Source organism: Coenobita brevimanus, chromosome 6 (genome assembly GCF_032717465.1).
Source record: "Coenobita brevimanus isolate Jiangsu-jjx chromosome 6, ASM3271746v2, whole genome shotgun sequence".
Taxonomy (NCBI): domain Eukaryota; kingdom Metazoa; phylum Arthropoda; class Malacostraca; order Decapoda; family Coenobitidae; genus Coenobita; species Coenobita brevimanus.
In genome coordinates this window covers 66569237-66713415 of record NC_136959.1, presented here as the reverse complement: position 1 = coordinate 66713415, position 144179 = coordinate 66569237, and the positions used below count along the sequence as shown (strand labels likewise).

Sequence of the window (144179 nt, the reverse complement as noted above, 5' to 3'; positions counted from 1 at the left end):
AAGACATCTTTTCTAATTAACTTCTGCCACCGCCAGACGAGTTTAGTTACCATGGGGGACAAACCTCCCCTCCCGTACGATGCCATCTAAACAGAGTAACATAGTATTGAAGGGGTACGTAGGAAAAACTAAAAGACTGACACGAAACAGGAAAGAACTGAATAGATAAGGAAGGATACGAGGTAGAAAGGAAGAGGAGGAGATATGGTGTGAAACAATGGCGGTATTGTTTATTATGCATGACGGTACCGGTACGTTACGTCAACACTCTCTCTCTCTCTCTCTCTCTCTCTCTCTCTCTCTCTCTCTCTCTCTCGTAGTGATAAGAGTATTAGCCACGGCATTTCACCTCGTACCACTACCAGTCACCATCATCACCACACTACCAGAACCAATACGGTATCACCTGTGCACCACATTTAAACATACTTTACATTTGAAATAATAGCTGCAGGCTGGAAGAACCATCCAGAATCAAGTATTGCTATTATAGCTGCAAACCAGAACAGCCATCAACTCTACAACAACAACAACTACTACTTCTGTTATTATAAACATCATCAGTTATAATTACAAACTAGAATCCATATATCCATCACACCAACGACTACAATCATCACTACCACAACAACTGTCATCACCATCAGCACGATAACCACTTTGATGACACTGTAATTACAGATGAACCTACAGTAGTTTGCAGCCGCCACCCGTACACGAATCTTAAACAACATTCGTATAACCTAGGCCCATGAAAAGATACGCCACCCAAACCCAACCTAAGAAATCCAACTGATCCGTGAAGTAACGTGGTAATATGACAGCCAAATTTAACACTGCTTAAACCATGATCTTCAAACTAATCCCTAGGTGGAAAAAAGTCAGTATGATGGTGATGATGATGATGATGATGATGATGATGAAACGTGAGCTATTGCTATATACGTAGACATCCTAAAATGAAAACAGCAGCCACAAACTGACGGACCTAACCCTATCAGTGCTGTGACCCAACCGAATGCACATCGTGTCCTAACGCTATTCACTGCCCGACCAACTCCGTTCATTTTCCGACAGCTTTATTGAACGATCGTCTGCTTCTTTCCGTAATTTTTTTTTACGCTGATTAATCTCTAGTAGTCCCTTTAATAGGATGGCGATTTTTCTTTTTTTATCTTGCAACCGCTGGACGATTTAATTCTGGCGAGATTATCTATAGCGATGGATTTAAGTATTTCAGTTTTGTGGATCTCTGTCTAACGTGTCAGATTAGTTCAGTGACAGTTATATCGCGTTAGTTCGGCTCCGTTTGGTCGGGTGTGGATGGCTGGTCTCTTCGTTTGATCAGGGTTACGCCACAATTTCAATAGGGTTTCATAACGGTGCCAGCGGGGTTTCTTATCGGTTTCAACTGGGTTTCATAACGGTGTCAGCAGGGTTTCCCATCGGCCTCAACAAGGGTTTCATAACGTGCCAGCGGGGTTTCTTATCGGTCTCAACAAGGGCTTCATAACGGTGCCAGTGGGGTTTCTTCTCGGTTTCAAAAGGGTTTCATAACAATGCCGGTGATGTTTCTTATCGGTTTCAATAGGGTTTTTTTATCGGTTTCCCTAGAATTCGGTAACATAGCTATAGGTTGTTGTTTTGCTAGGGTTCTGTGTGTGTGTGTGTGTGTGTGTGTGTGTGTGTGTGTGTGTGTGTTTGAGATTACCGGTACTGTAAACTACCTGGTGAGCGTGCCGGCATAAATTACAGATAACAGGAATATGTTAAGACGCCCTACGCAGCATTAGTCGCGTTTCTTAAGATGTGCCAGGCAGCAGGGAGCCTCCCTAGCTTACAAGATATCCACCCTCAGAGCTCTAGACAGGATTATTTGAACTCTGGGACGGATTATTTGTGGGATTATTGTCGTAGGCTGACTGGAATCTATTCCATACCAGTTTATTTTCTTCACAGACGCGTTCGTGCTTTCTTGTTACGCTATTCAGCATACCCGGCAGGCAATGCAGACTTCGTTACTATTAAAATTACCGGTATATTATTAGTACACAAGAGAATTCTGATGTGGAATAGCCATGCAATGTAAGCCATTTTACGGTATATCGATGTCCGAAGGATAAAAATGACACAGACAAAAATTATAAGGTGTAGTATACAAAATAAGAAACACCAAGGAAGGGTTGCCAGTGCCTCCTAAGCCCAAGAGTACTCGCATCTACTTTATGTAAACAATGTCGTTGCTAAAATGACATTAACACCTTATGCGAGATCTCCAAGTTGTAGTAAAAGAAAAATAAGCAGCTGGGAAGAGCTTGTTCACCCTCCCCAGCCAACGATATTACTGCCCGGAGAGAGAGAGAGAGAGAGAGAGAGAGAGAGAGAGAGAGAGAGAGAGAGAGAGAGAGGAGGGAGGAAGTGATAAAGGAAGAGAAATGAAAGACAATGAAGGGGGAAGGGAGGGGAATTGCAACGAAGGAGAGATAGGGGAACTAGGGTTCGAAGGGAGCGCAGAAGGGAGAAGGGTGGTGTAGGGAGGTAGGAGGAAGAGGGGGGGGGAGAGAGGAAAGGTGAGGAAGAGAGAGGAGGTAGAGGAGGAGGAGGGAAGAATGTTACTCATCATTCATAGACATGATTTTATGTTTACATGTTACAAAGCTTACATGAAGATCTGTGTTTACAGGACGCGTGTGGTAGTGCATGAGGGAGTGTGGTGTGTTGTGTGGCAGTGTATGAGGGAGTGTGGTGTGTCGTGTGGGAGTGTATGAGGGAGTGTGGTGTGTTGTGTGGGAGTGTACGAGGGAGTGTGGTGTGTTATGTGGCAGTGTATGAGGGAGTGTGGTGTGTTATGTGGCAGTGTATGAGGGAGTGTGGTGTGTTATGTGGCAGTGTATGAGGGAGTGTGGTGTGTTATGTGGCAGTGTATGAGGGAGTGTGGTGTGTTATGTGGCAGTGTATGAGGGAGTGTGGTGTGTTATGTGGCAGTGTATGAGGGAGTGTGGTGTGTTATGTGGCAGTGTATGAGGGAGTGTGGTGTATTATGTGGCTGTGTATGAGGGAGTGTGGTGTGTTATGTGGCAGTGTATGAGGGAGTGTGGTGTGTTATGTGGCAGTGTATGAAAGACTGTGGTGTGTCATGTGGCAGTGTTGTGTTGTTAGGGAGTGTATGAGGGAGTGTAGTGTGCTCTGTGGCAGTGTATGAAGGACTGTGGTGTGTTGTGGTAGTGTATGAGGGAGTGTGGCGTGGTGTGGGAGAAGAGTACGATTTAAAAGAAAGGACATTGTGTCTTGGGAGGTGGGACAGGGTGTGAGAGAGTGTGAAGGAGGAGTATATATTGTGGTGAAGGTTTGAAGCAAAGTTTTGTCCTAAGAATCACGCGCCATTCTCATATCCCTGACGTCATATCACCGGGAAAATGACGTCATCTTTGTACTCTAGTCCAATGAGCTGTGTGGTGAAGGCCACTCCCTAGTGAATCACCTGTACACCTGTAAAGCGACTGATGTTGCAACACGTGACAATTATGCCCCTCCTCACACACACACGCACACACTTCTCACTCCACCTCGGTCATTTACCTTACTGTATTCTTTTCGTTTTAGTTAGACATAAAATTTCATCATCCCATCCTCAGTGCTGATATATTACATACCGTATATTAACACAAGGGACAATAAAGAAGTGATATGAAAAGGATGTACAGTAGAGCCGTAGTATTTTTCTACTGCTAAGCCACGGGAAATAAGGTAGCAAAGACGAAAATTTCCACCAATGAAAGGTGAATGGACTATAACAATACAGACTGTTATCTTTAGTGTTACCGCGCGTGTTTGGTTGTAGATATGCTGTGATTTTGGTCGCGTTTGTCTGTCTGATAGTTTGTCCGTTGTTTACAGTATGTCTGTTTTGTCAGTCTTTCTGTTTGTCTTGCCTGTCTGCCTTTTTGGCTTTATCTCTCTTGTGTCTGTCCATCTGCCAGTCTTGTCTGGCTGTGTATCTGTGTTTATTTGAGATCTAATCTGGAAGCCTTCACCAAAAACCTTCATTTTTTGTAGGGATGTTGTAGGGTTGTAGGTGTTGACCATCGGCCATTTAGGTCATGTTCGAATAAGGTCATGGTCAAAGGTCGAGGTCACTGAAGAAAGGAGGGAAAAAATCTACCTCAAAAGGGCTCTTGCTCCCGTTTCTGGGGAGCTTGGTTAACCTGTCAAATGTTACGAACTTATCTTTGTAGGCCTACCATCATCATCATCATCATCATCATCATCATAAACAATCATCATCATCATCTACCATTCCTCCTCCTCCCCCTCTTTCTCCCCCTCCTCCTCCTCCTTTTCTTCTTCACTCTCCTACTCCTTTTGATTCCTCCTGCACAGTAAGGGGGCGTGACCTCAGTAGTAATTCAAGGGAGGAAGTGGTGGAAGAGGAAGGAAGGGCGAGGTAGGGTGAAAGGATGAGGTGGGCTGAAAGGGTGAGGCAGGATAGAGAGGTTAAGTAGTGTAGTGTTGTGTGGTGTAGTGTGGTATGATGTTGTGTAGTGTACCGTATATTTTTCAGTGTGGTGTAGTGTAGTGTGGTATATTTTGGTGTAGCCTGGTGTAATATAGCATTGTGTAGTTGGGTTTGGCACAGTGTAGTATGATGCACTAAAATATTAACAGATTAACAACGAAGAGCGGTTACAGTGTTAAAAGTGTGGTCTGCCAAAAACTGCCATCAGCCATCCAACTCATGCTTTTCATAACACAGCAGAAGTTATTATTATGCACACACAGGCAGCTGGTAAATAAACTTCCTTCCCTGCTCATTAGAGTTAACCAAAGTTCTTCACCATTGTGGCATTAAAAGCAAGTTGTAATTGCAATGGTGAACATATATAGTATTAGCTCCGAGCTGCTTATAGGTTTGTCATCATTATCATCATCATCATCATCTGTGTGTGTGTGTGTGTGTGTGTGTGTGTGAGAGAGAGAGAGAGAGAGAGAGAGAGAGAGAGAGAGAGAGAGAGAGAGAGAGAGAGAGAGAGAGAGAGAGAGAGAGAATGTAAATCACCGTTGAAACATATGACCCATCCCTATGTTCACACCCAGAATGGAAACACATCACCACAAACATTTCAGGCTTTTCGTGTACGATATTACCATCGTCAGGGAAAGATGAAGTTGGAAGACACCACCACATGACAGTACTTGGGAAGTTAGATTTTTGTTTGTTTGTTTTTTCATTTCCTCCCTGAACAGCGAAATATGGGTAGCCTATATAATAAAATGAGTAGGGCTATAGGGTAATACTCAGTGTATGTGGCTAGTGATATGATAATATCCAGTAGCTGGTGAGATATGATTCAACATCTCACTGAACTTCAGAACCCTACTTGCATCCTTGCCCCATTACGGCGTGCACGCAGCACCCGTCTTGTCAGGCAGAACACCATCACACTTACCTCTTTACCTGTCCAACTCTCTCAAACAAATATTAACTGGTGTTTTTACTCCTTTATATACACAACTGATCAGCTCTGGAAGTGTCATCACCATTTTGTCTTTCCCTCTGCCTATAACCTCTTATCTTTTAAATACAAAGTGTCCAGGCATCTCGAAACGAAAGGATCATTATTGCGGTTTGCTATCGCTTCGTTTTTTTTTTTTTTCTTGTTTTCTCGCAAGGGACATTTTTTGCAGACTGTCTACTTTTATTCTTTTTTCTTTCTTGAAATAAAAATCTGTATTAAATCATCGTAGTCCGCTTGTATATACATAAAGAAACTGGCTCATTCGAAAACTCGTGAAATTCCTTAAGTCGCAGTTGTGAGGTCAGTATGAGTCTCCTTGGTAACTAGTCAGATCAACCTTCTACAGTAATCTTACTACTCCTGATCATCAGCTGAGGTATAAGGGGCTGCGGGGATCTGTCAATCTGGGGGAGGGGAACGCGCTAGAATGACTTTCCTAATGACTTTTCCACGGCCCATAAGATTAGCAGCCAGTCAAAAGGGGCTTTATTACTTAACGTTATTGACCTGTGTTGCCCCCCTACCACTCCCGTATACCTCTACCCTACCTGGCGGACGTCCAGAGAGAGAGAGAGAGAGAGAGAGAGAGAGAGAGACTTGTTTCTTTTATCAATTAAAATTCTTCCTTCCTTCTCTGCTTCCATCTCTCTCTCTCTCTCTCTCTCTCTCTCTCTCTGTATATATAGATAGATGGATAGATCGATCGATCGATACACACACACACATTTATATCCTTCCATCCATTCTTCTCTCCTTCCTTGTTTCCCTCCCTCCTTCAGTTCTTTCCTCCTCTCATCCTTACATCCTTCCTTCCTTCCTTTCTCCTTTCCCTCTGCCACTATTTCACTTCCTCCTTTCCTTACTTTGCTTCTTGTTTCTCTACCTCCTTTCCTTCTCTTCTCTCTCCTTCTTCCTTTCCTTCTCTCTTCCCTCCTTCTTCCTTTGTCTCTTCCCTTCCTCCCTGAGTACTTCACTCCTTCCGTTTCTCCTTTTTGTCCTTCTCTGGCTCATTTCTTCTCCTTTTCCTCCTTCCTTTCTCCCTCTTTCCCTCCATCTTTTCTCCCTCCTTCCCTCCTTCCTTTCTCCCTCCATCCTTTCTCCCTCCTTCCTCTCATACTTTCTCACTCCTTCCCTCCATCCTTTCTTATTCCTCCCCTCCTTTCTTTCTCATTCCTTCCCTCCTTCCTTTCTCCCTCCGTCCCTCCATCCTTCCTCCCTCCTTCCTTCCTCCCTCCTTCCCTCCATCCTTCTTCCTTCTTCCCACCCACCTCCCTGTTTCCAATTGGTAGGCCACTTGTAATTCAGCTCTGTCGCGACCTTCGGACTCTCTCAATATCATTTTTTTTTCCTTTTTCTTTTTTTTTCCTCCTGTTGACCCCCCCATCATCATCATCATCATCATCATCATCATCATCATCATCATCATTATCACCATCGTCATCATCATCATCACTGCCTTAATATCTGAGTGAAAAGATCGACCAGACACTCCATTTTCATTCCAATTTGTCTCAGTGCAGTACAGTACTCTCTCTCTCTTTCTCTTTCTCTCTCTCTCTCTCTCTCTCTCTCTCTCTCTCTCTCTCTCTCTCTCTCTCTCTCTCTCTCTCTCGTAATCTTTCGTCCCCTCCCCAACCAATCATTTTCCTATCAAAGATGGTGAGGTGACTAGATGAGCTAGATGAGAGAGAGAGAGAGAGAGAGAGTCCGAATGATGTCTAAATATTTTCCCTGCTACTCCGGTGTTTTTATTCACCTTAACATAGATCCTTCGCAATGGACGGGTTAAACAGTGTTCTTATTTGAGCTGACAGATTAATCGCAGGAAGATTAAAATGGAATGTTTGACGATTACAATAAAATGGTATGATCCTTTTTTTTTTTTTTTTTTTTTTTTTTGCCTGGCGGATACATTAAACTCAGGAAGGATGACATACGAAAAGGGACTGAAATTCTCCATCAACTCCTTCAGTATAATTATTTTTTTTCCCCCTCAGACCTTGGAAGGATTCCCTTTGGCGAGTAAAATCGTCTGGCGTTGGCAGGAATAAAGTGGACAAGTCACTCCCTGTGCGGTAAAAGTTACATCTTCCTGCCAACAGACGATTTTATTAATCTCTGTAAGGATCTCTCGTAGTGAAGAGGTTCAATACTACTAAAGCCATAAGGTTGTTAATGGCACACTCCTCTACTTTGAGTGACTCTAGACAATATTGTATTCACCCCAAAGCAACGAGTCCTGCAATCACAGGGTTAGGAATATGCTTCAATAACACTTTCATTATGAGAGCGTCTTTCGCTTTATTTCCGTTATCGCCATTTTTTTATTTTTAAGAATTAGGAACTTGTGCCGCAGTGATGGGTACTAAAATAACCTCAGGTAGTCCCATTAGGCCGATGACGTCTCTTTGCTATCTTCAGTATGTTATACGACGAAGGATTTTAGTTAACTAAAGCAAAAAAAAAAAAAAAAAAAAACTTCTCTTACACTTTTAATTTTTGATGGTATATAACTCTCATCCCTCCTTCTTGAATGCTCAGCTGTAACAATACATAAACACTAGAAAATGGTGCAAGTCACGAAGTAGTACCATGGGGAGAGTGTAAAGCCGTAGCATCGTCCTTTTGTCACTAAGCCATATGAAATAAGTTACAAATGGACAAAAATCTGGGCAAGGTTATGGTGAAAAAATTATTAAGGTGTCAGGAAATGAGAATGGGAGAAGTAGGTCGTAATCTCGTCAGCTAACACGTTCAGTCCAGTTTTTTTTTTTTTTTTTTTTTTTTTTTAGTTCTTGATATCTGCAGACGATTTTACTCAGCTTTGGAGAGACTTTAAGAACTGGAGTGGGGATATATAGTCTTCATTTACCCTGTCAGTACAAGATGTCTCTCCAGAGCCGAATAAAATCGTCTAGAGGCACGAAGAATAAATCAGTAACACACGTCATGGGACGGACGGGGTTACGGAGACTCCCTAGAACATTTCCTCACCAGTAGATACCTGTGTCATTATTGTGTATGGTACTGATGCAAAATTTGTCGATACAGAAAAAATATAAATAACACACAGAAGAGTAAAAATGTGTAACAGGCATTATAGATAATTAGCGAAAAGTGTACGACAAATACAGTGCAAAAGGGTAGTAATGGTGCAGTATGTAAACCATTATGGACGTGTAAGACAAACAACAACAAGAACAATAACAACAACAACATTCAGAAGAATAGTAAATATGTATTAGACAATCTTAATAATTACGGAAAAGTGTAAGACAGTCTCAAACCGACGTGAATATGGGTCTATGTCACGTCTGTCCGTCACCCGCGCATCCACTGTAAACACTGTCCGTTCTTTTGATTTGTGTGCCAGGATTGATTTCAGGCATTACTGAGGCTCGTATTTTCGTCGACAAAGAGTTTCCCTAGCACCTCTTCCTTACCGGTTTATTTCCGTATACTGGCATGATGCGTAAATCCCCCCCCCCTCTCTCTCTCATGCAGTTAATGTGAAGTCAGTACTGGGGAATACGAAAACAGAAGAGAATATTAAACTGTAACTGTATAATGTAAAGTAGGCCGTCCAGGAGAAGCTGTATTAGTTTAGTTAATGCATGTTAGCCTGCCTCCAGACGATTCTATTTAGCTTTGATGTTAATGTATGAGGAAGGAAGAAGAACCGGTATGTAAACTGTATCATTCTGCCAGTTACCCACTCACCAGATAAGTATACTTTTGCTACCTTCAGACGAGTTTAGCCAGCTTAGGTGTTAATGTGTGAGGAAGCAAATATTGCATAGCCTAACCTGCGTCACGTTTGTCATTCATCCACCTACACATTGTAAACAGTCAGCCCCTACAGCAGGATTAGTACTTTTTCCTTAGCGATTTATTTTTTATCTTACATCTTACATATTCTTGTAGGATATAGATCTCTAATATCAACATAATCTGCATCAAGAACAGACGAGACGATTATTAAGGTGTGATGTGGAAAGTGAATCGCCAAAGAAGAGGCACTGCGAAATCTCCAAAAACAACTAGTGAAAGTGAGAGTGGGAACATAGCTAGCCTACGCCAGCTTCTCCCCCACGAGTCTGCCAGATTACTCAGAGATAATATGGTACACTCCCAATTTAACTCTAGTTCCCCATACCTTACCAGACTGTCATGAGGTGATGAGGAGAACTGATATCGGTACACTCTCTCTCTCTCTCTCTCTCTCTGTCTCTCTCTCTCTCCACAAAGGTAAGATTCGTATTCTTGCAGGCATGAAAGACTAGGCCGACACAGCATCTGCTTAATGTTATAGTTTCTATGTCACGTTTTAGCAGCAGATCATCTCTCATTATTATATATGTTTTAACAGGGACTCAGTTTAAGTAAATTTCAGACGAAGAATGTTTAAATTAATACCTATCGACCGTGCTAGGGTCAACCAAGCATGGATTTAGATTTTAATGATTTCTTGTCTCCCCGCAACAGTATGATACGCAACCACCCAATTTACAATCATGGTCCCCATTTCCATTTCTAGGTACGAATAAGAAAAAAAACAAAAAACAAAGGCCTCATGGCTAGTACGGGAATTAACTGACTAGAATATTACAGTAACAAAAACACTTGTAAACTGGTAACGAAAACGTGTTAGCGAGAAGCGAACCTCCTCAGCAAAAAAGAACAAGACTCCGATATAATATGGAATAATCTTCAACGTATTCTAGCACTGCACCTTCAGTTTTTGCAGGATGGGACTGAACACGTCACCACTTTGGCAGAGAGAGAGAGAGAGAGAGAGAGAGAAAGAGAGAGATTTACTAGAATGCAATCATCACAAACTGCCAGACACTCACGAAACAATAGAAATTCAAATGAATGCTGCCGTACACTAATGTCTACATCAGTTCAATATATATATATATATATATATATATATCACGGTTGGGATCTACTAGTATAAGTAACGAGAAGTAAACATATGAAACATCTACAACTCTGAAGATGTTGCCCAAAGCAGACGAGAACTCAGCATGGCAGACTTACGCTTGATATATAGTTGACAATTACATACTGTAAATATTGTGTATATGTAAACTATTTATTCCTAAGCTTTCCCGGTACCAGGTATAAGCCTAACAGTTTTTCATAAATATATGCAGGCAGCCAATATTCTGCTAAATAAAACTATGCCGTTGCCTAACAACTAACGTTACCACTTCCTGGTAGATGTTGCAAGGCGGAGTGTGACGAATGTCGTGAGATGTGTGTGTGTAGCATTGCGTGAGTCAGGACGCAGCACACGTCACACTACGGGCCACAACACCAGACCACATCCTCCTAGAACACTGAATCAACTCTAAGTACAAAAGAAACACCGACGCCGACCATACAACGTCAGCGCTGTACCACACTCAAACACTTCAGTCCGAGGATGTGCTTTTCATTATATTCTTGTTTGGACGGGTTAGAAAAATCGTTCATAAACCCCATTCAGTACAAGAGATCCTTCGCAAGCTGACTAAAATCATCTTGAGGTAGAAAGAATAAACTAATACAACACCTTAATGAAGAAGTTAACAGCTCCAACAGCTGCAAGTACCATACATTACACGTACACCCTATAATTTCAAACTTACTAACAGCGAATGTGGCTAAATACCTTGAGCATCAGCCTGACCGCCTGAGGTAAGTATATATATTTCTTATACTCCTTTCACCTTAACCTAGATTTTCGTCCATTTGCTGTTTATTTCACGTAGCTAAGTGGCAGAAAGAGACATTGTTGCGACTGTACATCCTTTCCATAGAATTCTTCGTGACTAGTATCATATTCAAGTGTTGATCTACTGTATTTTTATAAAAAAAAACAAAAAAAACATGCAGGTTGAAGGGATGGCGATTTTAGGCCAAGTCAGGGTAAAACAAGTATACAATTTCTGTTTTGGAGGTGTTGTCTATCAAAGCTGAGGATTTTACCGAGCACCGTACCACGAAGAAGCCTCTGTGTGTGTGTGTGTGTGTGTGTGTGTGTGTGTGTGTGTGTGTGTGTGTGTGTGTGTGTGTGTGTGTGTGTGTGTGTGTGTGTGTGTGTGTGTGTGTGTGTGAGAGAGAGAGAGAGAGAGAGAGAGAGACGAGGACCTTGCGGTGCGCGTGTATGTTTACGTGGCTTCCGGTTTAGTCATACATACGTAAAATCCTTGTGAGGTGAACACACACACACACACACACTAATCAAAATCTCTCTCTCTCTCTCTGTATGTGTGTGTGTGTATCCATTATATGTCTGTCTGTCTGCCTGTCTCTTTCTCTATCTCTCTCTTTCCTCTCTTGCCTTCAATCTCCTCCAGTACGCTACTTCTCAAGAGACATAATTTTAATCTGTCTCTGTATCAGTCCGTATGAGCTTCACTGCATAACAGACCTTATTCTCGACGGGAGAGTGACAGCCAGAATGTAACTTTCCTCAAGTTGCTAAGTATGAATCAAGAAGGAATATCTGTCGTGACTGCACTAAAAACGCAAAAGTTGAAGTGTCGTAATGGCTGTGTTTGTACGGTAAGTGTCCGGGTCTCTCATACGGCATACAAGGTATCCACAAAGTTCTGCTGGGTATGGAAAAAATTACTGCTTATAGGACTTAAATGGCTTAACATACCTACTGTGATGCATTTTTTTCCTCCTTATGAAAGAGTAACTCAAGAAATTTCACGAGCCACACTTCCATATGGAAAAAGCTGCATCTGAGTAAACTTTTGTAAACCCAACAGGACTTTGTGAACACCGTGTATCACCAGATATGGTTGGATTCGAACCCGGCCTGAGGGCACCGCAGACTGGAAGACGAACGTGGTAACCACAAAGCAAGATAATTAGAGTGACATTCCATTAGAATGTACTTATCTCTTTGTGAGTGAGGTTGTCCTAAAAAATTAAGTCTTTGTTGCCTTTCCATCTTGATGCTTTTCATATGACTGACCTCCACAAGAGATACCGCAAACCTGACTTTGGCCACACCTGTTATGTCTATCTCCAGTCCGCTTTGTGTGCATATATACAAAGGGAGTGAAGACTGGCGTCATAGGTGTGATTAAACCCAGTCACTACAATGAAGTATTTTCCCGTCATATTTTTATTTGCATAAGCTTGCATTTGGCTTAGTAGATCCCCCTAGTACTGAAGGAATCATTGGAGGCCATCATCTAACTCCTCAAACTTGACGTCTCCCAAAACCGATAATAAATAGTCTGGTGGTATTAAGAATGAATTGACAAGGATGTCACCGTACTGAAGGACTTACGAACAAAGGATAACGAGGTAACAACACATACCGGTACACGTACATGTGGGTCGTATCAAAGATATGAGATCATAAAGATAAAACCCCCTACCGGTATTTCCTTTAATAACTCTTCACTTAGGTATCCTATAAAAAAAAAGCTTCATAGGGGAACGTGGCCTAAAAATAAAATAAAATAGATGCACTAGGGGAACGTGGCCTAAAAATAAAGTAGGTGCACTTGGTGTGAAGGCTGGGTTAGGTTAACTGGATGACTCTATAAGGTGGGCCAGAGAGTGGGATGTGATTTCATGCGGTGACCTACCCCCACCTTATCCCCCCCTCCCCTTCCAGGTCACAAAAATTGGTCATTTGAACGATATGGCTAATCGTCATTTAATAAACGCCTTACGCCATGTCAGGGTGGGTTAAATTACACAGGCTATTGTTGGTGCAGGTGGAGGGCAGGGGTTATACCCCAAGACCCCCACCCACCCACCTATGCACCATCTCCGGTGTTCATTAATATTCAACAAGACCATCCGGATCCGCCACCTGTGCTATTCCTGCTTACCCCCGCCCCCACACACATAGCGCCAGGATGTGCACCTGACCCAGACCTTTGACTTTACCACACACGACTCAAATACTCTTGTCATCAGTTTGTTAATACTGCATAAACCAAAACCCAGCATAATCATGTATATACACTGAAGTGTGTGTGTGTGTGTGTGTGTGTGTGTGTGTGTGTGTGTGTGTGTGTGTGTGTGTGTGTGTGTGTGCAGCCAACCATCTGGGATAGTACAAACTCCTGAATGTTGGTCTTTTAAAGACAGCATTAGCTACTGGATGTTTCGCGTACATCACTGGGCACTCTGACGACAGTATTTTTCTGCTTTTGTGTATTCTTGCTCATTTTTCTGGTTCTTTCTAACACCACTTTTTAAAAGAAGCCTCCAAGCTGGGGACCAACCACCCGCCTCGGATACTGTATAATTCTCTTTCCCCAGCGACCCTGGCCTTTGATATATACAACCTTCATATCCGAATCTGACCTTGATACAGCCAAAAGCTACCAACTCCCCCCCCCCACCAAAAAAAAATAAAATAAAATAAAATCTTTCAAAACTTAGGAGCCTGGACAAATCAGTTAGCACTCTGACAAACAAACATAGACAGCCACAACCAAAAACATTACCCAACTGCTACAAGAAAGGTAATAAAAAGAATTAAGGTTATAATGGCGATGATAATGATCATAATGACATGTGATCTTTGTACAGAACCTTCTCGGTAAGACTACATGGCCCTGATCTGCTTGCACTCTCAAGGGTGAACTGAGTGAAGTAATGGTTTTGTGTGTGTGTGTGTGTGTGTGTGTGTGTGTGTGTGTGTACAAGGACCAACTACTGTATTCAGCTTCATTCTTTGTATAACCCATTTTAAAGTCCCATACACCCCTGCCTCCCCTACTTTCCCACATCCTCCCCTTCCCCTGCACACCTTCCCCTTCCCCTCACACACAGTCCCCCTCCCCTGACACTCTTCGTACCCTCCTTCCCCTCTTCGGCCCCTCTCATAACTACATTATCGATAAGCATACAATATCATGCACCTCTCCCGTCCACCCTCCCTCCCCCCAACCCGTGGCAGTCAATACTCAACATGCTTCCACCTTTCACCCTCCTTCATTACCTCTTCCATTCCCTCCCTCTCTCCCTCTCATTCACTCATTCCTCTCTCTGTCTCCGTCTGTCTGTTTGTTTCTCTCTTTGTCTCTCTCTCTCTCTCTCTCTCTCTGTCATTTTCCCCTCCTCCATTTCTCACCTCCCTCCCCCTTCCGCTCACTGCCATCATCTCTCGTCTCCCTCTCAGCATCACTCATTCCCCCTTGACTCTTCCTCTCCCTCACACACCTGTCTCAGCTCCCCTCTGCTCCCTCCCTCACTCTTATTTTTATTCCTGGGCCATTTATCGCCTTTCTGCACCGTCTCCCTGAAGTCCTTGACCCATCCATGATTCCCTCTACTCTGCCCTAACCTAAAATATTTCTTCCTCTTTATTTATGCTCTAGTAAACGTCAGACTAATATACTCACATCAGGAGACCTCCCCCCTCCTTGTAGTGAAGGAATTAATGAAGACTACAGTTAAAAATCCATTTCTAGCACTCTCTCCATGCTAAATAAAACCGTCTTAAGAAATCAAGAAAAAAAGCGATAATCTGTCTTTACCATGTAGTGCTGTCAGTCCAGTGAAACCACCAAATATATCCACCATACCAATGTCTGCTATCATCATGTTTCATCATCTGTCCTATCCTACTCCTAACCCAACTGTGCCTTTATCCATACCACTGTCTACTATCGCTATCTTCTGTTCCATGATCTGTCCTACTCTCCTCGTAACCCTCCTACTCGTATAACTTTATCCATACCACTGTGATTGTCCACTGCCAGTATCTTCTGTTTACACCATATGTCCTACCCTTCTCCTAACCCCACTGTGATTTTACCCATACCACTATGAGTGTCCACTACCACTACCTACTGTTTCATCATTTGTGTCTTGTGTTGGTCCTACCCTCATCCTAACCATCTCCCCCTATAAGTTTACCCCTTGTACCCCAAAGACGGCCTTGTCATCAGAGAAATCGACCCCTTCAGGCTATAGTGACATAGATCTTACCATCATTTGCATTATATTGCCATCAACCTGCTTTAATACCAGAAGACGCATTTTTCATTTTGTTCTTGCTGCCTCCAGGCCTTTTTATTCAAGTTAGGAATATCCTCTAGTGTTCAAGGAATAACTGAAGCCTATATCTCACCCCTCCAGTTCTTAAAATCTCTCATAATCTGAATAAAATCGCCTGCAGAGAGCAAGAACAAGATCGAAAAGACGTTCAGGTGTTAAAGGGTAACAACCAGTCTCATACTGCCTTTTGCTAGGTGTAAGAACTGAGGCCCCTGCTGGCATTATATAGATGATGCCGCCTCTTAGGGATTCAAACCGAGTCGAACAGCATCTGGTTCCTTTTTTATTTATTTTTTTTTTTATAGGCAGAGTCGTGTTTATTTGTCTATTCTTTTATCTAAACTCCCACAGCTACCAAACACATAACCCAGCTAGACTGAATACCACAGGGGAAAAAGTACGACAAAACAAAGCAATCCCCGATATAAATGAAGTGCTACAGACTTGTTTACCATAGAAACTGGCTATGTTCCTTTATGAATACGACCCTCGACCTTCACCCCAAGTGGCGCCTTAGTTGTTCTGTACATCAGGAAAGAGAACTCGTAACTGCATCAACGGTTTTATTATTATGCCCGTGAATTTAGCGACATATTATTCGTATTATACGACTTTGAATCCGATTAAGCATTGTTTAGTTTAACTGCTATTTTGTGACGGTTATTCAAGTTAGGAAGGTCCTCTCGTACTGAAAGTTACTGAATGCTACATCTAACTCCTCCAGTCCGGATTTTCTCTCTCCGGACTGGTATAAAAGCCTATGAAATCAATAAGAATAATATATCAGACACGTCAAGTGATGCAATTTAGTTAAAACTGAAAATACGAAAACTGTAAGCAAGCCATATTTTTTACAGTCATTTATGGGTCACCAGTAACTGTTAGATGTCGCCAGCCTGTACTCCACGTTACAAAGTGTAGTCAGCAACTGCATGGAAGGTTCAGACGTATTCCATCATCATCAAATGTTTCTGAGAAATTATCGCCAAAAAATGTGTGACTGTCTTCACGTAACACGTTCGAACTCTGATTTAATACTGCGGACCCAAGACCTGCAGTGCCGGTAGTGTGTCTATTTGTTTGACTCATGAGAAACCCGCCAATGGAAGAGTGACTAAACCACCCATTACCTAACGTAACCTACCTATTATGCATGCGTGTGACTTGAGACGCAAACTTTATACACCGTTCCCTAAGGCTCAGCAGTACGACTCGTATGTGTCTCACACCTTCACACGTCACCACTTCCGCACTAATACCCATCGTTATTATTGGATACCTGCAAAGGTTGTGTTATTCAGGACATATGTGATAGCATAAGCGGGGGGTGCATTCTGACATCGGTGAGTCTTGTGGAAGAGTATTAAAGTCTTACAACGAAAGTCAAATCATAAACTGTTCCCTACCCCGGCCTTGGGTCGAACGTCTGTCTTTTCGGACAGCAGACAACTTCTCCAACCATTCGACCACCGACACCCATCTAACATGTAGCAAACTGCCTGTATCTTCATGTGTATCTGTCTTTATGAGGTCCATTGCACGACCAGACTTTCTCAAGGAACCAAGGGAGAGTGATAGTCATTTAACCCTCTATGCTGGTCAGGTACAATAAGGGATGTTCACAAGAAAGGGCGGTGCATATCAAAGTGAAGATGTTGTAATGGACAGGCTAGTGTGTGTGTGTGTGTGTGTGTGTGTGTGTGTGTGTGTGTGTGTGTGTGTGTGTGTGTGTGTCAGAGTCTGCATGCTATACTGTATATCTGTAGGAACTTATTGACTCAAGGCAGAGTCTGGAGCGACTACACTACCACTGAGTCACGATGGCTACCCAACCCTGCCTAACCCTATCCTAGCCAAACTCAACCCGGGCTTCACCAGTCTCGATTTAACCTAACAAAATCTAACCTAACGTATCTTAACCAAACATTTAACGGAATCGTAACATTCTCAGAGCCTCATGACTCAAACCGAGCTGAATAAAATCTCCCGGAGTTAGTTGAAATACCGTACAAGACTAGATTTGCCCCAACCGTAAGAGGGTTATTGGTGGCCTACTATACCCTTTTTGCTATAACCTGGCCTAAAACTGCCATCTTTCCGTCCTAAATGCTGAGTTTTATCAAGAGATTAATACTAGAATATAATGCTAGTCGCGAAGAGGAGTTATGAAAAGGATGCAGAGTCGTTGCATTGTCCTCCTCTGCCACTGAGCTACGTGAAATAAGTCGCAAAAGAACGAAAATCTGGGTTAAGTTAGCGTGACAGAAGTACATCATTAGACTTCCGGCTCCTAAGGCTCACTCTCACCTGAATAATATCGCCTGGTGTTAGGTGGACTAGAATACCAGAGTTGTATGGACCATGTGAGAGTTAATAGAAATGTGTCCCCCCCCCTCAAAAAAAAAAAGAAGAATGAAAGAAAGAAGAATGAGAGAAAATAAAAAAAATCATCTGCATACTGGACCGGCTGTTATGTTTGAAAGCCGTAATTATGCTGTTACAATATACCGGCGCTTAAAAATGCTGTGACCTATATTGGCGGTTTTTGACATGCACTGTACGATAACCGGAGCGCCGAAACAATGTACAGAAATGGTGAATTGTGTGGGGACAAAGGAAGGTGGAGGTAGGGGGGAGTGAGCAATGCAGGGCCGAACTCTTACTTTACATAGCTATTACATTCACCGTCATCACTGTCTGCCTATCATCAACATTATCAGTATCTATCACCATCATCGTCATCATCACCATCATTGTCATTATCACGACCAATAAACTTCTTTGCGTACTAGTTTCTCTGTCCTCGTAGTGTGTGTGTGTGTGTGTGTGTGTGTGTGTGTGTGTGTGTGTGTGTGTAAGTTAAAGTAGATAGCGTATACTGTACGGTAGGTGACATTTGTAATACATGCAAGTAAATCTGTGTGTGTGTGTGTGAGTGTGTGTGTGTGTGTGTGTGTGTGTGTGTGTGTGTGTGTGTGTGTGTGTGTGTGTGTGTACATACTTGTGTGCGTGTGTTTGTGTGTGTATGTATAACATCTGGGATTCCCTCTTACTCTCACACAGGCACCTATCCTGTGTTACACCACATTCACTTATTCCTCACGCCATACTCACATGCACGCACCCCTCACACGTACGCATGAGAACCTCAGACAAACGCAAGGGACAGACACGCACGCATCCCTGAGACAGGCTCAGTGGGCCTTCAAACGCACGCAAGCGTCCTTAAACACACGCAAGACTTACTCAAACACAAACAAGGATCACTCTGACACAAAACGCACTCAGCACGCACATTTTTTTCAGGGTACACCGCAGCCAAAGTTTTGTTTCTTTTATTAGAATTGTATATCAGACCAGCAAAAACCGTCCATCCATCCATCCATCATCCACTCCTGTAATGCCTCATCAGGAAGGTGGGGGCCCGGGGCTTGGCTATATACGCTAAATACTTAACCACTTCAGTCCAAGGATATAGCTACTGCACTTTCTACTTCATTCTTGCTTTCTGTACACGATTTTATTCAGTTTAGGGGAATCCTCTTACAGTAAAGGTGTGAATGATGTCGGTATACGGAACTTCTCCAGTTCGAAATGTCTCTCCTGAACTTAATAAAATCGTAGGGTGGTTGGGAGAATAAACAGTCTGTCATCGTTGTGAAGGGGCTAAGACAAAGGTGACTACACCGCTGAGTGACACTGTGTGGGCAATAAACCCCAATTAACCCCGGGTCGTAAGCCTTTATGGACCACATCCTGGGCTCCTTTTGTTGCTTGTGTGGTTACCTATACCGTACCTCTCACCGGACCAAAAGGTTTCAGGGATTAGCTACAAAAAATTTGGCTAGTCAAAGGAGTTCATAGGAAGGCAACAAGGTTTACTGACCCTTTTGAACCTATTTCTTGTAGGCGAGGTTATGACAGAGGTATCTATTCTGTAACTCAAAGATAAAGATATAAAAGCAAGTACGAATAATTAGTGTAGTCATCTGCAGGTAGCACTAATGTCACTAGCTGCATCGAGTAAATGGATGGTAGATGCTTCCACGTACTGCAGGAAAATCAGTACTATAAATCGGAAACATATAAAAGGTAATACAGCACTTTTTTCTTTCAACCTTCATTGTGCGTGAGTCTGCGTAGCTAGTGTACCTGGTTGGAGGACCCATTATGGATCCTGCCTGGTTGTACACAGTTGTGATGGATCAGCTGCATCGGGTTGAGTCCCTTCACTAATCGGCGGTCCAGTCACATCAGTCGCCAGTTAGCTACATTTTACCGACGTTTGCCCAGTGTTGTTGCCAATTAGTTGTAACTATTCACATATTTCCCACATGTCATAAAAGGCTACTAAAGAAGAAAGAAATGGTAAACAGAACCTTCCTTATGCAGACAATGCGACTCCAGCACCAACTTGGCTACATTTGGTGTTAATGGCTTTGTATTCTTGTACGAGTTGGACACAAGAGGAGTAAGATGGCACTGGAAAACCGATTAGCCTAAAGACACTTGCGCCCATATTCTCGTCGGCTTAGTAGGCTTTCCAACACCCTTTTCTTTATTATATATTCTGCACATCATACATTAATATTCCCGTTTGTTTTATTAGTAACAAGAATTTTAAAAAATCGTATGCAGCAACAGACTAGCATGAAAACGGTGCTTTAAAATCATCTGGACCCCCATAAGAATACGAACCTGATTTAGATGTATTTTCTTACCTCATTATCAACAAAGGAAGTACGCGTACAGCTTAGAATAAGAAAATGAGTGTCTTTACCATCAGAGAGTTCTATATGAATAGACTTACTGCCGATACCGTACTGTTACATACAGGAGCTGTATGAATTTTTGATGGTATGATGACTTCATTATTTTATCGTTATTATTATTATTATTTTTTTTTGGGGGGAGCAACTCCTAGATCTCCTTTAATGTGTGGACTGAGCAGCCTAGCCCCGGGCCCCTACGGTCCTGATGAGGCAATAAATGGATGATGAGTGGATGAACTTGTTTTAGGTTATTGTTTATTATTTACCAGCAACAGTACCGTATTTCACTTTGTCTGAGGAAGGTGTGGTGGTGGTGGTGGTGGTGGCGAGAAGGATGAGGGGGTCAGTGGTAGTGTGTGGTAGCTATGAACTTCCGCATTGCGGGTGACTTCCTCGACCTGGCCCGACACTGCAACCCTAACACCTTCACTACCATCACGTATTTATTTTTTGACCCTACGCCTGACGAAGTCAGAGGAGGGTATTGTTATCATTGAAATAAAAAACAATAGGTGGCGCAGAGATTTCGTTTCCGGGCCAGAACTCAGAAAGTATCCACTATAGAGTCATGAAAATTCACGTAGTTATGTGTCTTGTAGTGAACTGGTGCCTTTTGATAGGCAGAATGCTGCGTCTTAAGTAGTTTTGTTTTTTTAATAATGAAAAAGAAGAAAGTAATTTTTTTCATATTTCAGTGCAACTTGCGCACGGAATCTGAAGGGCCCAATACATATTTGTTAAAACTTTGCAACGTTTACACCTAGGAGGCAGAAATTGTACATGATAAATGATTGTATGAACATCTAATTAAGTATGAAGTTTCATGACTGTACCTATTAAGTAATCACAAAAAAAAATGGCTGCCAAAATCTGTTCATAACTTTATTATTAGCGTGAATAAACTACTGAATTTTTTTAAGCTTTTATGTCTCTGTGTTATACAGGGAAGGAAGTGAGGGCCGTTATGCGTTTAGTTAGGTGTGCAGGGAGGTGGGGGGTATGTGCTTGGTCAGATGGAGGGTTGCAACAGTGAAGCGTTGCACATGTCTTTATTTTATTCTAGCAACATCCACACCATTTTAAGTTAGGGTAGACAAGTGCCTTAACCCTTTCACAAAGAGGACGTATAAATCTTATGTTTGTTTCCTCCATACGACTGATTTTAGGAAAATCCCCTGTGGCAAAGGAATTACTGGATGTTGTATCTAACAACTCTAGTTCGAAAAAATCTCTTACAGCTGAGTAAAATCGTCTGCGATTAGTGAGAATAAAATCAACGTCATCGAAGTGAGTTCAACTAGCCTACTAGCAATACCACGCTATCCCCACCTCCACAAAGCTCTCATATACATACATACATACATACATATATATATATATATATATATATATATATATATATATATATATATATATATATATATATATATATATATATATATATATTACACACACACACGTCTACCGTATTTTTTAATGTGTAAATAGCTTCACTAAAATATTATTCTCTGTTTACGAAGTGACGCCATATCCTGTCTATTATCAAGGACTGCCACCTCAAAAGCACCTTTATTCCTACTTACTTGCAATCCCTTGCTCTACCTCTGTGCCTGGTACAGTACGTCTGTCTCAATCTACCTCTCCTCCTCTTCCTCCTGCAGTTATTTGTTCCATTCCACACCGCTTAATAGTCAGACTTCTGTGACTCGCTATCCGCTGGAAAGAAAGAAATTACTTTGCTGGAATAAATGTCAAAAGTTGTTCCAAAAATGAGAGGGTGTTTATACTTTTTGCCTCGTTCTGGGTCTACTTGTGCAGGTTCTCTCTCTCTCTCTCTCTCTCTCTCTCTCTCTCTCTCTCTCTCTCACACACACACACACACACACACACACACACACACACACACACACACACACACACACACACACACACACACACACACACCAATGCATAACCATGTGCTGATAATTCTTCCATGTCATGCTTTGATGTTTTGCTACGCACTGGGATGATGTCATTCATATTTTCATCAGGCTACAACCAAATTATCTTATTCAACTTGGGAAAGACGAAAGGAACAAATTAACCTCTTCAACGCAAGGACGTCTTCATTTTGTTCAAGCAAATGGCAGACGATATTATTCAACTTGGGAAAGATTTCTTGTACTGAAGAAATTACTGAAGATTATTATCTAACCCCCCACACACACACACACGTCATCGGAGTGACGTTAAGACTAGCTCCTCAGTTTAGAAAAGGGTCCCTCACACCATTTCACTCAATTTTAGTCATGGAGTAGTTGTTAATTCAACTGACCGTAATTACTAGATTTTAAAGGGCTTTGTAAATAAGCAACATGTACGTAAATGAGTAAAAACTGTGTTAAACCCCAGGTATATTAAGGTATGCAGTTAGCTACATTGTTGCCTTAGTAGTGGCGAGTGTGTTGTGGCTGCATGTAATGGGTGGCGATGGCAACATTTCCAGCTTCAGTCACCTTAGAAGGAAGCACATAAACCGATAATTAATTCAAGCACACTGAATTACGCTTGGCTGGTGGCAGAGAACTCTGTCGGAAACGGCCGTGCCTTACGTGCAACGGTTCGAATCCAAAGTAGCAACTGGTCAGTCAGGGGATTTTCATTTTAAGGAAAATGCTACAAGGGGTGTAGGTCAGTATCCTACGACTACCATGTTCTGGACTATGGTGGCCAAGCCTCAGGCCCCCTACTCCCCGAAAGCAATACAGGACTGACTGTGACCTTTTTACAAAACCACTGTATACTCGTACAACAATTTCAGGGTGTATTAAAGTCTTATACAATAATTTCAGGGTGGTGTACGAGAGACTGGAGAATGAGATGACCATGGCCGAGCCCAGCTTCCCTCACCAGGACTCCACCACACCCACACTGGACCCGGCACAACTCAACCTCTCCCAGAATGGAGCAGCATCGCACGCGCCGAGGTGAGGCATGCACAGTGGCTACGGTATGCAGGCACGTAGGTAGCAGGTAGGACAGGTAGGAAGGCAGGTATAGTTAGGGAGGGAGGCAGACAGGAGTTAGGTAGGCAGGGAGGTATAGAAGGAGTTACGAAGGCAGGGAAGGAGGAAGGGAGTTAGGTAGGTAGGTAGGTTAGTATGGAAGGAGTTAATGAGGGAGGGAGGGTGGGAGTTAGGTAGGTAGGCAGGTAAGTATGGAAGAAGTTAGGAATAAAGGTAGGTAGGTGGGTAGGTAAGGAAGGAGTTACGTAGGCAAGGTGGTAGGTAAGTAAAGAAGGAGGTTGGTAGGTTGACAGGGAGTTAGGTATGGAGGAAGGAAGATAGAGTTATACGAGGATGTAGGGGAAAAGGTAGGCAGGGAAGCAGGGGAGTAAGAAGTAAGTTAGGGAAAATGATAGGCAGGCAGAGAGGTAGGGCAGTTACGGAGGTAGAGGAAGGGTAAGGTTTGGAGACAGGCAGGGAAGTAGTTAGGCGAGGAACTACGTGAGAATAGTGGCTTGGTCAAAATTTAGTTGGTGTGTGTGTGTGTGTGTGTGTGTGTGTGTGTGTGTGTGTGTGTGTGTGTGTGTGTGTGTGTGTGTGTGTGTGTGTGTGTGTGTGTGTGTGTGTGTGTGAGAGAGAGAGAGAGAGAGAGAGAGAGAGAGAGAGAGAGAGAGAGAGAGAGAGAGAGAGAGAATAATAATTATGCAAGAATGAGAGTTTTAGTACAGTGTGGTTCACTTTGGCTGGGAACGAAATCAGTTGATGTACAGTACAGTTGTGTGGAATAGTTATTGTTATTATTATTATAATTATTATTATTATTAGGCCTACTACTACTAGCAGCGGTACCCGGCATTGCCCAGACCCCCCCCCCAAAAAAAAAAAAAAAAAAAAAAAAAGCGAACACACTAATCCTATTTGTTCTAGTTCAATATCTCTTCCTACTCCAGAAAGACCATGTAGGCTACCTCTTATGCTTTTGAAGAGGGATTATAAAAGGTCCAGGAACTTTCTATTTCAGCTTTCGCAGAATAATGCACAGTATATGTGCGTACAGTACTTGTTTATTGTTACCGAACTGGAGGTCATGTGAGTCTCCATGCCAAAAACTGGGCTGCTAGGTCCAGTCGTTCGAGCGTGTATTACCGGTGACCTCCGACTGGTGACCTCAAATGATCTCGGAGGTCAACCAGATATAGCCTGTGTCCGAACTGGAGGTCATGTGAGTCTCCATGCCAGAAATTGGGCTGCTGGGTTCAGTCGTTCGAGCGTGTACCGGTATTACCGGTGACCTCAAATGATCTCGGAGGTCAACCTCACATAGCCTATGTCCAAACTGAAGGTCGTGTGAGTCTCCATGCCAAAAATTGGGCTGCAGGGGTACCCGGCGTTGCCCGGGCCAAAAAGGCGAACACTACCGGTGACCTCAAATGACTCAGATTTGAATTTTGACCCCCCTAAAACCATCCTTGGGTCACCCTGATTCTTATGGGTCTTGGGGTCTTTGGCCCTTGGTTTGGACGTGATTGAAGGACAAACAAACAACGCGGCTCTTTTATATAAATAGATAATGATGAAGACGACGACGACGACGATGATGATGATGATGTTCTCAGAATCATAATAATGTGTTAAGGAAATGTACAACGTGGTGAATGGTGAGGTGTGATGGAATAATGGAAATAATTACAGCAGTGTCAGGTGTTTATGCAAAGGACAGTGTTATCGTACTGTAACTTTCCGGCAACACAACAGATGGTACTGAAATGAGTTGGATAAAGGGCTGTCATTTGAGAAATTTGGTGGAAGAATACACGGGTTGTCTTAAGCTGACGGAACTGATTCATTCCCACACTCGAATACTAGATCATAGTTGCTTGAAAATTGATAAGCTGGAGTTATGGGATCGGAATAAGTCTTCTTGGTTAGTTACTGGTAAAACTGATCGTCCACTCTCACATTTGGTCATCTACTGAGCTGAAAGGGTTTGGGATCTTTGTCAAATTGGAACAAACACCTTACAGTAAATAACGAGGTGGATAGGACACCAGCTGGAAGGCGATAGAGCCCGTATTCTCGTCAGTTTAGGAGCTTTTTATCACGTCTTGCTCAGCAATATATTATGCCCAGTGGCTGCCGCTCAGTAATCCTTTGTATGTTTTGCATTGCTTTTCAGTTTGCAAGGAAGAAAAATGTTATCCTACCTTAACAGGAAATAAATCTTAAGTCTTCCATGACATCTCTTTCCATGTTATTCTTGCCGTGTTCACACGATTTCATTAAGCTGTGATGAGATTTTTCGAACTGTTAGGATTAAGTGGAACTTTCATGAACCCATTCGTTAAAAGAGATGCTTCCTAGGCAAAATAAATTCGCTTGATAGTAGCAAGGATGACACAGAAAAGACGCCATCGTATTCTGGAAGTTAAAAAAAAAAAAAAAAAAGTGCTAAGGAGCTGCCCATATCCACAAAATACGATCCGAGATGTGGTGGAGGAGGAAACAGTATGGTGGTGGAGTAATGTGATGGTATCTGAATGTCTAAAAAAATTTTGTGGTCTTTTCTGGGCTCAGACTTCATAATTCATCCCTCAACGTCCAGCAATCCACCTGCGTGTCTCGTACACAACTTCACATGTCACCACTTTAGCACTTAAAACCCACTGTTCATATTGGATCAAAGTGCTGTTATTCACAGCTAATGTAATGGTATTAGCAGGGATGTTTTTATTTCATGTCATTAAGCCTTTTGGAAAATCAGTTACTGCTCAACCTCATTCTGTCTAGCTGAGCAGGTTCATCAACCACAAGCAAGCAGTCACCTTCCTGTGGTAGCCAGCACCTCGCCAGGATTAGGAACAGGGTCCTTCCACATGGCGAGGTGCAGAGAAAATGGAGAAGGCACAGCCCCCAAGAGGATGTGCTATGTGTAGGAGATATGCACAATGGGTGAGTGCACGTTAACTCAGGTGTTCATCCGCCCTTTGTGACTGATAGGTAAAATATATGTCTAGGGTAACACCCAGGGGAGGTAACTGTGGTAACGTGGATGATGCAGTGGCCCTGTATTCCAGGGTAGTGGGTGAAAGACCCACCACAGGCTCAACGGCCTAAGTTACAGAGATGAGCACTGCAAATAAGTGCTTCATGATGTCTGCTACCTTTTACCTTTACCATGTAGTCTCAGCCTGAACTTTGACTGTGTGGTAAATATGGTTGAGTTTCCCACCTGGGAAGTATTATGCATGGCACGTAACTAGGCCATGGCTCCATGTCACTTCCATGGTAGTATATGCTGGGATGATGGTAACCATTCACCAACTAGTTTTTTGACAAGCTAACAGGAGCTACACCTTCCCCAAGAGTGACTCGGGACTATGCAGGGCAGGGACGCCCATCTTCCTTGAGCTGAGCAAATACTCCAGCTGCAAACCCCATGGAATATCAGTAGTCAGTTAACAAAATTCCAGTCATCACACTATTCCCTGACCCAGTCTTGGCTTGATCTTGCATCCTTTCAGACAGCAGATCACTTCTTTAGCCACTTGACCACCAACCTCAATAGTAACTCTGCAGTACAGTAGCTAAAACAAATTTTAAATAAATAAATACAGTGCCACCTATTACTGAAGTGGTTAAATTCCTGTGGGAATGATTACCATAACCCTATCCTTCATTCTCACAAAAAAAAAATATGGTGGGTATAAATAGTAATGGAGGTGGAGCCAAGTTTCGTTTGTGGTGATACATATTACAGTCCATGCATATTTTTTACAGCAAAGAGAATAGTTTTGATGTCATCCAAATCATGGAGATGAATGGAGCAGAAGGAGGCAACATGCCAGATAATGATGACGAGGATGAGGATGAGGATGAAGAGAAGAAGGTAAAGTTTTTATTTTCTCTGCTGATCATCAGATATCTGCAACACACTGTATGACTGTTTCACTCATACTAAGATTAGTTTGACCACCTGTCTGCCATGATGCTAGTGTACAATCATGATGACTGTGAAGTCATTTCCAGTGATAAAACTAAAGGCATTCATTACTGATTGAAGAATATTAGACATATTATTTCGTCAGTCCTGACACTTAGGCAGCCATGCCTGAAAGTCAAAGACAATGATTACCTGATCACTGTACTTTTCACTTGTACTGTACATGTATATTGTTGAAATTTTGATGCTGTGAGCAATGAATGGAAGACATTTGATCCATTTCACAGAGTATGTTGCCAGCTTCTCCTGCTATGGTGTTTTCCTTTTCCTGTTCATTATTACACCAACTCTTCTGAAATAATACAGTAATGAGAAATCATGTTATGATGACAGTGAGGGCAATGATAACAATGCCAATGCCAATGACAGGAATGATTACAATGACAATGATGGAGATGATAAAATGATGATGATGATGATGATGATATAGTACAGTAGTCTTAATGATAATGTTGATGATGCTAATGCTTGTGATGATGCAGTAATAATCTTTGATGGTGTGTGTGTGTGTGTGCGTGTGCAGGTGTGGCGGCGGACAACTAAATTCCTGGAATATGATGCTGAGCAACATGAACTGGAGGTGGAGATGGGCTTCATCGACCCCTCCAACCCACCCATACCTGGTTTCAACCTCTAGTGAGTCACTGGCAACTTGAAAATGGGGGATGAAAATTGGGTGAAAAATTAATGAGATGTTGTTACTGTTATCTAACCTTGGTCTGTCAGGCCAAAAAGACCCATTAACTGCAAGCAAGCAACTGACCTTACAGGGCCATTCCTTGCTGTGAAAGAATAAATGTGGAACACAGAGCATCAAGATGCAAACTGGGTAAAAAGATTTATAGGTATGAATGTGGAGGGTAGAGGACCGAGATACAGACCTCAGAAGGGCTTGGGATGAGGCTCTGCAATTTGACCTCAGGAAATAGGGACTGAAGAGAGGTACTACCAGAGATTGTGTAGCATGGACAGCTGCCATCGGGCTGCATGCATGTACAATGCCTTTAAAAATGAGATTAAATGAAATATCTCATTATAGTGCACAGTACTGCTACCTCTAAACAATTTATCTTTTCTTTTAGTACAGTATATTCTTCTTACCTCCAGTTGGTTTATTAAAATCTGAAAAGGACTCTCATAGTGAAGAGGCTGATGAAAGCTACATCTGACCCTTTCCGTTCAAAAAGTCTCTCATAAGCTGAATAAAACAATCCAGAGGGAGCATAATGTGTACTAAAATGGATGTCATCAACGTTAAGGAATTGATTAACACAGTGAAACAGAATCACTTCAAAATATTCCACATCACCACATGACATACAAGGTCTCTGTATTTACAATTTAATCAGACTTGTCTCCTTCCAAATACTCCCTTCACTGTTCATACATTCCCACTGTTTTTTTCCAGCTCTGGAAAGCATCACAGAATGTGTTTTCAGCGATGGTGCGCAGTTTTTGTACCAAATTTTCTTCCGTCTTTGCTGTCGTCTGAAACCAGCACCCTTTCAGAGTGGATTTCAACTCTGGGAACCAAAAAAAAGTCTACAGGGGCCAAATCCAGAGAGCAGGGTGGCTGAGGAACACTAGTTGTCTTGTGTTTCACTAAAAAGTCACAGATAAGGAGCAATTCGTGAGCTGGAGCATTGTCATGATGCACTATCCAGGTTTTGTTTGTCCATACCTCAGGCCTCTTCCTCCAAACTATCTCCCTCAGATGCTTCAGGATGTCAAAGTAAAACTCTTTATTGACTTTCTGACCATGTGGAACAAACTCTTGATGAATGACACCCTTAAAAAAAAAAGAAAAAAAAGATCAATGTCACCTTCACATTTCAGCCACTCTGATGTGCTGTTTTGGGTCACAGTGACGATGTTCCAACCTACTGCAATGACTGCCTATTTGCTTTGACATCATAGCTGTACATCCACATTTCATTGCCTGCTAAGATATTTTTCAGAAAGTTTTCATCAGCATTTGATCAATCAAACAGCTCTTGAGTGGCTGTGACAGTTCTCTTTTTGCTTATCTGTCAGCAGAAGTGGCACAGATTCTGCAGCAACATGATGCATCTTCAGTTTTGTTAAAATCATGTGATGTGAACTTTTACAGATGCCTACTCCATTGGAAACTTCACAGACAGCCAGGTGAAAGTTTTCACAGATCACAGCACACACTTTCTTAAAGTGACTGTCGTCTCTTGACGTGGAAAACCATCCAAATTTGGGGTCATCTTCGGTGGATGCTCCTCCTGATTTGAACCATTGGAACTACTTGTGATATTGCATATGGTTTAAACAATCCTCCCCATGAGCCTGTTGCAACATTTGAGAAGTCTCCATAAAAGTTTTTCCCAAGTTGAAATACAGCACGTTGCTCTTCTAGATCCTTCATTGTTCAATTTGCAACAAATCACCCAGTGCACTAAACACATGTTCACTCAAATGCGGGTACCTCGATGACTAAACGATATGGCATGATGCAGCTTGTGTTTGACTAAAGCCCATCATGAACATGTTATGTCAGCTTCTTGGCGCTCCGTTTAAAAAGTTCGGTTTCTTTTTGGACAGACCTCATAGACATTTACCAAAACTTAAGCACATGGTCACCACAGCAATCCAAATTCTTTAATCAAAGTAACTGCTTCAGCCATCTTCCCAAAATACTTCCCAGAGAGGCAAGAGTTTTTTAATCAAAGTATCTGCTTCAGCCATCTCCCAAAATACTTCCCAGAGAGGCGAGAGTTCATTTTGCAAGATGCATTGTGGCTGTTGCTTATATCTACAGCTCCCCAAACCACAACAAACTTCCCTCATGCACTTCACTCTTCAACATAACCTCAGCAAAGATCTCTACAAGGACCCAACTGAATTGGCTTGTTTCTTGCTGTCTACCAGGTTCATGTCCAGGTAATCTTGGGGTGGCAAGAGCTTTTTCAGTACCGACACAAAATACAACCCACTCATTCCCCACTCCAGTGCCATCCCTTATGCCATACCACATATACACAACTTGTACTTCTCATTATCACAACACATACCATCCTTCAATATAACCTCAACAAAAAGCACCTAGCTGAAATGGCTGGATTTCTGCAGTCCATTGGGTTCACATTTACATCAAAGTGCCACAGTGACAGCTACATTTTTAAGATTTCTTCCTATATCCTGGAGGTTAAGTGGTTCAAATGCCCCAGCCAGAGTGATGATTTAGCCATGCACATAGGCTCAATGCCCAGAAAGTGACTGGAGGTTTATTACTCATGCAATATAAAGGGATGTATGCTGGTCACATGCCTTAACAGTGCTGAACTGTGACAGTCTAGCCTCAGGCCCTTACATTTTAGAGGAGATAATGTGGGATTGGCAGTTACCACACTGAGAGGATGGGGGATGGCTAATGGGTGTAGAAGGTGAGAAGTGTGAAAGTTGAGGGTAAGGTTGCGAGAGACAGACCAAAAAAGACCTGGGTCGATGTCATAGAGTGTGACCTCAGGGATAAGTGACTGAATAGGGAGGTTGCTAAAGATCAAGAAGCATGGAGAGCTGCTATTAAGCGACCAAGGCTAGTGCATGCATACATATTAAAGCCTTTATAAATGATAGAGTTATTTCACTGATTTGTAAGCTCACTTAAGGACAAAATAAATGTATATAACAATACACATGAACAAAGTATCAACACCCTCTGCAAACTAATATCTGTCAACAATTTGTCTGAATTATTCTTTAGTTTATCTTCCTCACCCACAGCTACCTGCAATGGCGAACACGGCGGTTTGTGGAACACTTTGTGGTGCGACTACTGACAGTAATGCTCATCATAGTGGACATGATCCTGCTCATCGTGGATCTGTTCAACAGCCCCACCCCTCAGGACCCAATAGAGTTTTGCTCACTGGCCTTCTCCACATACTTCATGATTGAGGTCACACTGAGGATATTTGGCCTAGGGTCAGTTGCCAGCAATAGACTAACAAATAAATGTACTGCAATAGAATACCTGAATACTACCCTCACTATAACAGACTGCCTGGGGGGAAGCCTGATCTTATAAAGCTGATAGTCCAGTATATCCGATGGTCCCCCCCTGAGGTGGGACTTCAAGCACGTGTTTGAAAATAAATGAGTACAATAGCATATTCTAGTACTGTACTAAAAATGAAAACTATACCCATTTTACACTACTTTGGCCTATTGTTTTGCCCTTTTGCAGCTTATTTCTTATCCTAGTCACAGCGCTTCTTCGTGACTAGTACAGCTGTACAATTTTACTATAGTCTTCCATTACAGCCCAGGAATAATGATAGGGAGAGGGCAATTTCAGGCCAGCTTGGATTAAAAGGGTAGGAAACACTTGTATTGCAACCCACTGGGCCCCATTTAATGAACATTGTTTGTTATAGCCGACAGAAGTTCAGTGGCCTTCGTAGTGTCTGCTAAATCCAATATCTGGTCTATCAAGGTCCAATAAAGCAAGAGTCTACCGTAATTCATAACAACATTTCAGGAAAACAGGCTGAAGAAATAATAAAAGAAGAAGTTTTCAATAATGTTCTCTAAAGAAATGGGCATTCCCTATTCACATCTTTTGTACTATACACTGTTTTATAGTATAATTATTAAATATAGCACGTCTTTGTATTGGAAGTGTTGCACCTTGGCATTACAGGTATATTACACACACTGCACATGTACAGTTTACTATAAACATACAAACTTCACTGCAGTGCTCCACAAGTTGATCTACTGGTACTTAACAATGCAGTACTGTATATGTAATGTATAAGTACAGTGGCAGCTAAAGTGACAGTTATCCAGTTAGCTTAAAGAGAGCCAAAGAAAACCACTGTTCACTTGGGTTGGAGGAAATTCAGAGCAAGGCTTTTTGATGCTTGGGGACAGTAATCAGAGGTGCACAGTGGCTCCCAGGTACAATAGTCTCCCCTCCTGCATCACAACAACCAGGTGGTGGGGTTGCCACACCAATACATGTAGGGAAGGGTTTACTATCTCCATAGCCCACTCTTTTTAATTGCCATTTATGACATGCATGGACTACATGTGTACAGGTGGACAATTTCTGGTTTTATAGTGGTCAGTAGGCATCAGTGTGACAGCCCTGCCTTGTTCATTGGCCTGAAACTCAGAGGTTACAAGGGTTTTTGTTGTGTAACACTATCATGGATGTACAATAGATCAGGCTATGTCAGTACAGCCTTGGGCCCTTACACCTTGAAGAGGGTAACATGGGATTAGTGGATACATTTACTGTACAGGTCAAATTCTTTTACAACCAACCATAATGCGAATGTTTGCTTATATGATCAGCATTTTAGTGCCCTTTTTTCTATGTGCAGTCGCCATTTTTGCTTCTACAATTGCTATAATCACGTACAAAGCATCATTTTTCTGTACATGTATATGATCACCAATTTCACCTATACAGTTGCTACAGTCCCTACGATTGATATACGAATGATCATCATCCGATTGGTTTTCCATGAATGTAACCTTTTCATATAGTAAGGTTGACTTGTACTCTTTTCCCCCTAATCCCCATGGATAAGCACAGTAGGTAGATGTAGATAATGGCTGAATGATGTACAATAATTTTGATTTGTCAGTCTTGTTTTAATAATTTTAATAAGGTCTCAGTAATTATACTGTAAAATTAATTTTTACAGCAGCTAAACTGAGCCAATATTTTGTAGATGCTTTGCAGTCTTCCACAATTTACAATAAGCTTTGTTCTGAAAAGAATAATGAAATCCTAAATTATCATGACCACCAGGCCCAAGGTGTTCTTTCGAGCGTGGCACAACGTACTGGACTGTTTCTTGGTGGTGTTTACATTCATCCTCTCCGTTGTGACTGTTTGTGTTGAGAACATGTCATCAAGTCCTGCCAAGTGAGTACAATAACACCTTCAGCATGTGAAAGTTTTATTGGTTCACACACACAAGAAAATATGTAAGTAAAAACTCACTGAAACCTGAGGTCAAATATCATAGGCACAAAGTACAGGTAAACATTAGAAACACAAGAAGAAATAGAAATACCATTCTTGTACCAAATGCTTCAAGTAAAGTTAATCATTAGTACCACTGTCATTAAGTCTTCATAAGTACTGTATGCAGTGTATTGTAGGTGTCATTCAAGAGTAACTCAATACAGTACAGTAAATGCTTTAAATGCTCTCAGACAGCTCTAATATCTGACAGCTTGCAACTGGAGAGTCATAAGCAGGAAAACAAATGTATTCATTTTTTATTACGGTATATCTGAAACTAGCACTTTAACCCGCGCCGTCCCGGCGACGTGAATTAACGCAGCAACATTGCAAGGTCCCTAATTTGCACAATTTTTTCCCACGTGATTTTTCGCGAGTGATTTTTGGCATGTATACACAGGACACCTTCCTCTATTCCTCTACAAGATGCCAAGCAGGAACAATGCCTTACACCGCATAATCTCTCCCCCCCCCCCTGCACGCCATTGTCTTGGCAATTCGCCTGTTACCAGTGACCTGGCCAATAAAGACGTTCAGGGCCAGAGTGATTCCCCAATCGATGACAATGTGGAGGACAAAGTTTACATAGCATTAGAGGAAGAAACAGTCAGAAATGATGATCAGGTAATGTGGGAAAAAAAAGGTCATGAATGGTGATGAGTTAGTGAGTGAAACAATGCTTATAATGCCTATATTACTGTTTGAAAACCAATATACTCTTGTACTACATATAAATTCGTACCAAGTAAATAAATAAATACTGTTTATGAGTGGATAAAATAGTTACCCTCCCATAGGACTCGTTTTCTTTGGTGCCAGCCTGTTAGAAAACCCAGTCAGGTAAGGAAGTACTTGTACCTAAATCCGGTATTTTAAACCTCAGGTAAGCAATTTCTCTATGAATTTTCGATATTTCTCACCAAAAGCAGATGTTTGGGCCAAAAAAAAAAAGGTCCAAAAACGTCGGGATGGGGCGGGTTAAAATTGTATTTTGTAGATGTAAGCTGATAAATTTCTGGGATTTTCTGTTTGCAGAATAATACAGAACATTGTATGGGTTTTCCTCTCACATGTGCAGATTCCAGGTTTGCAAAGCAAAATAATTTGTTATTTCTGTCATTGTTTACCAAACCCATATTTACTCTGATTGTAGCTTTATGATATGTTTGTCCCGGCCAGTTCTTCCCTTGATGTGAACTCATGAGGCTTGAAATGACCATAAAATGTGCCCTTCATAAAGCTAACTCCTATTGTCTGTTTTCAGTCTGCTGGTTGCATTGAGGTTGATCCGTCTAATTAGGATAACACGGATCTTATGGGAACGAAAGCAACTACAATCTGGGGCAAGACAGTTTGTGTCCCAGAACAAAAGACGCTACCAGCAAAATGGGTTTGACCTTGACCTGACCTATGTGACAAACAGGGTCATCGCCATGTCCTTCCCCTCCACAGGAAGGATGTCCATGTACAGAAACGATATTAAGGTGAGAAATGTTACTGGTAGCAGGATTATATGAACTCTTTCATGGTTAAAACAACTACAAGGTTTGCATTTTGCAGCCAAAGGGTTATGAAACAAGTCCCCACTACAGTAGAGTACCATGTGATGTGGACTTCTGTTGAAAGAGGTGGGAAAGTCAATGATGCATAGGTTAACATGTCCAACTCACAACTGGAAGAATGCAAGCATGATTCTTGGGCCAGTCAAACTCTTGGACAAAGTTTGGTTCCCCCTCACTTCTGTTTACCCAGCAGTACATACTGGAGACCTAGATGTAACACTGAGTATTGTGGGTTATATGCTAGGGATGACCGAGACTTAGCATGAATAATTGTGTCTTAATGAGCCTCACACAGCTGTTGAGCATAAACTGATTGTCTACCATATCTTAATGACCCTCGTGCACTTGGTAAACATATTGTATACTGACTGTCTTCCTTAATGCCCTCGTGCAGTAAGTCTGCATTAATTCCAAGCTCTCCTCTTCTCCCTGCAGGAGGTAGCGAGGTTCATGGACACACAACACCCTGGCCACTACCGTCTCTACAACCTGTGCTCTGAGAGGGATTATGACGTATCTCTCTTCCATGGGAGAGTTGAACGCTACATGATAGATGATCACAATGTCCCTCCTCTTGTGTGAGTTATACTTGTACTGTGACTGTACAGTCAATCCTTGAGTAATGCGCAGTTGAGTAATGTGTTTTTGTTCGGACATGGTCAGCACAATGCAGCAGGTCATAATCAACAGGGGGAAAATCTCAAGCTTACACAGGAAGTGCCAGCTGGCCTGGTGACACAATTTGAGAGTCGTTCACAGTGATGTCACCCGCCAGACTCACCATGATTGGCCAACTTACATCCGGGTACATCCAACTCTGATGACAAAGTCAACTCCATTGTTTCAGCTTTGGACATCAATGGAGTCGACTTACATGTTGAAGAAGGGAGTGCAAGAACTGCAGCATCTCAACAATGACAGCAACGACATTGGGGGGTGGGGGGCGGGGGGAGATTGCCGCGGAGCTACGCCTCAACAACACACGGGTACCCAGCCTAACTTTTGTTTTTGTTAATGCTGTTTTAATACCATTCATGTTCTTAAGTACAATAGTTATATCTCTCTCAGTGTTTACCTGATGGTGGGTATAAGTTGGACATAATTTATGTGGGGTAGGGTGATAAGAAGGAGTAAAAACGAGAGTTTTGGAAAGTCGCCAAAACACACTGTACCGTTATACATGCAAACATTGTTTGAGTTGTGCTTGTTTGAGTAGCACGGTCCTTGTTCATTCCCTATTGTCCGCATTACTCGGTGATTGACTGTATTTTTGTATTGCTTTGGATGTCTGAGGCACAGAATCTTGTGGCATGGTTGACAGAGGTTTTGGATCAGAGGAGAGTATTTGCTGACTTGCCACAATCCATATCCCAGAGGTTGCTGAAGGTTTTTCTGGCATCTAAACATCACCAGCAGTGCAGGGTGGTCTCCTACAGCTTAAATTATCTGAACTATGGTAGCCTAATCTTGGGACCTCCTGCAACAAGACAAGGATTAGCTGTTGCCCTTTTTTTTGTTTTTCCTCATTACTTGTGACACCCTGCTTCCTTCTACAAATTCCCTGACAGGGATAGCCATGGCAGGACAGTCTCCAGGCATATTAGTTCTTTATATCTACCTCACACCTTTTGTGTATGTCCGGATCCTAAAGCATAGGTATGCTTATACTGAACTGCACTTAGGCAAATCAAGTCAGAGTGACAGCCCTATATAGGTTCAGCCTCCAAGGGGTGATTAGAGGTTTTCTAATAATGAAAAGCTGCAAAGGGGTGTAGACTGGTCATAGTACCCTAATTCTTGTGGCCCATTTGTTCATCTGAACTTAGCCTGGTGGACAGCTGGCTGAAGCAGCCCATTTCCTGTAGTCCTCCTTGTGGGAGACAGAGAGGGAGTTGAAGGATGTCTGTATAACCAGCCAGCACAACTGCTTAGTTGTATATGTGCCAGTGCATGACAGTGGCCACCCATCTACCCTTAAATGTGCTGGACTACAGAAGCCAAGCTTCATGCGCCTACACCTCATAGGGGTTAAATCAGACTGGCTGTTATAGTTTTATTACCACAGTACACTATTACAAATATTAAATGACTGCAACTACTTTGAAGCTGTCAATGGCCACCATCTTGTACATAGCTTGAAAATCCTGAATATGTATATCAACCCCTGATGATGCTGTTTTGTGATGGTTCGTCATGTATAATTACACAGTATAGCTTTTAACTGTGTTTTATGTATGTATTCCCAGGGATATGTTGAAATTCAGTGCCAGTGTGAGTGACTGGATGAATAAGGATGAGCGGAATGTCATCGCCGTTCACTGCAAAGGTGGCAAAGGTCGCACCGGCACCATGATCTGTGTCTTCCTTATTGACCTTGGGATATTCAGAGATGCAGAACATTGCCTTGGCTACTTTGGAGATCGTCGCACAGATAAGAATGTGGCTTCCAAGTTCCAAGGAGTAGAAACACCAAGCCAGGTATTTACTTAGTCTGTTCTCTCTCCTAGATGCCACAAAATGGATCACTTTTTATTTCATAGTACTGTATATATGAATGAAATTCCTTATCCACTATTTGTATATAGGGCTGTATTGGTATATTTTAATATGTGATTCATTAGTATAGTCTCCATTAGTCATCACTTCATGTTATCTTAAGTCTGAAGTTATCTGAACTTTTTGCTGTAATTTTTCAAAATGGAGATCAGTGCATTCTATTACTACAACACTGACATGTGCAGCATCATTCATGATCATATTACCAGTCTGTGTTGGACTTACATTGCACATTATGTATAACAGCATAAAGCTCTACCTATCAATGAAATGAAAAGTAAGAATTGGCAAAAAATGTTCTGCACTCTGATGCAAGAATTATAGTAACTTGAATACAATACTTTAAATAATCAACTGGCCAACTCTGAAACAGTCTTCCTTAGTTTGTGTTTCCCATAAGACTCCTCAGTCTTTTAAATGTAAGGTGTTCAGGTATTTCAGAATCAATGACCCTTGATTCTGAATGTCTTATCTTCAGCCTTGTTTGGAGGGAACAGCTTTTGCAGGCCATCAGCCATTGGTCCTTCCTTTATACATTAGAAAAAATTAGTCCAGATAGTGGGACTCATTTTGTAATGCAAGCATTATTACAGTAATGAGAGTAGCATTATGTTATAGTGCTTTCACCTGACCTTCATCCTGAAAATTATCCCATTGCAGCTTATTTCACATAGCTCAGTGGCAGGAAAAATAAATGGTATGGCTCTACATCCTTTCCGTAGCACTGTGCATCATATTCTAATGTTACCAGTAATTGATTATAACAGTTCAGTAATCAATATGGCAAGATAACAGTTTTAGGCCTTTTAGGCCAAGTTAAAGCGATAATTCAACAAACTTATGTCCGACGACAGAGCCGGTATGTGGGGTACTATGAGCATGTGGTGCGAGCGGGTAACCAACTGCCACCAGAGACCCCTATGATAGTGACAAGAATAACCCTGCATGGGATGCATTCAGTCGGTGCTGGTGATGGATCAGAGTTTTTCTTCACACTTCAGAGCCGCTGCCACACTATACCATTCCAGGCCAACCTGGCCACAGGAAGAAACTGTAAGGTTAGTTTAATTATTGTCTGTTATCTTCAGGAAAACAGTTAGTCACTGAGAGTCACCACTAGGGTAGTCCATATCACTGGAGGGCTGGACCTTTCCACAAGGGAGGATTAATTGATACCTCAAAGTGACAGAGTGGCAGTGATGATGCCATTTATGAAAGGAAAAGATTCAGGGTCTGCAACTCACACAGCTGACCTGGTGACAATGGGCCATATTATTGTGAACTTAGCTGTAGGAGGTTAAACACTTCTGCCAAAAAAAATTTATTTTGCAGATTATACCTTCTTAGTCTCTTGTATATAATACTCTACCCTTTAGATATGGTACTGGATTGCAGAAGTAGCATATAAGAATCATGCATCTTCATATTCTCTTGTACACCCCACAAATACTACCCAGACACCAGGGTACAATGGATGTGAAAATAATTGGAGAATAGCTTGTCATCTTAGAATGGTTGGTATACCTGATTGTGGGGTGACACACAATGATCTATTATAGTGGTGTATGGTGCAGTAATTATTACTGGTGGAGATACACAGAAGAAGAGATGTTTTTAGATTCTTTGGTCACATATTTTGAAATGCATGATGCTTCCAGAATTCAGATACTTTTTGATGAGTGTACATATAACTATTTGACACAGAATTCACTGTCATTATTATTCCACTTTTTTTTCCTACCCTAAGGTGACATCATGTAGGGTCCAAACTTAAACTGCAAAAATACCATAACAACATCCATCCATCCACCCATTACCCAATCTTGTTCTATCAGGAGAATAGGGGCCTTGGACTAAGTGATTCAGTTCAGGCAGTTAAAATGAGAGGGACAAGTTGCTAGCCCCTTAGTGGCATTACATGCGCAACAAACCCAAATCTCCTCTTGGAATCAGACCGTAATGGGCCACATCCAATTAGAAGGCTCCACTTCATCCCATGATCTGGTTATATGGTTACCACCCCTGTGTTGTAAATGGTTTCCTCGGTTACAGCAAACCATTAAACATCAGTCAGTGTAGAGTCACTTGAAGTGGAATGAAAAGTAATAAAAAGTAACAGGAAGGAATGGGAGTGATAGAAAGAGAGGAGGATAGACACAGAAATCAAGGAGGGCAGATGTAGGCAGCATTACATGAAGTGAGTGGATGATGTCATCACCACCGACTACTTCAAAATGAGGAGTACACTACCTGCATTTTAATGTGTCCAGTGAAAGCTTACCATGTGTATCTGCTGCTTTCAGGTAACAGTGGAAAAAATCCATGGTTTGGTGCACATCCAACTGTTCAACTCCCCTGTGATAAGAGGTGATACCAGAATCATGTTCTTCACTGACAGTGTAAGTTTACTATGAGCAATAGCTTGATAAATGAATGAATGTGTGAGGAATGCAAAGTGGAGGTAGACATGATATAGCAGAGTAGGTGGATATCATACAGTACAATAAGTCCCCATTATAAGTCACTAGTTGATGTTATTTTTCACTTTTAACTTCACAGCAAGTTTTTTAAACAAACATCTTTTATATTTCCATCAGTACATGCAAAGCTGACTTTTCAGTTTCCCCAGTTTCCAGTACCATTTACAAGGAAAAAGTCATGATATTTTGGAATACATCCTTGACATGTAATGAGGATTATCAGAGCTGCTGGTGAACAATAGACATTCAGTAGCTGGAAAAAATGTACATAGCGAACGCTCACAAACGCGCAGATATTGTCCTCAGAAGGTCCCGCTTTATGAGCTTTCGCAATATAGGGCCATATGTTTACATGTTACAGGGTATCATGGTACCCAAGCCAGCCCAGGTTCACCCTTTGGGGCAATTTTCAGGGATTTTTCCCAGGACATTTACCTACCTAATAATGACTTCATAACATACAAACACTGGAGGATTCCTCACCTTGAAATGAAGAGGTTGTGGGCTTGCTGGGGGGAGGGGGAGTAGGGTATCAAGGCAGGGCAGGACTCCTACTGGTTCCCAGCACGGTCCTCTTGCCACACTGACTCCATGGAGTCCTCATCTGATGAAGGTAAATCCTGTACATCCACAGTCCTGTTGCAACTCTTCTGCCTCCTGCATAAACCCCTCAAAGTCAAGGGAACCCACAGACATAACATTTTCCTCTGGCTTTTGCTGCTCTGGCATTTGTCAGAGATGAAAGTACTGGGTGAGTAGAATCTGGTGGCGCTGTTGTATTTTCTCTTGCCTTAGCTCTTCATACAGTTATTTTGCATGCAACACAGTGTCCAGCATATCAGCCTTCCAAACCTCATCCACTTCATAAACCATGACGGCTTCCTTGAGCACTCTGCACCACCCAAGATGTTATTTATGCGACCCATGGTCATAACTGGTACCGTGGTTCGTGTCTCAGGCTGATCCCCCTGCTCTGCCTCACAATGTTCCCTGTCGAGCTCTTCAGTGCACTGCGTGGCGTCCTCTGGCATCATGTTGTCCTCAACCACCTTGACCAAATTCTCCTCTTGCATCACCTCACAGTCAGTCATGGCTCTACACGCTCGTACCGCTTCCTGCCGCACAGCCTGTAGTGACTGCACCGCACCACCTCCAATGGCACACAACTCAGGTGCCAACTTGCACCAGGTGTGATTTATTGTTGCCACAGACACCCAATCCCACGATTTAAGAATGTTTGTGACGACATTCCTCAGATTGTACTTTTTCCAATAAGCTGTCACAGTTAAAAGGCAACACTGTGAAGGGTCAGGCTAAGGCACATGGGAAGGACCGTGCACCGGTTCAGCTGGGTCAGGCTGAGGCGAATGGGAGGGAGCTGGCTGGGGATCTGCTGGGTCACCCAAAACCTCCTCATCCGATGCCTCCAAGTCCTTGTCACCATCAAGCACATCCTTCTCACAATTTTCTGTGGCCTTCCTCAGATACTCAAACAAGCTCGTCTCATAATGGTACTTCAAAGAAGCTATCACTTCCTGGTCTAGGGGTTGCAGGTGGGAAGTCGTGCTAGCTGGCAAAAACACTACCTTAATATTTTCATGTAAACCCTCCAAGCAGGCTGGGTGCCCCGGTGCATTATGAAGCACCAAAAGGATTTTAAATGGTAGGCCCAACTCCTCACACTTTCTCTTTGCATCAAGAATAAAATATTTCTTTTACCACCTATTCAAGATATCCCTTGTCATCCACCCTGTCTCCGATTTCTCCCAATAAACCCTGGACTCATTCGTGTGTTTCAACTGTTTAAAGCATCTTGGTTTTTTTAATTTACAAACAAGCAATGACCTCATCTTATGGCCTGCAACGCTGCAAGACAAAAGTAGAGTGATGCTTACCTTATCAACTTTCCTACCCCTGCCTTGCCTGCATTCTCTCAAGATATAGGTAGTCCTTGGCATCCTCTTGTATCGCATACCCATCTCATGTATGTTATAAATTTGCCTAGCAGTATAACTCCCATCCCTGACGATTCCCTTTAGGACATCCACGAACGTCTCTGCTGCTACGGCATTTGCTGATGCTCATTCTCCTGTCACCTGTACTCTTTTCAAATCCTTCCTTTTCCTAAACTTGCCAAACCAACCACTCAGTGCCTTAAATCTGCCTGGGAGTTGGGACAGCTTACAGCAAACTACAGCATGCAGGTGGTGGACCGTCCTCTTTATGTTAATAGAATCTATTGGAATTCCTTCCCTCTCCTTTCGGTTCAAGTACATGGTCAGGAACCTCTCCATCATAATAAGAGCTGGGTCATACACTAAATCCTCTGGTCCATGGGAGATCCACCGTAGGCCCACACGGTCTTCATAATGGCGTTCCTCTTCCCCAGGATCGTATGAATAGTTGATTCATTGACCTGATAGACCTTGATGACGGCACAGTTATTTTCTCCTCTCTCCTTCAACTTGATGGCATCAAGCTTCTGCTCCTGGGTCAGACTCTTTCGACATCTCACTGGGTCACGGTGCGGCGGCATGGTCAGGCTGGATCAGGTGGCCAAAATAAAGAGCAAAGATAACACACAGCACGTGTGGAGCCAGAGTGTGGGAAGAGAGTAGGCTCAAGTGGGGCAGGAATGCTCAGTGGACTGTGACGACACCACGTGCAGACATATGACAGCCATACATCACAGGCAGATGCAACCCGCGCTATGACTATCGCTCCTCGCGTTAGCTATGTCTGTTCCTACCATGTTATGACCAGTTTTGTCTTGTAATGACTGTTAAAACCATAATTTGTGCCCTCAGGCTGCATAAACCCTATCATCGCAGCGTAGTATGGTTTTCGAAAAACTGCAGTTTTATTTTCAACTGCATTGTATCTGTCATTTTTGCATTTTTACCATTTCCTGGCCTAAAAAATTGCCTTTTGTTTTAAGTGAGGTTCGCGCACTCTGATCACGCATTAAGTGCTGCCTGTAGACACCTCAGGTATACCTTGATATACAGATGTGATACCGTTAGATGTGATACCCCAGCTTAATGACGGGGGTTGAAACACCACCATACCCCGCCTAACAATGGCCAAACCCTGGTTTAATGATGGTTTTGATTTCTTTTACCGATTTTGATGATATTTTAGACTAAAACTGTGTGTTTAGGTTGATTTATGAACTGTTTTTAGACTTGGATTTATGTTTTTTAGCCATAGGTGGGGTGAACATTGTTATTTTGGGGTACCGTTTACTAAGCTTGACTTTTTCCAGACATATTTAACGATTTTCACATTTTATCTGTTGGTTTTAGTGAGTTATTTACAGGTGTTAGGCATACATTAGCTTTTTTACAGCTAATAGGCCATTTAGATTTGCTTTAAACTTGTTCTTGGGCTCATTCAGGTGGGTTTTGGACTTGGTTGGGGGGGGGAAACCCAAGGCTGAAAAATGCACCCCCATTACTTTACGTTAAATCTACCCTGATAGACAATTCTCCGCCTAACAGTGGGTTATTACCTAACCAACTGCATCATTAAACTGGGGTATACATGTAGTAATACAAATGGAAACTTACCAGTGTTTTTGCTATGTTTTACCTAATGATTGTCTAACTTCACAGAAAGCAGTCTACCACTAGTTACCTAGCAGAAAACTGTCACCGTAGACACCTTGGTTCATCCATCTTGTGGAGGTTAGATAGCCCAGATATAGGTAGCCTGAGTGCTGCCAGTATATCTGCCATTACAGCTCATTATCATTTTGTTGCTGTCACAAACAACTTGCACATTGTGAATGGAACCCTTTGCAACTGACAAATACATGTTCTTTCTGATCTGGGGCCATAATTGATAGGGTTTAATTCACTGATCAAAGCACTTTAGGAAGGAAGAAATAATGAATTATTATCAAGCCATAATACGATTGCAAGGCCATGCAGGAACATAGGGAAAATAAAGGTCAGAAGAAACATGCAAATATCAAGAAAAAGGGTTGGACAAAAGATAGAAGAGGACAGTAAGGAGAGAAAGACTGGAGACAAAAAGGCCCCTTTCATTTACTTCTTACAAACAGGGATACTGGGGAAGTACTCTTTCCTTCCCTCCCCAAGGGGACAAAAGCACTTCAGGAAAATTGTTTATTCTGTAGAAACCCTCTAGTCTGTCCTCAGCAGACCACTGGGCATCTTAATTTTTCTGAGTCCTTTTCAGCATAAAGCATCTGTCATGCATGATACCACTCTGGATACACATGACTGATGAATACCACAGGTATCTCCAACAACACACTGAATATTCCCACTAGCATAGAATTTCAGGGTTGCCAAAAATTGTTGTGTGGGCACAAATGGCATGGAAGTGTCATGTGACACTCCCAATATGAGGCTCAACTTCTCTTAAACGAAGGAATTTGCTCATGGGGAGGCAATATTGTCTCAATGCATGTTCATTATTAATGCTGAGAGGATTCAGTGGATACCTGAAACCTTCATTCCCTTTGATGGTTGCCTGTGAACTAGATAGTTCACAGGCAACCATCAACTCCATACTGAGATAAACAGTAACAAGTCTTATCCAGTTTGTGTAGAGAATATAAAATCGGAGTTATTTTACTTAACAGTCTCAATACGGTATGGCTGTTCTGACCCAGCCTCAGCAACTGAGGCGGCCTTACTGAAGTTTTCCTTCTTGTAGGTGCTACATGTATGGGCCTTAGCGACCTACGGCCTCAAACCACCTGACACAAGGCCACGTGTAGCCTTAAACCCATTTGTGCAATCAGGCCCAGGTACTGTTGCTATGTACATTCAGATGATTATATCTGCATATTTATCTTCTTGGAACATCATGAACTGTATTAATAATTTAGGATATTGTTTGACCCGTCCTGCATCTTTTCTTTTTTTATTTTCTTTGACTAACATACCTGTACATCCAGAGGTGGCTTGGACATACAGGACTAATGCAGAAAGAAGGGTTAACAAAGAAACTGTCTTGGGATGAAGGCCATGGGAGGATGAGGAAAGGATGAAATGGGAATGACAAGTTGAAGGAGTATGTGGGGGAGTATGGATAGACAGGTATGTGGGGGAGTATGGATAGGCCCAAGGGTATTGAGGTAAGTAGTTAATACAGAAGACCCTTGCCAAAAATGAACATTGGAGGAAAGTCAGTTTTGTTAAAGCCAATAGTTTATTATATCCTAGGATCCCCCCCACAGGTGGGATTTCAAGCTTATGTTTGAAAATAAATGAGTACGATTAGCATATTCTAGTACTAAAAATGTAAACTATACCCACTTTACACTAACTTGACCCATAATTTCCCCCTTTTATAGCTTATTTCACATCCTTGTCATGGCACTTGTTCATGACTAGTACAGTACAGTAGACCCTAGTTATCCGCGTGGGTTAGGTTCCAGAGACCCCCGCGGAAGGCAAATTTCGCCGATACTAAAGTGATCATCACAAAATGGCATATTATTTCCACATAAGTTAAGCACATCCCTGAAAAAATAAAAACATACTTTAAAGTATTACAAATACATATTAACACTTACCAAAAGACTGTGTGTTCTCTTCATAACCTCCGTACAATGATGACGATTGCTGTATGATGATGATGATTGCTGTATAGATGACGATGATTGCTGTATGATGATGACAATGATTGTAGTGCAGTTCCTACGATGCCAGTGTAGTGAGGTGACAAGATGTGTGGTGGCACTGTAGGTTTGCTGTGAGTCCAGTCTGACCCTTCTGACAGGATGCCAGATAACATCTTACGCTCTCTCTTCGGCTTAGAAGGATTGCTTTATTCTTTACTTGTTTCTTGGGAGCCATTTTTCACTTACACAATGAAATATAGTAGAGTTGTAAACACGAGAAGGGCGACGATGACGTAAGTAATGAACTGATTGGTGTTTACAATAAGACTGGCGGAGTGGCAGGAATGCCTGTGGCTGCAGGTAACCTAACTATAGCAACAAAAGAAGAGCACATTGCGTGCCAATTTCAAATTAAGTTACAGAGTATAGTACAGTATTAAAATAAGTTTCATCCGCGGAAACTTAAATCTGCGGATGCAAATTCTGCGGATAAATAGGGTCTGCTGTATTACTATACAGTATTCTGTTATTACAACTCAGCAATCATGATGGGGAGAGGGCACTTTCAGGCCAGGTTAGAGCACAAAGGATAGGAAACACATGTACTGCGACCCACTGTGCCCCATTAAATGGACATTGCTCATTATAACTGATGAAAGTTTGGTGGGCTCTGTGGAATTCATTAAATCCGATATCTGCTATATCAGGGTTCATCATGGGAAGGCTTCACTGTATACTGCTACTACCACTTTTAATGACCTGCAGGACTAATAATTTGGCTATAGGCATCATAGACAAAGTTTCTTTACTGGTACATCACTAGGCTGACTTGTGATCAAGTCATTAAAAAACTGTTAATAAAAATATTATTTAGTAGTGGCTTGTGCAGTAAACATTATTTTATCAAAGCATAAAGTAACCATCTAGATATGAGAGGTCCTATTATAAGTTGAATAAAGTCATCTGGTGGTAGCCACAATAAAAATTAAGATGAGGTTGTGCAAAATATAGTCACAGTTGAGAGTACAGTCTCAAACCATATCTCACTGGCCCGGGGAGACATTTATGCTATACACGCAGTCCATTGTTTAAATGAGGAAAGAGTTCTAAAATACAAGTACTGAACAGCTTTTCACATACCATTGCTTCTGTATACTGTATTGGGTGAGAAATGGCAGATCAGCTTCATTTTTCTTAAATTCACTGTGGACCTGAAAACCAAACAAGATGTCATTAAAGGTTATGTATATGAGGACTAACTGTACACAGAATTATAAAATAGGTCCAGGCTCACATAGGAGGAATCATCCTTTAAACAAGGAGAGAAACAGGAGCCCATGTTTTATTGAAATAACAGGTCAGGAGTAAGAGCAGTGGAAATGGGATTTCACTGAGGAATGTGTGTGAAGTGCACACAGTGGATTGGATATGAGATGTGATTTGCACAGGAGGTGGAACTTGGAAGTCTGATGATAACATATGAACACAGAGTGATAAAATTATATGGTCATATGAAGAAATTTATATAAATAGGATGGTGAAAATGGAGTATGCAAGGAAGTTTTAAGGTGGGAGAAAACATGGTAGGCCATGAAAAAAATGGCTGGATATAGTAAATTAGTACAGTACCATGTGTAAAAACATGAGATATGGAAACAGAAGAGGCTTGGAACTGACTGGATCGGGTGGGTTGGATGAACTATTTATGGAGGTTCACATAAGAGTTTGCCACTTTTTTAAAACTTAATAGCCAGTGGACTAACTCTCTCTGGCAGGTGATGTCAACCATATCTGTAAACTTAAATACCCAAACTGTAAACAGCATGTGCAGATGGCTTGGCCTTTGAGGCTGAGCCAGGATTCTGGGAACCTGACTGATGAGTGATTATCTGGACTGTTTCACTGAGTATGCTGTTGATAGTTCTCTCTCTTTTGTGCATTTTATTTCCTTTTTCTGGATCCTACCTCATTCCATCCTCAGATGGGAATAAAGTCTTTAATGATGATGATGATGATGATGATGACAAATAGCCTGTTACAAATGTGTAACAAGGTCAGTCATCCTGATCACCCTATCATACACTGTTGCCATCCTGAAACTTTGCAACCATTTCCACCTCAGACAAAACATTTATACAATACATTTTCTTTATCTATGGCCAAATGCCTTAATACTGGAAGGGGTGGTCATGAACAGATCATCTCCATGTCACCCTCTCCAGTTTACATGACCCTCATTGATATATCTCCATTTCATCCCCCCACCTCATCATCAGTCCCCCCTTTCGTGTCTAGCTCACTCATATTATCTTGCCAGTCTCACATTTTCCGTTCCCTCCACACAGTCAAACCATCTCAGGGTACCATACTTCTAACCATCTCAGGGTACTGTACAACTTTCCTTTATGTTCCAATATATATTCATTTACCAGATGCAATATTTTACAGTTTAAATTTTTTTTTTTTTTTTTTAGTATTTAGAATTTTTGACAAATAAGTGTACAGTTTTTATACTGATTCATACAATGTTTGTATATTTTCTGAAATGTATAAATTCTACAACAGAGAAAAATTCCACGGGGTTATGAGAAGAGTCCATTCTTCTTCTGGTTCCACACTGGCTTCATGACTGGTGGCAGGTGAGTGGTGCAGTGAGGTGCAATGTGGTGTAGTGTGATGTGGGGTAGTGCAGTGCATTATGATGTGAAGTGTAGTGCAGTTTGGTTGGGTAAGTAGGTGTAGTAGTTGTTTCCTAGGCAGTCTGGCCTAACAGCCCAGAGTCCCTAAGGAAGGCCATGGATGAGACCAGGCTTTCCCACAGAGCTCTCAAGGAGTGTGTGTGCAATGTGGGCAATTGTGTGCAATGCAGTCTTCCATAATGTGCTTAACAGTATGGTGTGCTGTGTTGCATCCTGGACAGGCATCAGCAACGGAGTCATCCAGCCTTTTTTGATAACTCAAGAGGGCTTGATAAGCCCACATCTCGGCCTGGCCAGGTGGTCCCTGTCCTCACAAGGGAGGTAGGATTCAGAATGGTGGATATCAGGAGGCCATGCATGCAGCTGTGTGTTGTCTTTGAGTGACTGAATGAAGTGGCGAGTTTTTTGAAAATGGTGACTGAATGAAGTGGCGAGTTTTTTGAAAATGGATATGCTTCTGAAAGCTGGTCTGGGGCAGGTGGTGGGGTAGAGATGACAGTATTTGTGTATGATATGGCGTGGTGAGGTAAGAGGTCTGTAGTGAATGATGAATAATATGCAGTGTGCTGAGTGATGTGGTGTGCTTCATGTCTTATGTATGGTAACAATGATGAGGTTGAGATTAGAACAGAGTATAGAAGGGCAGTGATATACTGGTATTTGTCTCACAAAGTAAAGCATCTAGTTTGTGTACAGTGATCCCTGTGATTAGTCAGTTGGGGTGGGGATAGAGCCTACTACAGTACTGATTAGAATGAAACTATAAAATTCATGCCTAATGCTTCTTTATGTTAAATGTGTAAATCAGTGACATGTACAAAATATGAGATATCATGAGTGATGTGTGTGGTATATGGTGAATGGTGCTTGTATAGTGATGCACAGTGAGTTATGGGTGGTGTGTGGCTATGAAGTGTAAAGAAGTGTGTGGCAGTTGATGTTTAGTAAGTGGTGTTTGAAGTGTGGGCAAAAATAAGTGGTGTGTGGGAAATGATGTGTTGTAATTTGTGTGATGGGTGATGGGTGACAAGTGCTAAGACACGTAGAAAGGATTTGCAGACACTCAGAAATTATGACTCAACAATCTCTAAATCAGCTCTTTTAGAGAAAAGATGCAAATACACAGGAGTAGGGATGGTAATGAGGGTAGTACAATATATCAACTCCACAACAGAACATATACAGGCTGTAGAAGTCATGGATTAATGGGGTGAGCATCATCTACACACTTTATGTAGTGCTGCCTACTTCTTCCTTCAACCTTACCATTCATTTTCTGTGTCTGCCCTCCTTTTTTCCTTTTTCTCCCATCTCTCCAGTCACTTTTCATTACTCTTCTTTCCTTTTCAGGTGGCCTTGCATTGAGTGACAAGCCTAATGATTTCCTGTAAGCCAGGAAACCATTCACAGTGCTGGGTGGTAACCATATAACCCATATGTGTTCCCTACATACCAGCAAGTAGGTTGGCAGAGAGTTACTGCCCTTCCCCATAAAACAACTAACTCAAAGACAAACGGCCATCCCTTACAGTGTTATGGCATCTGGCCATAGGTAGATAGATAGGTAAATGAAATTCTAGTACCGCAAATTTCCCATGGGAAAAGATTCCTCTGAGCCAACTATTTTCCTGATAGGTGTTAATGTTTGAATAAGTCAATAAGATATTATACAAAATTAGTACAAAACCTCAAAACAGAGGAAAGCTTAGAGAAAAATATAGGTGATGGCAAACATCATCAATTCACTTGATGTAGTGCTGTGTACTTCCTTCTTCCTTCATCTTTATCAATCCTTTTCTATGTCTACCCTCCTCTTTTCCTACTTTTTACATACTTCCTGTCACTTTTTATTACCAATCTTTCCACTTCAGATGGCTTTACATTGAGTGACAAGTCTAATGGTTTCCTGTAGCCTAGGAAAGCACTTATAGTGCTGAATGTTAACCATATAATCAAATACTGTATCAAGTTGATGTGGAGCCTACTATAGTGCCTGTTAACTGGGTGGAGAGACACAAATGTGGTGACCATCCAGGAACCATACCTCCACACTCTACCCTGTATGTCACCGTGGCAAGATGCCATCTACCATAAAGGATCATTGGTTCACTGCATGGGACCCTTGGAGGGATGATTTCTTGCCTGTGGTTGATAGGTTTGCTCAGCCAGACAGACCAGTTACTCAACAACAACAACAAGATTATACCTAATTCCCATCCCCACCCCAACTTAAAAAAAAAAAAAAAAAAAAAAAAAAAAAAGTTATTCTCACAGTTTCTATTACAGAGAGGATACAATAAACTGAATTATACTTATTTTTCATTCAAACATGCACTCTTTCACTTGTCAGACTGGAGCTGAACAGACATGAGCTGGACAACCCCCACAAGAGCAAGACATGGCATGTGTTCCAGGAAGACTTTGGAGTCACTGTGGAGATGGAGGAGGACCCTATGACCAAGGCTTACTGAGAAGTCTGGTACTGAGGCTCATACTGTTGTGGAATTAGGACTCTCCCTAGCACCTCTTCCTTAACAGTTTGTCTGGAATAGCACATAACCCCTTCTATCCTTCCCCCCCCCCCCTGCTATCTTCAGATGCTTACATTCAGCTTTAGGGACACTTTTAAAATTTGTGGGGTTTGATACAGTACTGTATAGCCTTTGTTAACCCATCCACTACTAGAAATCTCCCTCAAACTGAATAGAATTGTCTCTAGTAGCAAAAATAAGACAAGTCATCAGAGTTTCTGATCTCGTTTGTTGTTTATGTAGTCTGTGATATAAAAGACAAGACATACAAGTGAATAAGATGGCAGTTGCATTTTCATGTAAAATGCAAATCAACTGGCAATGGAAAAAGTGCTAGAGAGCCTTCTTAGTCAATGATAATACAACCCTTGGTTTTCTGGATTTTAATATGGGCATCAGGAGGTTACATGAATGGAATTGATTGTTACTGCCTTCATTATGAGGGGTGTCTCCTAAACTTAATTAAATCACCTAGCAGTAGTGCAACTAAGAGAGATGTCACCTTGCTGATGAAGTTATTTGAGACTACTTCTGATCCTTTCATTGTAAGAGGTCTCTTCTAAGCTGAATAAAACTGTGTTGCAGTATTTAGAAAAATAAGTCAGATTCTACTGTGGTGATTGTTGAAGATTATTTCTAACCCTCCTCACCATATAGGGTCTTTCCCAAGTGGAATAAAACTTTTTTTTATTTTTTTCTTTATGCAAGGAGGAAGGAATCAAAGGCCAGAAACCTACAAGGCTGTTCCCTCCAAGCAAAGAAACAAACAAAACAAGATAACAGGCAATAGCCACAAAAAATTTAAAAGATGTCATTTTGTTGAGGGGTTAATGGAACCTGTTTCTGCCCTTCATCCATGGACTATACTCTAAGCTGAATACAGTCATCTGGCAGTGGCTAGAGAGTATGATAAACATCATCATGTTGAAGTGGTTTATGCTATCTGACCTAATGTGCTTGGAGGATACTGTCTGTAAAATTATGCTTGATACTACAAAACTGACTAGTAAAATGTACAGAGGCATATTATCTTGATATATTAACCGTTTGGCTCTGGTGGACGGTTTCTGAGTTGAATGAAATCTAGTATTATCTGCACTAAAGTATGTATTTCATAATTCAGCCAAAGGGTTTCTGTGAGATGAATCAAGTCACGTCATGCAAATTAAAATATAAATAAAGTATGCATGTTGGCACAATAGGGTTGACACCTTTCCAGATGGCTATGATTAAAACACATGAGCTGTATTATTATACCTAAGACTGTAAAAAGGAAAGCAAATCCTCAGTTTTTTACATCATTAAGGAAGCATATAATGGAAAAATAAAAACTTAAACCTTTCTTCCTTGTTGCTAATGCTGCTGTCTGAAGTGGAAAGCAGTCTAACTTATTCACAGGTGTTTTAAAACTAACCACCATAAACTAGGGGCTTGTTTATTGTTTCTAATAATACAGCAGTAAGACACAACAAGCCCAAAGGAATGATGCTTTCCTTTTACCTAATGATCTAAGAGTATGGATGCTGCATGCCATAGGATACTGTGATGTTTTCCAGTTTTCTCACATCTGGACTGTACCTCTACCTCTCTGTTTTCAGCCTTAATAACAAATATTCCTAGACAGACAGGAGGCTATGTTTCCTTTTTGGTTAGCCTTAGTCTTAGTAAACTAGTAAGTTATGTGATTTCATTCCACTAGTTAAATAATTACTTGTATTGTATTGTATATATCATTTAAAGCTGGTAGTCTAGTATGTTCTGTTAAAGTGGGTGATATTTACAGACAAGAAATATGAAATAAAGGTACAGCAAGTCCTTGTTATATGTTGACTTTTCTGTTCCTTTTTACAAGTAATTGCACAGTAATTTACAGAATATTGCCTATTAAAGATGACTGCTGTCTATAAAGGTGATTTGCCAGCTTCCCCCAGTTTACAATGCCAGTTGTAGGGGAAAAAAATATGATATTTAGGAACACATCCCAAGCATATAATGAGGATTTACTGTAATTTTCAAACCAGAAATATGAACTGAAGACAATAACATTTATGCAGTGGAGTATCAGACTAATCACCACTGAAGATATTGTTGGCTAATAAGATACTGTATGTGGTAGGTGGTGGCGACCATCATCCACTCACTTGATGTAGTGCTGCCTACTTCCTTAGCTTTTATCATTCTTTTTCTGTGCCTGCCCTCCTTTCTTCCTATTTCTCCTATCTTTCCTGTCACTTCTTATGCCTTTTCTTTCCTTTACAGGTGGCTTTATATTGAGTGACAAGCCAAATGGTTTCCTGTAAGCCAAGAAACCATTTACAATGCTGGGTGGTAACCATATAACCAAACCATACCTGCTCCCTACGTGTCAACAAGTGGGTTGGTGGAGGGTTGGTGCCCCTCCCTGTAAAACAACTAATTCAGTGCCAAATGGCCACCCTTTACGGGATTATGGTGTCTGGCAATAGATAGATAGATAGATATTGGGTACCATCTTGAATTTTTAAAATGCAAAAATGACAGACACAAAGATTGTCAACCTACAAAACTGTCCCCTTCAAAGAAAGCTGAACAGTAAGCCAGAATCAAGGCTCTACAAATAGCCAGTTTTGAGAAGGAAAGAACAGAGAGAATGAAATCTTGTGGTGGTAATGTGATTCCTGAATATTAATTTGCAAGGTGAACATTTGTTAATAATATCCAGAATTATTTTTAGCTGCAAACAAGTAAAACTATATAATTACCGTCTTATAAAACCCTTATCAGTGATTATTGGATATGAATAGTCAGGGTTATATTCATCATATACTCAAAGCAGATCAAGTTTTTAAGGGTTCATTAATGGACACCAGTACAGTCAATCCTCCTTTTACACGGTATCGTACGACACAAATTTGTACTTACATGGTCAACTATTTTGTGACCAAAAAATTTATACAGCAGTCATAAACAGACATACCGTGGCGAGTTGTTGGGTGTCAGAGCTCAGGCGGCTCGCCAAAAGTCAAATGTCGGGCGTGATGATGTCAGCACTCTAGGGAAGCAAAGTCTGTCATCAACTTCTGGAAGTCATTCAACATCAAAAACAGAGTGGATACCATTGCTGATGCCTGGAATGAGCTGACGCAGGCCACGGTGCATCATGCCTAGCGCAACATTTTGCAAGGTTTGCCAGGCCACAGGCCTGACTTAAAGACTGAGCCACTGAGTGTTGGTGTAGTGGCTGACAACGCAGTGGAGGCAACAAGGAGAGTCACTGGCATGGAACAACTCAGCACTGCTGACATACAGGAGCTTCTTGCCCCAGACCCCACCCTGGACACAGAGGAACTGTTAGACCAGCTGCAGGAAGAAAGTGAAGAAGAGGAAGAGCCAGAGGAAAGGCCACCAGGATGTACAACGACAAGCACGCTGAGAGAAACTGTGGAATTGTACAAGAGACTCACCTTTGTTGTCACCAACCAAGACACAGATAAGGACCGAGCCTAGCAAACTGCTGCATTAATGGCCAGTGATGTTAGGCAGTACACAGAGATGTTTAGGGAGAGAGTGTATGCTTGGCAACAGAAGTGGATCAGACTTTCTTCAAGTTCACTAGGAAGCTTCATAACAACCATCCTCTGGTGACGATTCAAACCCAGAAGACAGTGCTGAACCTGATGAAAAGGTTATGTCCATCATTTCCTCCATGGACTTTGAAGAGTTTAACTCTGATGACGAAGGGGACCAGCCAACCACATCTCAACAGTGACTACAGAGAACAGGGTCTGGGGGCGCTGAGGAGGGCGAGTGTGGCCAGCAGAGCCAGTCAGGTTAGTGACCTAAACTTTTTTTTTTTATTAATGTCTAGAAACCTTTCTTATGTATTTTTAATAACGTCCTGCATATGAGTACCAGAGCAAATGTCAGTAGGGTGTTTTCTGGGGAATTTGGGTGGGATGTGAGGTGAAAAGAGTGACTTTGGAAGATGTCCAGTCTAGGTTAGCCCTTTTATAATGGAAACATATGGAACGCATAACGCGGAAAAGTATAGTGCAACATGTTGTCAGTCTATAGTAGCCGTGTTATAGGAGGGACGACTGTACAATAAAAGTCCTGTCACTCGGCATCTGATCTTACGGTATTTCTGGTCTTTCAGCGGTTGTCATAAGTAGTCCCATTATGAAAGTTCTCTGCTCTTCCGGCACATATGCTGAGCTGATTGGCCAATATGGTGCTGTTGGCACTAGATCTAGCGCTTTTCATGATAATTTAGCGCTTTTCATAATAATTAACGCCAGTAAATATTAGATTTTCTTCTGTATCTAGCGTGTTTTGAAATCCAATATAGTGCAAAAGTTTAAACAGTTCACCTATAGCTTAGCGTGTTTCTGAAGATTTGTGCTTGCCAACACTGCATGTGCCATCAGCCATTATGACTCATGAGTTTTGTGAGCAGGAGCTTTTGAAAGTTTGGTAACTTTGTTGTGCTATTTTAGGCCATCCCCTCATTCTTGTGTTGTGCTATGGCCTCTGCTAGTGGAAAGCCTACTGGTGTTTTGAAAAAATGCACCCATAAGGTGCTGACTATCATCAAGAAGGTTGAAATATTGAAAAAATTGGAGGTGGGTGTTCCTACGAAGATGATAATGGAAGACTTTGGTGTGAGGTTTTCCACTATATACAACCTTAAGAAACAGAAGGCCGATTTAGTGCTTAGGGTTGACCAATAATACTCGGTAGACACTGTGATTGCACAGAGGTGACTGACCACGATAGCTAGAAACTTTTGGCAGATTTTCCTGGTCATTCGGCAGTTTCTGCTCTTTCGGCACCTGCTTGGTCCCGAAGGTGCTGAATGAGAGGACTTTTACTGTAGTTAGTTTTGCAACAAAGTATGTCTTCTCCATTAAGCCGTAACCATGCCTTGCTGTATCTCTTGTTTTCATAGGATGTATGGGAGCTTATAAAAGCTGGTATTATTTTATCTGTTTGAAAATGTTATCCTTATGGAGAAGAGTGAATATATGAAATGCACACATCCATCATCCACTTACAGTGGAATTTGGAATTTCGACAGGCATAGATGCCTAAAAATCACCGCAAAAATCAAATAATCGAAATTTAAACTGAACTTCTTACGGGAAAATTTAGTTTTGGTGGGGGCCCTCAAAACCTAACTACATAAAATCATGATTTTTTTGCCCACACTCCCTGTAAACTGTAGGAACTATAATTGTGGTTAAATAACTGTAGTTCTGCATTGTATTGCCCTACTGTCAGCAAGTGTATATTGCCTTGTCAGCAAGTGTATACTTGGTGTGTTTCTGCCCTTTCCTGTATTGCCATTTCTCCTTCGGCTGCGTCCATGTTTTGACGGGGAATTATCTGACGGTGAATTGTCTTGGAACCATATCTTCGTATGCTTCACATATGAATAAACAAAGTTGATTTTCATTTTCTTCTTGACATACTGTACATCACATATTAGGTTAGGCTCATACTTTTTCTTATAATTTTCCATCACTTCTAGCATTTTGGTTTGCATCAAAAATATTATCTTTGCTTGTTTTGGTTGTAGTCTGGCCCTGAGAGCATCAAAAAATGCGATTTTGCATCGAAAAGTGAGGTAGGTGAACCACTCCAAAATGCATCAAAATTCGAATCGTCGAATTCTAAACTGTCGAAATTCGAAATTCCACTGTACTTGATGTAGTGTTGCCCATTTCTTCCTTCCCTTTTCTCATTCTAGCTCTGTGTCTGCCTTTCTTTCTTTCTCTTGCTCCCATCATTCCTGTCACATTTCATTCTTCTTTTTGTCACTTCAGGTGGCTCTGCACTGAGTGACAAGTTTAATGGTTTCATGTAATTCAGGAAATCATTTACAACACCGGCTGGTAACCATGTAACCAAATTGCAAGGTGAAGTGTAGCCTGCAACGGCATCCCTGCGAATTGGGTGGAGATGCAAGTATGGCATCCACCCAGGAACCATACCTCCACACCTTCCCCAGGAGCTGTCAGCTGCAAAGGAACATTGATTCACTGCACAGGATGGCCATAAAGGGGCAGTTGCTTGTCTGTAGTTGATGGGTCTGCTTGTCCAGACAGACTGGGGGGAATCAATAACAATATTCCCTGTACATCATAAAAGGAGAAAGAAAAATAGATGAGAACAGGATTCTGAATCCCTCCTCCCTCCTGACATTGGCATCCAGACTTGTGAAAGCTGCCTTGTAGGTTCTGTAACACAGGAATGGAGAGATGGAAGTGGAACCTCCCTCTCTTCTAATTCATGTGCTGACGGAGATCAAAGAGACTGACTGTACATTTCCCTATCCTATCCCTTTTTGAGTGGATGCAGCACTTGGAAGATTATTTATATACAGTAAGACCTCACTATAATGGACTAATTGGGGCCCAAGCCATTTCGAAAAATGTGAAATTCCGATAAGAGTGACATCTGGATTTCCCCCTCATAACCTAGACTTTTTCCGATTTATCAGACATTAATCCAGATAGCACAAACGGTTTTTAAACTGCTTTGACTACCATTGCTGTACTGTACTGTGTTATAACTTCACTACATTAATCAAATGGCTTAATATATATAATAATAGGCTACTGTACTGTACACTGATAAATATGTCTTTTATTTACCTTATCGCAGTGAACTTAGCTGAAGTGGTCAGGCAGTCCGGACTGCTTCTAACTTTCCGATATATAGGAATTTAGTCCAGTAGCTCCTCGATTCCGATAAAAGCGAATTCAGGTCTATTGAAGTCCATTATATCGAGCTTTTACCGTATATATACAGTAAATATATATATATATATATATATATATATATATATATATATATATATATACACTATCTATCTATCTATCTATCTATAGCCCGACGCCCTAATCCCGCAAAGAGTGGCCGCAGACAAAACGCCTCCAAGTCACTCTGTCACCCACCATTTGACTCCCCTCCCCCCAACTCACCCCCCCCTCCCTCATATACCTCTCAACTCCATCCCTCCACCTCATCCTCGGTCTACCCCTCCCTCTCCCTCCCTCCACCTCACCTACATACACCCTCTTAGTCAGTCTTTCATTCTCCATTCTCTCCACATGTCCAAACCACCTCAGTGTATTTCTCCTAATCTTTTCAACCACATCCACATCTACCCCACAACGTTCCTTCACTTCTTCATTCGTCAACCTGTCCCTCCACGTTACTCCACATGCTCCTCTCAAGTAATTCATTTCCACTGCTCTCACTCTTGACTTGTTCCCCTCTTGCAATGTCCACGCCTCGCTTCCATACGTCAGGGTAGGGATCACAATACCATCATGCAGTGACTTCTTAACTTCCATACTCACCTCCCTATTTCTCATCACTGCTTTCAGTGTACCAACAACCTTTCTTCCCTGCTGTACCCTTTCACGTACTTCATCCCCCAAAGTTCCATCCTTACTCATCACACTACCCAAGTACTTGAATGCACTCACATTCTCCATATCCTCACCATCCAACCTCACTGCACACTCTGTGACTTCATTCCTCTCAAACACCATAACTTTACTTTTGTTTACATTAACTTTCAGCTTCCTCCTCCTACACACTGTCCCAAATTCATTCACCAAACCTTGCAACTCCCATTCATCTTCACTCAACAATACTGTATCATCAGCAAATTGACTTGGGACCTACACACACAAAATTGCTGTGGGAGAGTTGTCTGTCTTTGCTTTATGTTTCCACCTCTACCAAGTGAATTTGGGGGGCAAGAAGTAACTGGCAACTCCTCTGGTGTTGGCGGGAGGTGGTGAAACATTCAGCACGTCAGTGCTTACCCAGGAGCAAAAGTGTGAATATATGTTCCCGTAGCTCCGAGCTTGCACCTCGCTCTTTTTTTGTATGCATTACTGTTTGCCCTATTATTTTCCTAGAGTTGAGTTGTCATGCCTGGAAAGTACTGCTCAAGGGATGCAAGGGTTTGTATCATTGCATGGAGGCAGGATAATGTCCCTATCAACACGATTTGTAAATGTACTGGACGCGCAAAGTCGACCGTCATGAAGATTCTTGCTGCAGCGCGCAGGCTTCCACCTGATGTCATACCAGAGCATGGAAGGAAGAGGACAACTTCTATAGGTAAAGATACGCTTCTGAAGAGGAAAGTAATCAAGAATCCTCGACTGACAGCAGCAGAATCAAAGAGAATGCATCCCCAGCTGTTACAAGATGTCTCAATTCGAACTATCCAACACCTCTTAAAGAAGGAGCTGGGTTTGCCAAGCTTCACCGCAGCCAAGAAACCGCTTCTTACTGACCGCATGAAGGAGCAGTGTATTCAGTTTGCCAAGAAGTATGCACACTGGACATTCGATGAGTAGAGAGAAGTTACGTTTTCCGATGAAAGCACATTTCAAGTGTCCCAGGTGCGTTCTGCCAAGGTTTGTCGCCCTACCTCCCGTAGTCAATATGACCCTGCTTACACGGTGCCGACTGTTAAGCACGCACAGTCAGTAATGGTATGGGGGTGTTTCTCAGGTGAAATGGGAAGGGGAGGCCTCTACTTTCTTCCTAAGAACTTGGTGATGAATGGTGGCTGGTACATTCAAGTTCTGAAAGATCATTTGTTAAACTTTTTTGCCGTTCATGGGTGCGACTTTTTCATGCACGATTCAGCTCCATGTCACAAGTCAAGAAAGGTGACAAAATGGCTTCAGGATAATCCAATTGAGATCCTCGACTGGCCTGGCATCAGTCTGGATCTAAATCCAATAGAAAACTGCTGGGCAAAGATGAAGAAAATCATGGCAGAGAAGACATCCAATCTGGACAACCTCAAGACAGAACTGACAAATGTTTGGTGCAAAGAAATGTCCTTAGATTACTTGAGAGATCTAAGTGATTCCATGCCAAAACACATCCAACTGGTCATGAAAAACAAGGGAAACATGATTTCATATTAATGAACGGCATTTCATGAACAAACATTGTGATATACAGTACTATGAGTTCATTGTTTTTTAATACCTCGTGGGGGGAGGTCATAAGTCAATTTGCAGTAGCTGTATATATATATATATATAGATAGATAGATAGATAGATAGATATATGGATGTATGGTAGATGCTTTAGTCATCCACAAGCACTTAAATCAATGAGGACCATTCATTTTTGTATTGTCATGGGTGCTGAGGATGAGGATATGTAAGTGTTTGCTCTTTACATTAAAGCATCTGATTTATTTACATTTGCACCATTCTCTGGCAGTCAGTGTGTTTAGTTACTTTTGGTCTGTTTCATTTTAATGTTTAATTTTCTACCTGTTATCCTGTCTTCATATAACAGTATTTATTACATTATATTTAGACATAAACATATTAGAGCAGTATTTAAGTAGACTGATGTTACTGTAAAAAAAAATTCAAAATATTTTACAGGATAATTATAATTGTTATATTACATGGGCATTTTACTATGGTTCCCAAGAAATGGAACAAAATGATAGATTTTAGTGTAAGACCCTTCATCTTTCTGGCTCAAATGGGCTAGTGCCTGCAAAAGCTATGTATCCACATTGTTCCTTGATTAAGTTCTGGCAGAAAAGGAAATCTTTCTGATGTTGTACCAGTATCAGCCAGGCACTTAAAAATTTCATGAGTGAACCTCCCCACGTAAATTATGTCTCCCTCTACTAGAGCCAAATAATCAAAGCATGCATCTTTTGTCTTGACCATTATTCCAAAATTTGCCTCTGAACAGACAAAGAAAGTGAAAAAGGGCAGCAAGCAAAAAAGGCTGGAGGTCTGAAAAGGAGTCACTAGATCCTTTAAGCTGCTAAATAGTGGGTCTATACTAAAACCTGCCAATTTAATAGCCTCAAAGGATCTAGTACCTGTGAAAGCTGAGTGTCAATTAAGTTCATCACCCAAGGATGTACAGTACTCCAAACCCATCCAGGTAAAGAACAGTGATTAGTAGTTCTGCACAAAACAGTCAACAGTTCAAGTGGCTGAGATTGCATCAATAAAATTTATTTTTCTCTTATAAAAGGTTCCAAGAAAGACAAGGAATACTTGTGCCATTACCAATTAGGTAAAACGCTGGAGTTCATACCCATCTGGCCTGAGCTAACAAAATTTACAAAATGGAATTTGGTGGATTCACTACAGAATTACAAGATGCCTTAACAATCCTAACGAAGTTGGTCAGATTCTAGTGCAACATAGAATGATCATTAATGCTGTGCTGTAAAACCAACAGAAAATATTGCCTGATGCCCAAAAGCCTTGAATGATTAGCCTGTGCTGATAACTGAGTGACAAATTGTAAAGATGCTCATTTACATGCAACATGGGACCTGGGGCTGAAACAGGGTCAACTAGGTCTATAACAGAACTCTGAAATCTGACCTGTGGGGCAGGAATGTTTAGCGTACAACCAGATCCCAAGGACGGTATCGAGGGATAGTTGGCTTTTGTTGGTAAAACTTATATTGTCTGGATGAGGCACAAAAGGGTGATAGACTGAGATGGAGAGATAGGTCAAAATATGCCAAGGTTTAAAGCAGAAGGATTCTGATTAATTCTTGCTCGCAAAACCCAAGGGAACTATAGTATAGTGAGGTCAGTCCTGCCTTGTGCTAAACATGACAGATTTTTAATCTAGTCATCACCTTCAGTTCTGATAAAAAACACTTTGTGACAGTTTATAATTCTTAGCTCTCTCCCCCCCCCAAAATAAGGCTTTCCAATTCAACTCAAACAACATTCTGGTAAAAGAAAGTAAATGTTGGAGGATGGTCTCTGTCAATTTGAATGGAGAGGTGAGCAGATATTATGCAACAAGTGCATTGGTCACCCTGGGACTCACACTGTCCCATGAAACCATCCAAGGGTGAGTAAAGAAATGAGCGTGGTGAGCATTTTAATGGGTGTGACAGGCTAGAAACTTGACTGGCAATGTGGCTGGGACAGGAAAGTATACCCCCTGAAAGTAATGCAGGATGAGTGGCTTGAGTGCAGTAATAGTTTATTTCAAAATTGGACTGAAAGTGTCAGTAAAGAAATGGGTGAGATGAGCTGGTGTTAAGTGAATTATGTCTGTATAGCTGTTCACGAGTATGTCTGCTTGTTCTTTGCAGGAATGAATGTACTGTATTGGGTGATGGAGATGTTGGCAGAGTGGGTCTTGGTGATGCATGTTTGTAACTTAATTATACTATTAAGCATTTTTTTTTTTTTAGCTGAGAGGCGTCAGTGGAGTAACTAAGAATTGTTTGTTACAAAGGCCTTCCAGTTTTCTGTGTTCTTTATTCTAATGCTGATGATCTCATTGTTTATTTCTTGGAGCCTTGTAATGGTGTTTTGTGTGTGTGTGTGTGGGGTGGGGGGGGAAGTTGCATTTAAATCCGTCACACTATGAAGCAGGCAATCTATGGTGTAGAGTTTTGGTTGCAATGTACAGTATTCTGTCGCCTCATGGAATGTGGAGTTTGCCTGCATAAAACGTGATGTTGTCAAACTTTGTAATGCCACCATAGGTAAATCAAACATACAATACTGACTTTACTCCCAATTATATTTACATATCTACAAACATCACAGACTTCATTGGTCCTGTAATCACACTATTTACCACTTTAATCCAAAGATGTATTTTATAGTCTCTTATTACCACCACTACATTATTCATTCAGCTTTGGAGAAGCTGGATATTGCCTTCATTAACCCCTTCACTTAGAAAGACCATTAAAGCACATGTAGTACAGTGCAACGTACATGTATTTCGATAATGCAAACCCCTTCATTCCCACGGTACTTTTTAAATATTTTGCTAACTCCTGATAAATTATAATTAGCTTCAGGCTGTGATGGGTGCAGAGGGCTATGTTAAACCCTGTCACTGACAGTTTCTCCAGAGTCTAACAATATCATCTGCAAGTAGCCAAAATAAAAATCTGATCACCTGATTCAAGGGATTAACCTCATTGAAGGAGTAGGGTGCTAATTAATTAACATAATATTCTCACCCATCACTGCACACTGACTTGATTTGTGCATATCATCAGTTCACTTTGTTACAGAAGCAAGTGAACCAAAATCATGAAAATATATCTGAGAGATGCATGTATGCGTGAACTACACACCTATTCACTGCTCATCATGATGCAACTTCAGCAATTCTCCCACAATACTTTCTTCATTACTATCATTCTAACCCAAATTTAAATGGGAGGGTAGAATCCAAAAATTTGAAAAGGAAATCATGAGACTAGAAATAAGAAACAGATTGCCCTGTGAAATTAGTCATTTATAAACTCATTTATCAGTGACTTTTGGGACTGCAATGATGCATTACAATTATCATAATATGTTCACAGATCAAATATTCAATGGGGTGGCTATGCCACAGCTTTCCATTTATCCTGTCATAATTATTTTCCTCCTTCCAGCCACTGTCACCTCTTTTACACCCACTGTTCCACACATCTCCTGAGGTACAGGTTAATCACTACCTCATTACTCAGACACTGTTCCTCAAATGCGGTAGTGAACAATTGCATTTTACTGACTTTTCACCTGCAGCAAACCGTGAGGAAAGTTTTGACCTGATCCAAAACTTCTATGGTGTCATCACATGCAATACATGTGAATGCATAACAGTTAAGCCACACAGTGCACAGCATCATTCTGCATTGCTGTTAAAAGATAAAAAATCTATAAAAAAGTAAACATCACCGTCATCCTAACCCAATATAACACTTCAAAGGAATCAGCAAGACACACATACAGAATAAGGAGAAACATACCGAAGAAGCTATCACCACAATGCCCAGTAAAACAATACGGTTTAATATAAACATATTTTACCTCCCATGAAGTTAATGGAAGAATAACAACCATGGAGTTATATTACCATTGCAACATGATGTAGCATGTTAAAAATGGCAACAACCATACAGTAACAATGCCATTATGACTCTCAACATAACACAGAACTAATGAAATGACTCCTGTGAACAGATCACAACAGGAGAGAGAATCTGTTTGAAATATAACAGCTGATCAAAAAATGCTGTACTCCTGTTGAAGAGCATCAGGTCCCAAAGTTAGGGTGCCACAGTCCAGATCATTTAAGGTAGAAAACCAACCTACTGTATTATATATTTATGATAGAGAAACCTTGGTGGTAGGTGGCGGCGCTCACCATCCACTCACTCGATGTAGTGCTGCACTTGGGAAATTGCCCCTTCCTCTTCCTTCCCCTTTCTTTTTTCCCTTCATTCTTTCCTCTTCCTTCTGTCTACGGGTGACTCTACACTGAGTAACAAGCCAAATGGTTTCCTGTACACTAGGACAACACTTACTTTGTTGGGTGGTAACCATATAACCAAACTATGGCGCCTGGTGGTATAGTGGGTAATTAAGGCGCTCCAATTGGATTGGCCTGCGCAGCTTTATATCCAAGGGGTGGTTGGGGTTGACTGCTCAAGTAATGCCACTCAGAGATGAGTGAGGCTGGTCACTCTCATCTTAAATGTCATGACCAACTTGCCAAGCCCCTGGCTCCTACACTCCTCATGGGGCAACACAGGATTAGATGATGGATGGATGGATGGATGAAAAACCTCCAGTCATCTCTTAACCACTACATCAATAGGATAATTAGGTACTTTTCCAGCTTACGAACAGCTTTTAGTGGTGAAGCTGATGAAGGCTGTATTTAACCTCTTTGGTTAGGTGGTGGCAACCATCATCCACTCACTTGATGGAGTGCTGCCTACTTCTTCCTTAGCCTTTATCATTCTTTTTCTGTGCCTGCCGTCCTCTCTTCCTATTTCTCCCATCTTTCCTGTCACTTCTTATTGCTTTTCTTTCCATTACAGGTGGCTTTACACTGAGTGACAAGCCAAATGGTTTCCTGTAAGCCAAGAAACCATTTACAACGCTGGGTGGTAACCATATAACCAAACCATACGTGCTACCTACGTGTCAACAAGTGCATTGGTGGAGGGTTAGTGCCCCTCCCCGTAAAACAAATAACTCACAGCCAAATGGCTACCGGTTATGGGATTATGGTGTCTGGCAATAGATAAATAGGTTCACAGAGTCTCCCTACAGCTGAATAAAATCACTTTGTAGCACAAAAATTAAATCCAGATCATGTAAAAAAAAAAAAAAAAAAATATTGGTAGGTGGAGAGGTATATGAATGAGGGAGGAAGGAACTAGAGAGAGGACAGTCTGATGGCTGAGGACAGAACTATAAACCATACTCTTCTGCATCATTCATTGAAATAAAATAATATGGAATCAGCATCAGCCTGTATTTTTAGTTGCTAGTACATAGAATTACTAGATATACCAACAATTAACAATACCCCTCAGCTCCAACATTACTAAAAAAAAGTGTGTGTGTGTGTGTGTGTGTGTGTGTGTGTGTGTGTGTGTGTGTGTGTGTGTGTGTGTGTGTGTGTGTGTGTGTGTGTGTGTGTGTGTGTGTGTGTGTTTTTTTTCAAGTATCAAACATCTTCCTTATCAACTTGTAAATATATTATAGAAGACTGAATTATAACAAGGAACTACAATAACATCAACAACAACAACTTGCATTAAAGATGTCCTTGTCATACTCTTACAAGGACTCTATTTTCTAATCACATACTGTTTTACTGTATTAAGTCACTGGAATCACATGACAAAAATGGGCACAGTACTGACATCAATACTCTAAAACTCTGATCAATCACACACACATCACAGCACCAACAGCCTGCATGTCACCACTCTGACACTAGTACCCATTATCTCTCTAATACCGGTAATTAGGATTGAAGTGATGATTGTGATGGTATTAGTGGGGATGCCTTCTATAGAGTGTCAGATAACCTGATGGGACAGCAGTGAACCTGTTTCAACAACAGCTGCAGTCAGTATCATATTACCTTTTGGCTCCTGGAGAAGCCTTATGTTATGCTACCATATTCTACTACATTCAAAAGAGATGGCTAATTTTTATGCTATGGAATAAAATCCTCTAGCTACTCTACACATACTGTATGCTTTGCTAATAACCAACATCCTTACAAACCAAGTCCACTGCTTCATCTACTGGGCCAACATCCTGCAGCTGGGCCTTGTTAAGATTCTAATGTTCAGAGGGGAAGTTGATGCCTGAGAAAGAAGTTGGTGGCAGAGACAGAGATGAGTTCAGGCCAAGTCCCATCTGTCAGGAAAATAACAACATTCATTGAAAACATAATTCAGTGAAAAAAGTAAAGCCAGTCCCATATGATTTCTTCCATGGTGTAGGAAACTGAAGATAAGCAACCATAATCTAGGATATTCAATAATGGGTGTGTGGCATGTGCAACTGATCAAATATGCCAAGAAATTAATGCTAATCATCATGATCATCACCCTATCCCAATTTTCCATGACACAATGGGATATGGAGAATTCAGAAAGAAATGAAAAACAAGAATGTAAAATAAGCCATTACAGACTGCCTAGTGAAATATTCAAACATTATGACATGGCGAACAGTGCAATGCCATAAGCAGGTAATGGCAACAAATAATACCTGTACTCTCAACACTTCAAAGGAAAACATTATTATACCATATTATGTGTATCATATGTGTTGGTGTGTGGGACGTAGAACTGCTGGGCCTAAAGGAACAGGCTGTTGGCCTAATGCCCAGAATGTATGTATGTATATATATATATCCTTCATTCTTTCCTCTTCCTGCTGCCTATGGGTGTCTTTACACTCCCTCTTCTGTCTTTCTTTCCTCTTCCTTCTGCCTATGGGTGACTCTACACTGAGTGACAAGCCAAATGGTTTCCTGTACACTAGGAAACCATTTACTACGATGGGTGGTAACCATATAACCAGATTATGGTGCCTGGTGGTTTAGTGAGTAATTAAGGCACTCCAATTGGATTAAACCTGTGTAGGTTTATATCCAAGGGATGGTTGGCATTTATTGCTCACATTATGCCACTCAGAGAAGAGTAAGGCTGGTCATTCTCATCTTAAATATCAAGACCAACTTGCCTAGTCCCAGGCTTCTAAGCTCCTGACCTGATGATGGGGTGGATGAGGGAAGATGTTGTTCATGGAGTTATTAAGCACAGCCGGGGGTATCCTGCCAGTGTCAGCTGGGAGGGTCTTAAGGGTGTCCGCTGACGGCAGGAACGATGAGGGCATGGTGGGAAGTCGAGCCTGGCTGGGCAATGCAGCACTCAGAACTTCATTGTTTGCTAGGCTGCCTCCACCACCGCGGGAAGTTGATACCATACCACCATTGCTGTCACCACTCTGAAATATACACTCTCAAGATGGTGCTGATGTGGAAGTGCTGTGGAAAGTATTAGGAGTATCCACAGATTCTTTGACTAAGTGGAACAAACTGAGAGTGAGAGACTGCCTAAGAGTGCATGTGAGTGAGGTGCACCAACAGAAAGTGGGAGGGGGGGATTCTGAGAGTGAGGTGGAAGGATGAAGTCTAGAGATATACGAGTGAAAGTGGAGAAAGACTAAGCAAGGGCAAACTCATGGCAGAGCACAGGGCAACACTGAGGTGATTTGTCTGAGACCACCTCCTCTGTGATTAAAGCATTAGGCTATGATCAGATGGACATATATACAGATGGATACATATGGAGTAAATAAAAAGTTAGAAACTGCTTAAGAGCATAAGGAACTGGGGTAATCTTTAGAAAAGGTAGATCATTAACAGCATGACACAGGAGAATAGGTTATCATTATTAAGAAGGAAGAAAAATGCCTGGATGCCTATCTGTCAGGGTTTCTTTAACAAATTTATGATTTCTCAAAGTCTAGCTCCTGTATCTAAAGTGGGTATGAAAAAAATTAAATACACATGCAAGCATGTTGGAGCCTTTAAAAACGAAAACGAAAACGAAAACGAAAACGACGCAGTTTGTAACTTCTTGCCAATCAAGCACAGCCTTCCATGGTCACAAAGGAAAGACAGCTCCTTAGAAAAGCTCTTGGCTGTTTTTCAGAACAAGAATTAGAGAAGAAAGGTAGCTCCATATACAAACTCATCCCCTTCCTGGGCCCTACGAGGTATGAAACTTTGCAAATAAAGTGCTGAGTGTAAAATTGATACCACATTACCATATCAATGCATTCTCACCTTGCCATCAATTTCTGGAATGATGCTGGTCAAGTTGAAGTTTGAGAGTGATGATGAGAGGTGAGGTGCTACTGGGGGTGCCATGTTGACCTGCTGGCGGTCCATCATGCGCAGGGGACTGAATGGCACATGTCCAGGTGGCCCTCCAGGGGGCAGCACCATGGAGGACCCTGAGCGAGTTCCAGAGGAGGCAACAACCCCTCCACTTGCTAACTGGGTGGCACTTGAAACTACACTGGTGCTGCTGCTGCTGGGATACTGGCCAGCATTGATGGGTACCAAGTTTTCTGCACCCAGCAGGAAGTTGCCCTGGTGGCGAGGGGTGGTGCCGGGGAACAGATTTGAGTGGACAAGTGTGGGGTCATCACATGGTGGGGTGAAGGAGTGCAGGGAGATGTGGGCCAGAGCGCTGCCCTCTAGCAGGTTGGCCGAGCTGCTCATGCCACCACCTACCATATTTGTGTCCCCATACCGAGGTCGTTTGCTGTTGGTTCCAGTATTAGTGCCACCACCGTGATTATTACTACTACTGCTGGTACTGCCAACACTTGTACTTGAACCATTACTTCCAGATGTTCGATTAGAATTAGATCTAGAATATGGTACTGAAGATGGAACAGATGATGAGGGAACCAGCTGCATGTCTGTGTGAGTAGGACGAACAGCCATGGTACTACCAGCTGTGCCCATCAAACTCCCTCCACTACACACGTCCTGGGGGTCCAGTGGTAATGGAAATGTTGGGTTTGGAGGAAAGTTGCTTTGATCAGCTGGAAAGTCATGAAAGCGTGGGTAAGGCCCAGCTGGGTGCGTTGGTGCCATGATATCACCGGATAACATGGATGCAGAAGACGATGGGAGATTTTGATATGGATAGCCGGTAGGCATGTAAGCCATATTCCCTCCATATGCAAGAGAGCCTGATGCCTGAGTATGAAGCTGAAAATTATAGTCAGGATTGCAACCACCCTGACTATTCCTATCATGACCTGGGTACCCGAAAGATGTATTTGAAACAAAGTTTTTCATCTGCTGTGGTGAGTAGTTGGTTTGGTACATCTGGTTTGGAGTCATAATAGCATAATTCTGATTAGCAGCAGGACGATGTGTTGCTCTACCATAATTTTGTGAACTCAGGAGAGCTTCAGCAGAATAATTATGGCCTTGTTTATGTGTTGGTGTTTTGTTGCCCCACATGGCAGCGGATGCTGACCCACTGTTGCCTTGCTGAGAGCCTCGGGCGGGACTTCTGCGCCGGGAATGAGACTCAGTTTGGGTGCTGTTCTTGTTGCCACCAGTCCCTCGTGACTTACTCTCAGTTTTCCGACTTCCAGATTTATTACGTGGAGAATCCTTTGACTTCTCATCCGGCTGGGAAGTGGTGTTGTCCTTCTGCTGTCCACCGACAGACCCCTTCCGTGGCTCACTTGAATGGCTAACTAGGTTTCTTACTGAAAAATACTGGACATGTTCAGATGCTGGTTCAGGCCGCATTGTTGTATGTTCATCAGATGACTCCAAAAATGGTCCTGACATTGGCATTGCTGAATTGTGTGGTAGTCGTGGATCAGGTATCATATTAGGGTCTGGTGTTAATAACTCCCCATGTTGGTACTGTTGCTGTTTGCCATATCCATAACACTGATGACGGCCATCAGATCTGGGTGAGTGGGGTGCCTTGCGACAGTAAGAATTGTAGTCATATGTTGGTGGTTGCATGTAGCTGGCAGCAGTGACTACTGGAGTGTGGTAGGGCATGGCAGTCATCCCTGTTTGTTGAGATGTCTGCATTGCAGCTCCTGCAACTTGCCCAGCCATGCTTTTATCTCCTAACACATCTCCAGCATCACCAACAATGGTTCCACTTATACTAGGGAGGATGTTGACATTGTGTGATATAAGTGAGTGCTCAGGAACCTGCTGCTGCACAACAGGATTCTGTTGTGCTAGTTGTGAAAGTGAATGATGGTGTTTCTGCAATGCTGACTGACTAATGTGGGGCTGGTTGTGATTTGTATTGGCCAGCTGCTGTGCTCTGTGATGTCCAATGTGTTGGTGTTGCGGGTGTTGATGAAGTGACTGTGTTTGCTGTTGATGTAGTAAATGTTGTTGTTGTTGTTGTTGTTGTTGCTGTTGTTGTTGTTGTTGTTGCTGTTGTGGCTGTGGCTGCTGTTGCTGTTGTTGTGGCTGTTGCTGCTGTTGTTGATGTGGCTGTTGTTGCTGTTGTGGTTGTTGTTGTTGAGGCAATGTTTGTTGCTGCTGATGCTGCTGAGACTGCTGTTGCTGCTGAGATTGTTGCTGCTGTTGCTGAGACTGTTGTTGTTGCTGAGGTTGAGCCTGAGCCTGAGGTTGCTGCTGCTGTTGCAGCTGTGGTTGCTTCTGCATTGGCTTCTGCTGGTGCTTCAGCTGAGTGTTGCTTGACTGCTGCACCGGCTTATGCGGGACTTGATATTTAGCAAGATTTGTCTGCTGTGCTTGGAGCTGAGGAGTCGCTGTCTGACCACTGGCAGAGCATCTCTGTTTCCCTACACCCTCGGCTCCTTGCTGGCTTTGCTGCGACAGTAACTGCAGGCTGTTTTGTTGTGATTTCTGTGCTGACTGTGATGGCTGTAACTGCACCTGTCCTTGAGGCTGATGAGCTTGCTGCTGGAGTTTCTCTTGTTGTTTTGCTTGTTTCTGACTCTCAGGTTGTATCTGCTGTTGTTGTTGGTGCTTCAACTGTTCTGGCTGTTGCTGAGAAGAAACTGACTTGGAGAAGCTTCTTTGTTGCTGACTGACATTTTCCCCAGCAGATTTTGGACTCATAATCTGTTCCTGAGCACACTGCTGGCTTTCATATTTGGTATTTGTAGCAGTTTTATTCTGCTGCTTTACTGTGCTAGATAATGACAACTCCTGTGCTCCAAGCTGTGGTGACATTTGAACAGTACCACTGTCAGTTGTACTGGTGGGTATTTGAGAACTTGGCATTACCAATGATGAAGTAAGCAATGATTTGCTGTCTTTCCGTGTCTGAATATCATTATTTTGGGAAGCAGTACCTGTATTCTTTTGGACTGGTGTTTGTGGCTGATGCTGCTCAGAAATACTTTTATTGGCAGCATTTCCTCTTTCTTGTTCTCTGCCATCTTCAACTTTGCCAGATTCATATTTCATTGAAGCCTCATATTCTGATACAGCCAATGACTTGCATGTCTCAGTTACTGAATCTGACTCTTTGGACAACTCACTGCTGGAAATGCTTGATTCTGGAGGACTGTCTGAACTCTGTGACAGTTTATGGGAACCATCAGATGTCTTTAGTGGAAGACTTTCCTGTTTTTCCTTCTGGGAAATAACATCCTGTGACAATGAATTAGTACCATGTGACAATCTCTGTTTTTTCGAGGAATCTATATTTCTCTCACTGGAATTATTACTGTCTTGATGCCTTCCTGCTGTAAAATCTTTATCTATAGAAGTATATGATGGCAAACTAGAAGAGTCTTCTTTCTTTTTCGTGCCTGCAATGGGTGCGGATGAATCAAGCACTGCAGTCTCACCATCACCCTCCATTTCTGCTCTTGTTACTGTGACTTCCTTTACAGTCTTACTCCCAGAACTAACTGCTTTGGTCTGTGATGCAACTGCTTGGGATGATACTGGGAGCATCATCTGAACTGATTTAGTATTTGCACCCTGTGATATGGTTCCTGACACCTGTTTGTCATTGCTAGTACTGGTTACAAGTGCTGAGGGCAGTGAGGACTTGGAAGTTTCCACTGAAGTTACACTTACATCAGACTGTGAATCATTTGATGTCTTGGATTTTCCCAACTCTTGTTTTTCTTGTGTCATAGGCAATTTGGATGCCACTGACTTCTGTGAAGTACATAGGACTGCTGTTTCTGTTTGTGAACTTTGGTTCTCTTGGTCAACTGAGACTGCTGTAATATTATCTTTCTTTTTGTTTGATAGTTTTCCAGTAACTTGATCTTCTACATCTGTCACTGGCTTTATCTGTGGCAATAATGGTAGCAGTGAGGAGCCAACTGGAGGGACCATCATGGGCATGCAACTGGGAGTAGTGCTGACAGATGCTGAGGCTGCTTCAGGAAAATGTGAAAGACTTGAGTACAATGTTGCCATGGAATCTGATTTTCCAAAATCATGTAATTTGGTTCCCAAAGTGGCATACATTTGAGAAGCATGAGGAAGACCTTCCAGTCCAACATTTCCATACAGGTCTGTTGGCAGAGATGGCATCAAGCTTGCTTGTGTTGCTGGCATCATTAATGTGGTAAATGTAGATGGTGAGCAAGACAAAAGTGGTGCTGTGATAGATGTTCCTCCAGGAGGAACTGTCTGACAATCCTGGGGCACAACAGGCAGTGGGCTGGGAGCACATGTGTTTGTAGAGGACAATGACTGAAGTGACTGTAAGAATGAGGAGGAGAATACAGAGGATGTTGACAGTGGTAAGTTTGAAGCAGTAGAAAACAAAAATGTATTACAATTTGGTAATGAGGTAGTTTGGGCTGAGAAAGATGTAGACCAAGTTGAGGATGATGATGGCATTGTTAAAGAGAATGAAAACACTGATGATGGAGATGCAATCTGATGGGCAGTTGTTACAGACTTGGGGACAGATGAAGTCAGGGAGTGAGGAGGCACAGACAATGATCCAGAATGAGGGACTGTTGATGTGAAGGAATGTGGAGATGATGACGACAGAGACAATGATGATGATGATGATGATGAAGAGGATGAACTTGTAAGCTGGAGGGCTGTGGTGGCTGGAGATGAGAGAGGAATGGGGATCAGAGTTGATGATATGACTGGGTGATTGAATGTGGCTGACCCCAAGGAAGTACAGGAATAGGACACACCAGATGAGGCCTCTGATCCCGACAAAGGGTGCGAGAGTGAGCAGAATGTAGGAAACGTGGGACACTGTAATGGGGTGGGGACAGGGTGAGAGATAGAGGTGGACACAATGGCATGGCAGGAAGAGGAGATAGAAACAGCAGCTGTGGTAAGGGCAGAGACTGAAGAGGAGGCATGGAAAGAAACTGAAGAAGATGCATGGAGTGACGAAGAGGTAGGGAGTGAAGTAGGAGCAGAAAGTGAAGTACATACAGAACGTGATGTCGAGACAGAGGGTGAGGTTGAGACAGGCACTGAGCATGAAGTAGACACAGGGACTGAGGCTGAAGCAGAGGCTGAGGCTGAGGTAGTGACAGGGTCTGAGGTTGAGGCAGAGACAGGGACTGAGGTTGAAGAAAAGACAGGGACTAAAGCTGAAGTAAAGACAGGGACTGAGGCTGATGTAGGGACTGAGGCTGAAGAAAAGACAGGGACTGAGGTTGAAGTAAAGACAGGGACTGAGGCTGAGACAGAGGCAGGAACTGAGGGTGAAGAAGAGGCAGGAACAGTGACTGAGGCAGAGGGGGGGGCTATGGTAGGGGAGGCAGTGACAGAGACTGGGACTGAGGTTGAGGTAAGTGCTGAAGATGATGTAATGGAAGTGACTGAAGCAGAGGAAGGGACTGGGACTGCAGCAGAGGCAGGTGCTACAGCTGAACAAGAGACAGAGAATGATAATGAAGTAGCAGGGTTTGAGACTGAGGTAGAACCTGGGAATGTTGTTGAAGTACTGATAGCAGAAGGGACTAGTGCTGAGGTACTGGTAGCAGCAGAGAGTGGTGCGGAAGAAACAGCAGGCACTGATGCTGAAATAGAAGCAGGGTTTAAGGCTGATGAAGAGGCTGGGGATGATGTCGAAGTAGCAGATGCAGGACTTAAGGGTGAAGAAGAGGAAGAGAGTGAGGAAGAGAGTGAGGAAGAGGTGGGGACAGCGGCTGAGGTTGATGTGAGAGAGGTGGTATAGACTGTACATGACAGAGAGGAAGCAATGGAAGCTGAAGAAGAGGAAGAACTTGAAGCCAATGAGGAAGATGATGTGGAGAGGGTAGACATTGAAGAGAGGATGGTGCCTGAGGTTAAAGCAAGGATGGGCTTTGAGACAGGAGCATGAATGAGACTAGCTGGGCTAATGACAGGGCCAGAGGTTGATGGAATGATGGGGCCAGAAGATGAGGCAAGAATGGGGCCAGAAGTTGCAACATGAATGGGACCAGAAAGTGAAGCAAGAATGGGACTAGAAGTTGGCGTAAGGGTGGAGGAGGATGCAAGGGTGAGGCTGGTAGCTGAAGGCACAGCTTTGCTGGTGGAAGAGGTCTGCAAAACTGCAGGAAATGGAACTGAGTGAGTTAATGAATGTAAGCTGCCTGATGATGGAACAGGGAGAGATGGTGATGTAAGAGAAGTAGGGACAGATGTTAAATGTAATTGAGATGATAATGAAGGAGCTGAAATTGTAGATGAAAATGAATGCAATGGAAAGTTGGAAGATTGTGAAGCAGATATTCCAGATGTACCAGGGAAGAGGTTTGGCAACGATGTAGGTGACAAAATGTTACCTGACACCAAGTTAGCTGCATGTGAAGATGTATGTGGTGAGTGCACTGATGAAGAACAATTTTCTACTGCCAGGGAGGTCAAGTGTGAAACATGAAGAGGTGGAAGATTGCAAGAAAGTGAGTGTGAACTGGATCCCAGTGCTGCAGGAGGTCTATGTAAAACTGACGTTGGAGGGAAAGAAGTCAGAGGTACAGGAAGCTGACATAAAGCTGGGACAGATGATGCCTTTGGAGGATGTTCTCGTGACAATGGTGGGGACGAGTGTGAAGGATAGATTGAGGGAGGCAGAATCAAAGGCGTGGATACTCGTGGGTGAGTGTTGGGGGTAAGTGTGGATGATATAACTGCAGAATGTGGTTCTGTCAGCCCGTCTGAAAGATCAGTAATAAATGCATTGTTGGATGAGGTTATGGACTGTGTAGTGATCTCATGAAGTGAGGATTCTAAGTCTTCTGGAGGTCGAGATGAGAGACAGAGTGCTGTAATGCTGTAAGAGCTGCTACTGAGATCTCCAGTTACAACTGAAGATGATCTAGCTTGCGAATTACTGTGACTTGGAACAACAGTAAGCTTGTTCGTACTCTGAGAACCAGTACTCGTATTATTTATGTGCTCCTCCATATTTTTATCTGATTGTTGATCAGACTGCTTGACTTGCTTCACAAAACCTTCTGAAGTTGACACAGGAGAGGATGGAGGTGAAAATTCACAAGACTGTGGGTCACTCTCATCTATAGACCGCAACATTTCTACAAGTCTATCGTCTGCGGGATTACCTGGGTCTATTCCAGCCCCACGTATATTGTCTCCCATAACACAAGGCATGTCAACCCTAATGTCCATAATTGTTCCTAGAGCATCCTCTTCAACACAGTCCATGATGGCAGCTGAATGCACAAGTCCTGTCAGATGAGTTGTAGATATTTCTTGGAGGTCTTGTCCCTGTTCTCCAGAAATTTCCACTTGGCTTAATGACACAGACTTTTGAGGAGCAGGATGGAGTGGTTGTAAAGTATCAAGGGAAGGGTTCAGCTTAGGTACAACTGGCATGGGTAAAACATAATCAGTTCTGCTTCGCTTTGCAGCTCTGGTATCACTCTTCTCAATTGGCAATAATCGTTTAGATTTTGAAGACAATCTAGAAGTATTAAGGGTGTCTTTTTTGTTTGGTGAGAGATGAGACTTGGTAGAGACACTGCTGGCAGCTACAACTGGTGCTCCCTGTGAACCACTACATGTTATAGGCAAGGCAACAGGTTTGCAGGCACAAGGTTTGGGTGCTATTGGTTTAAGCTTGGGTGGCTGTGGTACTGGTGCAACAAATGGCTGGGATGGGAGTAAGAGCACTGGGGAAGTGTTCATCATTTTCATCACCTTCCCACCCTGAAGGAGTGGTGGTGGAACTCCTGTGGACATGATGGGCAGACCTGAGAGAGATGGGGTGACATATGTCAACTGTGAGCTGTCCGAGACAGGCGACACCAGCTGGATGGTGCCTGGACCTGGGGCTCCACATTGTAGCAGTACCACCTTGGCATTTTTTCCATGCATTCGTTCTTCTCTCTGCACTTGTACAGTCACTATCTGAGGCTGGCTTGTGCAAATATTTGATGGCTGAGGAGACAAGTGGGGTGCAGTTGTGTATGGGGCACTCTGCATATCCTGCACAATTATACAGGTATCAGGGGACAACAAATGTTCCTTCGAAGAGTTTGAATTCTTGGAAGTTCCACTTGTTCCTTCTCTGTCATTCCCTAATACAGCTGGATGATTTGTTGAGAGGCTGGTGGGAACAACTGCCTCATCCTCGATAATGCTCACGGTGACTGTGTCTTTGTCAACTTCCTCAACTATAATTTTCTCTTTAATCTGTTCTGAACTTTCTGGCAAAACCTCTTGTGCATTTTCATTTAAGACAGTGAGCTGGTCTCCCACATTGTTGAGATGTAAACTAGTTAACTTCTCTGGACAATTGTTCTGAGATGGACCTCTTGCAACTTCTGCCTCTTTGCTGACGTTCGGCTGGCCTATGTTACAGTTTCCTGACATCACTACACTTGCACTCTCTCTTCTGCTTATGGCATCAATATTTTCTTGACATGAAGTAGATACAACTAAACAAGATGATACAGGCACAGCTTCTGGTTCCTTTCTCTCTGACACTACATGTCTTCCAGTCCTGGTATAGACTAAACTCCCAGCAGCTGCAATACTACAACAATTACTACTACCTATACTGCTACTACTACTACTACCACTGCTACCCTGTGCCAAACGACTGTGAACTGTGACTAATTCTTGTGATTCTTGGCTTGTCCTGTCTGCCATCATTTGGCCACCATGCTGCCTGGGGTGATCCTGTTGGGGGAACGGATGTTGGGGGTTCTCAGGACGAGTTTGGTGACAGGCTTGGGGAGAGTCCACAATAACGGGCACACGCTGGTTGTACCCCACCTTCTTGACCGATGCATTGGTACAGTTTCTCTGCACACATGTCCCTGGGGAATAATCACATAAAGTATGATCTTGCTGCACGTCATTTTTTTTAATACAGTACTGAATATTCTTTTTAATAATCAACCCCTTCAGTCCAATACTGTCTTTTATATATTGTACTCTTGGTACTCCAGATGATTATACTGTATTAACCTCATGAGAGGTCTCCTCACAGTACGCTCAATCTAACCTGGCAAAGATCTCTAGCCCTTTTCAGCTCAGCTGATGGTCAAGTGTAATCAGACTGGAGGGTTGATCTGACTAGTAACCAAGGAGGCTAATTCCTCCCTCATAACTAAGACTCATGGAATTTCACACAAAAATGACACAGTATTCAAGTTCTGGGAGTAACCCAATTCTGTAAACTCTTATGTGTCTATCATTAAGTGTCATATGTAATGAGCTGTAAATCACACACAGCTGTTGTTGTTGATGTTGTTGTAGCTGTACTGCCCAAGTCTGTCTTATCAAGCAGACCCATCAACCGCTGGCACACATTCTTCCCTGCAGGGCCATCCTATGCAGTGAATCGATGTCACAGTGAGGTGTGGGGATTAGTGTGGAGGTCTGGTTCCTGTGTGGATATCGCTTTGCATCTCCCTACCCAGATAACAGGGGCACCACAGCAAGCTCTACATCCCCTTGTTATTTGGCTGCGACCCAGTGATGTAAATGGCTTCCTTACTTAAAGGAAACCATCTGACTTCTCATTAAGTGTACAGCCACTTGAAGTGAAAAAATGAATAATAAATAGCGACAGAAAGGATGCGAGAAATTGGAAGAGAGGAGGACAGACACAGCAAAAGAATGAAGAAAGACGCAGGAAGCACTACATCAAGTGAGCATATGGTGGGCACCCCCACCTAACACCATCACACACAGTCAGACATTGGGGGGCCTGGGAGGGTTAGGTTTATGATGGAAGAGTTGACAGGCAGGATGGGACTGGAGTGTATTGGTGCTGTGATGAGGAGAGGTAGATTGAGATGGTTTGGGCATGGGGAGAGGATGGGGGATGATAAGTGGGTGCAGAAAGTGAGAAGTGTTTATGTTTGGGGTAGGGTAGCAAGAGGCTGACCAAAAAAGACCTGGGACGAGGTCATTCAGTGTGCCCTCGGGGATGAGGGACTGAATAGCGAGGCTGCCACAGATCGAGCAGCATGAAGAGCTGCCATTACGTGACCAAGGCCGACGCATGCAAGCGTGTTGGAGCCTTCAAAAACTAAACAAAATGAAACAGTCTGTATCAGTGGGCTTTCCAAAGCTAAATAAAATACTGTTGTCTGTTGGTAGCAATAACAGTGTAAAAAAAAAAAAAAAAAAAAATCATTACAATGTCCTGTAGAGGTTAAGTATTCAGCTTTGATAGGAAGACAGAACATAAAGCATGAAGGGCAATGTGGTGGATAAAGAGAGTAATAATGAACTGGTATGGACAAGTACATTGTAAACAAGACAGACGGATAAAGTGTCTGAAAGTGAGGTGGACAGTCTTGCATTATGTCCTTGTTATGAAAATGTTGCCCTCCCCCCTTTTTTTTTTACATTCATTTTCTGTTATGCCCAAAGTAAACTACAGAAAAATTTCTTAGTAATATTCCACTACTACCTCTAAAGCTGATTTCCAAGATCATCCAATTCAGAGCAAAAACTGTAGGGAAAAAGTTGCAATATTTCAGATAACATCCCTCAATTACACTTATGGCTCCCTGTACTGGAAAAGAAAGGGCTCTATCCAACTTTGAACCACTTGACCATAATGAAACCTTTATTTTATTCTTGCTACTTTCAGATGGTTTTATTCATTCTTAGGCTTTTAAAACTGGAGGAGTTACATAACTGTACAACATTCATTAACCCTTCTGTAAGCACAACTGCCACACCCAAGCCTTCTGGTTAATGATAAGACCCACCAGCTGGACCTGAATCTGTACTGGTCAAATAACCCTTCTGTAAGCACAACTGCCACACCCAAGCCTTCTGGTTAATGATAAGACCCACCAGCTGGACCTGAATCTGTACTGGTCAAACTTGCAAACAACATATGGAGATTCTACACACTTGTATGGCCAGACTCTGAATACACTAAAACAGTATCGTTATTCTATTGTTATAACCGCATGGTATAGTGGCAATCTTATTCATTGCAGTACATATCTGATTACTGGTACCTAAAGATCACTATACCACATCTGTCCTTAAGCATTTAGGATTAGTATATAAGTTTCGGTTATGGACAGCCACACGCAAGTTATTTATGAGTGTACTACTGTTGTTAGTTACCGTATGCAAGACTTCCTATAACCTACATTACACATAACTAATGGAGCAACATACATGGTATGAGTTTAAATTGACTTGACAGGGTAAAGCCTGTAGATGGGAACAGGCACTGTTCTCCTCCAGTAATGCTTAGCTCCTCAGCACACAGGCTCACATCTATACATGTTTCCCTTCCAAGTTCTAGTTCCAATCTGCACCTTACCCTAAAGTAAATATATGGGGGTAGGCACTTCTCACCTCAGTAATGACAAGTGTCCAAAGCCTGGTGCTCTTCACTGTTAGCTCCCCTCACTATATGCTCGTCACTGCTATCCATGCCATTTTTTTCTTTTCTTTTTCTTTCTTTCTTCCCTTTTTTTTTTTTTTTTTTTTTTTCCCCCCCTTCCCCCCCCTGTAACCAATATGATTTGCCAAACTGATACATCAGCAATTTTTGCATTTTTTTTCCACTACCAATTTTTACTACCAATACTGGAATATAAGATAATGATGGAAGAGTCATTAATATGCTTTTCATTCAAGATTTTGTTCACTGTTTAGCCTAATTGTGTGTGAAAGTGTTGCAATCCTGACATTTCTTTGCAGCCTTATAAAGAACAGTCATACTAAGGGTCAGAAGAATAAGTGGGAGAGTGGGAAAGGGGAGAGAGAGAGAGAGAGAGAGAGAATGCTGAAGCTTAAAGCAGAGTTAAGAGTGGGGTATGTAAGGTAGCCATGGGGGTTTATGTATGTAAACGGTGTACACACATGCTGCTGATACAAGAACTAACTGCCTGCAAAAATTAGTTCTTACAGTATTTATTTAGTCATAACATTTACATTAATTCTTCTCACTATGGTGTAAATAATGAGGTGAATTACTGCATGTAAAATGGAGATGAACAACATTTGGCAACTTTGTTCAAGCTCAGTTTCAGCAAAACAATCCTTGCTGACGGAAAACATTACATATAGATCTTACTTATGCTTCTTCATGACAGTATTAAACAATACAAGGTTTTGCAACTTTGCACTCATATCTAAAAGAATGATGATAAATCAAAAGAGTGCAAACATCTTATGATGGTGTGTATGCATGAGCAATTGTGTGTACGCTATTACCCAGTATTAATATTGTGTGCATAAACTATGCCCAGCTTCATGTGTAACTTCAGAATGAATATTTGGCATGGCTGGACACACTGTGACCAAAAAGCATTGCTCACTTAAACCTGTGAACCTTCAAAGTTTATCTTTTCAAGGTAAATAAAGATATACTTGACTGAAACATCAGCATCATCCGGACCTCCTTTCCCACCTAGGGCAGTCTGGATGATGATGATTCAAACAAGTGTATCTTTATTGAATGGTGTCGTCTGTGCATGATCAGTTTACCGCTTGATTTTCCGGTTCCTCCCTGTCCACCACAGCACCTTGAAACAACACTACTGTCTAGGTATTGTTTATGTTTAGTTTCATTTGTTTGTGGCCACCCCAAACGGGATTGAGGCGTCTGGCAATAGATAGATAGATAGACATTCTAATCACACTGAAATTATAATATTATGGTGCAAATGTTCCAAATGTTTTAGTTCAAGCATTTTACCATTTATGACAGCGAATAGGATGTAGGATAGAGCTATATTTTTGGAAAATAATCATCATTCCAGTCTTAATTTGCACCTAAAAAAATTGGGAAATATGTCCTTGAACTCTTACAAGAATCTAGATTCAATGGGTCAAACAAACATTTACTGTATTTAGATTTTACCATTACTCAGCCAATTTCAAAAGGATTTCGATTATCGGATAACTTTCCCTTTCTAATACAGATACTAATATTTATTGGCATTTGCCCACTGAAATACAACACCAACTTTATTATACCTTCATCAACAGTACATCTTATATTTTTACTAATATTCAGTAATTCATGCAAAGCTTATACCTTAATCAATGTAAATCATTATTCTATGTTCTGGCACATATAAGTCATTTTTAACAGCAGAGCATGCAGCAATAACAGTTAACACCCTTCAAAATAAAGGGCTTTTCTAAGCTGAATAAGACTGTCTGGAAGTAGTAAGAATACCCTTAAAAAGATGTCAGTGGATTTATGGCGTTAACCTCTAATTATATGGTGCCCATAAATTCTGGAGCATCCATGCCCTAGGCAAGCAGCCTAAACCCAGGTCCCAACACTCCTAATTTCATGGGCAGTACAGGATTGGATTATGGATGGATGGATTAAATACTGCCTTCATCAACCTATTTCACTAAAAGGATCTGTCTTAACCTGAATAAAACTGTCTGGTAGCAGCAAGGGGAAAAAAAAAAAAAAAGGATTAAATTTAAGTCACCCAAACATGTCACACCTGGCACAGTGTATATAATTTCGCCATCCCCATCACTGGCTTCAAAGCGCAGGCCAGTTTCCTGCAGCAGCTTGACAAGGAGAGCGTTACGATGTTTTAGGGAGGTTACCTGCTTCATCAGACGGCGGATCTCTCGTTCTGCAAAAATATGAAATACAGTACTGTACTGCACAATACAGCACATAATATTCTTTACATCTCTCTCACTTATGCATGCTAGTTTCCTTTTTATCTAAATAACTACATAAGAAAGAGTAGTTTTTTTTTTTTTTCATCTAGTAAACAAGTAATAAGCACCAGTAGCTGAGATCCCCCATAATGCTACAGCACATAGGGTACTTTCACATTATTATCATTAACTTAAACACCTTGTACAGAATGTCTGCCTATACCATGATATTTTTCTTATCCAAACAAAAAGATATACTGTACAGAATGTAAAAATGTATTATTGTTCCAACTTTCCTTGGGCACTCCTAATAATCCCCCTCAGGCCTGCCCTAAAACTCCCAAAACTGGCCATAAAAGTATCAAAGATTAATGAAGACATTAGCCTATAACACAATACCAGTAATTGTACTAAACTTTGTCATGTGGTTTCTGTTTGTCACTTCAGGGTTTAAAATATGAGATTATCATTTGATGATGAAGACTAATTATCAATCAGAACTGCAACACATATACTGTACCATGTGGAGATGTGATGTTTTGTTTTTGTGTGTGCTACTGCACCCAGTTCCCACCAATGATAAGCTGACAGGGTGTTCATGTTACAGTCCATAAATATCAATCAGTTTTTGTCAGAAAAGAACAATAATTTGGATCATTATACTGAGCATACTGTAACTGCAGCATACATTGCCTCTGGGTGATGTCTGTTTTCACGGGGACTCGTCCTGCCCAGTGATATCTACAGGTTTTTTCTTGCTCAGTTTCTCATAAACAAAAAGATGGGGATATAAAGAGTTTCCCAATTTTTTTCATTTATGAGAAGACAGATACAGTTCTTTGTGCATACATGTATATTAATGTATAGCAAGTATTTCTATGAAAACTTTGAACTTGAAAAGTTACGTTTCAACAGGGAGGTGCTGAAAATTTACCTTTACAACCAACTAGGACATGGTGTGGCCAGCGGCTCATTAAGTTCCGTGCGATGCACTATCCAAACACTTTCACTGTGACTGAAAATTACAGATCTGTGTCATATGAGGGACACATAACACATTACAGTACATTAATCCTGTTCATGCCATCTAATATACTGTAGCAGTAGCCATGTGTGTGTGTGTGTGTGTGTGTGTGTGTGTAATTTGGGCAGCTGAAACTACACATTCAAATCGCACCAAAATTGGCACAGAAATAGCAAAAAATTAGCTGAAGTGAAAAAACTTGGTCCCATCACGACTGAAAAACTTTAACTATATTTAATAAGCAATCAAATTTTTTTTTTTTGGGAAAAAAAAAAAAAAAAAAAAAAAAAAAAAAAAAAACGCTCCTGGCACCCGGCATGGGATCTCCGTAGAATTTTTAACCCACAGGTAGAAATACAGTAAAGTATTTCAGACTTGCGTTCGGACAACTTGTTCCATTCCCGAACCTGCAAATAACACGATCAATTGGTTAGCTGCAAAAAATCCAAGTGACAACGTTACACTAGAACAGCACATAAACGGAAGAGCCCTCTGCAGAAGCAAGTGCAAGGGGCCCGAAGGGCCCACGAGCACTTGTTTTAATTCTATGGACCCAACTAATCGGCTTGTCACATCATACAGAATTCCATTCCCAAGGTCCTGCAGTCCATTTACACATCAACAAAGTGTACAGTGCCTAACACCATCACAAATCACCTACTGGGCACTAATAACCCTTGTCTTTATTGATATATCTGAGAGATACTCTTGATATGGTATTGCACTCAAGAGTGGTGTAATGGTATAGCAATGCCTATTAAGTACTTACTTAATTCTTGTGCTTCATTACCAGCCAACAAATTTTCTTTCAAAGCTTTGCACTCTTGGATAAATCTAATGGCAGCCAAGACCACTTCTATTTTAGCTCTGGGGCTGCAATCAGGCAGCTCCAGGCGCAACTCCTCCAGTACATTGTTGAAGCGCTGACGTCGTGCTGCCTCCCATTCTCTCAGTTGCTTGCTGAAAAAGGTCATGTATCTTATTAATTTACCACTGTCATATACCTTAATCTGGGCATAAACTAGACAATTTGTTCCCCAATGCCCCTTGCTCATCTGGATGTGAACCCAATGAAATGCAAGGAAACCGGTCACCAAAGTGAGGCACTTCCAGAGCTGTTTTGCATCCAGGTATAATAAAGGCTTACCAGTCCCTGTCTTGTGAAAGTGAGGTGCTTACTGTGAGTACAGTAAGCACATTATGGAAAGAGAGGCTACATTACAGTGAGTCACAGTAAATTGTTTGTGAGCTGTATTTTGTTTCTACTGATGCAGAGAAGCATGGTGGCCACAACATATATACTCTGGCTAGATGAGACCATTTCTGTTGGATGTATGTCTAGTAGGGATTCATGAAGACAGTGATTTGTCTGATAGCTTTGGATTGGTGTGGTGCCTAGGTCTTTGATTATGCCTATATAGTGTAGTGCTGGCAAGTGGATGGATGTTTTTTAGGCACTCTGTGTTGTGCTGGGATACTGTTAATTTCTGTTAATCCGTGGTGGAGATAGATGCAGAATAATGTGTGTGTGTGTGTGTGTGTGTGTGTGTGTGTGTGTGTGTGTGTGTGTGTGTGTGTGTGTGTGTGTGTGTGTGTGTGTGTGTGTGTGTGTGTGTGTGTGTGTGTGTGTGTGCGTGCGTGCGTGTGTGTGTGTGTGTGTGTTTTCCATGTTTGTAGTAGCTCCAGCAAAAGTAAATCATCTGGAAATGGTAACAATAAAATGTTGTCATCACTAGAAGAGGTTAATGGATACATTATAACCCCTTCACATGAGGTCATTCCTGAGCTGTAAAAAACTTCTGGGTGTTCATTTCATTTCGTTTATAAAGACTCCAATGTGCCTACATGCATTGGACCTGGTCACCTAATGGTGGCTCTCCATGCTGTTCGATATCTGGCAGCTTCCCTATTTAGTCCTATTACGACCAAAATGTAACTTAACAAAATAATAACTGGTCTGACCGAGAATCGATCTCAGGCCCTTGTGCTTTATATGCATGCATGTTACCATTGAGCCAAAGAGAGGATCCTCGCTTAGCCCCTAAGCAACAAGGGCTTTTATATACACAATTACATCACTCTTTTCTTCCCTTAGTGATTAATTTGGTGAGTTTTGAACACACATGATAGTGTAGCACTTGAGGCCACCACTGGGGACACTGCAGACCACACCGAACAGCTCATCCATGGGATGTATGGACTAGGACGCTGCCAGCTAACCAACAATATCATTGCCCTCCAAGCCTCACCTCACATCCTACATCGCTGCCAACCAATGTAACAGCCGAAACATAACTTAACAAATTAATCACTGGTTTGACCGAGATTCGATCTCAGGCCCTCGTGCTTCATACGTGTTCACATTACCACTAAGCCAAAGAGAGGATCCCTGCTTTGCCTCTAAGCAACACGTGCTTTTATATACCCATTATAGTCCCTTACTCCTGAGGTCACATTCAATGACCTCGTCTCAAGTGTTTTTCAGTCTGCCTCTCACAACCATACCCCTGACATTCAGACTTCTCACATTCAGGACCCATTGTCATCATCCATCCTCTCAACATGACCAAACCATCTCAATCAATCTCTCCTCAACACTACACCAGTACATTCAAGCCCATTCTTCCACTCAACTTTCCAATCATAACCCTAGTTTGCCAGGCCTCACATTCAAGGACACTCTACATATCCATCTAATCAGTGTCATTTCTGTATGTCTGTGCCTATGAATGTCCTCTTCCTTTACTGTCCAGGTCTCACTACCAAAAAGTATTACACTTCTGACAAACGCACCAACAACGATCCCATAGCACAGAGGAAGAGCCCTCTCAATGTCAAGAGAGGCAACAGCTCCCTAAACTTCTTTTTCTGCCCGGGTCTCATTACCATACAGTATTACACTTCTGTCAAATGTTGCATAAAAAGATCCCATAGCACAAAGGGAGAGCCCTCTCAGTGTCAGGAGAGACAACTGCTCCCTGAACATCCTCCAACCACTTCTTGCCCTAGCCTCAGAGCTAGCTCCAGCCCCACCTCCAGTGCATAACATGTCCCCCAAATAACAAAACTCATCCACATACTCAAGAGACTCTCCGGCAAGATCAATCCTTTCATGCCTGACAATTTCTACATGCTCTTTCTGACACACCCCACACACAAAATCAGCATTACCTGTACTTCATGATCACCTCTAATGCCACTACATCTTTTATGCACCCACTTAACACAAACACTGCACAGGATGGAATTACTTCCCACACTCTTGTGGCAAACTGCACATGGCCACACTCCCTCTGCCTGACAGTACCATCACCAGCCCTGGATATCATCACTTTTGTTTTATCCACATTTACTCTCAAACTCTTGTGACCCATTCTGTCTCTCCAATTTCCTAAATCTTTCCTCTGCCTCCTTTTCACTCTTTGCAATTAAGACCAAGTCACCAGCATACAACATTCAACATTTCCCATGGGAGTCCATTTCTGAAGTCATGTGCAAGAGCTTCAAGCACCACGACAAACAATATGGTGCTCAAGACTGACCCCTAATGCACACCAACATTCAGGGTATATATATATATATATATATATATATATATATATATATTCATTCATTCATTGCCAGACGCCATGTATCCCAGACGGGGTGGCCAAGGGCTTAGAGTTAATTGTTTTACAGGGAGGGGCACTAATCCTCCACCAACCCCACTTGACACGTAGGGATGCCAACAGCATCTGGTGTTCCCAGGCGGTCACCCATCCAAATACTAACCAGACCCAACGTTGCTTAACTTCGCTGATCGGACAGGAAGCGGTGTACTCAACGTGGTATGGCCGTTGGCTATGAAATTAATACATGTTATAAATGATTAAATGATCTTCCTAATGAGAGAAGAAAAAAGGAAAAAAAAAATATATATATATATATATATATATATATACAGGCATACCCCAGTTTATTTATACAATTTGTTACCAATAAGTAAAAACCTATCACTAGGCGGGGAATTATATCTCGGAGTAGATTTAACATGTAAAGTATAGGGACGCGTTTTTGAGCCTTGGGTCCCCCCCCCCCAACCAAGTCCTTAAACCTGCCCAAATGGGTCCAAAAAAAACTTTAATGCCAATGTAAATGGCCTAACAGCTGTAAAAGAAGTTAACCTAAGCCTAAAACCAATGCCCGTCTTGCCTGTACCTAGTCAAGGTCACTGGTGAATGCGATCTCCGACTCGTATTCAAACTCGGTGGAGAAGAAGCAGCAGCACTGTATACAATCCCACCATCAGCAATCCCGGGACAATTAAATAAACATCTGTTATGCATAATAATAATGTATGAATGATGCAGAATCGTCTAAGGTGCAAACTGTTGTGATGGAGAATCGTTGATGTTTTGATGGGGAATTCTCCTGACGGGGAAAGCAATCCATGATGCGATCAGGATTGCCTTTTCAATGGACCCTCTTTATGTCGTTTTTGTTACTGTTCTGGCTGCTGAGCTCCTTTATTTTCTTCTCTCTTATTTTGCAACATTTATTTAGAAATTCCTTCGTATTTTCCATTAAACAGCCTGAATGTAAACACACAATTTATCAATCGATGATGTGACCGGGATAACCTGTTCAAAGGCCCCACATTATGTCCTTTAAGTTACTGATCTTGTTGCTGAGCTCCTTTATTTTCTTCTCTCTTATTTTCCAACATTTATTTAGAAATTATTTTGTATCTTCAAAGCGTCTTCCCTTGAACAACCCGAATGTAAACACGATTTATCAACCGATGATGCGATCGGGATATTCTTTTCAATGGCCCTTCTTTTTGCTTTAGCTACATTTCTGGTGCTGAGCTCCTTTATTTTGTTATCTCTTATTTTCCAACATTTATTTAGAAATTCTTTTGTATTTTCAAAGCATTTTTCCTTGAACAGGCCGAATGTAAACATTTTGTGAGTAAAGTTAAGTTTAATTTAGGTTTCTTTAGGATAAGATTAGGTTAGGTTGGGTTAATTTAGGGTAGGCTAAATAGAGAAGGAAGCAGTAACTTCCAACTAAGTCGCTCTGTGCATAAAACACTGGTACTGCACTTATAAAGTGGAAAAGTACTGTCTGATGGTGTAGGTTGCCTGGATTTGCATAAAGGACTGAAGGTTTAGTGATAAGGGAGCTTGGAGGCACCTGTCACTGCCATCCTAGATGAAGTCTGGGATTATGCTCACTGAGCTCTATAGTGTGGAGAGGCTTTCTCATGGGTAGCACCGTGTAGTTTGTGTTCTTGTTGCCAGGGACCCAGGGCGGCCCTGATGATGATTATGCACTACACCTGATCCCCAGGCCTTTTGAAATCAGCCAACGAATTTGGAAAATATAGCGCCATAGTCCACTGTGCAGCAAAAATATAGTGCCATGGCCCACTGCTCAGGTTATGTATGCAACAGCCAAACAGAAACATTATGCTAGGAACAGTGTTCCAACTGCATTACCATAGTGGGGATGACAAGTGTGGTGCTTCAATGTGGTAGCCAAAGTCACACACTTGCTGCGGAGAGAGCCCCTCCATACTATAGAGTTCAGTGATTATTCTTCTGAAAAAAGAAAAATTAAAGACATGGGGGAGAGGACATTACCATAGTCATGTATGCTCACCTTTTATCAACTACCGTGGTCTTCTTCCCTTCAGTAATGTTTTCTTTCACCTCTATATTGGCTTTTCTGTCGGGTTTTCGCTTATTTTTTGGCATTTTACACGAAACTTGTTAGTAGAATCAATAGCCACCAAACTCCTCTAGCCAGCAGCAAATTGTAAACAAACCTAACAAAGAAAACGCAAGCTCATCATTATCACTTAAGAGGAAACTTGTATAAATCCCATCAACATACCTGTTTTTTAACCTTAGGACAATAAAGATTTACTCTGCGTGTAAAGTACATAAAGTACTCTGCAGAGTCCTGCCTTCGTATGTACATAAAGTTCTTTGCAGAGTCCTTTCCTCGTAGGTACATACAGTTTTCTGTAGAGTTCTGTCATACATGCTACAATCAGGTGATATATTAGCCAACTAAGGAAAGATTTTTTGTGAAGGGACTTTATCAGTACCCATTTAATGAGAGGTATCACTTTAAAATTAAGTTAAATTAAACTCGTCTGGCGGTAGAATGAATATACTGTGCGTCATCATACCGAATGGCCATGGCGTAGTGTCTGAGAGAGAGAGAGAGAGAGCACTACACTGCTCATTCCTTGCCGGTTACTGTACTCGAACTACCTGACGACGATGTCACAATGACATTTATTGTGCCAACACTAAGCTGCCTGAAACACATACACATTCTTTTTATCGACAGAGGAAAACACTCTGTGATACGTCACACTATGATCAGTGAGAGCAGGAACGTACGCTATGGAGTCACTCATGGGTGACAATTTGACATTACATGATTGACCGAAGCCACACACATACACACACAAAGGCAGAAAGAATGAAATTAAATTTACACCATTAATATGAATAAGTACACGTCCTTCATTTGGCTGCAATTAATTTTTTAAGGCTCAGTAGCCATGAAGACACTGGCACTACACTTTAACACTAATTATACGTAGCCTCAGAGAAATATGTGGTTTCAGTGTCCATCATTACATATTTATGAGGGTTTGTGATAGGTAAGGTTAATGGGAAGGGGCTCCAGTCCCTTTGAGCCTTACATGATCACGCACCTTATTATTTGTTAGAATTTAAAAAATATAACTCCGCTATGGTAAGAAAAAAAAATCTAGAGTAAGAACAGTTACCTTGTTTTTTTTTTTCTTAAAGCAGAAGAAAAACTGCTCTGTTGAAGATCTGCTGAACATCATCTAGTATTTGAAATTACTCAAAATACGTTACCTATAAGGGTAGGTGTTATGCTAGGTGTTTTTAGGTCGACTTCCCGTCCTACGGACACTAGCTACTGAGCCGGGGTTCTCTTTCGAGACCGGAACTAGAATACACTGAGAGAACCAGGGCATAAAAACTCTGGTCACCCAACCTTGCACGTGTATTCTTATATTCATACTCCACTGAATACAATGTGAATACAATTTGGTCACAACACATTATACAGGTTCAGAGGTACTGTCTGGACTGAAGAACTCTGATGGGGCTGCTAAAGTCTCGGACTGCCCATAGATGTCGGCCAGGTGTGGGAGGGGTCCCTTAAGGTGTGCCTTCCCTTAGAGGGCACGGGATTACTCTCGGGGGCCGCGTCGTCTGGAGTGGGCTGCTGGGCGGTGTGGAGAGGAGCCCTTCTCTAGTGGGGCCTCTGTGGGGAGTTCGGTCTTTAGGGCTGGGACCAAACAGGGAGAGTAGGCGCGCTTGTCTGTGTCCACTCTGGGGAGGAGGCCGTCATCCAATGGGGCTGTTGAGGTCACGCCCTGGGGTCCTGGGGGAGCCTCAGGGAGTCCGGGGACTGCAGTCTCCCTCGGGTCGGGTCACCATCAGGAGTGGTCTGCGGCATCCTCTCCTTCGGAAGTCCGACAGTGGGTGGTCTCACCCGGGCACTGGCTGCACTGCTCGAACCCCCGGGGTCACAATGGGGCCTTGTCAGACCTCCTCAAGGTGCCGCTCCTCTTTGGGGCTGCCTCTGTGGGGAGAACAGGAAGGATGTCCCACTCGGCCATAGGAGGGGCAGGCCAAGCAAGGGATGTCCTCCGGAGGGGAAGTCACAGGAGGTGAGAGACGAGTGGTGTCTGTGCTCTCCCTGGCGCGGCTAGTGGACATTGCCGAGGTCCCGAGGGCAGCAGGGGTGGGGTGACTAGTGGCCATCCCTCTCCTGCCGGTGTGGCTAATGACTGTCACCAGGACCCGACTTCCTGACAGGAATGAGGGCAAGATGAGGCTAGTGGCCATCACCTGTTCACTGGTGCGGCTAGTGGCCGTCACCTGTCCTCTGATGTGGCTAGTGGCCGTCGCCGGGGCCTCATTCCCCAAGTGGACTGTGGGCCGGGTGCAGCTAGTGGCCGTCACTCGCTCACAGGTGCAGACAGTGGCCGTCAACAAGGTCCTGTGAGGGGAGAGGACGTCAGGAGAGATGTGGCTAGTGGCCGTCACTCGCCTGCTGGTGCGGCTTGTGGCCATCACCGAGGTTCAACTCCTGGAGGCAGCTGCAGAAGGAGAGTGGGCTGTGGCCGTCTCTCCCCTAATGCAGCTAGTGGCCGTCACTGATTTCTGCAGAGGGAGGGGATGCAGTTATTGAGCGGCTAGTGGCCGACTCTTGCCTGGTGTGGCTGATGGCCGTCACTCGGGTGCTGTCTGGGACTGAGATATCAGCCCCACCCCGAACCTGGAGAGGGCTGGTCCGGCTGGAGAGTAGTGCACCAGCACTGCGTAGTTCTCGTCAGGTCCGTTGAGGGAAAGAGGGGCGCAAGGCAGTAAGGGACAGGCCCGTCTTGCTTGGGCCTTTTAAGTTCCTCTCCCTGGACTGCCCCTGGGGTGGGTGACGCGCGACATCCCTCTCGTGGTGTTTCGTTGTGGTGGGGATTTCAGTAGGTATGATATTTCAAATAATGGCAGTATTCAGAACTGGCACCTGCTTGCATTCATTTGGCAACCACTACATCTTCTGTGTACATTTTTAATATATGGGGCTCCAACTGTCAATATACGAGTACTTCATTACAAATTGACAGAAGATTTAAATTAATTTTGACTAATAATTTTCTCGGAGTTCCTGTACCATAAAATTTGCCTACGATAATATATGAAGGAAACTGAGGTTTAATATGCGGAGCAATGCACTGGAGTAGAGGTGTTAGGAAATTAGAACACGGTCCTTGTTAAGATATTCCTTACTGACTCTCTCTCTCTCTCTCTCTCTCTCTCTCGAATTTTTGAAGAAACGAGTCAAATAATTCCTTCAAGTTCCAGTAATTTCTGCCACTCGAAAGAAAAATCTTCCCCTTCTAGCAGCTCACGAAGGAAAAAAATAAATAAATATCAATTCAGCTAAGGATTTCCTTCCTATGTCTCTACAATGGAAGGAATTTTCAATGAATGCGGCTGATAGTACTGCTTTAATGCAGTGAGCTACAAGAAAGAAGCAAAAGGAAGAAAAGCTGTGGCAAGTTAAGATGGACAAACTATACAAGGATCTGATCAAGTCTGAGGAGTGTTTGGAGTCGATGTGAAGAAACTACTGACGCCAACTGTACACATGGTAATCTATTCAGGTGGCCACAGTAGGGCTTCACACCCTCCTCTTCCTCCTCACCCTTTCATCACCTATTTCTCATCTTTCCCTCATCCCCTCATCTTTAACTTACCCAGTCAACTCTACCTAAGCCTCTCATCTCTTCCTCACCAGTGGCGTCTCGACGGTTGGGGGTAAGGGGCAGTGGCGGGGCTAATCCTTATTTTTAGTGTGGGGGGAAGGGGACAATGCTACACAATATCCACAAATTAAATAATCCAAAATTTCAAACGGGAGATTATAGTGACGGGGCCAAGGGTCTGACTGGAGGGGTTAGGACCACCACCCCCCGGGTCCCCCCCCCCATCGCAACTACGCCACTGTTCCACTCCCTCACCTCTTCAGCTGGCTTCGGCTGAGGGTCTGATGGTGGTGGTGATGGGGAGGGGGGGAAGCCATCCTGCTTTTCCATCCTTGTCTTTAACTCACAGAATAGTTACGCTAGGTATAACCCTCCCACTGTTGCTGTGTTTTATTTTGTACTTCTTTGTACTCCTTTGCATCTCTCCTTCACCGTCACATCCTCACCCCCCTCTCACCAATAACCTCTCCCTCACACTCACTTCTCCCTCACCCACTTACCTCCCCCTCCCCCCTCCCTCGCCCCACTGCCTGTGTTACGAGCTGATCCCATGTCCAGTCAGGTGTTATTTTTACAGTGTTTCACAAGTGGCAGGTTAGGGACATTCTCTCTCTCTCTCTCTCTCTCTCTCTCTCTCTCTCTCTCTCTCTCTCTCATTGCACACACGCACACACACACCTGATCTTTTTTTTCCTCTCTCTCTCTCTCTCATTGCACACACACACACACACACACACACACACACACACACAACCTGATCTCTCTCTCTCTCTCTCTCTCTCTCTCTCTCTCTCTCTCTCTCTCTCTCTCTCTCTCTCAAGAATTTTTGAAGACACGGGTCATAAATTTAAGGATATGTATGATAAAAATGGTTTAATACACGGGACAGTACGAGCTTGACTCATTCCTGTAAAGATACAATTAGGTGAGAAAAAAAAAACACACACACACAGAGGAGAAAGAGAAAGAGAGAGAGAGAGAGAGAGAGAGGAGGGTGGAAAGGAAGAGCCAAGGAATGAAGCAAACCAAAGGGGAAAAGGGGGGGAGGGCGGGAACAGAAAAATAAATCTAGAAGAAAAGTGGGGCAAGAAGGAAGAAGACGAAGAGGAAGACGAAGAAGAAGAAGAAGGAGAGAGAGAGAGAGAGAGAGAGAGAGAGAGAGGAAACACACGACAGAAGCCATACACTGACCCGGAGTTAATATGCGTTCCACAGTACACAACCTACTGCAACGTCCAGTGGAGAAGAGAGGTGAAAGAGAGAGAGAAAAAAAAAGACAGGAGAGAATTAAAAAGAGCGAGGAAGGAAGAAACACAAATGCTGGAGGAGTGTAAGAGCGATAGAAAAGGAGAAAAGTGAGGGAGATATAATAAGGTTTAGGATGTAACACGATTCTTTCTCGTTAATATCACGCGTCTTGCAGTGAAGGAGAAAGAAAAGTGTGATTCGAGAGAAAGTGAGAAAGGAGAAAGAAAAAAACTGGAAAAAAGAAACTGGATGATTGACATTAAAGAAAGAAAGAAGATAGAGAGACGAAGACCCCCGAATGATGAAAGAAAAGGCGAAAGAAAAATCTGAATGAAAGAGAGAGACACTGCAAGAGAATGGAGTGAGAAAGAGTGATAAAAGAGAAAAAACGGAGAGAAACTAAGGAGAGGAGAGGCCCACAAAGGATAAGGAAAATACAGAAGAAAAGGAGTGGAAAGCAAAGTTAAAAATATATATAAAGAGAGGAGTGTGATAGTGGAGAGAGAGAGAGAGAGAGAGAGAGAGAGAGAGAGAGAGAGAGAGAGAGAGAGAGAGAGAGAGAGAGAGAGAGAGAATAAAGAAAATAACGACAGAAGAAAAGAAAAAGGGAAAAGAGACTCAAACCAAAAAAAGTGTGGAAGAGGTGGAAGGCGAAGGCAGCTTTATGTGGATCAGTGTGTTCAGGTGAGTGGAGCATTGTGGTCTACCTGTACCTTACATAGTGTTGTTGGTGCGAATTTTGTCGATTTTAACCCTTTTATGGTCGATTTTTTTTTTTCAGCCGACGCCTGATGGTTTTATTCAGCTGAGAATGAGTATAGGAGCGCGCGCGCGCACACACACACACACACACACACCTTGGGGCCCTAGCATGATATGGTCCCATGACCCATCGACTATTCTGGTGCAATACCCCTTTCCTCACGATGAATATGAGAAGCATATGACATGCAAAAGTAACTGTTGTTGTTAATCCTTATTTGAAATGTTCCATATTTTCTATATGAAACTATAATAAATTATTCTAATACATCTACTCTATGCATTATTGGACATTTACTATTAATTATGCTCCTGGTTTGCCTTCCAAGCCCCTCCTTGAAACATGGCCGCTGTGTTTTGGTACCCAAGGCCCATGGGCCTTGTTGGTACCATTAACATCTCCCTCTCCCGGAAACTGACTGGGACAACTCTAGTACTCTGCGAGTACTTCAGCTCACGCCAAATTCTAATATGCAGCAAAGAATGACTGTAGGAACCTGAGGGTGCCATCATTAATCCTCTCGTGATCGGGAAACTCAAGTATTCTAATTCAGCTGCTGCCAATTTATTTTATTACTTCCGACAACGAAATTGGACGGATGTTATGTACTGACTCTTGTGTGCCTGGTTTTTGTTATTACAGACAGCAGACACATAACCCACAGCAAGTGCGCAAATACGAGAGAGAGAGAGAGAGAGAGAGAGAGAGAGAGAGAGAGAGAGAGAGAGAATGAATGAAACAAAATGTTAAAATAGAAAGACAATGCATGTGCTCCTGATCCAGTCTGTATGAATTATTTTGTCCCTTGCGATGAAACAGGTAAGAAAAAAAAAAAAATCCCCTTTGACTAACTACTGGATCCGACCCTGCATTCGCCTCGCATCTCCATGGATGTTCAAAACCTTTTTATTATTATTGTATTTTTTGTTTTTAGTTCTCGTGGCACTTCTTCCCAAAACGATATATATATATATATATATATATATATATATATATATATATATATATATATATATATATATATACATGTATCACACCCTTATAGTGCGTTGTAACATTTACATCTTTTAAATACCTACACAGCTCGTATCTGTGTTATGCAGGTGGATATTAAGGGTTATTAGACAAAATAAACCTCTGAGAAAGATACGTTACGAAATCTCCAAAGTCAGCTAGAAATAAGGCTGTCATACAAAACCTTTTAAATTTGTTTCCCTTAACAGGAGTAGCGGCAGAGGTGGTAGTGGTGGTGGTGGCGGTCAAAGCAACATGGCGTGGCGTCCCTCTGAAGCCACCCTGGCGCCACCTGGGTACCAGTCCCGCCCAGGTGTGTTCACATCCCACCCTCCCGCCTCACACACCCGCCTAGCTGTTCCTCATGCTAGCCTTCCCGCCCTTATGGTTGTGTCAGCTCACTGTCTGCCTGCTGAGAGCCTGCCTGCAGCTTTCACTTCCATGCCAGCATCTGCAACAGCAACTGAAAATCTGTCTGCAGTTTCCACTCCTTTGTCAGCGTCTGATACGAAAGTCAGATATCTGTCTGCAGCTTGTGCTCATCAGCAAACATCCGCCACAACTACTGAATGCCTGCCAACAGCTTATCCTTATATGCCAGCGTCTGGTACAACAGCCGAGTGTCAACCTACAGCTTGTACTCCCATACCATCCACCACAACCACAGAGTGCCCGCCAACAGCTTACACTCACAATCCAGCTCCTGCCGCCGCTACCACCAGGCATGAGATAAAGCCAGCAGTCCCACCCCAACTGCCCATCACACCGCCCAGCAAATTCAAGCGATTCAAGATCTTTATGAAGCTGGCCAGGAAAGGTATGGGTAGAGAGAGTGAGGAGAACAGAGCCCGGGTTGACCAGTTGTGTTCGCAGAGGGCTATGAGTACAATTAAGTCTTGCGGAAAATAGCTCGACAGAACTAAGCTCAGAGTGTGTAGCTGGACGGATACAACGTGCCCACTAGAATGGGGAAGCAGTGACCATTCGTATAGCAATAGTAGAGGGAGAGACTTTAATAATGAGGTGAAGAGAGAGAGAGAGAGAGAGAGAGAGAATGAAGTCATTAGGAGGAGGGGAGCTGATGATAAATGTCCAGAGTCGAATGCACTGATATATAAATAACGGATGTTCCATATATTGCATTCTTTGCCAGTCTTCGTCTGTTGCAGGTCAGCTCAGTCTGCTGATGTGTGAGTGTGATGGGTTGGTTATCCATGCATTTTCACTGAGAGGTCACCTTTACTTGTTGCACATGTACACTACCAATGATTTTTATTCTCCATGAAGGATATACAGTGCGTGGTAGGTGGTGGCGACCATCATCCACTCACTTGATGTAGTTGCTGCCTACTTCTTCTTTAGCCTTTCCTTTTCTGTGCCTTCCCTCCTCTCTTCCTATTTCTCCCATCTTTCCTGTCACTTCTTATTGTTTTTCTTTCCATTACAGGTGGCTTTGCACTGAGTGACAAGCCAAATGGTTTCCTGTAAGCCAAGAAACCATTTACAACGCTGGGTGGTAACCATATAACCAAACTATAAGTGCTCCCTACGTGTCAACGAGTGGGTTGGTGGAGGGTTAGTGCCCCTCCCCGTAAAACAAACAACTCAAAGTCAAATGGCCACCCCTTACGGGATTATGGCGTCTAGCAATAGACAGATAGACAGATACAGTGCTAACTCTGACGTATGAGCTGGCAAAGAAGGGGCAATATACGGACCACATTGTGTACTGTTACTTTCCTTCAGAGCGGAGGAAGAGAGATGAGGGCCGAGGGTGTGGCGAAGGAGGTGCCCGTTGCAGCAATAAAGCGGACCACAACATACTGGGGCAGAGTGTTAGACATTCCGCACCTTATTTACATCAGGTACCGTATCTGAAAACTTACTTGAGCTTAGATTGTGGTTAAAGTTGCTACCTTATTTACATTAGGTGCAGTATTCACAAACTTTCTTGGGTTTTAGTCGTAAAGATTGCTTGTTTATATTTTTATCTACTTATGCAACTAAAGAACACTTCTCAGAGAAGTAGTGAATATTAATCCCTACAGTCCAAGGAAGTTTTTCTTGCCACCTTCAGACGACTTATTGAGCTTAGGAACATTTGTCAGTGAAAGGGTTTATGATGTCTACATTTGACCCTAGCAATTCCTAAAGTTTCATCCAGTCTAAATCAAATCGTCATCAAAGCCACCAATACACGAAGTCAAAGCGCTCAAAGAATGCAACACCAGCACCCTACAATCCACCTAAGGGAAAAACATTTCGTCACCCTCATAAAGAAACTAAGTCAATTATTATACTTTTCGGGAAATCGAGAAAAACCTGTCTCATTTTCTTGACTTTCAAGGACTTAGGCAGAAACTTGAGGCGCATTTTAGACCACTCACACCCTAGACCTGACAAAGGCAGATATACCAATAGGTGTGCCAAGTGATGAAGAACTGATTCAGGCAAAAATCCAGAAATAGCCAAAAAATGACTTAGGCAGTTTCTTTGCGAAGGTGACGATTTGACACTGCCATGTGACCTCGACCTTCGACCGATTATTATTAGAATTTAAGTGTTTCATCCTTGCCTGACCCAAAACCTTCCCACTAAGTTTGGTTCAAATTGGATCAAGTCTTTCAGTTGACCTGTACCTGTGATCTTGACCTTTGACCTAATGTTCTCAAAAACCAAATCTATTCATCCTTGGCTAACCTCCCACCCTTCCACCAAGTTTGGTCTAAATAGAATAAAATTGTTTAAATAGGCTGTTTTTTTTTTTTTTTCTCTCTCTCTCTCTCTCTCTCTCTCTCTCTCTCTCTCTCTCTCACACACACACACACACACACACACACACACACACACAAACACACATGCGCGCGCTGGGTGATACAATACACCCCCGCGCTTCCGCGTATATATATATATATATATATATATATATATATATAGTATATATATATATATATATATATATATATATATATATGTCATTTACCTGAAGCGTACAAAGAAGGAAAATGGTTTACTTACGATAGTAATTCTTTATTTTTTAAACCTGTTTATCGTAAACTTTCATTAACATTCTTTATGAATACTTCCCCAGGACCGACCGAGGCAGACTCCCAGGTGTTCCATCCAGGGGAAAGGAGTTAGCAGCCAAAGGGAAAGACAAAATATACAGTTCCCAAATTCCTCCAGACAGCTCGGAGTTCTTAACCTAAAGGAAGAGCAAATTATACTGCCTAGAGGTTCCAATGGTGGCGCCGTAGTTCGAAACCAAAAGGGAGGACAATATATACTGCCCCGGGGAAGCTTCCAAAGGCCTGGAATTCATAAAACAAAGGAACAACACAATGTCCTGCCAAGACGTTCCTCCAGAGAGGTTGGAGATCGAAATCCTCGGGAACGACAAAACATTCTTCCTCTGTGGCTGGAAGAGGGGTCGGGCTCTCCTCCAGAACCAGCAGTGAAAAGCTCGGCTCAGGAGCAGATCTTAGTCCCTGACAACGACAGTTCCTTTGAAACTAGGTGGGATTCCCTGCGTGGAAAAAATAAGGTGCACTCATCATGTTGGACGGGACAGAGACCACCTGGATGGGAAGACGTGGGTTATGCAGAAGTGGCACGCGGTAAGAGAAACATAAATACTGATGCCAGAAACATAACCATTAATGACATTCCATCATTCAGTAGCCAGAATGTTGGTTCAGATGGTGCCAATGATCTACACTCTGCCTCAGCTCCACCCTGTGAAGTTTTCGTCAGCAACTTCGGCAACGATGTTGAGACTCACTCCGGCCAAAGTACGGCGGGGGAAATGCAGCCCACTAACTACCTTCATCAAAATTTTTCTGACTCTTTTGTTCAGACAACAAACCGTAATACTAGCGATACCACTATTCAGGCAGAACATCATACGTTTTCTTATTCTGTCGTTCAAGTACAACAGCATTCAGATACCATTTCAAATGTGGCATCCGATTCTGCTGAAAACTGCGAAGGCACCATAATGGAAAACGAAGTGTCTTCAAAAATTTCTGATCGTCACCTGTGGGCCTCGTCCGACAGTTTCTACTGCGAAGATTTTACCTTTTGTGACAAAAAAATTAAGTATGAACATGGTAATATAGCCTCCCAGCCAAGGTCCTACTCCGAGGTGTTATTACATCAGAATCGGTTAGACAGTTCCAGGGAGCAGTCAGATAATTCTCTAGAAAAGTTAGATTATTCTCTAGGTGACACTGAAGGAGAACCATCGTGCGCTTCCGTAGTGGACACGTCGCACCGAGTCAGCTATAGTTCTGACGCTCTCACTCACACATCAGGGGAAGACAACGTACTGGACACACCTCCCCTCGATAGCCTCAGTTTAAATGAAAGTTCCTGTGATTCTTCAGACCGAGCACACTCGACACCTAATGATAATGACTGCGACGTACCCCACGGTAGCCACAACGTGACTTCAGATTCAACCCTGTCTTCAGAAGCTATGCGGCGTCAAAGCTGGGTGGAATTTGAAAGTGGCTCTCTGGAGTGCCTAGAACAATACAATCACGCTGCTAAAGTCATATCTCCTCAACGAATTCTCCCACAAGACAACAAAATGCTGGAGAATCAGATATCAGTGGATCAGCAGGACTTAGACGAATCCAGCCCTGCATCACCATCGACTGATAATCACAGAAAATTCATCCTGAGTTCAAAGGAGTCAAGTATGAGCCATTCCTCTGCCAGCTACGGCGGGAGGCTAATCAGAACTTACTCTCAACGAGGGCGACGTGCCAGCAAACGGGTGATAAATTCCGTCAGTCGAAAGATGTCTGTACATGATTACGGAAAAGTTCCAGAACCCAGCGCTCCTATGTACTCGAAGGCGGTGTTGACAATGCACAGCGGACCAGGGCTGTTTGAGCAAGCCACCGCCACAAGCAAAGACGACTCCGACAGTGATCACACTGACCCTCTGAGAACTGAGGAACCATCCCGGGAAGAAAGCTCACATGCAAACAAAAGCGAAAAGAGAGCACAGAAAAATAAAGAGACAAAGAAAGCACAGACAATTAAAGATGAAACTAATGCACACAAGAATACTGTCGCAGGGAAGTCAAATTCTCCACACAGTGCCACAGCCTCAAGATCATTCCTGGAACCAGCCAAAGCAATGAGAGTTGGATCCCTTCGATTGCCCCGCCTCCCAGCTGCTCTCGTGCGTCGTTCCGTGTCCTTCAACACCCCTAAAGTGGAACGGGGCGAGGTCCCGTTTCAAAGACTGCCTGAGCGTCGGCCTGGGTCGTTCCGCAAAGCCATGGGTGCCCTGGCTAGAAGTTTTAGGCGAAAATCATCTGATCAGAAAGTGGAGGCAGATACAACAGCTGAGGGGAATGAGAAAACTAATGACAAAGTCAACACTCGAGGACTTATTCGCAGTGGCAGTTTTGGTAGAGGTGGTGGTGACAGACAGACCCCACAAGCTCCCAGACTGCCAAGGCGAGCTGATGTACACAAGTTTGGTGCATTACAGTCAAATCCTTCTCATCTCCCAAGTTTCGGAGTTTGAGGAGGTGGAAGAAGACCTCTGTGATCCTAGTTAGTTCATCATGATAAATACATTTCTTTAACATCTTAACTACCCTTGTGGTTCGGAAAGAGTCGTTGACACATATAATATCTAGCAATTTTTTAATAATTATATGCGGTTTATATCGTAAATGGCCATAAATTCTAGAACTCTACATCGTCTTTTAAAATTCTAACTCTGACGCTAACGTCATTTCTTTCCTTTTGCTTAAAAGCTGTATTTTTTGTGAGAGTAAGCAATGACTTTATATTCCCTCCAAGCATTTGAAATATTGATACAGAACATACCTTGGTATAGCCTACCTAAAACTATGTTCTGAATCAGTGTGAAAGGCAGAATTACAAGACCTACACATGCCAAGTTTGGGAATTCACAGTTTAAGTGGAACACTGGATCTCTAATCTTGACGGCAGAAGTTTAAGGGCTGAATGTAACTAGAATCAAGGCTCTACTCTGTTAGGCTTACAAGGCTTCGTAGCACCTCTTCCCTGGCGATCTATTTTGCATATTTCACCTCGGTATTTTCATGCATTATAATGTCCTATGTAATATCGACATAGTTTGAATCAAGAACATGGGCCGACAAGATGTTAACGTGCCAAGAACAGGAATAAACTAGCAAGGAAGAGGTGCTACAGGGTCTCCTAAGCTCTCAAGAACATTGTTTTGATAATTTTTTAACATCTTTTCCTCAGCGATTTATTTTGCATTTTACACCTTAATATCACCTTGTTGTGACTGGTGCAGGGTGCGTCGAGACGAACCCCTTCACCACGATGTCTTTTATTTTCTACTGACTCTGATAGCCGTCTTAATACGGTTTAGGGAAGACCAATTTTGGCGAGGGAGTTAATGAAGGCTATACTCGTAATTACAACCCTCTTATTCGAAAGGTCTATTCATAGTTGAACAAAATCTTCAAGAGATAGCACGAATACAAAAAAGATGACGTCCTCGGACTGAAGGGACTAAAATATAAAAAATATGTACAAGAACAAGGACCTCTTCAGTTCGATGACGTTTTATTTCATATTATTCTTGTGACTTAAAAATGATTTCATTTAGCTTCATGGAACTGAAGAGGTTAGATGCAGCGTCAGTTAACCCCTTCACTACAAAGGGGCTTTCCTAAGCCAAATATAATCGTCTGGTAGCAGTATGAATAAAATGTGTCATCGGCGCAAAGGAATTTAGATGTAACATGCAATATAAATCACTCAGGAAGAGGTGTTACGAAATCTTCTGTGTCAACGAGAACAGGGTCTTGTGTGTATAACCATGTACAGCACTGCTTATGATTGACATATATAAATAAATACAATAAAATCTGACAACCAATCTGCCGTTTTCTTAGATTACCTCTCACACAACACTTAACCATTTGAGTACCATGATGTATTTATTTTATATTTTTACGCAGTTTTATTCAGCTTATGAGAGGCTTTGCAAACTGAAGGAGTTACATTATAGCCTCCTTTAACCCCTTCAGTCTGGTGACGCTTTAATTTATTTTTTCTACTTTCAGGGGACTTAGTTCAGGTTAGGGAGAGAAATCAGGCCGAGAGTGGATTTTTGCGGACTGTTTCTAAGCCCCTCACAACAAACTGTTTCTCCAGGGCTAACAAAACTGACTGGAAGTAGACAGCGTAAACTAACACACACACACAAAAAAAAAAAAGCCATCGGATTCAAGAGGGGCTTTCCTACGATAACTGAAATCCCCAGACAACAGGAATAAAATAAAAAAAATCTTCGTAGTAATGAAGGTCGTCTCTCTCTCTCTCTCTCTCTCTCTCAGACTTATTACCACCAGATGAAATTTTTAGGTTGGGTAGGAACTCTCGTGGTGAAAGGGTTAGAAACAATTTACATAAACCCTCCACAACGAAAGGTCTCTCCTAAGTTTATAAAAATCCTCTGCCAGTGCCAAACATGAAACACACAAGACGTCATCGCACTGGTGGGTTACTAATTAGTGTTTACACCCCTTCAGCCAGAGACGGTTTATTATATATTTTTTATTCCCATATACCAAGTTTTTAAAGTTAGGAGACATTTTTTTCATACTTGCGGAGTTATTAACAACCTCCATTAACCTCTTCGATCAAAAAAAAAAAAAAAAAAAAAAAAAAAATCTGACGAACATAACATTAAGTATAAAGAGAAAAGCAGAATGGGACATCATGGCAGCGGAAGGGTAACTACGTATTACACGTAATGACATACCTACAAAAAATTTAAAATGCTTGTGAAAAAAAACAAAACAAAACAAAAAACGTTGCAGATGCGAATTCCCAGGGAGAAGAGGCCACAGAGAAGATGGATGGACATGGTAAATGAGTGTGTGAGATTGCGAGGTGTGGAAGTTAAGTATATAATCAATGGTTCGTGTTCTAGATGACATCAGAAACTTCGTAGCACACTTTTCTTAGTGATTTATTGTGCATGTTGAGTCTTGAAAATTATTTTTGATGTTATCTGTATATTAGTTACGGCACACTTTGCCGTAAACGAGGGTGTGGGAAGTGTTGCAGGGGCGGGGCACGACATCTGGTGAGGTTCCCTAGAGAACACACCTGACTCTCTCACACTGCCCTGCTTTTCTCTGTCTTACTTTGCCCTCCCCTGCTTTGTCCTGCCTTATCTTGCCCTTTCGTGCATTGCCTTGCCATGCCTTGCCTTGTTCTGCCAAGACCTGCCTTGTCCTGTCGTGCCATTCCGTCATGTTATGACTTGTCCTGTCCTGTCTTGCCCTGCCCTGCCCTGCCCTGCCATGGCATGCCCTATTTTGTCCTGCCTTGCTCTGCCTTACCCTGCCTTGCCTTGCTCTTCATTTCTCTTCCCTGCCTTGCCCTGTCCTGCCCTGCTCTGCCCTGTTCTGTCCTGTCCTGCCCTGCCATGCCATACCATGCAATGCCCTGTTTTGTCCTGCCGTGCCCTGCTCTGTCTTGTACTGCACTACCCTATGTGCAGTGGAGTCATTATGGCGTCATTTGTACTGCTGGGTGAAGAGGACCATTGTCCGGGATTCTGAGTGGTCTGATTCGAACCTTCACTTGAGGGCTGAATATACTGACCATTGCACCACCAGCTAAAACGTAATATGGAAGAGCCAGATTTGTGTGTGTTTTTCCTGTTTCTGTACCACACTTGAATCATGCACAATGTCTGTGGTGAATTTAGTCGTTGGCAAGACGCAGAAATACAGTAAAAAGACGTTATTGTAGTGAAGGAGTTTAACCAGGCTTAGGTAACTGGGAACCTGAGATAAGTAAAGGAAATGTTTAGCATGACTGACGGCATTAGTGTCACGGCGTACGTGTGTGTGTGTGTGTGTGTGTGTGTGTGTGTGTGTGTGTGTGTGTGTGTGTGTGTGTGTGTGTGTGTGTGTGTGTGTGTGTGTGTGTGTCTAAGAGTACCGCTATTATCACCACCCCGGCTGATGTAATGACACCTCGTTAGGTAAATACACTCCATGTTGCTGACTCACCGTTGCTCAGACACGGTTTCTCTCATTCTAGTTTTCCAGTGTTTCCTTTTCTTTTATTCTCGCTCAGTCCAGTGACGCTTAATCTGTTTACTTCATGCCATCTCCAAACGACCTGACTCATCTTAACGTGCGTCCACACCAAATACTTGCTGGTGCGGGTGGGCGTTTTACATTGCTGTAGCCCATACAAGTGGCCCACTGGACGCGGGCGGGAGCGGAGAGGAACTTCAATGGGTTAAACTGATGACTAACCCCGCCAGCACGAGCAAGTGTTCGGTGTGGACGTGGACTAAGACTTACTGAACATTTAATTTCCTACGGGGATCTCGTAAAATAAATATAATTACTCGTATTTGGTACCCGCAAAAATCAAGCACAAAATGATGTCACTGTACTAGTTGATGAAGGCATCCGACTCTGGACGTAGGCTGAAAATCCTGTTCCTTAGGTCCACTAGTCCACCTACGATTCCTTGCAATCCCCACACATCACATGGCATGATGTGACAAACTAGAGATATCAAACTGAAATCTGGCGTTATGGTATTAGTGGGAAAGTGTTATAAAATGTCTATGGGGCCATGAGAAGACCAGTTACTACAGTAATACGTACTTCGAGGGAAGTATTTATATGAGCCTATCCAGCTTAGAGGATAAACAGGTCTCAGTAACAATTAGCTATACTCGTAGATCGGTTTGTTTTCGTTTTGTGTCCTTTTGTTGGTCACGCTAAATTGAATACCAAGTGTTTGGTACCTGTATGAGTAAAAACAAAGGTATATAGAAGCACGCATATACACAACTTAAAATTCAGAGAGTTTATAAATTCAATCCCAAGTCTACAAACTGTTCCTTGCATTACCCAGGATCAACTTCAAGACCACATAATCCGCTGGCAGCTGCTCTATCCACTCCATCATCACCTTCCCCCACCCCCCAACCCATGCCACCAAGGGCGAGTAGGCTGGGGATGCAAATGGGTCAGTAGTTAGCACATTCAGCCTGCTACAGGAAGGAAATTAGTATGAGTCTCCAGCCGGTCAGACTGGTGGGCACAATTTGCCTTCCTTCTGTCCCTGTTTACCCAGATATTGGAGACTTGGATGTACCATCAACTGTTGCAATTCATGGCCTAGGGGAAGATGTGACTTTGCAAAAACTGATTATTAGCTTCTATGACACTCGTGCAGTCCATAAGCAGAAATATAAGCCAACATCATCATCATCATCATCATCATCTTCTTCTTCCAAACACCCCTCTCTCATACACCATTCTCATCAACCTCTCGCTCTCTATTCCTTCTGCGCGGCCGAATCATATGATTCCACTTCATGAAGACTAAAAATGTATTCTACATGAATATTAACCCTCACAGGACAGGTGGCCACTCCTAAACTATACAAAATAGTCCGATGGTATCTCCTGTAAAATAATTACGATTTCTCATACCCTGAAGGATTTACTGGAGACTAATTTAACTCACAGAACACAGGAAGTCATTCATGACATTATGTAATCGTCTGGCGGTAAGCTGATTTAAAATTGGTAAGATTTTTCAGGCCCTGGGAAGACTGGGTTGGCCCCGGTTGCAACAACAAACATATTCTCACCAAGTTCTCACGACGCTGATGATGAGTGTGGGAGGCAGCAGCTGTGACAGTGGAAGCGAAGGGAGGTGTGGGGCGTGCACATGCGAGGGGGCGGGGGTGGAGGGAGGTATGGTGTATGGGTGAGCTGAACGGGGAGGTGAGATGTGGTAGAAGTAGACTGAAGGGGGGTGAGGTTTGAGCGGAAAGAGATGGAGATACGGTATGGTAGGGTGAGATGGGGAGATACGGTATGGTAGGGTGAGACGGAGAGGGAGGTGAAGTGTGTCAGGGGACATCCACATTTGCCCGAAAAATCTGATGGACAAGATGAAACGAAACACTGGGTTAGAACCGTCGCAATATCCGAGCCTGAGTATTGGACGGACTCCGGAGCCTCGTTTACTCTTGTCGATCACATGTTTATAGCAAGTCTGGCCGCACCATTGAGGGTAGAATGGAGGGATAATGAGTGGTATTGTGCAGGGGGATCAGAAGATGTGGTGTGAGGCTGAGAAAGATGTGTGGAAACAACGGAGCTGAGGTGCTGTGTGTTGACAGCTGGAGAGGGGAGTATGGTGTAGTATGAGGAAGGAGGAAAGAAGAAGGTGAGGTGTGATTGACAGAGGTGTGTGGAGGGACGTAGGGAAGGTAAGAGGGAAAAGTGAGGGATGGTGGAGTTAGGTCACGTGGGGAGGTGTGTGGGGTAGTGAAATACGACAGGTGTGCTGCGTGATGATTGTGGCGGTGGAGGGAGGAGGTCTGAGATGGGAAGGAAGTGAGAGGGGAGGAGGTATGAGGGATAAGTGTGGGGGTAAAGGGTTCCACTGGATATAAGACACAGCATTTCTTCCTCCTAGCCATTACCTTCTAACCACTAGTGCCATAAGGTAAGGTTGGTTCAAGACATTACACACACACACACACACACACACACACACACACACACACACACACACACACACACACACACACACACACACACACACACACACACACACCGTAAACGTATACACAGATATACAGAGGGCAGAGTATTGTAATGGCTATGCTTATGAGTTCAGTGTCCAGCCATTGGCATGAACCATCACTGGGTGAGAACCCATAAGCAAATAAATGAAAACACTTAGTACTTACACTTATTTAGCCCCTTCATTCCGATGACGTGTTTTATGCTACATTTAACTGATTTTACCTAGCTCATTAAATGTCTCCATGTAGTGATGAGGTAAATGAAGGCTGTCTCTAACCCCTCCAGTTCGTAGTCTCCCTGAGCTTAATATAACCGTCTTTTATATATGTGACTGGAATGAAGGGGTTAAATATCCGCCATGGGTTAGTTCCGAACCCTGGACGCAAGGCACATTCAGATCGTGGGAGGAACACCCGACTAGCTCTCCAACCGTGGCTAATTATGGAATGATAAATAATGGACATGATTTCTAATCTTGGTCAGATTAAGGGAGCTTAGGTATTGCGTCCTGTTAGTCACTCTAGTCAGTCCATGTTACTACTGGCATCTGTAACAGCTTCTCTCTCTCCTCCCCTCCTACAACAGATTCACCACCACTATCGCCACCACCACCATGCTGCCCTTTCTTCTCGCTCTCTTCGCCACCTCAGTCTCAGCCACCGCCTTCCAGGATTGTGGTGAGTGTGTGTGTGTGTGTGTGTGTGTGTGTGTGTGTGTGTGTGTGTGTGTGTGTGTGTGTGTGTGTGTGTGTGTGTGTGTGTGTGTGTGTGAAGAATTCAGTGTCGTATGCAAGGGAGCAATAGGGTGACGTATTCAGTGGCAGATCCAGAAGGGTTCCGAGGTTCACACTTTTGTTACAATAATCAACTTTTTCTAAAGACCACCAGGAGGGGAAAAAATAGCTCTTGCTAGTACAGACCGTTAACACATAATCAAAACAGAATAATGGCTAGGAATCACAAATTCAGGTTTACAGCACCTTCTTGTTTGAATTTCACCGTGTCATCGGTGGGTAAAGAAATACAGGAACCTTCTTTTGTTGAGTTCTGGATCTGACCCTGATGATTCTACCCTCAGAGGAAATCCGATTCCCATCCTGCGAGAAAGCCTGATCACCCTCTAAGAAAGTTTGATCCCTCTCCAAGAAGCCTGATCCCTCTCCAAGAAAGTCTGACGCCTCTCCAAGAAAATCTGGTCCCCCTTCCAAGAAACTCTGACCCCCTTTCAAAAAAGTGCCACCCCTCCTAAGAAAATCTGATCCCTCTCCAAGAATGTCTGATTCTCCTCTAAGAAAGTCTGAACCCTTCCTCAAGAAGGCCTTTGGTCCGTATCTGTAACTCTCCTAAAGTCGTGCGTAAGGCCTCTTGTGTATACTTTTATCTTCACCCATACAGCTACCAAGCATTTTACAATGGAATTAAAGTGAAAAATAAAGTGACAATACAAACGGCATTATGACTGGTTGTAATAGTTAACTGTTATGGAGGCTTGCTTAGCTTGTAAACTGACTTAAATCCTATATAAATACGACCCTTGGTGCCCCTCTGGTCCCATCCAACCCGCCATGAAAGAATCTAAACTGTTCATGATTTGAGAGGTGTATAAACGTTAGCTAATGCACGGTCTGACAGACATAATACAAAATGGTTCCAAGCTAACAGTGCTGCAAAAAATTTATACCAGTGTGATGTTACTGGGACTTTAGCAGATTAGTGGTATCATGAAAAACTAGCTCACTAACTCTTATTTACGATAGTTTTTTTTCTTTTTTTTCTGTACATTGCTTTTGTTGGTACTAGCAAAGATCTATGGATTAGTTCGAAGAGCCGTCCCTTAAGCTGCCCGGAGGAAGCCAGAATAAACAATGTTGCCGTACGTTACTGGTTGTAAACATGTTTGCAGATCCCACGACTCCTGTTGCGGAGAGAGATGCTAACTCCCCTTCCTTCATATTAGCATCCCACCACGTTTCCCTCCTTAGATATGTAACCATTCTTTTATCAATCCACCATTCTGCTGTTAACATTTTATCATTAATCCACCATTTTATATCCACATATAAAATTCCACTATATTTCCGTCCACCAATAAACTATCATTCTATTGTTATCCCACCATTCTACCATTAATCCACCATTCTACCATCCCCACAGGCTCCGTTGCTGCAGATGTGGTGCTGGACATTGAGGGCTGTGATCTGCCGCCTTGCATCCTGCCGCGGGGCGAGACTCTAGATGTTGCCATGCAGTTCGTTGCGAGTCAGTGTTTGGCTTTTTTATTTTATTTTTTTATTCAGACTATTCCGGTGTCTTCATTTATTCGCTGTCTCGCTTATTTTTCCCAATTACTTCTTATGGTACTTCGACAACTTTTAATTCGATATGTGGCTTTTTTTTTTTTTTTAAATGTCTGTTGATTCGTTTATTTTACTTTATTATCTCGCCTATTTGGGTACTTCGATGTTATATTCCCATCTCCTTTTTGCACTTACTCGGCGAGTTTTCCTCAAATGGTGTATTTTCATAATTTGTGTTCTTTTCGTTAACTTGTCCATTTTTATCAAACTGTGTATGGTTTCATTGCTGTGTCTTCTTTAATTAACAATGTCGATGCCTTTTCACTATCGTTTTTCAGCGAATTTCTTTCTTAAACTCTATTTTTGGCAAGGTATGTGTTTCCTTCGTGAATTCGACCACTTTTGGTAATTTTCATGTAATTTTCTTCTACTTACGTTTATTTAATTTTAGAGTTATTTCCAGTATCTTTTCATTACTGTGTCGTCTGTTTTCGGATGTCACTGTCATTTACTTATTAGTGACAGTCTTTGGTGTGTTTATTTTTCGTTAACCGATCTTTTCTTTGCAGTCTCTGTTTTCGCTACGTCTTCTACTTTTGACAATCTCTGCTTTTTGTATTCGTAAAGTTTTGCCGCTTCATTTCCATTTTCTTCATTACCTCATATTTTCTCACCTGTTCCACGTCTTCTCGATCATCTCATTTTACTCTTGGTATGCTTTCCTCACTGTTTTGTTCGCATACGGTCAAATCTGTGTCATTCCTTTATATTCTGAGTTATAGCCTGCTAAGAAAATGCTGAACCGGTCCAGATATATTTCGCGCGCACATACACACACACACACACACACACACATTAACCACACCTTTTCCTCCATAGGCAGAGACACAGACGTGCTGACCATTGACGCCTCAGGCATCATCGGCGGTGTGGAGGTGCCGTGGCCGGGTATCGACACCAACGGCTGCCTCTACACCACCTGCCCAATCAGCCAGGGCCAGAGCGTGGACTGGCTCATGCCCGTACCCATCCTCGACGAGTACCCGGCGGTAGATATCACTTGGCATCCGCTTGGTTTTCCTTTTCTTCTCTCTCCCTCCTTCTTCTTCTCCTTTCCCCCCCTCCTTCTCCTACTCTTCTTCTTCACTGTCTTTCTCCTCCTCGTCCTCCTCCTCCCCTCCCCCTCTCCCTCCCCCCCCTCTCCTCTTCCTCCTCCTCTTTGGACTGAAGTTAATGTGTTGTTTGCCTACCTACTAAAAACAAACTGAATTAATACTCGTACGTTACCGGACTGAAGGTGTTAACATGTCTTCTGCTTACTTCCTCAGCCGTCAGTACTGGTCAGTTCTCTCTTGTGGACTCCGCGATGCAAACCCCAACCACGGCCGTGTATTTAGTTCTTCCTGAAAAAAAAAAAAAAATCTAGATTATAGCAGAAAATCACTCGCAAATATGTCATTGAACCTGTCCCATAGTCAACACATTTTCTGCTTCCTTCCTCAGCTGTCGGTGATGGTGAAGTTCTCCCTGGTGGACTCCGCGAACGAACTCCAGGTGTGTGCGCTGCTGGCCGCTATTATCGTCTAGACCAGCGCAATCCCTGTTCCCGCCACCTGAGGAGGCTTTTTAGTTACTCTTCCTTAGCACTGAATTTTGCATGCTACAATTTAATATTATCTTGTTGCATTTATGTCTATTTAATATCGATAATAATGTGAAAGACAATATTAACATATACGTGACAGGAATAAGCTGGTAAGGATGAGGGATTACTAAACTTCATAACTGCCCGAGAATACTGCACCAGTCTTTAAACTTTTGGTACTGAGGTCCACGTATGCATGTGTCAAGAATTTGGGGGCTCACTGTGTAATTTAATCATTTTACAGTAAAATTATAATAAATATGTAGCTGAATGTTAAACTGTCAATTTTCAAATCCGTATCATTATTTCCTCTAAGTTGTATATAATACGCACTGAAATGCTACAATAAAAAGGGACACAACTAAAGCATGAGAGAGAAAAGAAAAAAAGAACTGACAATGGGACATTAATGCTAGCATGTATGCACAATACTGGTTAAGGAAGAAATTATGGGTAGGATAGGAGGCGGCTAACATGAGTAAGATGTGAACTTCTTTCTGTGAGATTACTAAATTAAGGCTGGATGATGTGGAAGAAAGACTGACTTGGAGAGTGACCATCAAAGGTAATCTCGGTTTGTTCATGTATTTCGAATTTTGATAACAATAACTGCGAATCCTGATAAACGCAGCTGCGTTGTGGTAGAAACAAAAACTTTTTTGTCCGTTGTGAGAGACAGGAATATTCAGTGGCTGTGTAAATCCAGAATAAAGCAAGGTCAAGCTTACTAATTTCTTGAGTTGGAACTTCATGCAGGGCTGTGTCTTCACCCATAAAATGAACAGGGTATTGTGTTCACCCATAGAATTAAGTGAATAAGGGAACAAACCCCAAAGACTTCCATCTGGGAGACTTGTAGGAAGTAATCATTGGACTAGTTTGACAGTTAATACACCACCATCACCATGAAGATAGAATTTGTGAAAAAAAAAAATGAATAATGAGAAAACTTAAACAGCAAACGTGGTATCTTATGTAGGTTTACATTAGACGGTTTGTTTAGCTGAGAAGCCAAAACAGCCAGTGGTTAATCCCTTCACTTCAATGCCTTTTTTCCCTTTCTTAATACTACCTCCAAACAATGTAATTAGCTTAGGAAATGGCTAATGAAGGCTATATAATTATGTAATGTACACTACCAATTCCTGATCGAAATTTCTCCTAGTTTGAAGAAAATTGCCCGCTATCAAGAATCAATTAAAAAGTAAGTCATCGTCCTGAGAGAGAGAGAGAGAGAGAGAGAGAGAGAGAGAGAGAGAGAGATCTGAGTACACTTTAAGGTGTAACCCCTTAGAGGACGGGAAGCCAATCCAAAGCTGAACAAAATCCACTGAAAGTATCAAGAACGAAACAGCTAACCACTTTCATTTCGATGAGGCTTTTTTTTTTTATTTTTATTTTTTTTATTTTTTTTTGCTACTACTGCCTCCAGTTGTTTTTACTCAGCTCCATAGTAGTGAATAAGCCAACAATCAGGTTCCTATGACTCACTTTCAGGTAAATTAAGCAGTTACCATTGAAGAGCGGCGAAGACCAAAATCTCAAGCAGAGTCTGAACTAAAATAAGCTTCTGGTAAGAACTTAAATGAAGGCTCCTCAAAACAGAATAAAATGTTAGCAGTGATTATTCTCGACCAATTATGGGGGGAAAATTGGCCCGTTTTATGGCTGGTATGGAGCATTCAGTTAAAACTTCAGATGCAAAGCTCCAACACAAATAAACAAACGAGTAAAGGAGCAAAAGATTTGCGACATCCACACCTTTCTTCCATGACTACTGATATAATTTTCCTAAACAAATTTTCTAGTCTCTGCACAGACAGTTCTTCTTTGCAGAATGAAATGGTACAACGCTAGGCAGAGTAAAATACCCGTTGCAAAATAGATTGGAGGGATAAATCGTGAAAGAAGAATTTTTTCACTTTTCTTTTTCTATCCCACTATGGTACTGTCATGCAAATATTAGCTTGACCTCAGATATAGAAGGCATTTACAAAAGGTCAGTGAGTACAAAAGACACACACACACACACACACACACACACACACACACACACACACATATATATATATATATATATATATATATATATATATATATATATATATATATATATATATATATATATATAAGATTACTTCGTTTATGTTAAAACACGATTTATAACCTTGACCATGAAGATTATCAGACTGCCTAGCAATTATGAACATCAGAATCATCATAGTGGTTGGAATCTTATGCAATGTCAGCATGAATATTTCTGCAAAAAGTACTGTAATAACATTTCTTTGGTAATTGTATGGCAATAAGGGGCCATTCTGCATCTAGCCTACTACCCTCATCTCCTCCCTTCTCCTCCTCAACCATCCCCCCCTCCCTTGCATCCTCCCTCTTCCTCCTGTACCCCTCAACCCCCTCCATCTCCCCGCCGGTCGTCCATCCCACTGAAAAATAATCTTAACTAAAAACGATGAGCAGTGAGAAAGCTACCTACGCCTCGTTATTATGAAATTTTTAATCACGTTTTTTGTAGTCATGTTAGGGTAAAAAGCTCTAATTTCAAAAACTAAACTTGAGTGCAGCCATCTGTGGAGAAACAAACGAACCTCGCTGCAGATGTTTCATTCTTGATGTCGAGAGACAGTGTTCGAACCGAAGCCTTTTTCACCGGTTTACAGTAATCTGGGCATCCACTGACGTAATTAATGGTTATCAGAGTATTAGAATAATTCTTTTTAACGTGCTGTTCAACGAAAACTAAGAATACACGAGAGATTTGGTGACAGCTGTCCGTGACTTGGTAGTTCAGAGCTTTGTTCCCATAAGAAAGGGAGCTGAATCTTCTGTTTCGAGACTTAAATGTGGGGATCTTTGGAATTCCGGGAAGCCGACGTGAGGGCACTGGACAGGGGTAAGACGAGATGCCATTTCACAGTTACCGCCGGTTAATGAAAGTGTGCGTTTGTGCTGGGAATCACAGACGGCTCTTTGGTGAGTAGAGGTGTTGCTGTGTTTAACATATACTAGTACATTCCATTATTCAGACTATACTGTTTGCATATAGTAGAGCTGATTGGTGAAATGTATAACCAGTTAACTTTTTTTTTTTTTTTTTTTCACTTTTCAGCATGGGCTGTCCTAGTATGTTAGTCTTGGGTGTCGTGTCTCCGGAGCTGCGTACGTTTGGGACACCCGCTTCCCCGCCACTTCAGATAAGGTGAGAACCTCACTGTCTTGAAAGATTAAATGTAACTATATTCGATTCTTGTAATGTTTACTTAAACCGTGGGAATGAAGCGTGTCACTTAAACATAGCCTGTTTACTGATTACGGTTTATTACATGGATTGTAATGAATAATGCAAATAACTGTGAACATTACTGTAATATTTACTTTAATTTCAGGTAGGCTGATAAACTTTGAATAGGAGCACCTCGCTTCGTGTCACCGCTGGAGCACCACTGCGTGGGACGTGTGTCGTAAGTGTTGGAATCTCTCGTTTGGTTAGGGATGTTAGGCTAGGTAGGACTGCTAAACACATTTCTGCAACACTGCCTAACAATCTTCTCTTTTCAGGTGTGAACCTGGCTGAAACCTCGCTGGCAGTCTGGGGTTAGATTCTGCGTTCAGATTTAAAGTGGTTAACTGTCTAGTCGTGATTTTACTCGGGCCATTAATTTAAATTACCTAAATGATTAAGCGTTATTATTCAGTAGCATAAGGCATTTTGCGTTTTTATAAGAAACAAGTTTGTCAACAAGCGGTAAGAAGAGGAACTAACCAATTTAAAGCTTGGGTCCGTTTGACATGCAACGCGCTGGCCGGCTGAGACGGACATCGGGGTGGGGGGGCATGCGCGAACAAACAATAAATGATCAGAGTGAAACTAGTGATCAATCGTTTCATGAATATTTTAGTGCCTAAGAACGAGGAGGATATTGTGCCGTAACTCTGATGCAAAATTAATTTCGTTGGATACTACAGTAAAGTGCAGTTAAGCAGTACGCTATACAACTAGATGCATAGTTAACAAATACAGTAAGTAATGTGGTTTTGTATATGTCAACGGACAGATGGGGAAGGTGTATCGGATGGCTAGTTAAGGGATGGTTCACTGAAAAGCGTTTGCAAGATATGTTTTTGAAATCCAGTTCAGCACGTTTAATCGAATGTGCTGTATAGCAATTACTGGTTTAATTACAGGTAGATGCGCAGTTAATCAGAGCCTTACTTGAACTGAGTGCAGTCAGTAACACTGGATGCACAGATAGTTGGATATGGTTGTTATGGAATGCGCAGATGAACATGCTTATTAATTGGATGCGCAGTTAAGTAGACGGGCAGTTAATTGACTGTTTAATGGATTCGTATTTACAAGATGATTAATTGTAAAAAGCATATGCCCTGGAAAAGGATTTTCATTGAAAGCTTAAACTGGTGCTTACATTAACTGTGTTGAGGAATCGAACGATAATGTGCTGTTACAGGATAATTAATGGAGTAATTGTTACTTGAGTGTGCAGTTAAGGGAAATTAGATGCAGCAGAGCTTCACACTGGTGTAATAGAGAATCGCGGCTGCGGTGGTGGCGGTGGTTGTGGCGGGGAGAGAATCGCGGTGGTGGTGGTGGTGGTTGTGGCGTGGAGAGAATCGCGGTGGTGGTGGTGGTGGTGGTTGTGGCGTGGAGAGAATCGCGGTGGTGGTTGTGGTGGTTGTGGCGGTTGTGGCGTGGAGAGAATCGCGGTGGTGGTGGTGGTGGTTGTGGCGTGGAGAGAATCGCGGTGGTGGTGGTGGTGGTTGTGGCGTGGAGAGAATCGCGGTGGTGGTGGTTGTGGCGTGGAGAGAATCGCGGTGGTGGTGGTTGTGGCGTGGAGAGAATCGCGGTGGTGGTGGTGGTGGTTGTGGCGTGGAGAGAATCGCGGTGGTGGTGGTGGTGGTTGTGGCGTGGAGAGAATCGCGGTGGTGGTGGTGGTTGTGGCGTGGAGAGAATCGCGGTGGTGGTGGCGGCGGTGGCGACGTGGAGAATCGCGGTGGCGGTGGTGGTTGTGGCGTGGAGAGAATCGCGGTGGTGGTGGTGGTGGTGGTTGTGACGTGCAGAGAATCGCGGCGGCGGCGGTGGTGGTGGCGGCGTGGAGAGAATCGCGGCGGTGGTGGTGGTTGTGGCGTGGAGAGAATAGCGGTGGTGGTGGTTGTGGCGTGGAGAATCGCAGTAATGATAGAGAGAATGGCGAGGGTAGAAGTGGAGAGGTGGAGGTTGGCGAGGGTGGTGGTGGTGAGGGAGGCTGGCGAGGGTGGAGGTGGTGGGGGAGGCTGGCGAGGGTGGAGGTGGTGGGGGAGGCTGGCGAGGGTGGAGGTGGTGGGGGAGGCTGGCGAGGGTGGAGGTGGTGGGGGAGGCTGGCGAGGGTGGAGGTGGTGGGGGAGGCTGGCGAGGGTGGAGGTGGTGGGGGAGGCTGGCGAGGGTGGAGGTGGTGGGGGAGGCTGGCGAGGGTGGAGGTGGTGGGGGAGGCTGGCGAGGGTGGAGGTGGAGGGGGAGGCTGGCGAGGGTGGAGGTGGTGGGGGAGGCTGGCGAGGGTGGAGGTGGTGGGGGAGGCTGGCGGGGGTGGAGGTGGTGGGGGAGACTGGCGGGGGTGGAGGTGGTGGGGGAGGGTGGAGGTGGTGGGGGAGGGTGGAGGTGGAGGGGGAGGCTGGCGAGGGTGGAGGTGGAGGGGGAGGCTGGAGGTGGAGGCTGGCGAGAGTGGAGGTGGAGAGGTGGAGGGAGAGGCTGGCGAGGGTGGAGGGGGAGGTGGAGAGTTTTGAGGTGGATAGAGAAAGGCGGGGATGGAAGATAGAGCGGAAGGGTAGTAGAAGAGCACCTGAGAAGGAAAAGTTAGGCTGAAAGGAAGATCAGGTTGGTTAGGAGGGAGAGAGGACTGGAAGATAATTGAATGAGGGAAGAGGAGGAAAGCAAGGTGGGAGAGAGGTAGTGGAGGTCCTGTAGGAGAGAGAGGAAGAGACTCGTTAAGAGCTAAAATGAGCAGGGAAGATGTAACTGGTTCGGGGGAAGGAAGGATAGGAAGATCAAAGAAAAGAAGACGAAGCAAACACTAGACTACGTGGAAGAAAGGAGTACAAGTATGTTTAGGAAGGGGGGAAAGTTTGAGGATAAAGGGAAGTTTAGGGAAAATGTTATGAGAAAAGGCTTCGAGGAAGTGGTGGACGAAGAAACCTGAGGAAGACCTGAACGAATGGTAAGAAATGGAAGGAACATAGCACTATACAGGTTAGTATATAATTTGACAATTATCTTTGCTTATAGTGGTTCATAAATGACTGTCACCAATTAGTAGGTAATGGCGGCCGCACACTTTATTGCAATATTCAATGTTTTAAATTTTTACAGACAGTTCGAGGGAAATAGTGACACCTAGCAAAGGGTTTGAAGACGCTTTGATAACCAGAGCACCACAGCAGCTACCACATCTACTGATTCGTCATCAAAAATCACCAGCGTCACTGCCAACGCACCTGCCCCCACAATCACTACCACCATAACCATCATCAACCATACCTTGGCGTTCTCAAAGCCTAGAAGCTTTTAACAGGTAACATAAGCATAACTTTGGTTTTAATTTCAAAGAAATTTAACCCCTTCTAAAATAGCTCTTATTTTATTGACTAATGTTTAACTGTTGAATGAACTTTAATCTTAAAAGTGGTTCCTTCACTTGGGTCAAATTTTAAACTCTTAGTTGGATCTTAATAAATTGTCCCGGGTCGAATAAATCTGGCTGTAACCAGATAAAATGAATCGACAGAGGCTGAGTTAACGAAGTTTGTTGCTTTAAATATTTGCCCGGGATGTTACGAGCGTCGTACCGATTTTTTACTTATATTGGCTAGTAATCGACTTGAAGAGGGCAATTACAAAGTATTTCGTTCCAGCCAATAGTGAGTAATGTAACTCCACCTCTTTCAGTACAATAAAAGACTACTAATGCAAAATAAATGAGGATCTCGGAGTTCATTTGATGCTAGTCTAGCTGGATAAATATTTTTTACGTATTACTATGAAAATAATAAGTAGTTTTCCTTCATTTCTTCTCAATTATTTGAGAAAAAAATAATTCCTCTAAACATTACAAACATTAATTTGAATCATAAGTCCACACAAAAATATATTATTAATGATTCATGAGAGTGCGACTGTTCACTGTCAGTGGCAGGCTCGACCACTTCAATGGCGGCCCCAAAGCGCCCCATTGGTTTTCACTGATAGAATCCTCGACTACTATAACTTCCGTTAGTTGGGCTAACTACCATAAGTATAAATCGGCAAATCCTCTAATGGAACTAAATATCTTGCCACAGGTGCTGGGATTGCAGACAACTGTATTAGATTACCCTGCTGCCTGTATTGGACCTGCCTGCCTGCCTGCCTTCTACTACCTAACCGTCGATAGTTCATGCTTGCTGTATCCATTCTACCTACAACTGTTCCTGCGTACTTGGATAATGAGGGGGGGGGGGGAGTGAGGACACTGACCGAACTGGAACTACAATCAGTCAACCATGCTCGCCAGAGTAACAGTGACAGTGTGCAAATAATTTAGTAATTCAGAAAGACTAATTGTGGATAGATTTTTGATAATGTGGGGTCTTGTGATTTACATGCGGAAACACTGCAGAAGAGGAGAGGTCAAACTGAGGTAGAGGCAAATACTTAAGAGGATTTACTACAGTATAATATTGTGTAATGAAATTTTTATCCCTTCAATACGATGACTATTTTCACGCTACCACACAGTTTTGCTTAAATGTCAGGTAGAAGGGTATATAAACCATCCCTTGTAGGCTACATGTCTTCCCTAAGCAGGTTAACAGTTTGGTGGTAGCAAGAATCATCGTAGTGAATGGAATAACGAATGCTATTTAGGGAACACTGTAATTTAGGGGACTGAAATCTAGGGGTTTTAGGATGAATGTCAACGTATAAATATCCATCCAGGTTTGACCGCAGTGCTCATTTTCAGTAACCCATAGCCTTGTTTAATGTACACGTAGTTTAGATTGTTTTTGCTGTTGATGTTTGAGCTTTGGCTTTAATCTTGGTTGTGTGGTTTTTTAGTTTCTGACTTGGTTTATAGTTAGAATGTTAAGTCACAGTATACTAATCACATACATTCATCTTCGGCACATTTTTTAAATCGACCTACTCAAATGGTAGTCTATTTCAGAAATGGTAGCCCATTTGAGAAGTTTGATTTTCTAGTAGTTTAGTGGAAAAACCAGCACTTTAGCCTGTTTTCTGTCCATAGGTGATCATTGCATCAAACTGGATGTATATAATTTATATTGACATGCTTAGGTTAATTCTACTTCGTGTCAGGGCTATTAGCATTTTGGTGTAACATGTATATTGTAATTCGTATAATATCCGTGAAGTATTATTATAAATATTTAAAAACTCTGAATGAGAAGTTTTAAAGGATAAAAGTTTATGGAGGCCAATTTAACATTTTAAATTACTTTAAATAACTTCAACGAAAAAGATGTATCATACTTAATGACTGTGAAGAGGGTTGGTAATCTCGAACAAACTTTCAAATAACTCTAATTATTGAAAACTGTTTTCTATCGATATGGTACGAGGGAAACATGCAAGTCTACAATGGGAGATGGGGAGGCCAATGAAAATTTTTCACAATTTATCGCACTGGATCACTTAATACTGCAAAGACATTGTAGAAAAGAATGTAGGGCATATCTTACGGCTGAACGAGCAGATAAGGGCAATTAAAAATCTTATTTTTCTGTATTTTTTTCCCTCACCAGAGTGATAACATGCAGAATGTGGACGGATACCTCTAATTGCCGGTTTGCCAAGTTACTTTTTTTTTTTTTAAACTTCTGTAATTCGATAAATACAAGCAACAACGTCGGGCTAAACGGTAATCTTGGAGTTGGTTGCCTGTTGGCGGAGACAGATTGATAATGGTGATTCGTTTGTGTTATCACCCCCGGGATGAAGGAGTCAGGCGTCAGGCGATATGCAACTTGTGCAGTACCTGTTCATAAAAAAAAAAAAAAAGGGGGGGGGGTGCTTTTGGTAAGCAAAGTAATTAAATGAAGGATATTTTTTTTTTTTATGTAACACTTATCGGAAACTAACCAAAATCCCTGAAACTGTTATGACTGCTTAGGAGTGGAAATACCTTCCTATACTTTTTTTTTTTTTTTTTTTTTTTTTGAGGCGAAGATTCAAGACAGGTTGATGACTGGCTGAATGCAACATGTCCAAAAAATATTTACAAACCCAAATTTCCCACTCAGATATCTGTTGTCAGTTAATAATGCTAGATTATGAAGTAATGTTGCATTCAGCTAATAATCGCCAATCTGTAAAGTGAATCTTCGCCTCGATAAAAAAAAAAAAAAAAAAAATTATATGTACGGACACAGCCAGAGCATAAATGGATGTTGCCAGGCAAGGTCCTTCGCAGAGCAGATAAGATGACCAATAAGGGTAACAAAGTGGCAGTCCAGAGATTAAGATGAAGCAGCCAAGATGGAGATTTGGAGATAGGCTGACACTGGACGAAACAAGCTACCTGCCAACAGGTCAGGGTGACAGAGACTGAAGAAGCCTTTTTCCTGTAGTAAATTAACTCTTGATTATGTAGAAATATCACTGTTGGTTTCTAGATTTACTGACTTAAAAAAAAAAAAATCTGCCACAACAGCAGGTTTGAAGTTATTTAACACGCCGGTGAATAGATAAACTGCAATTGCCTTGGGCATTTATTATTACGATGTTCACGTCTGGCCAAACTAAACGGGGAGAGAGGTCTCTCTCGACAACCGTTGCATTTGCTACGCTTTACAAATTAATATGGAGGGGGGGGGGACTTGTGATCTTAACTTCGTCCGCTCTCAAATATATCAAAATGATTACCTCAACCTTCGGTTACTTTAGGTTAGTTTGGGTGTCATAATGAGGGACCCTGGAAATTAATAGTGTATTTCAACAATAGTATGTATTTTTTACTGTTGTGTGGTAATGATTATGGCCTTCCCTACACACACTCCTCCACTGAAAGCCTGAATCTGCGTGAGGCAACCCTCGCGGTAGGATCAGTTAAGAACTTAAGATCGACTCTGCCACGGATAAAAATGCTTGATTGGTACAAAACACTGTTTTCAATATTGGTAATCTCTCTCGTTCCTGAGCTGCTATCAGGTTCAGAGCCAATACTTTACCTTTGGTAGTGCAGGATGTCACCAGATGATTTGTATAACTGAGGGATCTTTAGCAAGCAAAGTACATCACCACTCTCTCTCTCCCTGTCACACACACACACACACACACACGAGAGAAATACATTTAAGTTTTGAAAAGTCCGCGTCAATTACTGTGGTTGTTTTTCAGTATTTCCTTAATTTGATAATTGCAGTTTATAGTAAATAGAGAATGTTAAAGAATATTAGTTTTCCTTTTCCTTTTTTTAATTTGTGATTTATTGTCTCTAGCAGCTACTGTCCCGTGGCTGAGAATGTACTTGCTTAGTTAATTTGCTCGGTTCGTCCTTTGACCAGGTGAATATTTCCCACTGGCTGATAATAAAGATAAAGGCTTGACAGCCCTTGTTTCCCACCACTGATTATACACTGGTTGGCAGGGAGCATAATCTATTTGCTGCTGAAAGGTAAAGTCTCCTTCTTCATATGTTTAACAAGTTTGGACGATATAGCATCGTTGTGTGCTTTTATTTTTAATTTTTTGTATTTCTTTTGCCTGAAGAGATTGTTCAGTTTATTGTAGCCATGTGAAAAGGGGGAGGGGCGAGGACTTTCCCACGAAGTTAATCGAACGGAAGGACTTTTGCAATAATAAACAATTAAGAAGCTGTAAACAGCCTGAAAGATTACTTTATAAATAGATTCGTTTCTCAGGCTGTGCAGAAAATTATTTGATGGAGTTAAATGGCTGATAAGAAAGATAAGGTGTACAGAGTAGAATATGAAATATTGGCTTGATTGTAGCCATAACGTTATATGTCCTCTCCTTAATTCAAAGAATGGTAGTGGTACAGTACTCTGTCAAGTTAGAATAATAAAAGTAACTTGTCCAACAGAGTATCATTTTCATATATTTAACCAAGAAGTACAGTAGAGCAGCAAGAGTTGTGCCTCTCCTGCATCATATTCTATAGACTTTGAATGTCTGCTTTGTGAATCCACGGCATCCAACACTGATGACTATTTGGCCAAAGATCTGCCATTTCCTGGGGATTCACGTATGGTTTCCAAACCCTTTTGAGAGGCATTGATACCATCTGCACAGTATTGCCATCATTTTCATGTTTTCTTGTGTACCTATGTACCTTTTCACAGTCATTATGAATATATGTGCACAGTGCTAAGGACTGTTGTATAGTACATAACTGTGCTGTGGAGAAACTCACGTAGTAGCCCTTGATATTTCTAAAGCTTTCGACTGAGTATGGCACTGTTCCCTGCTGTCCAAACTCCCTTGCTATGGACTAACGTCTTTTGTTCCTCTGCTTTCCTCATATCTTAGTGATAGAAAAATAAGAGTAAAAGTAGATGATGTACATTCTAATTTCCACTCAATGCCAGCGTTCCACAGGGATCAGTTCTGGTGCCAACCCTGTTCATGGTTTATATTAATCTCTTATCTGTTACCCACAGTCCCATCCATTCATATGCAGATGACTCAACACTTCATAGTCATTCACACTCAGACACTCATTTACAGAGTCTAATATCTGTAACTGTCAACTCGTTACAGCCATCTTCATGAATCAAGACTTATCTACGATCAATGAATGGGGACAAAACAACCTTCTCATTTAATGCTAGTAACACAAAATATATACAGTTTACTAATAGACAGATATTGCCAGACTCATATATTACCTTCAGTGCTGCTAATATTCCCATTTCCAAGAGTATTGAAATTCTCGGCATCTCACTTAGAGTATTATGTTTTTTTTTTCTTTTTAGACTCCAGGTTTAGTAGAGTACCCTTATCCCATACTTTTACAAAATTTGTCAGGTCTGTTCTTGAAAACGGCAATGGATTCAGCTTGGACTACGTATTCGGGAAACCTGTTCCAGTCATTCACTACTTGTTGAGTAAGAAAGTCAGATCGTACTAAGAGTCTACTCATTTTCTTAATCTTGAAACTATGGCCTCTTGTAGTCCCTCCTGTTTCATACAAAAAAAGTTGATCACTGTTTATGTTCTCTCACTAAACAGTGCCCTCAGCTGGACCTCTCATGTCAAATCACTTGCTAAAACTGCCTCAAAGAAACTTGGATTATTGTACAGAGTCCGTAACTTCTTCACTGACGAGCAGTTAGCTATAACTTATAAGAGTCATGTGCGCTCTCAGCTTGAATATTGCTCACTCTTGTGGAGTGAATGTGAAGAGATTGCATTAAAACAACTAGACAAAATTCAGAACAAAGCTGCTGGAATTATTAATAACCCTGCTATTATAAATAAACTACCTCCCCTACAGTTAAGAAAGAATGTTGCCTCCCCTGCATTATTTTACAGATATTTTTATGGCAAATGTGCAGATGAAGTTGCGTTCATTGTGCCACCTCTCCATGCCTTCCCTCGTGCTACATGGGCATCTGGTAGCGCTCATGACTGGAATGTCACTCAGCCATATTGCAGAACTTCTACCTGTCAGACTTCTTTTATTCCCCGAATTGCATCTCTCTGGAACTTGCTTCCCCAGAGTTGTTTCCCTCCAAAATTCAACCTACAGTTGTTCAAGTCCAACTGTTACAGGTATTTTATGAATGGAGGATGCCAGTAATCTGGTGTTTGGATTTTTTTTTTTTTTTAATTCAGTTTTTCCTTTGTTCTGTTATTAAAAAAAAAAAAAAAAAAAAGTTAACGTATTCATGTCCAGTGTCAGTGTCAAAAATAGAGGACAGACCCTAGGGTCAAAACAGTAACACTGTTGGCTGAGTACACTAGCACCTGATCTGACATGTCTTGAATTTGGCTGTCTGTTATCTTGTTTTTGTTTTTTCTTGGAACAGTCTTACGGGCTTCTGGCCTTTGGTTCCTTCTTCCTTGTGTTAAAAAAAAAAAAAAAAGAACATTCCATCCCATGATTCCTGTCTACAGCTTTCCTTGTGGGCATAGAGGCCATAGCTGAGAATGTTGTGACCAAGTAAACCACTCCTGACATGCTACAGCTTGAGCAACTCTGGCGTTGCTGACCATAGTACCTGTTTATCATTATACTGTATGTTCCATTGTGAAACACTTTATTAGGAATCTTTGGCATCCCTTGGCTGTATCAGTTACTTTTCAGTCCATAATAATCTATCGATCTATCTATTGCCAAAGCCATAATCCTGTAAGGGGTGGCCATTTGACTCTGAGTTAGTTGTTTTACGGGGAGGGGCACTAACTCTCCACCAACCCACATGTTGACATGTAGGAAGCATGTATGTTTTGGTTATATGGTTACCACCCAGCATTGTAAATGGTTTCTTGGCTTACAGGAAACCATTAGGCTTGTCACTTAATTTAAAGCCACCTGTAAAGGAAAGAAAAGCAATAAGAAGTGACAGGAAAGATGGGAGAAATAGGAAGAGAGGAGGGCAGGCACAGAAAAAGAATGATAAAGGCTAAGGAAGGAGTAGGCAGCACTACATCAAGTGAGTGGATGATGGTCGCCACCACCTACCACATGGCTTAAATAAGTATAGGTAGAAATACATGGCCTTGGTGGTGTGTGTATGGCCGGTGTTAAGATACAAGTACATAGATACGCTGTACATAAATCACTTCAGCTTGAACAAGTTCTGTAATAGAGCAGCCCATATACCAGTATTGTACTTGACCTGACTTTGGGCTCTTAGAACATATTACTTTATGTAATATACATTTTCAGAGTGTGCAGTACAAAATGGGGATAACGGAAGACACTTTTGGCACATTTTGTGACCCTGATACTGGTGTTGAGACCAAGGTGCAACGTTACACATTGACTTGCAAGACTGGTATCCAGGTGCAGGTTAGTACTGGTACTTCTCTTGCTATTTACGTCAATATAGTACTGTAAGAGCATTACTATACCTCATGCACATGTTTACTCTTGTGTGAATTGCTTAACCTGTAGCTATAAATGCCAGCAAAGTTTTTGCATACCAGTAAATAAAAATAACTTGTAAAGTCAGACAGGGTGAAGGTGGCTATACTGTGCAGCAGATACCACTCATCCCCACACAAATACAAACACAGACTTAGTAACTCTTTGGATAACATATGTACACAATGTAACACTACACATCCTACCATACAGCACATATTATGTAGTCTGGTACTGATACAGCAAGGACAAGAACACTGTATCTCAAGTGTGTTGGACCTGTGGACCCTTTCCCCCTGACAGAGCTAGTCAGCAGTCTCCATGTCACAGGTCTTCTTCTTCAGAGTCGATCATGAGAATTGATGACTGATATTAAGAATTACCATATAATAAAAAGAATTGACACATGAAAAAGAAAAAAAAGAATATTGTAAAATATGCAAGAAGATTAACGTAGCAGCGGTTATATCCTTTTTTGTAAGGCCTACGGTGTACCTCTAAGGACATGAATCCCAGCCCATTGGATGACTCTTAGATGCTTCCTTAGTTACCTGCATGAGGCCAGATTCACTAACTACTGTATAGTAAACATACATAAACTTTGCGAATGAAGCCTACTTGAGTTGCCATTCTTTCAGCTGATTGGTTGTCATTATGAAAACTCAGGTACGGTAATAGAAAGCTCGCCACATTTCCATTTCTTTCTTCATACTCTGTGACAGTCTGTATTATTAATTGGTGAGTGTTAATTATATGGAGAGTGAGAGACTAACAAGGAGAGTGTATGCGAGTGAGGTGGAGGGAGGAGAGGGAGAGAGAGGCTGAGGATGAGATGGAGGGATGGAGTGGAGAGGTTTATGAGAGAGGGGGGTTTGAGCTGGGAGCACGGCAGTGAAGTGGCATTGGACAGGATGACATGGTGGCGATTTGTTTGTGGCCACCCCTTAGGGATCTGGCAGTACATAGATAAATAGTGTTAATTAAAAATCATGACCCCAATCTGGGAAAGTAATAAGTAGCATGTGAAACATTGAATTATGGTATAGCTAACAGATACCAGAAAGAAACTTAGGCAAAATTTAAATTTAACACTGACGATCCCGCTCAGTAAGAGGTTCCTGTGTTTATTATGTCATCATGCTGATAAAGTTGCCAGTTTCCACACTTATTATCAGTCATGACATTTTCTTGGTGTTCTTTTATGTGTAAAACATTGGTTAGCAAAAGAAAGTAGCCTGACGATGTTTCAGCCATGAAAGTATGGTGCCTTGAATAATGTGCAAACACTTGGTACTAAACAATAAGGATCGTAAATGCGAAATATCGTAAAACGATACAACGTAAAACGAGGGAGACGTATATATATATATATACTGTATATATATATATTTCATTCATTCATTGCCAGACGCCATGTATCCCAATCGGGGTGGCCAAGGGCTTAGAGTTAATTGTTTTACAGGGAGGGGCACTAATCCTCCACCAACCCCACTTGACACGTAGGGATGCCAACAGCATCTGGTGTTCCCAGGCGGTCACCCATCCAAGTACTAACCAGACCCAACGTTGCTTAACTTCGCTGATTGGATGGGAAGCGGTGTACTCAATGTGGTATGAATATATATATATATATATATATATATATATATATATATATATATATATACAGTATATATATTATACGATACATACAGTATACACATATATTGTATATATATATTATACGATACATACAGTATGTATATACAGTATATATATATGTGTGTGTGTGTGTGTGTGTGTGGTAGGTGGGGGCGCTCACCATCCACTCACTCAATGTAGTGCTGCTCTCGGGTGTCTGCCCTGTCCTCTTCTCCATCTTTCTTTCCTTCCATCTTCTTCTATCTTTCTTTCCTTCATTCTTTCCTCTTCCTTCTGCCTGTGGGTGACTCTACACTGAGTGACAAGCCAGTTTGTTTCCTGTACACCAGGAAACTATTTACTATGCTGGGTAGTATCCATATAACTAAATTTTGGCGCCTGGTGGTTTAGTGGGTAATTATTATACTCCAATCGGATTGAGCTGGTGAAGGTTTATGTCCAAGGGGTGGTTGGGGTTTATTCCTCACGTAATGCCACTCAGGGATGAGTGAGGTTGGTCACTCTCATCTTAAATGTCAGGACCAACTGCCTATCCCCGAGTTCCTACGCTCCTCATGGGGCAACGTAGGATTGGATGATGGATCGATGGATATATATATATATATATATATATATATATATATATATATATATATGCTCCTTGTGGAGCAACACAGGGTTAGATGATGTATGTTTGTAAAGTTGCAAGATATTAACTGTAATGCTTTTTAAAATCTGAAATGAATGTCTTTTGTAATGTCAACCTCCAACCTATATCCATCAAACCATCCAGTCTTATGTTGTCCCATGATGATTGTAGCAGCCCGGGGCTAGGCAAGTTGGTCCTGACATTTAAGATGGGTGACCAGCCTCACTCATCCCTGAGTGGCATTATATGAGCACTAAACCCCAAGCACCCCTTGGATAGAAACCTGCACCAGCTTAGTCTGATTGGAGCACCTTAATTACTCACTAATACACTAGGAGCCATAATTTGGTTATATTGGTACCACCCGCATAGTAAATGATCTGGTTTACAGGAAACCATTTGGCATGTCACTCAGTGTAGAGTCACCCATAAGCAGAAGGAAGAGGCAAGAATGAAGGAAAGAAAGAAGAGAGAGTGTAAAGTCACCCATAGGCAGAAGGAAGAGGAAAGTATGAAGGAAAGAAAGGCAGTCAACATTTAAAAGTTTTTCTCACTCAAAGTTGCATTATGCTTAAGTGTAAGGCTGTCTGTACAGTATTTTAACTTGCATTTCACATTCTCCAGGTGATCTCGTATGGTGCTGGAGTGAGTGATGTGTTGGTTCCTGACAAGACAGGCATGAAAGATCATGTCACCTTAGGATTTGATGACATAAAAGGTTGGCTTCTTGTGCTGAAGTTTTTACTAACAGCTGTATCAAGTATGGAGGCAGGTGGAGGCACCCATCATCCACATACTTGATGTAGTGTGTCCTACATCTTCTATCATGCCTATCATTTTTTCTGTGTCTGTCTCCCCTTTTCCTGTTTTTCCCATCCTTTCTGTCACCATGAATTACAGCACTATTAAGTGTTGGTGTTGTATAATCCTCTCAGTTAGGAGTGACTTCATGGCCATTGTAATTACTGCACAGTAGGCAGTAGTTACCCTTTTCACTGTATTGGCATATTTCCTGTTATATTCTTGCCACTTCCAGTTAGTTTTATTTAGTATTGGAGAAACTTCATATTGATTTTATATATAACCTTTGTTAATTTTTCATTATAGTCTGCTTCCCTAAGGTAAGTGAAAAGCTGGTAATCCATGCTAGTACTGTAGTAGTGATAATGAAATAAAAATAACATCCTAAGGCCAAGTGAATAGTTCTCATATTGTAGCAGTTGCTCATCCCTGGTCTGTCTAGTCAAACAGACTCATCAGCCACAGGAAAGCAGTCACCTCTGCAGGGCTGGCCTGTACAGTGAACCGATGTTTCCTTTTGGTGGACATTGCTTTGCTATGGCAAGGTGCAGGGAAGTGTGTGGAGGTTTGGTTCCTGGGTGGCACCATAGTAGGCTTCACATCACCTTGTTATCTGGTTATAGATTAAAATAATGGGTTTAAGATGATGGTGGAGAATATGGTTCTGGTTTATTAGAATTCACATCATTTTTGTCACAATAGAAAAAAGCTTTGTATAAATGAAATTGTAAATGTGTTAGTTCCACTACAGGGTACCTGCAGTTTCCCTACCAAGGGAGTTCTGTGGGCCGTCGAGCTAATCGCATCTGCAAAGGGAAGATAACTATCGATGGACGGACACACCAACTGAGCATCAACAACAATGATAATCACCTGCATGGAGGCAAGAGGGGCTGGGATAAGGTAATTTGGAGATTATGTACATTACCACTCCCATGAATTGTATTCACTATCTGTTGAGTAGTTAATAGCTTAGTAGCTTGGTAAACCAGATGCTTGGAATGCTACTGGTATTTCAGTTTCTGGCTGAAATTAAGTTGGGTGCAACAGTTTGTTGAAGATGTACTGTATACACATATTGTGAGGGCCTGATCCTCTCCGAGAACATTTCATTGTCTAATTTTGTTAAACATTCTGAACGAAAAATTTCATGTGTCATTTAGTAACCCTGGTCTGTCTGGCCGAGCAGACCTATCAACTGCAGGCAAGCAGCTGCCCTTCCAGGGCTGTTGTGTGCAGTGAACCAATGTTCCCATGCAGCAGACAGTGAAGTGCGGAAGAGTATGGAAATATGGTTCATGAATGGGTGCTGCATGGACAAGGACACCATAATAGTCTCCACATCACCTCATTATTTGGTTATGTGGTTACTACCCAGCATTGTAAAATGGCTTCCTGTAACCCAGGAAACCATTAGGTATGTCACTCATTGCAGAGTTACCAGAAGTGGAAAGATAGTAGTAAGTGATGAAAAAAGGATGGGAGAGAATTTGAAGAGAAGTGGACAGACACAGAAAAGAATGATGAAGATGAAGGGAGAAGTAGGCAGCACTGCATCAAGTGCGTGGATGATAGGCACCTCCACCTACCAGCATTTCTACATTTACAACTGCCAAATGCACACTACATTCTCTTGTATGCATTTTAGTATGAATAATGTTGCCTTCCAGTGGTTTGCTCATATTGCTTCACACTGAGTTTCTCATAGTAATCATCCTAACTCAGTGTCCTGTGATGACTGGAGACATGAATCAGAGGGGACAGAAAGCCTCAGGTACATTCTCCCTTTCTCCAGTTTTTTTTAAACATCAAGTTAGAATTTATTTGGCCAGGTTTTCCAGTTAAACTTCCTTTTTTTAAACAGTTCAGTTTATATAATAGCATGATCTGCTTCAGATTTTGCACTGATGACAAGCCTACTCTTGGTGGCACTGTGCACTGTGGGTGGAGTGAAGTAATGTAGTTCTACCTGAGAACTTGACCTTCTCATATTTCCGTGCACCTCACCACGGGGCAAGGGTTCTGGTTCGACTCTGCTCATGCAGCCACAAGAAGGCACTGGCTCTTCGCACATTATATGCTCTGTACTGTTCTTGGAGAACAGCCTCACTGAAGCAGTTGCTGACATGAGGTCGATGGGTCTGTTCAACTAGAAAGATGGGTTAAAGACTTTTTCATGTTCAGTGGAAAATATATAGAAATTATTCAGGCTTGAAGTTGTTCTGAATTAAAATATGTATACCATACTTCAGGTGTAATTTTATTTCTTCTTCACAGTACTTATGGGAGAGCTGCATTAATGGCAGGAGTGTTGTGTTTTCTCGTCTGAGCCCAGATGGAGAGGAAGGCTACCCAGGGGATGTGTTAGCTCAGGTGAGCCATTTATTTTTTAACACCAAAACCCGATGAAAATACTATACACCCATACCCCAATTTCCAGCGCATTGATAACCGATGATTTGCTTGACCGAACAGGGCAGCACGGTTTGTCTTTGGTCTCCCCCCCGAGATTCTCAACTACCCCGTTCCTGAGTTGCATTGGTTATCAGTAAAGGCTAGAATTGAATTTAAACTGTGTCTTATTACATTCAAGGTTCTTAAGCTTGGTGAACCGAAGTATCTTGCTGAATTGTTAAGGTTCTTAAGCTTGGTGAACCGAATTATCTTGCTGAATTGTTAAGGTTCTTAAGCTTGGTGAACCGAAGTATCTTGCTGAATTGTTAAGGTTCTTAAGCTTGGTGAACTGAAGTATCTTGCTGAATTGTTAAGGTTCTTAAGCTTGGTGAACCGAAGTATCTTGCTGAATTGTTAAAACTCCCATCGGCTCGCCCTGGTGTGATGTTATGCAGTGAAGGTGACTCCTTGCGTCTTAACGAGCCTGGAGCCATTCACCAGTCATCTTTCTCTGACCAGCTTGCCTAGCCTCAGGCTCTTACACAAAAAATGTTAAATGAACATATGTCCAATTTTCATCTGTTACGGAGCTACAATTACTGATGATCATATGGGCAAAAATGGTCTTTGTAATTTGCCCATACGGTCATCAGTAATTGTAGCTCCGTAACGGTTGAGATTTGGACACATGTTCATTTAACATTTTTTACTTAGAATTAGCTCATCTATCATTTCCCAAAGTTTTGGACATAACTCATAGAACACCCTGTATATATATATATATATATATATATATATTTATATATATATAGACACTCACTCAACGTAATGCTGCTCTTGGGTGTCTGCCCTTTCCTCTCCTCCTTCCTTCTTTCCTTCCTTCCTCTTCTGTCTTTGTGTACTTCATTCTTTCCTCATCCTGCTGCCAGTGGGTGACTTTACACTCCCTCTTCTGTCTTTCCTTCATTCTTTCCTCTTCCTTCTGCCTCTAGGTGACTCTATACTGAGTGACAAGCCAAATGGTTTCCTGTACACCAGGAATCCATTTATTGTGCTGGGTGGTAATCATATAACCAGATTATGGCGCCTGGTGGTTTAGTGAGTAATTACAGCGCTTCATCAGATTGAGCCAGTGAAGGTTTATATCCAAGGGTTGGTTGGGGTGTATTGCTCACTTAATGCCACTCAGAGATAAGTGGGGGTGGTCACTCTCATATTAAATGTCAGGACCAATTTGCCTAGCCCCGGGCTCCTATGCTTGTCATGGGGCAAGGTAGGATGGGATGATGAATCGATGGATATATATATATATATATATATATATCACCATCATTCTAATTTTATTTTCCTCCAACCAGTAGAGTGGGTAGTAACCAGAAATTAAAAAAAAGGAAATGCAGGAAAATTATGAGAAGTCTTAGAAGAGTACTGGCCAGGGCCCTTAACCATTCACTAAGAATTTGAAATGAAGAAAATCATCATACTGGTAATCATCATCATTACTAATCCTATTTCCCATGAATAAATGTGGGTGAGTAGGATCGGGAAACATGAACACGAAAGCATAAAGGTTGGTGAACTATTACGAGAGTGTCCAGTGAAAAGGGCCCTACATCCACTCCATCTCTCTCCAGTCTCAAGTATTCTTGGTTCCACCTAACAGACAAACTGCCATTACATTAGTTTATTAATGCCTGTCATAAATGCCTGAGAGATGAGTAATTTTATTGATTTTGAAGGGAAAAAAAAAAATGCAACCCTCGTCTTGCACATCTCTAGACTTGCTGCATCCATCAGTTCTTTTGCGTCCCTCCCTTCCCTGTCTTGCTGTCTCACATATTGGTCTACCATATCCAGTCAGCATCATGATATTCCACACCTTCCCCCCTTAGATTCATTCATATGTATCTGTTTCATACTCACTTTTGCCCCATGATAAGCTACAGCAAGATCATGAAAACTATAGAGGTGTTCTGGGTGTCTGAGTGCAGATGAAAGGAAATAGCTTTTAATTACGTTCTTAGTTTCTGACCGTAAATCTTCCATTAAAGAAAGAAAACAAACTAAAGATGAGCAGAAATAGCAATTTTGTCTGCTGTTTAAGGGTTAACACAATGTCTAAGCCCTTTAGTTTGAAGAGCAAAACTGAAATAAAATTATCTGGGGATGGCAAGGATGAAATTGAAAGTACGTAATTGGGTTTAAGGGGCTACTTCAAACTGTTGCTTTATTGAACACCACTACTCTTTCTGTAAGTCTTGTGTTCCTATCCACACCAAGACCCATCTCTCTCTCTCTCTCTCATACAAAAAGCAGCCATTGTATGTATCTACTGCACTTTTTCTTCATCTTTGGTTTGAAGTGTTTGGTGGTAGTGAGGAATGGCTTAATGAACTGTCATTGGGCAGTGGAGCTGCCTTGTCTTCTAACATCCCATAGGTTCCTTCCTGTCCCCAGACAGTACATCTCTCACCTTCCTTCCTATCCCCTGAGAGGAAGATTTTAGACTGCAAGAGAAGAGGAACTTCAGCCTGCAGTCCACTAGGTTATGGTGACATCAATAACAACCACAACAGAGTTGTTTTTTTGGTTGTAATGTGATATTCTGTTTGTACATTTCAGGTGAAGTACACCTTGGATGATGATGGTGGTCTGCATATTGACTTTGAAGCCATGACAACAAAAGCTACAATAATAAATATGACAAACCACTGCTTCTTTAACCTAGCAGGACATGTAAGTTAAGAATTATGCACAGTTATTGTTATAAAATATACCATAGTCTTGGTACAAAATATTTTGATTGCTGTCTACCTCTTCTGTCTTTCCTTCAGTCTTTCCCCATCCTTCTGCCTATGGGTGACTGCCTCTTCTGTCTTTTGTTCCTTCATTCTTTCCTCTTCCTTCTGCCTGTAGGTGACTATACACCGAGTGACAAGCCAAATGGTTTCCTGTACACCAGGAAACCATTTACTAGGCTGGGTGGTAATATTATAACCAAATTTTGGCTCCTGGTGGTTTAGTGGGTAATTATTGCACTCCAATCAAATTGAGCGAGTGAAGGTTTATATCCAAGGAATGGTTGGGGTTTTTGCTCACGTAATGCCACTCAGGGATGAGTTAGGCTGGTCACTCTCATCTTAAGTGTCAGGACCAACTGCCTAGCCTGGAGCTCCTGCGCTCCTCATGGGGCAACGTAGGACCGGATGATGGATGGATGGATGGATATGTATAGATAGATAGATAGATATCATTATCATCATCATCATCATCATCACCATCCAATCCTGTATTGCCCCATGAGTAACGTAGGAGCCTGGGACAAGGCAAGTTGGTTCTGACATTTAAGATGAGAGTGACCAGCCTCAATCATCCCTGAGTGACATTACATGAGCAATAAATCCCGTCCACCCCTTAGATATGCTCCTGCACATGCTCAGTCTGATTGGAGCCATTAACAGCCCACTAAACCATCAGGTGCCATATATATATATATATATATATATATATATATATATATATATATATATATATATATATATATATATATATATACAGTATATACAATATTGGAGAGAATGGAGGGTGAAAGACTGATGAAGAGAGTGTATGTGAGTGAGGTGGAGGGGGGAAGAGGGAGGGGGAGGCCAAGGATGAGATGGAGGAATGGGGTGGAGAGGTATATGAGAGAGGGGGGTGTGAGTTGGGAGCAGGGCAGTGAAATGGCGGGGGACAGGGCGACTTGGAGGCGATTTGTTTGTGGCCACCCCAAACGGGATTGAGGCGTCTGGCAATAGATAGATTGGTAGATATATACAATACATTAATTTCTCCAACAGAAAGAATCCCTCAGACTCCCACATAATTTTAAATGATGTCAGTATTCCCATATCCACCACAACTGATATCCTAGGTGTCACATTTAACACCAACCTAGGCTGGACAGCCTATGTTAAATCCCTGGCCAAAAATGCTTCAGAAAAATTGGGACTTCTGTACAGAGTTCGTGAATTCTTCACAGATGGGCAGTTGGCCACAATATACCAAAGTCATGTGCGTTCTCAGATCGGATACTGTTCGTCACTGTGGAGTGGATGTGGAGCAGTTACATTGAGGCAGTTGGACAAAATTCAAAATAAAGCCATTAGATTAATCAATAATCCTGCCATTACGCAGGACCTTCCTCCATTGTTAGTATGTAGAGATGCTTCATCTTTAGCATTATTTTACCAATATTTTCACCGTAAATGCTCTTATGAACTTGCTTCAATTGTGCCTTCCCTTCACATTTTCTCCCGAAATACTCGGGCAGCTGGGAGTGCCCGTGAACTCACACTCTCTCCCTCGCAATCCAGAGCTTCTGCCTATCAAAATTCATTTATCCCCAGAACTACTACTCTTTGGAATTCACTTCCTGGGAGTTGCTTCCCACAAACATTTAATCCACTTTAATTTAAACCCAGTTGTTATAAATATTTTATGAATGGATGATGCCTTTCGCCACATGGATTTTTTTTTTTTTTTTTTCCTGTTTTTCCTTCCTCCATTCATTGTCTCTTAAAAAATATATCTATCTATCTATCTGTATATATATATATACTGTACTGTATACAGTATATAGTAATTATACAGTATATACAGTATGACCTCATTACAATGGACTTCAGTAGACAAGAATTCGCATTTTTCGGAGTCAAGGAGCTGATCGGAATAATTTCTTATATATCGCGAAACCTCCGAGAAAGCTAGAAGCGTTCCAGACTGCCTAACCTCAGGCCGGGGCATCCATATTGCCCACGTGGTTTGTGTGTTTGTGCGTCGGTTGGTGGCATCACCATTGTGATGAGAGAGAGAGAGAGAGAGATAATGTACAGTTAGCAGAAGTGTTGTTAATCATAAATTTGATAATAAGCCAGAGCAGTATTTTTCTGTATATTGTGCATCTGTATATTTGATAATAGTTATCATAATCTCAGCCCTGATTCCCACCTAAAATATCCAGAAACAAAGGGAGAAAGCATAAAAGTTGTAAAACTGTCAAACAGTGTGGCCAGTGAAATGGACCACACAACCATTTACACATCACTCAAGCCTTTACAATTGAAGGAAATTCACTTCTGAATATTCAGTACATGCACAGTACCTTTATCTCTGAACTTTATCCAGTATTCCATTGTAGTGGAATGTAAATCAGTAGTTCTGTTGTTGACTATGTTTTGTGTTGCAATGTTTTTGTGTATAGAATTGCAGTAGAATTGGAATATTGCTACTGAATTTTTCTTCATACACAGAGCAGTGGACAGAAGGGCCTGTTTGAGCACATTGTGAAGGTGAATGCTGACCGCTTTACACCCATCACAAAAGATCTTATACCCACAGGTTGGTTTTGTCTGTTGCCCATTATGTATAGACATGACACCAAGGGGGTCAGCTGATCACCTACCCTTAAATGAACAAATATACTGGACTGCAGTAGTCTTTCATCAGACTCCAACACCTGGAAGGGGGAAACATATCCTCTTTTTTTTTTTTTCCCCCAAGGGATCTCTCCAGTTGAGTAAAATTGTTGAGAGGCATCAAGAAAAAAAAATGTCATGAAATTAAAGGGAGTAAGTATTAGTTCACTCTTTACTGTATCCCCTTTCAGGTATATTGTACATTTTGGTGGATTAGGTAGCACTTGAATTGTTAAAAAGAGGTGGGGGGTGGTAGGGGTGATTGTATAGACCAGATACAATAGCAATAACCCCAGTATTCCATGCAAATACTTAACTCTTAAACTGTTGTCATGGAATATAGCATACCAGTCTCTCACTTGGACATTTCTTTGAAAAAGTTCTCATCTTCAGCTCACAGTTAGTAAGGAAAGATTAATTAGAAACTAAGATGACCATGATTAACTTTTCAATTTTTCATATGAGGTTAAAAAGAAAGAAGTCACTGCTAGCTTGCATGATACTGTAATGGCAGCCTCACTTCCATCCTTAGGTGGGAAAAGATGTCAGAATGATAATGTAAATGACAAGTGATTTTTTCACGGGATGTTGGCTATACTGTTTTTACTCTTATTTGGCCTAAAATTGCTATCTTTTCATCTTGGGTGCTGGGTTGTAATACAGTACTAGGTTAATATTAGACTATGATTTTAGTCATGAAGAAATGGAATGGAAAGAATGTAGAGCAACCATATATCGTTGAATTTTTCTATCAGTCATTTATATGAAATAAGCTACAAAAGGATGAAAAGTGGCTTTCTTCACCAGAGTCTGGTCATTTCCAGGTATAGGTGGGGGAGGCGGTGGCTCAATCGGTAGAGAGGTGGCCTGCAGTCCTACCGGACCCAGGTTCAAATCCCCGCTGGGGCAGGGAACAGTTTAAGGATTTGAATTTCATTAAAATCAGACTATATTGATTTACCAGAAGACCCGCCGACATGTCGTAAAAATACCCCCGCTAATACCGATATACCAGTCCTGTATGAGACAGCCCTAGCATGTATTCAGTATGGACGGTGGGTGTTGGTGCCGAAGTGGTGACATGTAGAGGTGTATGGTATGTAGGAGAACTACTGGGCCTTGATAGCAGGCTGTGAAGCCTATCCCCAGAGTTGGACAAAAATAAAAAAATAAATAAAAAAAATAAAAAAAATAAAAAAAACTGGCAAGAGTACAGTAATTCCATCTACTAAGTGAACACACCTTAGTTGAGTGAAATACTTGTCTTGAATCTAACCAGTGATCTGGAATAGTTATGTCCCATGTCCCACATTAACCCCTTCCCTTCAAGAATATCATTAGTATTATAACTGTGCTCCCTTCAGGTGATTTTATTCAGCTAAGGGGATACAACAGCATACTGGAGGGGCTAATGGAGTTTGTGTCTAACCCTTTAACCATGATGCTTTTTTTTTTTGACATTGCCTGTTGATAGCAAGAATACATTAAAGATATCACTACTGAATGGGTTAAAGACATGTGCAGTACAGTATAGTTGTTCCCTTTTGGTGCCCTTTAGTTTCTGCCACAGAAAATAATTTTTGCTATAAGAGAACTTCTATCTATCTATCTATCTATAGCCTGACACCCTAATACCGCAAAGGGTGGCCGCAGACAAAACGCCTCCAAGTTACTCTGTCACCCACCATTTGACTACCCTCCCCCCAACTCACCCCCCCCTCCCTCATATACCTCTCAACCCCATCCCTCCACCTCATCCTCGGTCTACCCCTCCCTCTCCCTCCCTCCACCTCACCTACATACACCCTCTTAGTCAGTCTTACTTTTTGTAATAGTATTTTGTTGTTCTCCAGAGAACTTACTTTTTGTAATAGTATTTTGTTGCAGGAGAGCTGTCCCCAGTAGGTGGAACAGCTTTTGATCTTCAAAGTCCAGTCTCATTCGGTGAGGCCATTCCCAAGGCTCCAGACCAAGGGTTTGATCATAACTTCTGCCTTCATCAAGTGCGCAGAGGAGAACTAGGTTTTGCTGCACGTTTTCATCACCCACCAACAGGTAATACTGGTACTGTATACTTAATTCTGTCAGCCTGGGAATGTAATTCTTAATATATTCTTACTGCCACTAGACAGGGGAGACTTGGAACAGGCTATACAGTATATGACTAACCTCTCCATTTTCAAAGTCCACTTTGAGTAAAACTGTCCAGTGCTTGCAAAAATAAATTTGCAGTATAAAAGACATCATTATTGTGAAGCAGTTAAATATATATTGACAGCAACGGGTAGATAATACTTGCATTTATTTACCACAAATTTTTAAACTGGTGTTAGGTACTAGATGGGAGTAGACCCTGGGAGTTACCATGAGAGTGATGTGTGACAGTTCTTAGGCAGGAAGCATGCAATTACCAGTATATAAAGTCAAAAGTCCTAGCTGAGACTTATTCCTACAGATTTTGTTACGTCATAATTTTTTTTTTTCCCCAAACAGCTTCCGTTAGTTGTAGGGAAGTAATCAGTTGTTTGTGTCCCTTGGTTTAGCTTCCAGTCAACAAAAAACAGCTGTACCATGGTCAGCTCTAATATGGGGATTCCTCAAGAGGAAGTTTGGTGTCATTTTATGTATGGATGTATGTTTACCACATTAAGTTTTTTTACTTACTTTTGTAGACTTTCTGAAGCACTGTGTAATTACTGTTAATCCCATGAATAATGCTGTAATTTTTAGTTTGTTCTTGCTACCTCATGATGATTTTATTTACCTGAGGTGTGACTGAAAACTGGAGGCATTAGAATTAGCTTTTGTTACTGTTCAGTGCCAGGTATCTTTGTGAAACTGAATGAAACAGTCTGGCAGTAGCAAGAACAAAAAATAAAATAAATAATCAGACTGAAAAGGATTACCCTGTCGAACAGGTCGTGTGCTGGAGGTGTACACTAGTGAGCCTGGTGTTCAGATTTACACTGGCAATTTCTTACCACAAGAGAAAGGCAAGATGGTGGGAAGGAATGGAACATCTTACACTTACCAAGGATCATTCTGCTGTGAGCCTCAGAACTTCCCTGATGCTGTGAATCAGGTACTGGCACTGAAGTAATGTTTGCTTAACTAGAGTTTATATACACTTGTCTGTCTGGACATTGCTACTCTCTACTTTGCCCTAGGGTGGGAAAGGAGGTCCAGATGATGATGATGATGTCTATCTATTCATCAATCTATCTAGCCAGATGCCATAATCCCATAAGGGGTGGCCGTTTGACATTGACTTCATTGTTTTATGGGGAGGGGGACTAACCTTCCACCAACCCACTTGTTGATACATTAGGGAACACGCATCTGTTGGTTATGTGATTACCATCCAGTGTTGTAAATGGTGTCTTGCCGCACAGGAAACCATTTGGCTTGTCACTCAATGTAAAACCACCTGAAAATGAAAGAAGAGTAAGAAAATGCAACAGGAAAGATGGAAGAAAGAGGAAGGGAAGATGGCAGACACAGAAAAAGAATGATAAATTTGAAGAAAGAAGTAGGCAGCACCACATTAAGTGAGTGGGTGATGGTTGCCACCACCTACCACATATATGACATTTAATTTACTGTCAATATAGCCCCAATCTAGTGTCCTTGGTAACTGACCCTGTAGATTTTTTTTTTTTTTTCCCCCCTCTGATGTTGGATATTAGTGTACTGTAACTGCATATTTCATTTGTTTAAGATTGGCAATCATTGTATCCTACATTACATTTACATTACACTTTTAAAGGTCTTGGCCATACTAGCATATTTTAGGAGCTTGCTGCCTACCAACAACCATGATTATGTTATGAGTAAAATTTGTTAGTTACTGATGTCTGACAAGTGGTATTCCGTGGCGTTATATATAGTTAAGGGATATTTACCAGAATTTCACATGGCAAGGAATTTAAAATCTTACCACAGTGCTTTGTAATGTCATATACTCTTGTGTTTCTAACACCTTCACATTTTTGAGAACACGTACAAAGATAGTTATTTATTATAATTTTGCTCTGTACAGAACTTCTGAGTACTTTCACATTTTCATGTTGCATATGGTTGTGTTTCCATCACAACAGTTGTCTCACAACACATGCACACACTCTACATACTTGTGGCTGGATTGTTATGTTGCTTACTTTTTTCACAGCATTGCGTCAATTGGTAAAGCTAGGACACCTTTTTTGAGGCCACAGTTATGTGAAATGTGAATAATTTTTAACTGAATCAAAGAATAAAAGGGTTTCTTGACCACAAGGAGGAAAGGAAACTTATTATGGGTGACCAGACACTTTATGGAAAGGTCATCAGTACCAGATAAATGTAGATGCTGGATTCAGATGCTAGAGTTTGCAGTCATTTGTGAGGTAAGTTGGGGGAATAAAAATGGCAAATCTCATAAATTATGGTTTGTGGATTTGAACTTTAAATGTTTCCGAACTTTAGAAGTTTGAATTTTCAAGGTTGCATTGTATCATGGTAATACAGGTAAGGGATGATGACCAGCCTTCTCCCTGTGGTGGCATTACATGATCAGAAAACCTCCAGTCACCTCCTTGGGATCAAAACTCTGCAAAACTGTCCTTCCAACTTGAGCATTCCAACCACTAAACCATGAGGTGTTACTTAACCACTCATGATTCTGCGGAGCTGTCAACAACATTAAGTACTGTAAGAAATGGACCGTGTAATCAGTCACTTATTATTCAAGACCTGTGGTAGTTTGTAATGTCATTAACTCCTCCAGTGTGAGGGGCCTTTCCTAAGTTGAAAAAAAGAAAAAAAAAGAAAAAGAAAAAATGTCTGGCAGTAAGTAGCATGAAGAAAATACAAAAACTCTTATCATACTGAAAGGGCTACCAGAGACAGTTTCTACCCCACTACTGCTTGAGGTCTTTCCTGAGCTGAATAAAATTATTAGGCTAGGGTTATTGGAGACTGTTTTTGCCTGTTTTCACTATAGATTTGGAGAAAGCATAAGACAGGGTGGATAGACAAGGATTGTGGAAAGTGTTAAGAATATATGGAGTAGATGGGAAGTTGTTGAATGCTGTGAAGAGTATGTACGATGGTGCGAAGGCTGCAGTGCGTGTGGATGGTGAACTAAGTGAATTTTTCTCTTTGAAAGTTGGGTTGAAACAGGGATGTGTCATGTCTCCATGGTTGTTCAATCTGTACATGGATGGGGTAATAAAAGAGGTACAAGGTAGGGTAGTGGATGTTGGAGTGGCCCTGGTGAGAGAGGATAGTGTTTGGAAACTCCCTGTACTGTTGTTTGCAGATGATACTGTGTTGTTGAGTGAAGATGAAGGGGAGCTGCAAGGCTTGGTGGATGAGTTTGAGAGTGTGTGTAAGAAACGGAACCTAAAGGTGAATGTAGGGAAGAGTAAAGTGATGGTCTTTGAGAGAGGTGAAGTTAGTGAATGTACAGCGAGGTTGGATGGTGAGGAATTGGAAAATGTGAGTACGTTTAAGTATTTGGGTAGTGTGATGAGTAAGGATGGAGGTTTGGAGGGTGAAGTGCTTGAAAGGGTACAGCAGGGAAGAAAGGTTGCTGGTTCCTTGAAAGCAGTGATAAGAAACAGGGAAGTGAGCATGGAATTGAAAAAGTTACTACATGACAGTATTGTGATACCAACTCTAACGTACGGTAGTGAAGCTTGGACATTGTTGGAAGGACACAAGTCAAGAGTGAGAGCAGTGGAAATGAGTTATTTAAGAGGAGCCTGTGGAGTCACGTGGAGAGACAGGCTGACGAATGAGGATATAAAGGAGCGTTGTGGTGTGGATGTGGATGTGATAGGAAGCGTTATGAGGAACACACTGAGGTGGTTTGGCCATGTGGAGAGGATGGAGGGTGAAAGACTGACGAAGAGAGTGTATGTGAGTGAGGTGGAGGGGGGAAGAGGGAGGGGGAGGCTGAGGATGAGATGGAGGGATGGGGTGGAGAGGTATATGAGAGAGGGGGGTGTGAGTTGGGAGCAGGGCAGTGAAATGGCGGGGGACAGGGCGACTTGGAGGCGATTTGTTTGTGGCCACCCCAAACGGGATTGAGGCGTCTGGCAATAGATCTGGCACTATAGAGTTTCTTCTTAACATAAGTAAAAGTATATGTATGGGTGGGGTTTTTCTACCCCTTCAGTACAGTTTTTTTCTAAGCTGCTTTAAACCATTCTATTTGGGTTAATAGAGACTGGTTCTTCCCATTCAATACCAGAGGCCCTTCTGAAGATGAGCAAAATCACCTAACTATGGCAAGAGTACAAATCATCATCATGGTTGAAGGGGCCAAGTATCCTTCATAATTGGTTTTCTTTTAAATTTCACAGGCAAACTTCCCTTCGGATGTCTGCCGACCAGGACAACCCTATAGGCACTTCATGATGTACAGGTTCAGCGTGGAGAAGTGAAGTCACACCTAGTTCATAGGTATAGGGTACATCTGCAGTGTGCATGCCTGACATTTTAGTACTGTATTTCTTGTTATGCTACCTTTAGATTGTATCAGTTCTTGTTGTTGTGCTATCATTATACAGTCAGCTCCCTTGTAATGTGCTCTCCCATAATGCTGATCACTTGTAATGTGGCAGGCTCATGTTCAGGTCCTCAGAGCTACCACAACACAGTTGTATCTACCACAGTGCAGACCACAGGCTCAAATATGTCATTATCTGTCACTGCACAGATGTATGTCACACCTACAGGTGCCATGTGACTGATCAGAGACTCGCTGCTATGGTGTGGAGTGATGGCATGGGTGATAGTGTGAGTAATGGTGTGGGTGATGGTGTGAGTAATGGTGTAGGATGATGATGTGAGTAATGGTGTGGGTGATGGTGTGAGTAATGGTGTAGGATGATGATGTGAGTAATGGTGTGGGTGATGGTGTGAGTAATGGTGTAGGATGATGATGTGAGTAATGGTGTGGGGTGATACCATGGGTGATTGTATAGTCTGGGTGATGGTCATTTTGATGGTGTGGATTGATGGTCCTGGTCATGGTGAGGGGTGATTGTATGATCTGAGTAATGGTGTGGTATGATGGTCTAGGTGGTGGTGTGGTGTAGCTCCACACAACAGTGTGTTTTTCATCATCATTATTATTGTTTGTTATATTTAAGTCCAGCTTGAGGTAGTCAGGGTAGGCTTGGGGGATCACTAGGGGTGCCTCTGAGGAGGATCCTGAACACTAGCTATTTTTCCCATAGGCTCTGAATCTCCAACCACACAGATTCCATTAATGCTGTTCAAGTTATGCAAATTAGTCTAATTGTGGGCAAGTAAGAGGGATATCAGAAGGCTTAGTGAGTGACGAACAGGGCAGCTTTAGGAGTGGCAGAGGATGTGTGCATCAAATACTTGTAGTGAGACAGATGTGGAGAAGGCTTGTGAGAAGGACTATAAGGTGTTTATGGCATTTATGGATCTGGAAAAAGGAAACAGAGAAGGATTGTGGAAGGTTTTGCATATGTATGGTGTAGATGGTAAGTTCCTAGGTTCCGTTAAGTTTTTATGATGGTAGTGAGGCATGTGTAAGGGTAACTGGGCATCTAAGTGAATGGTTCACAGTCAGTGTGGGCATGCAGCAAGGTTGTGTGATGTCTCCATGGTTGTATAGTATATATATGGATGGGGTGAGAGAAGTAAAAACACGAGTAATGGAGAGAGGGATGGTGTCGGTAATGAATGGTGTTGGATGGAATACCTCAAATCTAATGTATGCTGATGATGCTGTACTACTTGCAGATAATGGATAAGAGCTTGGTAGACTAGTGCAGAGTTTTGTAGATGTCTGTGAGTGTCGTACCTTGAGAGTAAATGTAGAAAAGAGTAAAGTGATTGTTATTGAAAGAGAACGTGACTCCCAGTGTGATGTTACAGTGAATGGAGAGAGACTGGAATTGGTGAGCGAATTCAAATACCTGGGCACAGTGATAGAAAAGAGGGGAAAATGTGCAAAAGAAGTGGAAAGTAGAGTTACATAAGGAAGGAAAGTAGCTGGTGCCTTGAAGTCCTTGATAAGAAATGGAGGCTTGAGGGTTGCAGCTGTGTGATCCTTACATGAATGGGTGATAGTGTCAACTTTAACATATGGGTGTGAGATTATGGTGTGGCATGCAAATGAAAAGAGTAAGAGCAGTGGAGATGCGCCTGTTGAGGAGTGTATGTGGAGTACAGAGAGCGCATAAGATACGGAATACCTGTACTGTGATGTGATTTTTGAAAGATGCAGAGTGAGGAAGTCTGCGGACACCAGAGTCGAAGAGTGTGTACTGAGATGGTATGGTCATGTGGAGAGACTGGATGACGACAATGTGGTGAAAATGGTATATCTGAGCAAATTTGAAGGAGGGAGAAGGTGAGGTAGACGAAGAAGAAGGTGGAGAGATGGTGGATGAGTGTGTAAGGAAGAGAGGTATGGAAGTTGATGAGGCTAAGGGATTGACAGGAGATCGAGCTAGCTGAATGAATTTTGTGTGGAGAAGCGCATGACCAGGGATTTGGCATCCCTTTTTAACGTGACAGTGTTTTGATTGACTCTGTCCGACAGGT

At 42.1% G+C, this 144179-nt stretch overlaps 5 protein-coding genes, 1 non-coding gene and 1 pseudogene across 6 annotated transcripts in view; 4 read left to right on the top strand and 3 right to left on the bottom strand.

Moving 5' to 3' along the window:
• Window positions 1-23228: 23228 nt before the first annotated feature.
• On the top strand, window positions 23229-50746 carry LOC145402322 (phosphatidylinositol 3,4,5-trisphosphate 3-phosphatase TPTE2-like). Its single transcript, XM_080274466.1, has 12 exons — window positions 23229-23289; window positions 27085-27193; window positions 27831-27943; window positions 31058-31258; window positions 33099-33215; window positions 34582-34801; window positions 35315-35457; window positions 37126-37357; window positions 38290-38493; window positions 39739-39834; window positions 48080-48153; window positions 50564-50746. Exons 2-12 carry the CDS (start codon window positions 27116-27118, stop codon window positions 50682-50684), a joined length of 1599 nt encoding a protein of 532 aa, XP_080130592.1. The 5' UTR covers window positions 23229-23289; window positions 27085-27115; the 3' UTR covers window positions 50685-50746.
• Window positions 50747-65835: 15089 nt separating this feature from the next.
• Window positions 65836-88418, bottom strand: LOC145401715 (uncharacterized). The gene is made up of 9 exons (XM_080273900.1): window positions 88324-88418; window positions 83450-83640; window positions 81488-81625; window positions 76619-76852; window positions 74354-76381; window positions 74033-74119; window positions 67893-73867; window positions 66812-67048; window positions 65836-65950 (listed from the first exon to the last, which is right to left on the bottom strand). The coding sequence occupies exons 1-9, from the start codon at window positions 88416-88418 to the stop codon at window positions 65873-65875; spliced, it is 9063 nt and encodes a 3020-aa protein (XP_080130026.1). The 3' UTR covers window positions 65836-65872.
• On the bottom strand, window positions 86403-86521 carry LOC145403248 (5S ribosomal RNA). Its single transcript, XR_013897958.1, has one exon. It is a non-coding gene; the product is annotated as a 5S ribosomal RNA (ribosomal RNA).
• Window positions 88419-95267: 6849 nt separating the features above from the next.
• LOC145401704 (uncharacterized) lies at window positions 95268-100951 on the top strand. The gene is made up of 3 exons (XM_080273889.1): window positions 95268-95829; window positions 96759-96877; window positions 98104-100951. The coding sequence occupies exons 1-3, from the start codon at window positions 95268-95270 to the stop codon at window positions 100555-100557; spliced, it is 3135 nt and encodes a 1044-aa protein (XP_080130015.1). The 3' UTR covers window positions 100558-100951.
• Window positions 100952-107210: 6259 nt separating this feature from the next.
• Window positions 107211-110510, top strand: LOC145402313 (mite group 2 allergen Pso o 2-like). Its single transcript, XM_080274455.1, has 4 exons — window positions 107211-107304; window positions 108781-108885; window positions 109803-109972; window positions 110427-110510. Exons 1-4 carry the CDS (start codon window positions 107241-107243, stop codon window positions 110508-110510), a joined length of 423 nt encoding a protein of 140 aa, XP_080130581.1. The 5' UTR covers window positions 107211-107240.
• A 10690-nt stretch (window positions 110511-121200) lies between these two features.
• Window positions 121201-144179, top strand: part of LOC145402302 (galactose mutarotase-like) — a 23445-nt gene continuing 466 nt past the window's right edge. Inside the window, exons 1-10 of the mRNA XM_080274444.1 lie at window positions 121201-121250; window positions 124491-124613; window positions 127582-127675; window positions 128510-128661; window positions 130036-130131; window positions 132775-132888; window positions 135444-135531; window positions 137496-137663; window positions 138527-138690; window positions 141956-144179. The exon at window positions 141956-144179 is cut by the window's right edge and continues 466 nt beyond it. Coding sequence (XP_080130570.1) covers window positions 124506-124613; window positions 127582-127675; window positions 128510-128661; window positions 130036-130131; window positions 132775-132888; window positions 135444-135531; window positions 137496-137663; window positions 138527-138690; window positions 141956-142036 — 1065 coding nt within the window. The 5' untranslated portion in view covers window positions 121201-121250; window positions 124491-124505 and the 3' untranslated portion in view covers window positions 142037-144179. The remainder of the gene's footprint in view (window positions 121251-124490; window positions 124614-127581; window positions 127676-128509; window positions 128662-130035; window positions 130132-132774; window positions 132889-135443; window positions 135532-137495; window positions 137664-138526; window positions 138691-141955) is intronic.
• LOC145402886 (5S ribosomal RNA) lies at window positions 126195-126313 on the bottom strand (annotated as a pseudogene).

What these genes read in the sequence shown, in the direction of transcription:
- LOC145402322 (XM_080274466.1), top strand. Translation starts at nt 27,116, where the DNA reads ATGGAGATGAATGGAGCAGAAGGAGGCAACATGCCAGATAATGATGAC. An exon ending in ATACCTGGTTTCAACCTCTA is followed by an intron (nt 27,944 to 31,057) that starts GTGAGTCACTGG and finishes CCTCACCCACAG; the next exon opens with CTACCTGCAATGGCGAACAC. An exon ending in GGCTTCATGACTGGTGGCAG is followed by an intron (nt 48,154 to 50,563) that starts GTGAGTGGTGCA and finishes TTCACTTGTCAG; the next exon opens with ACTGGAGCTGAACAGACATG.
- LOC145401715 (XM_080273900.1), bottom strand. Translation starts at nt 88,418, where the DNA reads ATGCCAAAAAATAAGCGAAAACCCGACAGAAAAGCCAATATAGAGGTG. An exon ending in AATTATATACACTGTGCCAG is followed by an intron (nt 76,853 to 81,487) that starts GTGTGACATGTT and finishes ATTATTCCCCAG; the next exon opens with GGACATGTGTGCAGAGAAAC. An exon ending in CACCCTTACGCCAACTTCTA is followed by an intron (nt 73,868 to 74,032) that starts GTCCCATTCTTG and finishes CTTTAACCTCAG; the next exon opens with GCACCATCCTCTCTTCAATG.
- LOC145401704 (XM_080273889.1), top strand. Translation starts at nt 95,268, where the DNA reads ATGGCGTGGCGTCCCTCTGAAGCCACCCTGGCGCCACCTGGGTACCAG. An exon ending in TATGAAGCTGGCCAGGAAAG is followed by an intron (nt 95,830 to 96,758) that starts GTATGGGTAGAG and finishes ACTTTCCTTCAG; the next exon opens with AGCGGAGGAAGAGAGATGAG. An exon ending in CCGCACCTTATTTACATCAG is followed by an intron (nt 96,878 to 98,103) that starts GTACCGTATCTG and finishes ATACTTCCCCAG; the next exon opens with GACCGACCGAGGCAGACTCC.
- LOC145402313 (XM_080274455.1), top strand. Translation starts at nt 107,241, where the DNA reads ATGCTGCCCTTTCTTCTCGCTCTCTTCGCCACCTCAGTCTCAGCCACC. An exon ending in CACCGCCTTCCAGGATTGTG is followed by an intron (nt 107,305 to 108,780) that starts GTGAGTGTGTGT and finishes CCATCCCCACAG; the next exon opens with GCTCCGTTGCTGCAGATGTG. An exon ending in TGCCATGCAGTTCGTTGCGA is followed by an intron (nt 108,886 to 109,802) that starts GTCAGTGTTTGG and finishes TTTCCTCCATAG; the next exon opens with GCAGAGACACAGACGTGCTG.